The sequence below is a fragment of the Tenrec ecaudatus genome, chromosome 3 (assembly GCF_050624435.1).
Source record: "Tenrec ecaudatus isolate mTenEca1 chromosome 3, mTenEca1.hap1, whole genome shotgun sequence".
In the NCBI taxonomy this organism is placed as follows: Eukaryota; Metazoa; Chordata; class Mammalia; order Afrosoricida; family Tenrecidae; genus Tenrec; species Tenrec ecaudatus.
Window position 1 is genome coordinate 132,672,833 of NC_134532.1, and position 144,179 is coordinate 132,817,011.

The window sequence follows — 144,179 nt, forward strand, 5'->3', positions numbered from 1 at the left end:
TATAATGCTAAGTTGAAAGGTATCGCTTTTTAATCATAGAAAATCTTATTAATCATCAAAATATGAGTTATTGTTTCCCATTATCCTCCATCTAAGTCTGTACACATTAAAATATACATTTAACTGTTTTTAAAAATTTATTATTATTATTATTAGGGACTCATACAACTCATCACAATCCATACATACATCAATTGTATAAAGCACATCTGTACATTCTTTGCCCTAATCACTTTCAAAGCATTTGCTCTCCAGTTAAGTCATTTGTATCAAGCCCTCTTTTTCCCCTCCCTCCCCGCTTCCCCCTCCCTCATGAGCCCTTGATAACTTATAAATCATTATTTTGTCATATCTTGCGCTGTCCGACATCTCCCTTCATCCCCCTCTCTGCTGTCTGTCCCCCAGGGAGGAGGTCACATGTAGATCCTTGTAATTGGTTCCCTCTTTCCAATCCACTCACCCTCTACCCTCCCAGTATCGCCCCTCACACCCCTGATCCTGAAGTTATCATCCACCCTGGATTCCCTGTGCCTCCAGCTCCTATCTGCACCAGTGTACAACCTCTGCCCTATCCAGACTTGCAAAATAGAATTCGGATCATGGTAGCTGGGCGGGGGGGGGGGGAGGGGAGCATTTAGGAACTGGAGGAAAGCTGTATTCTTCATCGGTGCTACATTGCACCCTGACTGACTCATCTCCTCCCCTAGACCCCTCTGTGAGAGGATCTCAGTGGTCGATGAATAGGCTTTGGGTCTTCACTCTGCACTTCCCCCTTCATTCACTATGGCAAGATTTTATTTTTTTCTGATGATGCCTTATACCTGAACCCTTCGACACCTCGTGATTGCACAGGCTTCTTCCATGTGGGCTTTGTTGCTTCTGAGCTAGATGGCTGCTTGTTTATCTTCAACCCTTTAAGACCCCAGATGCTATCTCTTTTGATAGCCGGGCACCATCAGCTTTCTTCACCACATTTGCTGTTCACCCGCTTTGGCTTCAGCGGTTGTGTTGGGAGGGTGAGCATCATAGAATGCCAATTTAATAGAAGAAAGTATTCATGCATTGAGGGAGTGCTTGAGTGGAGGCCCAAGGTCCTTCCACCACCTTAATACTAAACCTATAAATATAGGCACATAGATCTATTTCCCATATATATCTTTTTTCATACTTAAACCTGTCATGAGGGCAGCTTAGCCTAGGGTAGCTTAGCCTAGGGATTGGGAAGCCCATTGACGCATGCCCAGGAGAGCCAGCATAGGAAAAAGCTAGATTTTCCCACAGGTGGGCATGGATGGGTGTTAAACCTGGATCATCCCACCTGGGCCAGGTGATTGCAATTCAGCCAGTGGGATAAACCTGGGGTCGTTCACCATGCCTCCCCCGGGAATCCTTGAAAAGACAGGAGCTGAGAGGGAGAGGGGTTTGTCTTGTCTGGTCTTGGAGGGAAACTTGGGAGAGAGAACTTTGCGTGACCCTGAGCAGTCTCTGCCAGGGTACATGGTCAAAAGGAATCCTATGGGTGCCGCGTAAAACCTGAAGCTTCTTCTAACTCTTATTAAATTCACTTGGATCACGAGCCAGGCTCTGGCATGAACTCGTGCGGAGCCAAGGACCGAGGTTGGAATCTAGCCCGGAATGAGAGACCTTACAGATCTATTTCCATATATATTTGCATATGTATGTCTTTGTCTAGACCTCTATAAATGTCCTTTGCCTCCTAGCGCTTTCCTCTATTTCCCTTTATTTTCCTCCAGCCCCACTATTATGCTCCATCCCCATCTGGGTTACAGCTATACCTCATTGTTACCTTACCCTTGATCATTCCCTACCAGGCCTGCCACTCCCACCTCACCACCAACAACATTTTAAATGTTTTATTGACATAATTCACATATCATAAATTTCAGCAATAAAAATCTCACAGAACCCTCAAACTCACTGTCATCCAGTTGATGCCCACTCAGCCATCCTGTGGCACAGGGTCTAACTGTCCCTGCAGGTCTCAGAGACTGTAACTCTTTAGGGAAGTAGAAAGTCCCGCCTTCTCCCCAAGCAAGGCTGGTGGTTTTCAATCTCAGATCTTGCTGTTTGGCAGTTTCAAATTGCAGACTTTATGGTTATTGTGGGAATATAAAGAGACTTCCCCACCCCACCCCCCTTGTCTCCTCAAAAGATTTGGTAAACATTAGAGGCTAATTTGCCAGCATATGGTGAGAGGTCAGATGCTTAGAGACCTCCTCCCTGAAGGCAGTCAGCTGCCAGACAACTGTCTGGTCCCACCACAGGTAGGGCCCCCTCCCTGCTGCTAAGGACAATGGGCTACTTTCTCCCTAAAGGATTAGGACCAGTAACCTGGTTCCTGTAGGTGGGGTTTACACCCTACTGATAATGGTTTCTATGGAGATCCAGAAAACAGCTCAAACCAGCTCAGTGACTTCCAAAGTCGGGCTGTCATCCTGAGTCTAGGATCTGCCCTTCTTGTCACATGTATATCCCTAATCTCTCCTCTTCCTATTGAATGTATATCTGTAGATTGTCCCCCTCTCATTGCTGTATAACCTATAGTGCAAGCCCTTCCTGTGACATGTCTTCACCTGTAACTAGTGGGCTTGCACTCCCCTCAAAGGCATATAGGCCTGGGTTAGCAATAAAGAGACCTCTCTCAGGATTCCCTTTGGCCTCTCCTCAGCTCCCTCTCCTCTCTAGTCCTTACTCCCTAGTTCCCTTTTCCCTTGTTCTCCTTCCCCTCCCCCTCTCTGTTGCCCCCTGGCCTTCCATCTCCTTGTGGACCACCAAGCTGGCTGAGGTGACAATGCTACCATGAAATGTCTGACTCCATTACTCCACTCTCTCTTTTATCTCTCTTGCTCTCTGGCTTTATTACTATATATATATATATATGACTGTACAATTGCACCTATAGAACCCATGATTCGTTGTAGGGGGCTGGCCCTTCCCCTACAGAGAAGAACTGATGTGATTTAATGATGGTGCTAGGTAGGAATATTGAGCATCCCATGCACTGCCAGGAAAAAGAACGGATCTTGACAACCTTCACAGTTAGGCGGATTTTTATTTGATGTTGAGGTATAACCTTCTGTAGTCCCAGATAATTGTGACCATAAACTTCTGAGTCGACCTCTCTGCCTTAAATTTAACTAGCCCCAAAGACAACCCCCCCAGCACACCCCACTTAGGATTTTTTATGTACTTCTCTTATAGGTGAATACAATTGTATTACTGAGAAACCTTGTCTACAGCCATCCACTCCCTGATCATAGAGACATATTTAAATATGCTTAGTTTGGAATCAACCTATCCATACACAAATTGGAATGCTAGTGGCAATATTATTTTTCAACTTGGCTTCGTGGCATTTAAAGTTCAACCCTCAATTTTATTTTACACTTTCTTTTCATAGGTACCCATTTCTACATAAAAACATCGATTTTATTTTATTATGTCAGCTTTCTCCCCAAATACTAATATTTTATTTGAAACCAAGAGTACATTTCATATAGAAAACCAGTGCTGTATGACTAATTTTTCAATTCTTTTTTCTTTAAGTTTCTCATATGTCCGTGAATGCTTGTTTAATACTAGTTATTTAATAGCTTTGTCTCATTTGTTTTCATAAACTTTTTTACTCTGTCAATCCTCTTCAGCTTGTTGCTTTCTCTTTCTTTGCTAAAATGCTAGCCATAAGCAGTTATTGGGAGCTTGCTTGTTTCTCTCATCTGGTGTATTCTCCTTTCCCAATCCTTAACATTCACTATCTACTTTACAGAATAATACAAATGTTAGCCAATCCTCTAGTGACTATTTGTCAAACACTAGTCAATATACTGACTTAGTAAACAACATCGTGATAAATGCGGAAAAGATGGACCTTGCCGAAGATTTCATTGCACTTGGATCTTCAAATGCTAGTCATGAAAGCAGCCATAAAAGAATAAATCAGGGTTTTTTTGGTTTAGTTTTTTTAAAGAAAAGAATGGAAAGGGAAATATATGAGGAATTAGCTCCTGGTGAATCTCCTCTGAACCAGAGCAGGGCTGTGCCTAGCCTAGCTCTCACGTGGAGCGCAATGGAAAGAGGATCACGGCAGATGCAGTTAGATGACAATGGAGCACCTTGTCACTTTAACTCCCGTCTCAATCACTTTAAATTTGTGGTAGTTTTTATATTTTTGACTTTTTTTTAATTGAGAGGTTTTCCTTCGTTATGGTTGTTAGGTTTGTTTGTTTAATTGTGTGCTTTTAAAATGTTTTCACATTTATTTGTGTTTCTTTATGTGTTTTTCTGTGTATGAAATCCACGATAGGAAAATCTATAGAGACCGTGCCTGGATCAATCGTTCCTTGTGGTGTGGCTGGAAAGCATGGGCAGAAAGGGGAACTAAAAACAATGACAGCAAGGAAGAAGAGAATGTTCTAAAATTGACTGTGGTGATGATTGAACACCTCTTGTTAATATGATTGAACTCCTGGATTGCATCATATGTGTCGCATATGACAACAAAGCTGTTCTTATGAAAGAACTCAAATGACCTTGAAAAACTCTGAAAAACTCTGCTGAGAACAAAACAATCACCTCCGATTGAGGTCATCGCAATGTGACCTGATTGACAAGCCAAACTCTATGCCTTCACGGGTAAGGCTCAAATTGATACCAGATTATGTAACTACCATAGTTGCTGGCTTGAATTTTAAGTAGATCCATTAAAAGCTAATATTTGAACATTTCAAAAGGCATCCTATTAAGACAATATGGATAAGGTTTTTAGCAGCTAGGTCCTGTGCTGTGGATAGCCCAGACGTTCTCCATGGTCTGTTCTCAATCTGGAAGCTCCACTGAAACCTGTTCACTTGGGTGACCCTGCTGGCATTTGACATGCCAGTGGCATAGTTTCTAGCATCACACAAGCCACTACAATATAATAAACAGACAGAAAGCCGGAAGGGCAGTGACAAAGAGGAAGGCCCTCAATGAGATGGATTGACCCAGCGGCTGCAACAATGGGATCAAACATAGGAACAATTGTGAAGATGGCTCAGGACCAGGCCGTATTTCACCCTGTTGTGCATAAGGGCACTATGGGGCAGGACTGGTTTGATTGCACCTATCAACAATTAAAGAAAAGTGTTTTTGTGAGAGATCTTGACAGTACCCTTCTACTGTGTACAGAGAAATATTTGAATTTTTTTGTGTGTGTGTATGCATAAACTATTCACATATGAATTGGAACCATCATAGAAATATGCATTTATTTCTGCTCTATTTCAGGGTGAATTATTATTTTGACTTTATCAAGGAATGTATTTGTGGACACTAAACACCTGCTCTTATGAATTCTTTATTGGTACCTTTATTTGTTTGTCAAGTCATGCGCCCAGCACACAAATATGACTCTATGAGATGAACTCAAAAAGTTTTTTGAGAAATTCCATTATCTTTAATTCCATTTTCCATGAATATTCTGAAGTCATTTGTGTTTTCTAGAGAAGCCAAACTAGTGATAAGTATGTGTGTCTGTATAGAAAGAGATTTATATCACAGTTGTAAAAGTAGTTCAGCCCATTCTGGTTCAAGTCCACAGGTCTGATGTTAGCTGGAGGCTTCAATTGACTAGACAATCTGCAGAAGCTGCTGGGCAGGAAGCAGGATGATGAAGAAGGAGGGCAAAAGACTGGTGGGCAAAAAGGTAAATGCATCTGAGGTCAGCTGAATGACTCCAAAGTTGGCAGTCTCCTGACAGATCCTGGCCTAGGTAGGAGACACAAGGAGATCTATGATCCAGACACAGGATCCAGATCAAGCAGAAGATAAAGGAGTCATAGAGAGAGTTAGGCTCTGGTCATGGCCTCTCTCTTATACAAAAGCCATACACCTAAGAAGGCATCTTCAGACTGTGCCCTGGGAGTTTGGGCTCCACTCCCACTTTGACCCAGGTATGTCTAGATGACACAAACGCTAACCATCACACCAGAACACCTCACAGTACTGGTCATTGAGCTGAACTTTACTGATAAGAGTAACCATAAATAAATAAATGACCACTGCTAGTATCCTGGAAAACAATTTTTAAAAGGAATCACAAGAAAAATAAGTCATCAATTTTCTTCACCAAAGTTCTGATTCTGAGATGATATTATTTTTCTATACAGGCAATCCCCAGGTTACAAATGCGATCAGTTCCTAACTGAGTATGAATTTCTAGGTAAGTCAGACCAGGTGCAGAGGGTTCTTATTTGGCTTTTATTTAGTGAAAGAAACACTCAAAGCCTTTTCAATGGCCTTTTAAAAGGGTACATGCAAATTAAGCTGATTGCAATAAAGACTTTCTTGCACATAAGAGTTGATTCAGTCATTTCTAACTGAGGGCAAATTTATATAACATTGAAGGGCAAGTATGAGTCTTGGAATCCAATGTTTACAACCCAGGGACAGCTTGTCGTAGGCTACACCAGAGCAGACGGAATGCCACATACCAGTGGCACTAACTTTCAATGGTAGGTTGGATCATTTAGAGAGGTCTGTAAGTTATCCATTATTCAAATGTCCATACTTTGTATTATCTTATTTTAATTGTAATGGTCTGTAAATTTGCAACAAAATAACAAAAATAAAATCGGGTGGGGGGGGGGGAAGGCTGTAACAGCTGTTCCCTTAGCACATGCAATTTCTTCTGAGACAATTTCTCATTAGCCATGCTTTATCTCCATCAATTATATTGTGCTGATTTTCAATAATGTGAGCTCTGTATATTCAATGGCTTCTAATACTTATGAATTTCTTAGCCACTATTTGTGTAATGACTAATTCATCCCCTGTTTCCTTCAGCACCTATTATAAATAATGTTACTTGTGTAGTTTTTCACAATTCTTGATTATAAAGGTGACTATATGTGCCCACAGATGATGAGTTTTTCATATATCCATGCTTCTTTGAACACAAGAATTACTTCATGGAAAAAAGTCAGCTATGCTTAAACCGGATGCTATCTGTAAATGCTGACATTAAATTCAATTTTGAAATATACTATCAAGACAGCAATTTTTTATATTTAGGTGATTATGGTGTCTATGTGAGCAGCACATTAGCCATAACATTTTTGTAAAGAAAACTCTATATGAGCCTGTCTTAGTACTAGAGATGAGAGAGTTTTAGAAAACTAATGAAAAAATGCAATTGTTTTTGTGCTGAGATGAAATTATTTGAGATGCCTCTTCTGTCCATGCCTTTGTAACTCCCACCAAGTGATTGAATGGAATGAGGCAAACAGGAATGTGAAACATTAATTCAGGAGATCGATGTTCCCATAGTGGTTATGCTTTGGGCATGTTCAGCTGTTCAAAACCACCAGCTGCTCCAAGGGAGAAAGACTGGGCTTTTGACTCCCATCAACAGGTACAGGTACAATCTCAGAAGCCCCAGGGTTGACAGTCTTGGAAGCCCACAGCAGGGTTGCTACGAGTTGGCATCTACCCTATGGCAGTGCACTTGAAGGTTTCTGGTTTAGGGGTCTGAGAGTGCACCATCTCAGAAGCAGAAAGAGAGAGAGAGAGAGAGATTGATTTCTGTGCTCATCAAGAAAGAAGAGCCCTGAGTGGCACACATGGGGACCCTGGTCTGGTATTTCACAGGCAAAAGAGGCTGGAGCACCGAGGCCAGGAGGCAGAAGAGTCGCTTTCCTGGCTCCCAGAGAAAGGCAGAAGCCAAGGGACTCTGTTGCTGAGGGACCAAGGAAGAGCAAGAAACACACCTGCATGACTTAAAAGAGGTACTGGGGGCAAAATGTCTATAACTTGAACATTTTGTAACCTGTTGTTGTTGTTGTTACCACCAGATGCCATCAAGTCAGTTCCAACCCATAGTGACCTGGTACACAACAGAATGAAATACTGCCTGGTCTCACACCATCCTCACAGTTGTTCTCGTGCTTGAACCTGTTGTTGCAGCCACAGTGTCAATCCACCTTCCTGAGGGCTTGCCTGCCTTCATTGCCCCTACTTTCCCAAACATGATGTCCTCCAGGGACTCTTTCTATAGGCAGTATGTCTAAAATATGCCTCTAAGGAGCACTCTAACCATGCTTCTTACAAGACAGGAGGGGTTTGACCTTTAGCAGTCCATGGGCCCCTCAGTATTATTCTCTAGCACCCCAGTTCAAATGCTGTGATTCCTCTTCAGTCTTCTTTATGCAATTTCACATGTCTGCGTGGCAATTGAACATACTGTGGCTGGAGTGCACCTTGGTTCTCACAGTAGCCTCCTTGTTCTTCAATATACTAGCAACAGAGTTCTTGTGTAGCAACTGAGCTTTGATAAGGGCCCCCAAAATACCAAATGGCGAGCAGAGGGCCTCTTTAACAAGCAGGGTGGGGAAAAAAAACCTGAGAACCTTGGCACAAGGAATGCATAGGCTATCAGAAATAGGGAACAATAGAAATACAAAGGAGTCACAAATTGACAAGTGGAATATACTGAGGATAAATCACCTGTGTACGTGGAAATAATTCATTAAGAGGATAATAGGAGAGCTCACAGACTGGGAACACATCTTTAGCAATGACACATCAGACAAAATCTACAATACTTTACAAACTTACAATAAGAAAAAAACTAACTGCCCAGTAAGGAGGTGAGCAAAGGACCTGAACAGAAGTTTCACAGGAACAGAAATCCAAATGGCCAATAGACATATGAGAAAATGTTCCCGATCGCTAGCCATAAGAGAAATGCAAATTAAAAACAACTCTGAGATACCACCTAACCCCCTCAAAAATAGCCCAATTTAAAAAGTCAGAAAGTAACCAGTGTGGGAGGGGCTGGGGTCAGATAGGAACCCTTGTCCCCTGCTGGTGGACCTGTAAGTATGTACAGCTACTAGGGAAATCGATTTGGCAATATCTAAAACAGATGGAGATTGAATGACCCTATAACCCAGCAATCCCCATACTGGGCATATACCCAGAAGAGGCAAGAAACAAACCGTGGACAGACATCTGTGCTCCAATGTTCATTGCGGCACAGTTCACAATTGCAAGGGGTTGGAAATTTCCATTAATAGATGACTGGATCAAAAAACCGTGGTGCGTACACACAATGGAGTACTACACATCCCTAAATGCAGTGATGAACACAGGAAGCACATTGCTGAATGGGAAGAACTGGAGGAAATCATGGTAAATGATGTTAGTCAAGCACAAAAGCATAAGTACAACATGAGTCCACTGAGGTAACCTTAAAAAACAAAAATGGGCGTAGGGGAAAAATGACTTTATACATCCATCCCGGGGGTGAGGTCCAGCAACTATGGCAGGGGAGACATACGGCAGCCAAATAAATAAGAGTGGGAACGAGAAAGAGAGAAAAAAAAAGACATGGTGTGTGTGGGGGGGGAGGGGGGGTTTGGAAGGCAGGGCACTAATCCACCCAAGGGGAGGGTATTGTTTATATCTCCACAGGAGAAGGAGAAAGCAAACAGAGGTCAACCCAATGTGCTAAGACATGAATACAACATACCAGCATGTACCAGGGAACCAATACAGAGGTCTGTAAGGTGGCCCCAATCCCGATTATGTGGACATCCCCCCCTCTGGCCCCCCAGAAGAACGCACTTCAAGGACAGCACTGGGACTACAGCTTGGGGAGAGGGGCAGGTCGGATTAGAGCACACAGGAGGAATGCAAAGGGATGGAGGCAGAGGAAAGGACATCCTGGGCCACCAAGCCCCAAGCATGATGTTCCTGCTGGAAGCAGACAACACATGGGAAGGACCACAGGACTGGCCCCACCACGGGACATGGGAACCATGATGCTTTGGGGGACAGCACTGGAGACATATGTGGGAATAGTGCACAGTCTGGCCCCATCATGCTGGAGCAAGGCACTGCGGGCATGCAGCAGAGCAGCAAGGGGAGCAGAGTGATGAAACCCCCGGGAATACCAAAAAGAGACTTGGGAGACAGAGTGTGGCACCCCATCAGATTTAACTGGAAAACACTCATAAAGGCCAATGAACAGATCTTGAACTATTTATAGGCTTTTCCATTTTTGTCAGTGGCTTTCTTTTTGTTATTGTTATTTTGTTCTTGCTTTCTTCTTCTGTTGGTGTTATTGTTTTGTTGGTTTTGACGTCCTTTGTTGTTTTATTTGACTTTGCCTAGTTTTTGCACTTATTAAAGTAATCTGCATGTCTATCTAGATAAGATAGGTGGGATCAATAATTTGGAGATGAAAAGAATGAGACCAATGGTTCCGGGGGGGATCCAGGAGAAGGGGAGGTGGGAGAAAGGAAGGGGAGTGGGGCAACCAATCCAGGAACAAGGGAACAACAAGTGAATAAAGTCAATGGAAGGAAGGCTGTAGTATGCCTAGTGGGGCTCAATCAAAGGCAATGTAGCAGCGAGGAATCACTAAACCTGAAAGAAGGCAGAACATGATGGTGGGACAAGAGGTAAGTACAAAGGAGATAGAGGAAAGAACTAGGTAGGAGTCAAAGGACATATATGAGTCCTAAATACAGATAGATAGATATATGCAAATAGAACTATGTATTCATATCTATATGTTAAGAATCAAGGTTGCAGATTGACAATGTGCTTCAACTCAAGTACTCCCTTAACACAGAACACTTAGTTCCAACAATCTGGCTTTCTGTGATGTTCACCTTCCTGACATGATTGCTGAAGACAAAATGGGTGCATAAGCAAATGTGGTGAAGAAAGCTGATGTTGCCCGGCTATCAAAAGATAAAGCATCTGGGGTCTTAAAGGCTTGAAGATAAACAAGTGGCCATGTAGCTCAGAAGCAACAAAACCCAGATGGAAGATGCACACCAGCCTGTATGATCTTGAAATGTCGATAGGATCGGATATTAGACAGCTGAGATCCAGAATAAAGCTAAACCCAAGTGAATGGGTGGGGGGCGGAGGGGAGGCATGGAGTGGAGACCCAATGCCCATCTGTAGACAATTTGACATCCCCTCACAGACGGGTCATAGGGAAGAGATGATCTAGTCAGGGTGCAATATAGCACTGAAGAACCACACAACTTTCCCCTAGCTTTTTGGTGCTTCCTTCACCCCAATATCATGACCTCAATTCTACCTTACAAATCAGATTAGACCAGAGCATGCACACTGCTACAGGTAAGAGCCCGCAACACAGGGAATCCAGGATAGCTAAACCCCTCAGGGCCAACAAGGAGAGTAGAGATACCAGGTAAATTAGGGAAGGGTGGGGGGAGATAGGGGAAATCAATCACAAGGATCAACATAGAACCTCCTCCCAGGGGGACGAATAATGGAAAAGTGGGTGGGGGGAAACAGAGGATAATGAAATATATGGGAAAATAATCTATAACTTATCCAGGGTTCCTGAGGGAGGATGGGCAGGGGAGGGAGGGGAAGAAATGGGGAGCTGATATCAGGGGCTCAAGTGGGAAGAGAAGCTTTGAAAATGATGATGGTGGCATATGTGCAAATGTGCTTGACAAACTGGATGAATGTATGGATTGTGATAAGAGATGTAAGACACCCCAATAAAAGCATTTTTAAAAAATATGGAGAAGGGAAGACTAGGAAGAAAGAGGGGGTACAAAAGAAAGAGAGAAAGTGAAGAAAGTAATAGGGAAGCAAATAAACGACTCTACTTGTATCCAGAACGTTTCGATGAGGAGAAAGATGAGGTGGGGAAGCAAAAGCAGAATCACAATAATGCAAGCAAAGGTGCCTGAGGAAAGTGATGTAAGGACCACAGCTTACTGCCTCCAGCTCCCAAGGCCGAATGCCCAAGGCAGGATGCAGATGTACAACCACCCTCCCTCCTTCCTGTGAGAAATAACCAGGACAGCTTCTTCTCTGCCACATCCACAAACAGCCCTCTTGCTAGTCCTCAGCCTCTCAGGGTGGCCTCTGCCTTCTTAAGCAATGTTACAAACTCTTCGAAGGCTGCCGATAAATGCCCAAAGGGCCTGTTGCTAAGCTGTAAGCCTGGAACCAGAAAACATTTGAATCCAGCTCCCCCAATTAAGTGCCTGGTGACACCCAACTCCATAAGTCAGCCTCCTGTCCCAAAGCCCGCAGCTTTACTTGCTCTGTAGGCTGAGAAATCCACCACCCTGTCTCATGCGCTGGCTCCTGGTTCTGCTGCTGCTGTGGGATCTCTGCCATTCCTCTGGTGACACGACTGCCCACTGGGTCAAGGAGATCCAATGCACAAAGATCTTGGAGTCCCACTCCTGGCTCTCCTCATATGCTGCTAGTGGGGCCCCCCTTCCTCCTTCTGAGAGGGCCCATTTCATACCCAGGGGAATGGCAATCACAGTGTACCCTGTGGACAATTACCAACAGCTAAATCACAGAATCCAATCAATGTCTCCTCCCAACGTCTTCACTAAACCCATCAAGGGAAAGAAGGTTATTTGGTGCCAGAAGCTAAGGCTATGGCTAAAAGAGCCATATTAAGTAATCCACCACATTGCAAGATCAAAACATTTCTTTCCACTTGCAGGGCCAGATGTTTTCATGTGGACTTTCAGAGGCTCCTGTAGAGGATCAAGCTGTTGAGGAAGGAGAGTGCGAGGTCCCTCCTTGGGTTTGCTTTCATAGCAAAGGAGTGGCTGCTGAAGCAATGAATGAGTAACACTTCCTGCCAAAGGGACTTGGGGAGAAGCAATTAGGTCTTGGCCAGCCCCCAGCAATCACTGCAAACTCCATTCATCTGGGGCTGCACGGCAGTGGCTGCTGGGTGTATGATAGTGCTTTGAAAACCGCCTGGAGAGGGTAAATTTAGAGGTCAGAGTAAGACTTGAAGTAGATAAAAAAGAAAGCAGAATTGCTCTTACTTCTTTGCAATTTTCGATGAAAGGATTAAGAAACAAAATAGCACAACTTCCAGTCTAATTGCCTTTTTATTCATTCTGAAACATTTAAATTGTAACCTTTTAATTATAATAGATCTCAGAAAAGAATAACCAGAAGAGATAGGCTGCTGATTTTATAGAGAATTTTGCTTCATACCTTCCCCTCAGTTATTTCCTTATATAGTATACTTGTCTAGTAGAGGATAACATCAATACATTTTCTGTAGTTGCAAATGTATTTTCTGTTTTAAGAGCTCTTTGAGAGTGACAGGTGTACATATTATTACAGATTATTCTCTGATCAATACTTATACAGGACATGCTTTCCACTAAGTACAGTCTGGATTCAAGGAAGATTAATTTAAGCTGACAACCCTAATAGAGGTTAATCCTTCAAGAAAAAGGGAAAAAAGCTATTAGTTTCCTTACATATTCCAGAAAAGAGAGAATGTTTTCATAATTTGGCTAATGTCCTACTGCTATGAAGCAGCTGTGCCAGTAGCAACCCAGTGATTTCAAATAACATGCAAGCTTTATTTATTAAAAACCTACTATCAACATGAAAATGAATAGTAACCATCTTATTTTGATTTTAATGTTTTCCATTTCTATAAAACCAAACATTAAGTGTAAGACTTCCTAATTCAAATTTGATGTGGCCACTGTTTTCTTCATAAAAAGCCATTTCCAGTCCAAACCAGGTTTACTAAATTTAAATTTTGGAAGGTAATATGGCTGCTGGTGGCTGAAAGTCCAGAGACCACGATTGATTTCAGTGACAAGGGGGATTCCATCAATCGTGTTGCTGCTAACCAATGGTAATCAACTGCTCCTCCCCTTTTTATGAGTATTATTGTACGAAGCCTACTTTGAGGAGGGGGTGGCTGGAGCTCCAATAAACAGCAATGGAGGTAGACATATCTGCCTTAGGGCTTCCCCATTACCACGAGGCAGGTGTCAGGTAAACCTCCACACGCCACCCTTCTTTACCCCATCTGACACCAACTGTTCTTCCTGTGCCAAAATACCTCTGCTGGGATCGATAGTTAATTGCAATGGCCACACAGAACTCACAGACAATGCACATTTGAGAGGGTTTATTAAGGAAGTTAATAGGCTGCCACAAGTCCAGATTAGCAAATATCAAGTGCACAGTTGTTGATCCACTGAAACACCACTCCTCAGGCAGCCTCTGAATCTCTCACAGGTTTTCAGTCTCTCTCAGTTATGTGGTCTCTTGGTCTTGGCCTCCGTGGACCAGCCCACATTACAATACGGCACATAGGAGTCATGGCTGTTGCAGTTGTTGTTAGATGCTGTGGAGTGAGTTCTGACTCAGTGCATTTAACTCTACACACACCGAAATGAAACTCTGCAGGCTTTCTAGAAGGGCTGTGTTAATTGAATGAAGATCTCTCAGGGGCATTCAGAATGGTTTCACTATATGCACACAAGATAATTCTCAGAATAAACCTCACATTTTAATTTCTTCATTTGGATTATTTTTAACAATGACTGCCTACTCCAGTCATTCATACCTTGTTTTAATATGCTGAGGTATTTCATTTGGTGTCAAGGATTTTACTGAACATTGATAGTAAAAATGCATGAGGGATTAATCTTGGAATTCCATTAAAAGAAAATTTATGGGGATGACAAAATTTTCTCCTGATACACATGGCCAAGTTTTTAAGAACACTAAGCAAGAGGGGGGAAGTGAGAACACAGAGCACAAAGAAATTTCTAAGTTAAGGCAATAATTCATGTTATTCCCTTCCCTAGTTGTGACCAAACCCAACCGAACCGAACCCAACCCAAGCAAACCCAACCCAACCCAGCCCAACCCAACCCAACCCAACCAAACCAAACCCAACTCAACCAAATCCAACCCAACCATACCAAAGCAAACCACACCCAACCATACCATACACAACTCAACCCAACCCAATCAAACCAAACCAACTACCACAGCATAGATCCTGGTGCTTTGTGGGACTTTATAAAGCAGAGTGTAACTTCTCCTTAAAAGTGTTTGGGACAGTAAATCTTTATGGGTGCAGAAAGACTCATCTTTCTTCTGTGGAGTAACTGCCCTATTTGACTCCTGACCTTGTGGGTTAGTCACTCAATGTATAGCTCACTACACCAACAGGGTTTGTTATGTAGCTCACTGTACCATCCAGCCACTACACCATCCAGCCGATTTGTGAAACTGGTGTTAAATTACTCAGAATGTATGGATAGTGATCAGAATTGTACGAGCCCCAATAAAATGATAAAAAAAAGAAAAAGAAAGAGTAGCCCAAATCATACAGCTGTGCAGTGATTTTGTTTATCACCTCCATCCATTGCGTACAGTTCGTAGTTTGCTGTCAATGTAAAGTTCTGTCATAGACTAAAGCTCCTGATGACCTGTCAGTGTGGCAACCACTTAAGAAGAAAGGAATTAGAGTTTATGAACTAGAACCATAATTCCAAGACAATGACAAGATTCAGGAAGAACAATAAAAATCATATTTAAAAGGTCTGCAATCTCTGGCGGGTTTTTTGAGCTTCCTTTTCTGAATAATTTCTACACTATTTAGCTGCCTCTTTAGCAGAAATAGATCTACAGATGTTTGCAAAGTAGAAAATCTACATTGTGAGAGAGGAAATAAGGTAAAGTGGGAAATTGAAATAGGGTCTAAGACTATAGGACATCTTTGTTGAGTATACTTGGTTAACAGTGAGATTAACTTGAGTCAAATTATGAAAATTAGTATATGTGAGTATTCCGAAGAAGTCAATTTGAGGATAGGTCATTTTGTTTAGGTATGGTTAAGCTATAAATAGTAACTAATTATCTTTGTTAATTTTTTAATCACGTATATTAGCAATTGAGGACTGATGACTCAGAGTTTTACCTTTGAACTGTTAACCACAAGGACAGCAGTTCAAATGTACCAGTTGTTTCAAGGAAAAAAGATGAGGCTTTCTGTGCCCACAAAGATTTACAGCCTTCGAAACACAAAGGGACGTTCTACCATGATCTGCAGGGTCACTGGGACCTGCTCAAAATGGGCTCACTGGGAGTTAGCTTGATTTAGAATTTAAACTACCCACCAAACACTATAACTCGTCACTGGGAGTTAGCTTGATTTAGAATTTAAGCTACCCACCAAACACTATAACTCGTTTTTGGAAATAGTTGGATAATATAATTGCATGTATTTTTTTCTATGCATTCCGGTAACTTGTTAACATCTCTAATCCACATATTTCATAGTGTGGAGGAAATACCAGGTTAAGCCAAAAAATATCACAAACACTGTCTTCAAAAGGGTATAGACCTGGATGAAAGATAGGTCAAGAAACAATAACTTTTGATGTTTTTGTTTATAAACATATGATTTCATAGCAAGACTTTCTGACTTATCATCAGAAACATGGGATCTGCTTTACACAGTGTATGGACAATAAATTGATGTTGATGGTGACAGCAAAGATATATGTGGGGAAACAAAATAAAATTATATATCACGTTAAGATAAACCTGGGGAGACATCTTCTTCAATAGTGACTAACATATTCCAAGAAGAGTAGAACATCTTTATTTACAAGGACACCCAATTCCTGCAGTTGTGAAATGCCATCTTGTCACAGTTTATCTGTGTGTTCAGGACCCTAAATAGGCATGCTATCAATTATAATTCACTCCGTGCCAGTGCATTTGGTTTGATGGGTTGATATAAATATGAATTAAAAAAGGAACCCAATGAGAAAAAAAATATGAATCTAGAGCATGTTTAGAAAGCAAACAAACCCAGGTTCAAATCTACATCCTGTCCTGGGGCCTTTTCATGGTGGCCTATAATGGGCTTTGCACGCATATTTGCTTCCCACAAAATAACAACCATTTGCATGAGAGTTGGATTCTACCATAGATTGAAATTTTAAAACAAAATGGAAAGAATGTTTTAAAAATCCATCCTAAACATTACCCCCCATTTGGTATATTGAAAAGTCTTTTGACTCAGCCATAAGCTTTAACAATTCATGAAGAGATTGAGGAGGAAAAGTAATAAAAACTCCCAAATTTGGAATGTTTCCAGAGTGCAGTGTTGTTTCATTACTATGTCAATTCAGAGGGATGAATATTGCTTTGTTGTTGTTCTCTCTCAACACAAATGCAGCACAGCTTACTGAGAGCTCTCACTGAGCTGTGGTCAAAGCACTCAGGGCAAGGTGCTCCATAACATTCCTCAGCTTATTGATGAATCCTTGGGTTTGGGTGTCACTGGGGCAGCAAACACGTCTGTCTCTACAAAGGAGAGAAACACAACTCATCTGCACACTCAAGAAAAGCTTAGCTTATTATGTTTTTCTATATTGTGTCTCAGTAGGGCCTTAAAATAATGGATGAGAGGCAAACCGTTTGACTGATGAAGAAAAATCAGGATCTTTTTTGAGCGAAGGCATCGTGTTTTCTACAGAAGAGGGTAGAAAAGGACATGATGATAATCTTAAATTAAATATAAATGTAAATATATGTGTGTGGGGATGTGTATCTGTGTGACTGTTGGGGGTCTGTGTATATCATTTAACTGAACTTGTATAAATTATAGATTCATTTGAGTTACTACATTTTGAAACAAACAGATGGATGGAGAGGGGGGAGGTGGGGAATCCTCCCTATGAGGGTAACCAAGCTTCCAGCCAGCCAGATATCAATATGGCTTATTTTAAACCATTCTTGATGCCTAAATGATGTTAACCCATACCTACAAAGTGAGAACTTTGACTGGTGAGAGAGGATCTAAGAGTGATTTCAGAAAAATGTGGCACGCATAAAAAGTCCTTAGTTTCAGGAGTGAGTCAAGGAATTATACAAGCTTGAGCAAGGGTCGAGGTAAAGCAGAGGGGGCTTTTTAAAGGTAAATTTCCAATTCTTATTGACAAGCGCTGGTGGTGCAGTGGCTACGACCTTGGCTGCCAATCAGAAGGTCCGCAGTCTGAATCCACTAGTTATTTGCTGGCAAAATCTGTGGCCATCTACTTCCATCATAGTCACAGCCTCAGAAATCGTATGCCGCAGCTCTACCCTGTTCTGAGTTGCGATGATTCTGAATAAAGTCTGTGGCAGTTGGTTTTGCCTTTTGGTTTTGGGTAGTGCCATCTATGATTTGGGGGAGTAGCAAATACCAGCACAACTCTGAATAATGTTATTTAAAATGTAGCATTCATCTGGATTGATTTACTGCATAGATATTTTATATTTGCTATATCTGATTTATCACAAAGGGTTTCTATTAAATAGCTGTCTGGGAATGGATAAGAGATTGTCCCCAGTAATTAGGCTGTTGGAATACTTTGGGAACATACTGTGAAAGAATTTGTGGTGAGAGAATAAAACTGCAATTCAATCTAAAGCACTATGATCTATAATATTCTCTGTTCCATGGATGAAAGACAGAAAATGTTAGGGGAGGGGCAGGCAACGTTCTTTTGTTTGTACCTATAGGGCAGCTCCCAGTCAGCAATGATTCGATGGCATTCCATACATTACCAACTTAATTGCCTCCCATTATGTTTGATTGCTTTCTTAAAAATAGTAAGACAAAGGCACAGCAAGTTTAAAATAATAAATAATTCCTCTTGGCCATTGGTGGCAAATTGCTATTCGGTTGTGTAATTCTACAAATATGTGTTGATATAAAAATCATATTAATAATTAAAGTTATAAACACCAAAGTGTCATTTCATTCTAAATGACCTTAATTAACCAGTTACAAAAATACAATAAATTGGGCATAGTAACGGAGAAGATTGTCAAATGCTTTCAATTTCTTTTGTTCACATTAAAAAGTGAGGAAAGCATATTGGAATAATGGGAATCTATGTTGGATGCACACACACGTGCACACACATACACACGCACACATCCCTATCAAGTCAATTCACATTTCTAGTGATCCGATATTGGATCCTAGGTTATTGAGCAATTTAAGCAAAGCCTGAAGAAAATATCGGATGTTTGCAAGTGTTTGAATGAACAACACGTTTATACATGTCAGGATAGAAATCATCAGACATCCAGTCCCCAGATGTCAGACCTAGGTCACACCAGCATGAATTTAGCCATAAATGAAGTTGATATATGAAAACCTGGTTAATTCATCTCAGTAGGGAGCATTGAATTATATATAGTCTTCTATTAGGTCATGAAAAAATGAGTAGTATGAAAAAAGTTTGTATAAATTTCAAAAAAAAATTTGAACCAACCTAATAATAACTTGTAATAACTCTTAATAACTTTATCATGTCTGAACGGAATCTAGTTTGAGACACTGAAAAGGATAAGGGATCTGTTTGAAAAGACTCTCTCTGACAGAAACATGAATTATGCTAAATTTTAGCAAGAACAACAACAACAAAATTATGGTGAAATTTTGATGGAAGAATCGTGAACATATTGATGCTCTATGAAAATTGTATGGGGATGATGCTTCAAAGAAATGAGTTGTTTACAACTAACTTAAGTTTTGTTTGTTTTAAATGTTTAATTATTTTATTGGAAGCTCTTACAGATAACATAACATTCCATAGTTCAATCACATCAAGCAGTATTGTACAATTGTTACCACAATTAGTTTCAAAACATTTTCTTTCTTCTTGAACTCCTTCATATCAGCTCCCCTTTAACCCCTCCTTTCCCCACCCTACCCCCAAGAACTCTTATTTATTTTTTCCCCTATAATACGTGTTATTTTTGGAGGGAGGCATATCTTAAATATCATTCACATACAATTCTATTGTCTGATCCCATCAGGTCATTCAGTCACCAATGTTGTCAGCTCTTTATTTCTCCCTTCCCCCAAACCCTCTCTTCCTGTACCCACAGGGAACCCTTACTCCTGTGAGTAACTCATTTTAAGAAAGGAAGAGGAAATGTTGAAAATTAAGCCTGTAACAGCAGACTATCCATCAATTTGCGAATGAAAATTAACCTTGTTCCTTGCCTAATGAAGAGGACAAATGGTAAACAGAAACAATAGCCAAGATGTAAACATCTCAATTGGTTCAGTTTACACAATTCTCCCTGAAAGATTAAAATTGACCAAACTTTTGCCTGATGAGTGCCAAAATTGTTATACACAGATGAACTGCAGACAAGAGCAGCACTTTCAATGAAAATTTCCAAGTAGGATTGATATCTGAAGGATTTATTAAGAAAGCAGTAACAGGAGATGAAACATGGTATTACCAGTGATCGTGAAGATAAAGCACAATCAAGTAATGCCTCCCAACAGGTGGAAGCAGTCCAACACAGCAAAAGCAGGTGGATCATGAGCAAAGGTCATGGTCACAGTGTTTGGGCACCCTGAGGACATGCTGCCCGTTGACTTTCCAGAAGACCAAAGAATGAACATCGACTTATTTGTGGGATTAGTTTGAGAAAATTAGCCAAAAATTTACCAGAAAAACCAGAAATCCTTCAGCAGAAAATCCTTCTCTACCATGACAATATTCCTGCTCATTCATTTGGTCAAACATGGGCAATGTTGTGAAAATTTTGATGGGCCATATTTAGGATTTCCCCATACAGTTCGGATTCAATTCTTTCTGGTGTTGTTTCCTAATCTTTAAAAAAATTCTTTAAAAAGCACCCATTTTTCTTCAGATAGTAATGTAAAAAAATTGCATTGGTCAAATTGAATTCCCAGGACCCTCAGCTCTTTAGACATAGACTAAACGGTCAGTATCATGACTAACAAAAGTTGTTGTTGTTTTTCACCTTGATGGAGCTTATGTTGAGAAATAAAGTGTAGCTATATGTGGCTCTTTGTGTATGAAATTATGTAAGGTTTATATATATAAAGTATATATATAATAAGATATGTATACTTATGTATAAAATTATATGTAATACATAAGATATACATATACCTTATTATATACTTAATATCTCTATATATTTTACATGTGTATACATCATCATTGAGACACTTCATTATATAGAGAAATTTGTACCTTTATATATACTAATTTATAATTATGTATAGAGTTTTTATCTTCTAATTCAATTTTCCCACAAACGTTTGAAGTTCTCTCATAATGCTCATGTTAGAGTTCCCTGCCAGGGTGAACAACATTTTGGTGGCCCTGCATGGAAGAAATTGTCTCCTGCAAAAATTATGAGAGTTTCAATGTGAATTACCTTTCTGGTTGGTTCTTCTAGACATAGTCTTTGTTATGCCAATCCAATAACCTTTGTTTTTCTGTTAAAAATCAAGCAATTTTGAACATTGTGTACAAGTCTTTGTATGGACATATTCTTCCAAATTTTTCCAAAATTTGAAAAATCTTGTCTGCTATATGAAGACACTACTTTTTATCTTCAAAATGGAACATATTTTAAATGGTGTCAGTAATTACATTAACGATCTCCCTTTCAACATATTGAAGATCCTTTGAATTGGTTCAAAAAATTTTAAGGCAATTTGACAATACTATCAAAAAATGAAACTGTTTATCTTTTGTTCCAGAAGTTCTTCATAACTTATTCTGATATTTGGCAGATGCTTACTGTCTATGCACTTCTGCATCTCATGGGTGGAAAGAGAATAATTATTTAATCTGTATGGTTACAGTGAGAATTAAGTGAATTTATTCAAGGAAAATGTTGCTATACAAAAAATTCCCCTCATTTTATTATTTTTTAAAATTGTTAATTCAAGGAATAGATTCTTCAGAAATATGTTGTCAAATAAGCAAAGAATGTATGTTTAAACATGTTCATGACAATAATATTTCTTATCATATAAAGTGGATATAACTTTGTGTTCATCTATAATAAGAGATGGTTGGGTAAATTTGGGTACAGCTCTGAAAGACAATTTAGAAAAATGATTGAGGTGACCGTTTGAGAAGAGATGGGCTGATTCCCAGTCCTGTCTCTGACCATATTAGCTGTGTGCCTTGCTCACATTTCCTAACCCTACTTAGTGTGTCTCAGTTTTCTCAACTGTAAAAATGGGTATAATAGTTGTACTCAGAGTACTGGAGATTTTGTGAGAAACCAAAGAGCTATAACATGTAAATTCTACAGAAACAAAACCAAAAATTGCTCAATTTGAACATCCCACAAATCTTCAAACTACTGTGGGATGTTATGTATCTTTTTTTTAATAGCAGAGGCAAATCATTATGTGAAACAATGAAAGGATACTCGCTAGAGAAAGAATTTATGTTTTTCATGAATAATCTGCAAAATAGGAACAAGCAGGTGATTCAATGACACATCGCTCTTACTCTTTTCAGTTGTGAAGTCAGTTCTGACACATAGTGACCTTATGATGCATTCTATTGACTTAGATAAAAATGCTCAAATATTTGTCAATTACTATTTCATTTATCAATTAAAGACAGAAGAAAATGGTAATTAAGTACTTTTGAAGTTTCTCATTCAACTTCCTTAATTCTGAATACATGTGAAATTGCATAATATAAGATTTTATACTTCAAACATCAACTTAAGAAGGAGGAAATAAGATAAAAGTTAAAAACCACACTTCTAAGGTTTTGAGTCATTTATTTAAATTTATGAATGCATTGTCTACTCAGACATATTGGACACAGGAAGTCTAAATGCTTTATTAGAAAAACTGCTGCAATTGACAATATTGTGGGATTGCCACCTTCTAAGATTATTTTAAAGTGAAATGAGTGAAAATGACAAAAGTAAAACAGGCTAATCGACGTATTTTGTTTTGTATGCCATGCAATCTTGTTAGGTGATAGAAGAACTCTAACATAAACAGATAGATTTTCAAATCTTTCTTTTGAAATAAACCACTTTGCAGCTTTCGTTGGTTAAACAAAGAGTCTGAGTTCACTATACACACCAAAAATCAAAGCAGATGTGCATGCAAAGATAAATAACAAAGTTCTGCCAAATTCTCAGTCCAGGTGATTGTCTTTCATCCTAACTTCCCTATGCTTAGGTGCGGTATAACAAGTAACCACTAAATGTAGTAACAGGGGGGAATTTGACTGGAATTGTCCCTTTCACAAGTCGCAGCCACACTTCCTGTCCAAAATTTAATTCCAACAGGGCATCCCCTGTCAACACCCTGTCACAGTGTACTTCACTGTTCATATTTTCAGACTCAAACGTAAGCTTGTCTACTCCATCAACCACTAAAAATCCAGAGATATGAGCACTGAAGGACTCAATGGTATACTTGAACACGTACACGCCGAGATAGGGAATTCTAAATTTCCCGGTGTTTGGGGTATATGAGGCACCGTAATTGACATCCAAGTTATTGAACAGGATTGGACCCGGTGTCGTCATTCCATGTGTATGCGATGCAAAAAATGCAACCATTGGTGCATATCTGTAAGATCCTTTTGAAAAATCTGTTAAAAAAACAAACAGGAAAGAGTTAATTCTCTTCCTTTTACTGTTTCTTCATTTCTTTATCTTTCTATCACAGTTACAGAAAATGTTACCAGCCGCCATCATATTTAACAAGAACACATGTGTCTGGATGCCTGCCTCTTGGCTTGGCCGAGTTACACTGACTCCCATAGCCTCAGGAGCCTCAGTTGTTTTCAGGACTGAGTGAAAATAACACCAGATACCGCCCTCATAGAAATGTCTCAAAGATTAATTTGCATGTATCTTTGATCTCCCCAGAGCTAAAGGAATTCAAAGGCACTATGATTATTATAGTATGCCAGAATGCTTTAAAGCCCCTTGAAGGAATTGAAGCTGACATGATGTAGAAACAATTTTCCCAGCATCTTGTCAAAGAGTTTCTAGAGGCTAAAACAGAAACCAAATGAAGTCATATGCACTATAAAGAAGTAGACAAAGGGAATTCTCTATGTAATTAATGCCAAATGTACTGACAAAGGCTCAGGTTTAAAAACAGACCAAAGGAATTTATTTTTCACCAGGCAGCCTATTATTAAGAAAAACTTGATTTCAAATACTCATACATTTTTTACATCATTGAAGTTAATATATTTTAAAAAGCTACACATACGTATTTTCTTTTATAAAAACTAGCAAGGGTACACACTCATTTTTTATTGTGGTACAAATAAACAACAACCCCAAATACTTGCCAATTCAGTAATCTGTGCATGTGGAACTCAGGGATACTGATTACACCCATGGTGTTAAACCATTCTTCCCATACCTGTCCAAATTATTAACCAAAAATGGTGCACCATTGAGTTAAATCTAATATAACCAATGTTATGTGACCCTAAATGGCCAAAATCAGCACTTTTTTTTAACTTGATATAATCAAGTAAATTCTGATGGCCTCAATCCAGCCAAATTGGCAAGATTGGTTTACCCTTCCAGGAAAGCAGACCCATATGAACATACTAAAGTTTAATTCAAATGAGTATATCTATGATGACTCAGAGGTTTATTGATTGATCAACTTCTCTGGGGAAAAAGAGCTTACAGTAATCAAATATATACATCTCTCTCTATTTATTTCTATTTAACATAGGTCAATATTTTCTTGATGGGACCTTAACTACTTGACTTGTTCATCAGAAGTTCGGGGAGAAAGGCGTGGCAGGCAGCTCCTTGGGAATTGGTGGGGGCCTTTCTCCTCTGTTCTGTGGGGTCACTATTCATCAGGAATGGCTGGACAGAAATGGGGCATTTATTTTCTAGTAAGACGTATGGCAGAAATGAAGAGATAGGACTAGAATTTTCAACAAACTGCCCGTATTATATTAGCAGTGAAAATGTTAACAAGTGCATGGAAAACATTATTTGCCTGGCCAAAATGCATTTCCATTTGTGAATGGGCACGCTGAATTATTCAATACATTTCAGAAGTAAAAGGAATTAACTTGTAAGTAACTGAATCTACATTAAGCAGGCTTAAATGTTCATTGATACATATATATTTTTTTAAATGCATATTCCTATGTGTATAACATTGGGCAAATCCAAATCTCTTACCTGGAGCTAAAGCATTCTCCTCCACCAGCTTGACCGTGCAGTTGTCGCCTGAGAAAGGGTGTCGGCAAGCACAGGTAAAGCTGGTTCTTCCATTTATACAAGTGCCCCCATTCTGGCACGGGGACCTGCTGCAGCCTGAATATGCTTCTGTTTCTGAAAAGAATCAAGATAAAAGAGGGTAAGGCGACCTATTTTCTTGTTGTTCTCAAATCATCCTTTTCAGCAGCAGAAGAATGCTGAATGGGAAATCTGAGGAATGCGCTCCAAGGAGAGTCTCCTGCCATTGATGTCACAGGGCCGCCCATATAACTTGCATCCCTGTGAGCCATTCTGAAGGCTAGTTCTCTGATCTGTTTCATTCAGGGGTATGAAAAGACTTTGGTTTTGTTCAACTGCCGGATAAGGAAATAGCTAGATACTGAATCATATTTGAAACTGGTACATTGCATTCAGAATACAATGGAGACAAAGATCTATTGAGTAAATGGCGAAAAGGTAGTTTTGTATCTTCAGAAAAAAAACCTTTCAATCTCAATGCCCTGGAGTTGATGCCAACTCATCGTGATCCTATAGGACAGGGTAAAACTGCCCTTATGAGTTTCTGAGACAGTAACTCTTTACAGAAATAGAAAACCGAGTTTTTCTCCTGTCACTGGTTGATGGTTTTGAACTGCTGACCCTGTGGTTATCAACCTAATGTGTAGTCACTCTGCCAAAGTGGCAGCTGGGTAGCTATAAAAATGATACATTCTTTGTGTATAAAATTACCAAATGTAAGAAAAACACACAAAAGAAGTCACCTGAATGGTTGTTCCAACCTATGTATCACACCTATAAGGCTTTAAAATCTCACAGAGCCCTTTCAAAGCAAAGTAAAACAATATGAAATGAAACCTATTCTTAACTAATATCAACTGAAAATTAATATCCATGTGTAATTAAATGCATCCTTCTTAAAACTCAAGAATAACTAACAGAAAAGCCGAAAAGCTTTTCAATAGACATAACAATCCACTAAATAGGAAGAGTAATACAAAGGAAATATATCCTTACCTTAAATAACTCACAAAACACGAGCAAATTACTGAGCTAATTATACAGATGTTCAGTAAAATTTCAATATTTAATCTCATATTTCTATTCCAGGGGCAATATTTAAGAAGATAGAAACGACTCAGGCAGGGAGATATCAGGGCAAGTGAACATTAGGCCTAAATTGTTAGCAGAGTCTGACCAGACTTGTTAGAACATTTTCTTTGAACTATATATATTTTTAAACTATATATTTATCCCAGTATAATTTATACTCCATGCTTGTCCATGTGCCCCAAACCAGTGTCCAATGATGTTTTTAATGACATCATTTACATTAGTGAAAACTTAAGAGACCTAAATGATTATTAACGTGGGCCTTGTTCGGTAAATTACATATTCCCATGAAAGAATTTTGCTGTTAGGGTTCGGTGTGCCTGCGAGGAGGAAGTTCTGACTCAGAGCGAGCCTGCGGACAGCAGAACAAACTGTGCGGTCCTGAGTGGTCCTCATGATAATTCTTATGTGGCAACCATTGTTGCAGTCACGGTGCCAACACATCCTCTAGCGGCCTTCTTCGGGCTGTCCCTCTCCATGACCAAGCATGATGTCCTTCCCCAGGACTGCTCTCTGCCGACGTGTCCGAAGTCTGAGGACCACCATCCTTGCCTCTGCGGAGCACTCTGGCTGTACTGCTTCCGAGACAGATTGCCTGGTTCGTTGGGCAGCTCACGATGCCATGACTATTGTTCACCGGCGCTGTGATTCCAATTCCCGGATTCTTGTGTGGCCTCCCTAAGTCAGTACTTGACTTGTACAGACACACGAGCCTACTGACAATACCGGAGGTTGGCCCTGGGGCACTCCAGTCCTCAGAGTAACAGCCTGCTTGTCAGCACTTCGTTGAACTAGCAGTGTGGAGTGTCGGACTATTAGGGGTCAAAGCAGGAGGCACAATCTCAACACATTTGGTAAACTGAATATAGCAATAGAAAATATAAAATAATTGTCATATATTTAAAAAACATCACATATGACTATGATTAGAATAATACATCTTTGTTTAAATACAGGAAGAAGATTTGGAAGAATAGGTAGACTATAGGCCACAGTTACCACTATGGCGCCACCTCGTGGCAGTAACGTAAATAGTTAATTGTTCACTTATTTTCCGGTTTGGTGACAGAGGCCTTCTCCTCCCACAGTTAAGAGTCTCAGAAACCCACAGGGCCATTTCTGCTCTGTCCTAAAAGGTTGTTTATGAGTCCGAATTGACTCCATGTCAGTGAGATTTTTATCTTTGTTTCTCAAGTTATTTGATTTTGGTCTATAGTTTTGGAATATTTGCTTTCTTTAATATTTCGTTCCTGAAACAAGATCTGTAAATATTATATACACATTATTATATATGTTCATAATTCAAATTGTCACCAAATGGTATGTATGTCACTAAACTTTTTTATTTCTTTTATTTATTTATTTTTTTAATTTTAACAATTTATTAGGGGCTCATACAATTCTTATCACAGTTCATACATATACATACATCAATTGTATAAAGCACATCTGTACAGTCCCTGCCCTAATAATTTTTTTCTCCTCTTTTCTTTTTTTACATTTTATTAGGGACCCATACAACTCTTATCACCATCCATACATATACATACATCAATTGTATAAAGCACATCCATACATTCCCTGCCCCAATCATTCTCAAAGCATTTGCTCTCCACTTAAGCCCCTTGCATCAGGTCCTCTTTTTTTTTTCCCCTCCCTCCCCTTTCCCCCCTCCCTCATGTGCCCTTGGTAATTTATACCTCGTTATTTTGTCATATCTTGCCCTATCCGGAGTCTCTCTTCCCCCCTTCTCTGCTGTCCCTCTCCCAGGGAGGTCACATGTGGATCCTTGCAATCAGTTCCCCCCTTCCAACTCACTCACCCTCCACTCTCCCAGCATCGTCCCTCACACCCTTGGTCCTGAAGGTATCATCCACCCTGGATTCCCTGTACCTCCAGCCCTCATATGCACCAGTGTACAGCCTCTGTCCTATCCAGGCCTTCAAGGTAGAATTCGGATCATGGTAGTTGGGGGGAGGAAGCATCCAGGATCTGGGGGAAAGCTGTGTTCCCCATCGGTACTACCTCGCACCCTAATAAACCCATCTCCTCTCCTAAACGCCTCTATGAGGGGCTCTCCATTGGCCGACACTTGGGCCTTGGGTCTCCACTCTGCACTTCCCCCTTCATTTAATATGGTATATATATACATATACATATACACATATATACACACACTTATAACATTGTTGCTTTTTTTGCATGATGCCTTATACCTGGTCCCTTGGCACCTCGTGATCGCACTGGCCGGTGTGCTTCTTCCATGTGGGCTTTTTTGCTTCTGAGCTAGATGGCCGCTTGTTCACCTTCAAGCCTTTAAGACCCCAGACACTATCTCTTTTGATAGCCGGGCACCATCAGCTTTCTTCACCACATTTGCTTATGCACCCATTTGTCTTCAGTGATCCTATCATGGAGGTGTGCAGTCAATGATATGATTTTTTGTTCTTTGATGCCTGGTAACTGATCCCCCTGGGACCACTCGATCACTTCCATGTGGACTTTGTTGCTTCTGAGCTAGATGGCCGCTTGTTTATCTTCAAGCCTTTAAGACCCCAGTCACTATCTCTTTTGATAGCCGGGCACCATCAGCTTTCTTCACCACATTTACTTGTTCACCCACTTTGGCTCCAGCCGTTGTGTCGGGAGAGTGAGCATCATAGAGTTCCAATTTAATAAAAGAAGGTATTCATGCATTGAGGGAGTGTTTGAGTAGAGGCCCAAGGTCCTTCCGCCACCTTAATACTTGACCTATAAATATAGACACATAGATCTATTTCCCCATCCTCCTATATATATTTGCATGTACATGTCTTTGTCTAGACCTCCATGAATGGCCTTTGACTCCTAGCTCTTTCCTCCATCTCCCTTGACTTTCCTCCTGCCCTACTACCATGCTTCATCGCCACCTGGGCTAGAGTATACCTCTTCTCTAAGCAATCTTACCCTTGATCATTTCCCACCATGCCTGCCACTCCCCCTTCTCTACAATTTAGGGTCCCATGTTTTTCCCTTGTCCCTGGGTTTGTTAACACCACTTCCTTATCCCCCCTACCCCCCCACCCCAAGTCCCCCCGGAACTGTCGGTCCCGTTGTTTTTCCTCCAGATAGTTCATCCAGCCTGTCCTATTCAGACAGACCTGTGGAGTCACTAACATGCACGAAAACAAGACAGAGGAAAACAAAGCAACAGTATACAACCAGACAACAAAACAACAAATACAAACCACTGACAAAGAACAGAACAAAACAGTTCACAAGAGAAAAGCTTGTAGTTAGTTCAGGGATCGTTTGCTGGCCCTTAGGAGCGTTTTCCAGTCCAGTCTGTTGGGGCACCACGCCCTGGTCACTAAACTTTTTATAAAGAAAGTACATTAATATATTTGAACAATTTTGTATAACCTCTTCTATATTCAGTAAACTTAGCTTCTTATTCAGACATGTGAAAAAACATTAGTGGATGGATTGACCTCTAACAAATCTTTCAAAGTGCCTCATATCAAACTGACCTGACCATGTGAATAATTATTATTCTAAAACCTAATTCATTACTCAGTATTGTTAAAAAAAAACTTCAATGGTTCTTCATTATCTACAGAAGTGTGAATGTAAAAGAATTGACTTTACTCACTACTTCAACATTCTCTAAATCTAGCACAGTGATCAATTCATGGGCTAGTATTCAATTAATGGATTTAATTCCAAATGAATAAATCAATTGTTTAGTGAAGTTAAACTCCAAACACAGAATTCACTGCCATAAGATTGATTCTGACGGCCCAGTTGCGTTTCCTAGACTGCCATCTTTATGGGAATAGACGGCCCCATCGCTCTCTCTTAGAGCAGCTGGGGGTCTCAAACTGCTGACCTTATGTTTAGCAATCCAAAGTGTAAAGCACTGTTATGAGGACGTCCCTCATTGAAATTTTGGAACACTACATAATTAAGGTAATTTGATTAATTCTCAAATTCTAATTTTCTAAGATGAGAAAATGCATTGCTCATCCATAGACTCATTCTGCCCTCGGATGAAGGATCAAGCCAGTCCTCACAAGGAGGAATTCACAAGTGCTAGAAATAATTGCACTCTTGGCACTGCTGTTGGCCTCAGTTCATTCTGCAGGTCAAAGATTTTGCCTTCTTTTAACCCGGCCAGGATAAGAACCGCATATTTGCCCCTAGCTTTCATGTACCACATCACCTAGGCTTGCCATTGTTCCCTCCTTTGGGCTATTTTAGAATACCACTGTGTTCTTTATTCCAAGAAAGTTCTTCAAAGGAGAGTTCTTCAGAAGTAGAGGTCTACTTGAATTTGGTAAGAAGCCTGAATATTCATGTATTATATATAATTGTACCCTAATGTTGAATCCTAGTGGCATAGTGATTACACATTGGGCTGTGATCTCCAAGGTCAGCAGTTTGAAACCACCAGTTGCCCAGAAGAAGAAAGACTGGCCTTTCTACTCTGGCAAAGAGTTAGTCTCAGAAGCCCACAGGGGCAGTTCTACCTTGCCCTAGAGGGTCGCTATGAGCCATCATCGATGGCAGAGAGTTAGATTTTTGAGTGGCACATCGTGTGATTCTAAGGAAGGCATTTTTCATGCTGTCTACTGATCATCCATCCAGGATGCCACATTCACTTACTGCATCTGCTTCTGCTTTCCAGTCCTTTCTCTCCTTTTCACCTTTCCAGCTATTGTAAGTGTCCTTGCTATCCCATCCCGTGGAAGTAATCTGCATGACAGTCCAACACACAGGCCCATGACACCTATAAGTGAGCACACTGAGGCTAATCTGGGCAGGGCAAGATGAGTCGAGTATAGTGAGCCCCGCTACCCTATCGTGGCACTTCTGCGAGTGCCACATGAGCATGAAATGTTCACTGATGTTTTTGCATGTACAGTATACCATTTTATAATTGGTCTTTTTTGTTCTGACATTATTGAAAACCTCCCAATCCTATATTTACTTTCCTTAATGTGAATCTACAATGACTATTGATAATTATTAGATAGATCTTATTAGACATGACTTACCATTTTCTCCATAAGAACTATTTAGTTTCTTTTTCTAAAGGTAATATTTTAATCACATACCCCGCTTTGTTATCATTTCAAAATTTATTCATTATATTCTCATTGCCATAATAAGTAAAATATTTACTGAATCAAGGTCAAGCATGAAGCCTTCTAACTGACAACTAATGATTGGTGGTCACTGACCTTTGTTATACTGTCGGCTGCACATTAAATCTGGACATCATCTGACTCATATTTTTTCTCTTATTCCAAAAACTTAAAAAAAAACTGTTAACTGCTTTCAATTGTGCCTACAAAGGTGAGTGCTCAATTAGATGATTTGGTTTTTTATTGACAACAGAAAAACAGACTTCATTAAGCATTCTTTTAAACTATGTATATTTTTAAAACATATTTTTCAGAAACTCTATCAGAAGAGTTAATTCCTTGCCAAGACAGTTTTACCTAGAAATGCTCACTTCTCTGAGTTTTTTGCATTCTAATGTAACTGCTCACATATTAACATGTAGGCGTCCAGAGAAATTGACTGCTGCAGTGCACACCTGCGTGAGTTTATTCCCACCCGGTCTGTTTCAGCACATCTCTGCTATAAGTAGATGCTCTCACTCAAAACCCACTGCCATTGAGTGCATGCAAACTCCAGCGACCCGGCAGGACAGAGCAGAACCGCCCCGGTGGGTTTCTGAGATTTCAACTCTTTACAGGGGTCGAAAGACGTGTCTTTCTACTACGTGTGTCTGCGAGTCTGTCCATTTGTCTTTGTTTCATTTGGGAGCTGTTCAACAGAGATCCAGAAGGAACAACGGCTTTAGAGGGACTCGACTGGGCTGGTTAAGTTCGAGGCAAAGACATCATCTCAAAAGGTCATGGTGTTTTATGGAATGCTCAAGGGATATTCTTGATACATTTTCTCAAATGACATGGTGAAACTATATAGGAGCTTATCATGAAGTTTTAAGAAAATTGGGAACTGCATTGGTCCAAAATAAGCTAGATAAGTTGTATTGAGGAATTTTTTTCTTCCCAGCATAGCAACACACCTGCTTAAGCTAGTGTGGCAGCAAAGGTTGCCTATGAGGATCTGACTGAGACTTTACCCCTTCCTCTCTGCAGCCCTGATCTTGTACCTCCCGACTTCTTTTTGTCCCTAAAATGTAAAGGACATTTAAAAGGAACATGAATTGAGTCCCTTGAGGATCCACAACTTCTGTTTTGATGGGGTGTGAAGTGAAGTAGACTTCTTCAGGGAAGAGGGAGAGAGATAGGATCCATGTCTCCAGAAGTGTGTGAGTGAAGGATACGTTTAGATGCGATATCCTTTATACAAAATAATATTTTGATATTTTTATTGAGTAAAGGTTTCTATATTGTGCAGAAATACCTTATTTACCGTGGTAGAGTACAAGCTTTTGTGAGGTCAGGATTCAGAGACTTTATTTATTAAACGTTTCAATATAACTGCCGAGCACCATGCCGGTGCATAGATATTTGCAAAATTGTCCATTACATGATGAATAAGCAAGTTATGGCTGATAGAATAAATGAGCATATTCTTATCTAAGATTTGGTTCATTCTTCACAGTTTTTCATTGTTGTGTGTTTGGCATATTTTCCTAGAGACGTGAAATCAATTAAAGGCAATTCCTTATACATTCTCTTCTACGTTAGGTTTCCACAGCACATCAAACCCTTTCCAGCCCATTGATGGCATTTGATAGAGATCAGCGCAATGAGGTGAATAGTTCCACCACCTCACCATTCCACTATCTTGTGCAAGCAGCCTGACTAATGCTTCAATATTAATTTTGCTGCTCTGAACATGACTGCAATTCGTTTGTCATTGTCTTAGCATATTTCATCAGCTTCAGCTCGATCTGGCTTTTGCTTTCTGGGGCATATTTTCTCATGTTACATTTTACTATGATTCCCACTTTCTTTTTCATGACTCATCATTTAATACTTGAGCTAATTGGAAACCTTAGCTTTTCAAATGATCCTGCATTGCTGATTCTTTACAATAATTACATGGTTCTGGATAAGTTTCAGAGAGACTGAGTTGAGTTTAATATTCTATCCACATAGCCTTTCTCAGTGCTCACTGAGTACCTACCACTCAAAGAATATGATGAATAAATGGATATTACTGTATTGATTTTTCCAGCCTATGGTCATTATTTTATACTATACATTAGTATATTTATATTATGCATAGGATTCGTAAATATTCTTAATGTATACTACCTTCAAAATTTGTTTATATTATGCATAATATTTGCCACTTGTTAGTTTGCCATTCTGTGGTGGCTTGTGTGTTACTATGAAGTTAAAAGCTGTGTCACTGGCATTTCAAAGACCAGCAGGGTCATTCAAAGGGGACAGGCTTCATGAGAGCATCTAGTCTGAGAACAGATTACGAGGACGGAAAAAGCTGTCCATTCAGAGGCATTCACTCTTGCAAACCTTAAGCATAGCATCGAATCATTGACAGATATAGAAAACCTCAGAGATGGAAGCAGAATATTGCCAGAGAGTGAGGGAGCACCAAGAAATGAGTCTCTTAGATCAGAGAGCATTCACACTATGATTTTGAGGAAGAATGAGCTTCCTTCTGGAAGCAGAGTTGATCATCATGACGTGGATGGAGTAAAGGCTGCAGGAGTAAGGTCTTTGGGAACTTAATTTGCTCGTGGCATGACTCAAAATTAGAAGAAACAACTGCAAACATCAATTAATAACCAGAACTTGGAATGTATGCAGTATGAAGGAAAATTGGAAGCTGTCAAGAAAGAGTTAGAATACTTAATGATCAATAGTCTAGAGCTTAGTGAGTACTCCCTTATCTAGGCCAGAAAATTTGGAAGAGAGCTAGTTGGCTAACTGATTGGTAGAGATCCATATTTTCACCATTTTAAGTAAAGGTGATCAAACAAACTGAGCAAATTTTCAAACAGTATTGTTGACATCACATGCAAGTTGAAATTTTCTGAAGATCATCCAACAATGGTTGCAGCAGTACATTGAAAGGGAGCGGCAAGAGTTTCGGGCTGGATTCAGAAAAGGATGTGGAACAAGAGATATCACTGCTGATGTCAGATGGATCTTGACTGAAAGCAGAGAATATCAGAAAGATTTTTACTTGAGATGCATTGACTATGCAAAGACATTTGACTTTGTGGATCACAGATAATCTTGAGAAGAAAGGGAATTCCCGAACACTTCATTGTGCCCTACGAAACCTGTACATGGATCAGGAGGCAGTTATGGGAACAGAAAAAGAGAATTCTGCATCATTCAAAATCAGGAAAGGTTTGCCTCAGGGTTGTATCCCCTCATCATACTAATTTAATGTGTTTGCTGAGCAAATCATCAGAGGAGTTAGCTGACTGAAGAAGAATGCAGCCTCAGGATTGGGGGAAGGCTCATTAGCAACCTTTGATGTGCAGATGACACATCAAAGCAAGATGTGCTTGCTGAAAGTGAGGCAGACTTGAAGCATTTGCTGATGAAGATCAAGGATTGCAGTCTTCAATATGGATTACAAGTCAATATACAGAAAGCTTAAATTCCCACAACTGGGTTAATAGGTAACATCTCGATAAATGGAGAAAAGACTGAAATTGTCAAGGGTTTTATCTCACTTGGATCCACAGTCAATGCTCATGGAAGCAGCTGTCAAGAGATCAAATGATGCGTTGCATTAGGTAAATCTGCTGCATGATTCCTCTTAAAAGTGTTGCAAAGCAAGGATATTACTTTGAGGATTAAAGTGTGCCATCCCCAAGCCATGGTCTTTTCAATTGCCTCATATGCATGTCAAAGTTGGACATTGACTAAAGAAGAATAAAGAAGAATTGATTGGCTTGTATTATGGTACTGGTGAATAATATTGGACGTACCATAAGCTGTCAAAAGGAGAACCACATTTGTCTTGGAAGAAATACAGCCAGAATATGCCTTGTAGGAAAGAAAGGTAAGATTTTGACTCGTGCAATTGGGACATGTTGTCAGGAGAGACTGGTTCCTGGGGAAGGACATCATACTTGGTAAAGTAGAGGGGCAGTGAAAGAGAGGACGGACCACATGAGTTGGACGGACACAGGGGCTGAAACGATGGCTCAACACACATTTAAGCATTTGATGCAACAATGTGCTCAAGGACAAAGTTAAGGCTGGTCATGATTGAGCACTGTTTCATTCTGCAAGGTGTGGGGTAGCCATGTGTCAAAAGCGATTAAATGGCACCTAACAAGCAATTTTGCATCATAAATGATACATTATGTACAACATATAATACATTGTTGTCCTGTTAATTTCCATCAGGTCAGTTTCTACTTGTGGTGACCCTATTTGTAAAAAACAAAAAACAAAACCAAAATGTTGCTTATTCTTATGCTGTCTTGAAACTTACTCATTAGTATGCTTGAGTCTACTTTTGCAACTAATTTCAGTGCATTTTCAGAGCCTTCCAATCTAGGGGGCTGGTCTTCCAGCACTACATTAGACAATAGTCTCTTGTGAGCTACAGTGTTACCACTGGCTAATTTTGGGAGGTAGAGCTCCAGTTCTTTCTTCCTACTCTCTCTTTGTCTAGAAACTGTACTATAATCTCTCCACCATGAGTGACCCAGATCGTGTTTTTCTTTTTTCCCCCAACAATTTTATTGGGTATTCATACAACTCTTTTTCACAATCCATACATACATCCATTTGTACATTTGTTGCCATCATCATTTTCAAAACATTTTCTTTCTACTTGAGTCTAGTTTCAGCTTCTAATTTCTCCTCCTCCTTCCTTTATGAACCCTCCATAATTTATAAATTTTTTAATGTCTCCCTTCACCCATTTTTCTGTTGTTCATCCCCCTGGAAGGGGGTTATATGTAGATCATTGTGATCGGGCCGACCTTTCTCCCTCTACCTTCCCCTTACCCTCCTGGTATTGGTCCTGAGGGTTTTATCTGTCCTGGGTTCCCTGTTCTTCCAGCTCTTATCTATACCTATGTACATCCTCTGGTATAGCCAGATTTTTAAGGCAGAATTGAGGTCATCAAATTGGGTGGGAGGAAGCATTAAAGAGCTACAGGAAAGTTGTATGTTTCATCAGTGCTATACTGCACCCTGACTGGCTCATCTCCTCCCAACGACCCTTCTGTAAGGGGATGTCCAATTGCCTACACATGGGCTTTGGATCTCCACTCGGCACTCCCCTTCATTCACAATGATATGATTTTTTGTTCTGAGTCTTTGATGCCTGATGCCTGATCCTATCAACACTTCATGATCACACAGGCTGGTGTACTTCTTCTGTGTGGGCCTTGTTGTTTCTCAGCTAGGTGGCCCCTTGTTTACCTTTAAGCCTTTAAGACAGCAGTTCTCAATCTGTGGGTTGCGACCCCTTTGGGGGTTGAATGACCCTTTCATAGGGGTTGCCCAATTCATAACAGTAGCAAAATTACAGTTATAAAGTAGCAACAAAAATAATTTTATGGTTGGTGGTCACCACAACATGAGGAACTGTATTAAAGAGTAGCAGCATTAGGAAGGTTGAGACCACTGCTTTAAGACCTGACACTATATCTTTTGATAGCCAGGCACCATCAGCTTTCTTCACCATATTTGCTTATGCACCCACTTTGTCTTCAGTGATTATGTCGGGAAGGTGAGCAGTCTTTTTAAATGTAGTGGCATATCTTCCAGGATCATGTTATTGTTGTTGTTAGGTGCCACCATGTTTTTATTTCTCTTGAATAAAAAAGAAAGGGCAATCTTCCTTTGGAACGAACACAAATATGGATCTCGTCCAGTCAGTTGTCCAACTAGCTATTTATTTATCAAATGATCTGGCATAGACCAGTGCTTCATCAGCTTATTGAAACATATCAAATGGTATTCCATCAATTCCTAGAACCTTGATTTTGGCTAATACTTTCAGTGCAGCTTGAACTTCTTTCTATTGTCCTTGAAATAACCCCCTTTCCCATAATTCTTAGAAATGCCAATGTTTCAACTCATTGTTATTGTCTGTTTATTGACAAAAATATTGGTGAAAATATTGTTTTCAACAATCTTTGGCATCACCAGTCATTAGGAAAATGTAAAAAAATAATAATTTGGTATAAGGGCACATTTATTAAAATGAGAACGTAATAGATATTGAGAATTTCATGTGCTGGCAATGATGTGGAACAATTTCACCTCTAATAATTGCTGGTGGAAATGCTGTGTGTCTGCCTGTTTTTTACAAACCTATCTTCAGTTCAAGTGCAGCCCTGCCATCCCACTCATGAATAATGACTCGTGGGAAATAAAAACATGGTGTTCTATTTCTGTGTTACTATAAAGAAATGTGTACACGAATGATTACGAAGCTAAGGGAAGAACTCACATCAGTGTCTACATAAATAGAGCCCAATACTCTGCCCCATTTCCTTTTTATGTGTCAGATTACGTGGTACAATTTATTCATTCACAAAATGTGATGATCAACTCTGTGGCTCCATAACTGTTTACCTTTCCTACCGAAGTCCCTCAAGTGCAGACTAGGTGTGGGGAAGCACCCCCTTCTTCAGCTATATTCCTAACATCTGAAGGCAATCTTACAGAAAGTTGGGGGAGACTTTTATTCTTCTAGGGAACCAGGAAGAAAAAGCACTTCGTTTAATATACTCTTCAACAATGATAGGATTTTATTGTCACCAACTAGAAAGAGCACTGAACTCAGGCAAAAAGCGTATCTTTAAGATCATTTACAGATAAAAGGCAGCATAGCAGGCTTGGGGCTGCTGTTTCTGGAAAAGGGCCTGCATGTCGGTTGATGTTGGGCTCTGAGAATCTGGCTTCTTTCTATGTCCTAACAGATAGGCATCATTCACTGTGTCCAGATTCTTTGTGCAAATGTATGGTCTGAGTTGGGCATCTCCTTGAAGAGTATGGAATTTACTTATGCATTCTGCTGCTAGCCCTAAGGTTAGCATTTCAAAACCATGAGCCACTGTGTGGTGAAGAGATGGGGCTTTCTACTCCTGTAAAGAGTGACAATATTAGAAACTGACAAGGATAGTTCTATTCAGTCCTATAGGATCACCATGAGTCAGAATCGACTCAATGGTAGTGAGTTTTTCATTTTAATGGTTTAAATATTTAGTGTGTCTATGTGTTCAGGCCTCAATCAAACACTTGAGCATTGATCACTGAATATCTAGTTGGTTTCTTTGGGCAGAGATATCGTGCATATGTGATTTCATTTCTCGTGACTGGGGAAGTAGGGCACGCTCAAGCGTGCACCCGCATTGGAGGGAGCGAGTTTAAAGAAATCTGTGCATGGGCTTCTCCTGACTCCTTTTCATTGACTGAGTTATACTTTCTACTCTCTTGCTGTAATAAGCATTGCCTGTGAATACAAATGGCCCCTGGATGACACAAATAGTCTGTGCTAGACGACTCATCTAAAGGTTAGTAGTTTGAACCCACCGGGGATGCTGTGGGAACCAAGACCTCATGATCTACGTCTGTAAAGATTGTAGCTACAGTTCTACATAGCAACACATAGGGGCACCATGGGATAGGATAACTGTACAGTAACCAACTGTATGGCAACATATTCGTACTTTTAGTTTTTATTTGCAAATACAGATGCTTCTTGAACATCATCAAGCATATGGGTGGACTGAAGACACCAGAAACAGATCGTATACTCTATGCCCAAGCAACTACTCTGCAGGGCTTAATTAGCTGATATTCCACTAAGGAGTGCTGGTGGCTTATAGGGTTATACACTGGGCTGCTAACCACAAGGTCAGCAGGTCAAAACCACTAGTCATCCCAAAGGAGAAAGAGAGGCTTTCTACTCCTGTAAAGAATTACAATCTGGAAACGCCACAGGGGAAGTTTTACCCTGGCCTACAGGGACCAGTGAGTGAACACGCAACTGCTTAATTCTCCTGGGCTATACATTACGATGCTACCCTTCCACCCCCGCCATAATATGGAAATGCAGACCAAGAAAAGAAATTCCCTTGGAGAAGACCAGTGTTAAAAATATGAGAGATTTTTAAAATGCTTATTAATTCATATGCATTGTAAAACAATTAAGCTTTTACATTTTCTCCCCAATTATTTTCAATTTACTATTGCACCATAAACATTAGATTCCTTATAAGTAAATGCTGAGCTTAAAACTCAGGGTCTTAGAAAAGCCAAATAAAAGAAATGGTACAATGCGATGCATTGAGTCTGTAACATATGTTGACACATGAAAAGTTCTATACTAACATTAAGTGCAAATACTACTGAAAAATATGACCATTGAATATAGCTACGGAAACCAAATCATGTCCTAATGTAATAATGTGTTGAATGTGTCATCCACATGTATCCCCAAAACAAACGTGCAAGGGAGGTATGCTATTCTTAGATTATCAACGAGGAAAGCAAGGCTTATCAAATACATGACTTATTTAAAATAAATACGTTACAAAGCTGGGCTGATTTAAAGTCTAATGTACTCAAAGTATCACAACTGCCTCAATGTAGGGCCACAGACATTATAAATGGCTTAAAACTAATTAAATAGATATACACCAGGATTGTACTTTTGCTCTTTCATTAGTCATCCAAATCAGTGTTACTGGTACTTTCTAAACTCTTTAGAATATAATCTTTCTTCTGAGGAGTAGCTAAAGGGACACTTGTGGATAAGATGGGTTCATTAAAATGAATTAGACATATTTCATAAATATTGGGGAAGCAACTGAGATAAAAATCAAGAGTAGTCAGCCATAAAGAGAAATGAAGTCCTGCTACATCAACATTGAGGTGCTGAATAAAGAAAGGGACCACAGTGGAGCAAATCCTGTGTGGTTCCACTTCCACGGAATCGGTCAATATAGAGAGACCAAAGCTTATTCATGCTCACATGGGTAGGGTGGCAGCAGGGGGGGGGAGGGGGGGAAGGGAGTCTCACTGTTTACGGAGCATGGGTTTCTGTAAATGGTGCGGAATAATTTAGACAAGGTTAGTGGCAATGATTACAAGTCATCAATATCCCTAATTTGAGCATGTAAAAATTATTGAATTGGAAAAGTTTTGTTGCATTTTTAAAGTATAATTTTAAAAATGATGGTCTAGCAAATTGGAGGTGGGCGGCCTCAGTAGTGGTGCTATTGGCCTCGTGGGAAGGCAGGGGGCAGCTGCCCTTAGAAGGGCGAGCAGCCGTATTCTCTCGGCATGGCTTAGTCTGCCGATTGCTGTACAAACACATCCTCTAAAATGAAACACACCCTCTTGATGCCTACTGGAATATTAGTCAGAAAAATATCAATATTTAGTGATTCAATTGGAACGCCTTATCAACAATGACCTACTAGGAATCATAATTAGCCGAACTAAATGTAGCGATGGTTCGTAAATAAATTTTTCAAAAAGTGATAGGGATGCATAGTGTAAATTTTGCATTCTATTTCAGTGCTCAAAAGAAAAACCTGTGAATAATTGATGGTGCTATTTTATGACAAGGGCCCACTAGCCATACCACAGAAAAGTCAAATGAACAAGTAGAGCTTTCTCCTAAAGGGTGCACGACAGGTTGGTAGTATTTGGATCTTTATTAAAGGAAATTCTATGGAATTATCAATTCTGATCTTATGAAATGTTCGGAGACAACTAGTCTCTGAAAATCATATGATGCATGGAAAGAGCAGGGTCAAAAAAGGGAAGTGGCCATACCCTAAAATATCTTTGAGTTTTTTGGTTCAGGACTGAACCCCAGAGTCCTGAGATCAGACTTTATCACTTACCTAAATGAATTTAGGCAGGAAACTAAAATGAATATATAGAACTTTAAGAGCCCCCAATAAAATGATTTAAATATGAATATATATATACCCTGTACATAGAATTATATCACCCTACCTATAATTTCCTGACATCAATCTTGCTATCGCCACTTACATAAAATAGAAAACTTTTAATTCAATATAAATTTTAACAGGTAGGCCTATCAAGATTTCTAGGGAAAATAAACAAAGGAATTGAGAAACGATTTTATTGAAGAATCGGTAAAAAAAATAAATTTGTAACTGAGGTAATCCCTCTGATCCCATTATGACTGCTACTGAGTCAATCAGCTTATATATTCTCAATAAGATTTTGTTTAAGTTCACAGTGTACATTTTATACTATAAAGTTGTGTAAGTTTTTACTTCAATCAATCTTGAAGTTATTTAAATTTATGCTTACTTCAGGGTTAAGCAAGAAACACAATTTGTATTACACATAATCACACCTAGCATAAAGCATAATTGCTACAGTGCTTATTATAAGAATATCTTATGTTAGAATAATAACTTTCTTTGGGAAACATATACCAGAGAGCTTCAAACAGTTCTTGGAAAAATGTCATGAAAAAAATAATGAAAATTTTCCAAAACCTGTTTTGAAGCTCCTTCATATTTCCAAAAAGTTTCTTTTAAATTATCAAGTTTAGCCTTTTAGGTCAGAATTATGGATAGTTAATTGTTGGAGTTATAAATAAATAGATTGATTTAAATAGCCAAAAGGCAATTCAATCTTCCATGATCCTATTATATTTTGTACTGTTGAAATACTCAGAGATTAAATATGAAGAGTCATATTATATTAGGATAATAATTATCCTTTTATAATTAAAAAGCAATAAACTACAAAATTCATCCAGTTGGCAGAGAATGTAGCAGCTGGATCACAGGGAAGAACACTGTCATTTCATTTTTAAGGAATCAGTAACTATTTTCCTGGTGAAGATATTGTCTTACATAGATTTTATGCCAAACATATTTTAAAAATGCTTTTCTACTGAGAGGAAAAGAAGTAGCTTAGATGCATGTTCTTCCCCTGATGGTTCAACATCTGCCAAAGATATTGCTAACCTCCTTTTCCCAGCTTCCAAACTTCAGACTTTTTCTGGGCTGCATATCAGTCTGCAATCAGTTCCTCATTTTTCACATTGATGCTGTCTATAGATTATTTTTTTACTAATTACAACATTTACAAATTCAACAATTTCAGCAAATTACTTATTTCAAACCACCATTTAAAAGAAAGAACTTGAAACACAGAGAGGTGAAACTTTCACCCAAGAAATATACTGATTCAACTGGACAAGAATTCAGATTTTTTTCCCTTGTAAGATCTATTCTTTCTACTGTCTCAACAGTGAATTACTCCAAAATCAAGATAAGCAGGGGATTGTTTGTGCTTATTTATTAATTGGTACTGGTGAATAGGTATTACAGATTAATGAAAACACCACAAATAACCCACTGCTTACCATGCTTGTTGGGTAATCCCACATTGCACGTGATTCAAACCTGTCTCTGTTTATTTGACTCCTTCTCCCTTGTTCTGGTCTCATTCCTCTTATCAATATTCATGCACCCATATCCTAACCGATAGCCTTAATGTCGCTGTCTGACAGTATCCTATGCAGTGCTGCTAGATCACAATTCTCATCGCAGGCAAAGGTCTCTCATTTTCAAACATTAAAAAAAAGCTGCTGTCGATTTTACTTTGAGTCATAAAGGCCTCATCTATAAAGAGTAGAACTGTGCTCGCTAAGCCTTGAATGCCATGACCTCTGGGCTGCAGTTCGCCAGGTCTGTCTTCAAAGGTATACCTGGAGTGGCTCAAGCTGCCAGCCTTTCAATTGGTAGTCTAGCATTCAACCGTTTGTTGCATGTAAGGACGTCAAAGATATAGCAGTCTTTAAACATCTTGTCAAAATTCCTTAGCTTGGCATTCGTGGTCTTCTGGGAGGTACAAATCAAATTTCTACACATTTTTGCTTTCCATCAATCAGTTAGGCATCCAACAGATATTTATTGAGTCCCTTTTGCATACCAGATATTGTTCCAGGTAATTTGAGGATAAATCAGACAAAGTCAAGGGTTATTCTGCCAGAAATCTATTGTATAATAGTTTTTTTCTTCAATTAACTATGCAAAGAAAATGTCCTACAGGGGGTCTGTTTGGGCATTTTTAGTCAGAAAAGGTTAAAACACCTTTTTATAGAAAAATATTTACACATTAAGGACTTGATCTGTACTGCTATATTCGTAAACTAAAGCCTTCTGGAACTAATGGGTTATAAGTTGGGCTGATAACTGCAAGGTCAGCAGTTTGAAATCACCAGCCCCTCAAAAGAAGATGCGGGAGGATTTGTAATCCTGTAAAGCAGCGGTTCACAACCTGTGGGTTGCGAGCTCTTTGGGGGTCAAATGACCCTTTTGCAGGGGTCACGTAATTCATAACAGTAGCAAAATTATAGTTATGAAGTAGTAACAAAAATAGCTTTATGGTTGGGGGGGTCACCACAACATGAGGAACTGTATTAAAGGGTCATGGCATTAGGAAGGTTGAGAACCACTGCTGTAAAGAAATTCTCTGGGAAACCCACAGGGGGCAGCTTCACCCAGTCCTATCCAGGCCTTAGGAGTCCGCTCCCTAATGGGATAGCAGTGAGAGAATTAAGTTCCAATGAGTGACAGTTACTGTTGCATTATTTGACTACCTACCCACAATCAACTAAATAGCATCTACATGTTACCATCTTGCTAAACTCTGCTACCAAATACCATTTAAATAAATAGGCAGTTTAAAGAGCATTTTTCGAGAAAAACTTACCAGGATATATAATGTTGTCTATGTTCCTTTGGGCTCGGCCAACCAGGTAAGTAGTAACATTCACTGTTGGCTTCTTAAATGTGTTCGGTTTCTTCAGCAATGATTTCACTTGCTTCTGAGACTTGAGTATGTTTGCAAGACTGCCAGACAATGATTGATCTATGTACCAAGTTAAATTAGCTAGAGCAGCTTGAGTTTTTACGTCAATTATTGATTCTACAAACTCGGTCAGGCCTTTCTGAAGCAGCTGAATGTCTGGCAGGAAGGCCTTTATCCTCTTCGGTATAGTAGCATTCACTTCGGAGATACTTGCGGAAGCATTATGGCACTTCATTTCTGTTTCATGGAGAGTTTTGTTAAGCAAAGAGAAGTTAATTGACAGATGGATGGATTTTGCTTCTAGAGCCTTAAATCTGGAATTTAGTACCTGCAGTTGAAGAGCTTGATCTCTCCCATTCATATCCGCCTTGCCTTTTTGGAGAGAAACATAATAAGGTATGAGGGTCTGGGCCACTTTGGACTCAATGCCTTGGAACCGAGTTTCATAATTTCTCGAAGTATTTGTGACGGAAAGTATTTTTTCTTCCAAAAGACTCATATGTTCCTGATATTTCATCATTTTGTAAGTAGTTTCATTTAGCATTTGATAAATCTTTTGGAAACTGGCACGACTTAATTTCTCATCTTCAGGCATATCTGCAAGGGCCTTGGCAACTTGCAAAACAAAATGATATCTTTGATTGTCATTCACTAACAGAGCAATCGACTTATTCAAACGTTGAAACTGAGGAATAAAAGACAAAATAGTGTCCATCTTTTGGGTACACTCATGATGAACTTGGGGTTTATACTTTATTGTACTTAAAGTATCTTTTAACACATAGTTGTCTTGAATAAAATCAATGGCATTATTTATAATGGTCATTGTCTTATTTAAGCCATCTTCTGCTTCTAAGGCGTATTCACTGATACGTGTTTCTAAAGTATCGCCACGATGCTGGGTTTCACTTTTAAGTGAGTTGTGGTTTTTGGTAAGTTCTTTGATAAGAAACTTTAGGTTGTTGACCGTACTAGCCAGATATTCCACTTTTTCCCTGGTTGCTACTGCTTCTTTTGATTGTTCATATTTCATGGTCTGTTTTAATGATGCTCCCTGTTCTACCAATGGTTGAAGAATCTCCATATCATACGTCAAATCATTTAGTTGCTCACTCATTTGATTCATCTTGGTATCCATTGGAAAGAGAACATCAGCCAATGTTTGGTTCAAAACCTGCACATTTTCTTCAGTGCCCTTCATTTGAAACATGAAATCTTTCCTGCACTTCGAAAACAAGTCTTCACACTTGCCTCTGACAGATGCTTTCTCTATCTCCAAAGAGATGGTGAGATTGTTTATTTTATTGTTTTGAATGCTTAAGTCATCAAGCATTTGCAACATCATCAAACCCTGTTTCTTGAGGTTCTCATGCAGAGTAGACATGTGCCCAGTGCCATCATTGCTATCTGGAACGTTCTTCTGAACAGAGACTGGTTTCGCTGATAAAAGCTGCTCGTGCACCTCCTTCATTTTTGAAAAAGTCTTATTTAGGGTTTCATAGTACAGGAAGGTTCTTGAGTGTTCTTGTGCCAGGGAGCCTTCCAACTGCGCCTGTTTAGTTTCTAGTTCCTTAATAGGCTTCTCACACATGGAAGCCATTTCTTGCCTTACGTTCACAATGTTTTTCTTTAGATCCAGGAGATCATTCAAGGTAGGTATGTTTTCTTGGATTAAAACAGACTTTTGCTGGACGGCTATTGAAACCACAGATTCGTTAACTTGCCGAATCAATTGCCTGGTGCCTTCCAGGTCCTCTGATAGACTTGATACAGTCTTAAAAAGCTGGGCTACAGCCTCTTGCATTTCATTTTGGAAAATTTTAAACTGTTCTTTTACTAGTCCCTTGACCAGTTCACTAATGCTTTTGGATTTTAGACCTAGGGAAACAAATAACAAACAACAGTAAATGATGCATTATTTTAATTATATAAAACTTTAGATAATTATATATATACTTTATATTTTATACATGTATATAATCTCTCTGTCTCTCCCATATATATGAGAGAGAATTTAGCTCTAAAGGAATAACAATTTGGAGGCTTATATCTAAGAACAAACAATAATGACAATAGTTCACAACTTCATTTACTTATGAAGTTTAAAAAATACTATAGCAAGTAAGATGTATAACAATCACTGAACTGATAAATCTGAGAGGAGAAATCAATTGCAATGTAACATACTAGAGCTATAAAAGTAAGGGATTTTTCTGTAGAAAAGACATGAAGAAACAGTTACTGACTTCACTAATAGATGAAAGTATAATAATTCTAAGCTTAGTCTTAATATGGTCTGAAAATTAATGGTTTGGTGCTTTCTGCTTTAGCAAATGATACCTGATACCTCATGATCCTGTTGTTATGTTTCTGATAATCAGGTTTCAAAGATGGGAGTTTTAGACTTTTAAATAATAAAAAAATTTGACTGCAGAGAAAAAAGTCATCAAAGTCCGAAATCATATGCACACAAGGTTTATCAGTGGCTTGTGAGACAACAAACTAATAATATCGAGAGATTGAGGCTCACACAACTAAGTTCCCCTCAGTGACAACAGGAGTGCAAATTTTGCTTTGATCTCAATTTCGATTTGAGGATGCATTAATTCCTAACAAACAGAGAAAAAGCAAGAGGCCAAAAGAAGAGCACCGAAGAGTAACAAAGATATTAGAAGGTGCTTACTAATCACAGCCAGGAGCTTAAGTTCTAAAAGTAATACATAAACAAAACAAAGCCAGCCAGAAGTTAGGGTAAGTAATAAAAATTGCCAGTCTTGAAGTATGGTCTTCCAAAAATTATCTAGACAGGATTCAGGAGTATTTGTGATGCAGTGAGTTAAGCTTCGAGCTGCTAACCCTAAGGTCAGAGGTTCAATTCTATCAGCTGCTTCATGGATGGAAATGGCTGTCTGTTCCTGGAAGGACGTCCAGTCTTGTTCCCAAGACTTGTGCTTAGAGGAGTTCCTCTGTCTGAGGGAGCCACTCCACATTGGAATGAACACAGCTTGGCGGTGGGGAGGTGAAGACAAACAAACAAAAACGTTGATAGGAAATGTTGGGGCAATAGGGTTACGGTGACGAGGGAGGGGCCACTCAGAGAAGGAGGGTCAGAATGGCGGCTCCTGCAACGTGAAGAACGCAGTCACTGTCACCGAATTGTGCCTGCAGAAGCTTTTATTGATGTCCATTTTGATACATACACTATCAACTACAACAAAATAAACCATTTAAATTATCTTGTTTTATTTATAGCTATTAACAGTAGCAAAAGCGTATTCAAATTATTTTAAAATATTACATACAAAACCACACAGTTAAAAATGTTCTTCATTCAACTTATAGTCACAGTGCCTTCTGTAAGTCATACACAAATAGACTGTATGCCCATTAAAATTAATATAGCTAACGACTGTCGTGTCAAAACTGACAATACAATTTAAAACATTCTACACAGGAAGATGTCCCCACTATGATGTTGGCCAGTGAGCTCTGGGTGCCATGCAGGCTTCCCCGGGAAGATCATGATTGTACAGTGATGGACATAGGTTCTAGCAATTGTCATTCTGTCAGTGCATTTTAAATGTATTCAACATCTAAGAAATGACATAATGTGGAAAATAAATTATATAAAATAGAATGACATACTGCTTGAACATCTTTATGCATCGTGCATGCACACAATGTCAGGTAAGAGTATAGTTGTTCAAATAGAAAAACATTCCAAGGAAATCCTAGATCCTGATGATAAAAGTTGTGAAATAAAGAATAAAAGGGAATCAAATTTCATTTTATTATTTGTAAGCTAAGTGGAAACTGAAATGAGCAGTTTACAAAATATAAGAAAGAGAAAATCAATTGGTGCAGGGTGCAGAATAGCACTGATGAAACATACAATGTTCCTCTAGTTCTTTAATACTTCCCCCCACCCCGCACTATCATGACCCAATTCCACCTTAAAAATCAGGCTACAGCAGAGGACATACATTGGTACAGATCAAAGCTGGAATCAGGGAATCCAGGACAGATAAGCCCCTCAGGACCAATAATGAGAGTAGTGATACCAGAAGAGGAAGGGGAAGGTGGAGGGAGAAAGGGGGAACTGATCACAATTATCTACATATAATCCGCTCCCTGGGAGACAGACAACAGAAAAGTGGGTGAAGGGAGACGTCGTGCTGTGTAAGATATGAAAAAATAATAATAGTTTACAAATTTTACAACTAATAATACAGCAGCATAAAGTACTAAGAACAAGCTTCATTAATTAGAAAAGATTAAGGGAAATTGTACTGAAAGAGCCTAGCTTTGTTTGGTATCTGACATCAAGGATCATCACACTAGAAAGGCTTCGGAGCATTCCCCGCCCACCCCACTCAAGTTTTACTTAAAATTTAGCCATTCATCATTTTATTCAAAAAATACTAAGTACATTCGATATAGGCTCCTAGGTTGCATAGTGGTTACCAATTTGGACTGGCAGGTGCCAGTCAGCACTCAGAAACCAGGAGAGAGATGGGAAGTTCAACTCTGGTAAGGAGTTAGTCGCAGAAGCTAGGGGGCAGGTCGTGTTAGTCCTCTAGGGTCGTCGTGAGTGGGACGCTATTCAGTGGCAGTAAGTGTTCTGGTGGACACTCTACTGGCCACAAAGGAAACATGTGGCAAACTACAATTGTGGTCCTAAAAGTAGAATGTATTAGCTTCAATAATTGTGAAATACTACTCAGCAGTGACATAATTGGTATTGCTCTTTCTGCATGATCCTGCAGTCATTCAGTGTTCACTGAAACTGTTAATTCTCATGATGCCAGCTACCTGATGGAATTTACAACTTTACAAATTTGGGGAAGCATAATTGAAGTATTAACTGTGGACATTGGCAATGATGTATGGAACAAAGTCACAGAAGCAATGGGAGACATGGAAGTCGGAACATGAATCCAGGTGAAAACCCTAAAGATAGATAAATTCAGGACAGAGCCAAAGTAATGAGCAATAGCAACTAGGACAAAACTATGAAAAATCGAAGTAATTTCAGCTGCTGTTATGTTTTAAAATTTCAAATGGAAATCAATTGAGAGAAGTGACAAACTGAAAGCAGTGCCTGAGAAGAAATCAAACTGCTTATTAGCTGTTAAAACAATGTGTTTGGGGATAAGGCCTCATTCAGATGAACATGTCGACAGTTTGCTTCCAAAGCACTGTACGTTAATATCTGATAAGAGTTTTGTTTTAATTTTATTTGATTCTGATTCATGCGACTACGTGCTTCTCCTTTCTTAAAAAGATGATGTGATAGATTTATATTTGAGATATTAAATATATTTATATTTTATATCAGGTATTTTGGCAAGTCCCTTCTGTGATTTTTCCAGCATGTTCTTTCATAACATTCATATTCTTATTAAGGAATTGGGGGAAGTGATTCTGAACAATTTCTTTGACTCCATACAGATTTCAAATAATTGAAAAAAGTTTTTATCTTGAAAAATGATTAAGTAAGGGAAAATATTGTGGCTTTGCTAGGCAGACCAGGCAACATTGGAGGGGTTTAATTTTTGTTGTCTCTAAGAGCATTCATGGAGGACAAGCCTTTGAGTTCTTGTAATTAATGATTGCATTTAACACACACTCAGTTCTTTTCATCAAGGAGGGAATTTCATGGTGGTTGGGAGTATGTGACTTTTTCTATGCCACTACCAGTTGTTTGTTTGCGTGTTGTTTTTGTTAATAGATTCACACATACACAAGAAAAGCAGTTGAGCAGCTTAATTCTCTCAGGTTCGAAAAACCAAATTTTAATCAACAAATTACATTAAGGTGATTTAGTCATGTCATACTCAATTATATAATGTTGTCATTTGACTTCCCTTTCATGTTTTAAGTTTAGGAAAGAAAATTTACCCTCTCATGTGTTCCATGGTAAGTAGTGTCTATAGGGACATGCCACATGTGTATAACATGGTCCTTTTTCTCACTGGCTAAGGAGCTTCCGTTACTATGTGACTTTAAAGACAAAAACAAACATTACTGTTAAGGTGTGAATATGCATTCACTGTATGGGAGGCAATGGGAAAAGGATGAGGCACAGCTGACCCCTGACCCCAAAAGGAGGAGAGTCACATTCCACACCACTGAAGGTCAATTGCTGTAAGGCAAAGGTCAAATAAGCCTTCATCCTCCATCTTTCCTTACCCTATTCTGACACCAACTATCTCTCCCATGGCACTCCACTTCTCTGCTGAGTTTGCTAAATTCATGGCATTCGCCACGCATAACTCACATATAATACGCAGAATTGCGGGATTTATTAGGGCAACTAACAGGTTATAAACTGTTAAGGATGCAGTTCTTTTGTCTACAGCCCCTCTTTCTCAGCCATGCTGGTAAATAAGTCTCTTTCTGGTCCCCAGCCTCTCAGTCACATGATGCCATGGCTGTGCCTGATTCCTGTAGCTGAGAAGCCTGCCTCGTGGTCTCAGCATAGCTGCTCTGCTTTGTCTCAAGGTCTTTGTGCTGTGGCCTCTGGTACCTCTGATCCACTTCAGTCAGGGAAATCTTTTGATGGTTACTGGATTCTCTCCCTTCCGGCTTCACTTCTGTACCCAGAAGAATGACAAAACTGATCAATCTTATTTGTGTTTCACACACCCTATCTCATCATTTGGGAAGAGTTACAAAGATGGGGAGAAGAGTAATTTCACTTCACCAAAGTCACCCTCTGACTCTTCTAGCCATTGCCCTGGTATCTATGAGGAATTAACTCCCCCTATTCCGGTTACATCTTCTATGAAAACGTTAACTATCATAATGAACTCTGCTAGTCATAACTTACCCTTGAATCAGATAACCCTATGAACCCTAGCATCTTTCCACTTTTTCTTCCCCAGGCCCATCAAACATAGAGGAAACTATTTATTACAGTGGTTCTCAACCTGTGGGTTGTGACCCATTTGGGGTCTAAGGACCCTTTCACAGGGCTTGCCTGATATATAACAGTAGCAAAATAGCAGTTATGAAGTAGCAAAGAAAATAATTTTATGGTTGGTGGGGAGGGGTGTCACCACAACATGAGGAACTATATTTCAGGGTCACGGCCTGAGGGAGGGTGAGAACCCCTGCTTTACGGGAATCCTCCATGTCCTACTTATTTAGAAGCCAAACAGCCCCATGAACGCTGCTCGTACCCCAGTCTGCATGCCTTTGTATGGGACAACTGTATACATCTGTATACATCTGTCTCTCTCTCTCTCTCTGAACAACAATAGAGGAAAGATGGCATGTGAACAATGGAAATGGGATTGTACAAGGACACTTTTTAATGAATGAAGCAAAATGAAAACTATTAGTGATCTTGAAATTTCAAAAACATATAAAAACAACAATCCAAAACACCCAGTTTGAAAGTTCTAGTAAACAAACGACTGCCTACCTAAAAAAAAAACCTGAATAATCAAAATCTATTCCGCCTCATATCAGTGGAGACAATGACTCTTCCTAGAAACTTTCCTCAGTCCTCTTAGTTTGGATTTGTTTCTATAACTATGTAGTCCCATTATAGCTTATAAAGAACCCTGCCATATCTTTTCTTCACTATATACCATACACGTCTGTGACAGGCAGAATCTACCCTCCCCCCAAAAGATGCTCCCACTGTATTCGCCAAACCTGTGACTATGTTACCTTATATAGCAAAACCCTCTCATTGCCATTAAATTGATTCGGACTCCTTGAGGCACTACACAGGGTTTCTGAAGCCATAAAGTCTTACGAGAGCAGAAAGTCTCATTGCTGTCTTGAAGACTGGATATGGTCTTGAACTGCCAACCTAGCAGTTAGCAGTGTAACACATACTTCAACAGTGCCACCAGCTGTTAAAGAGACTTTGAAAATGTGACCACAGTTAGGAATTTTGATGTGGCCCTATGCTAGATTGTCCGGTCGGGTCCGACCTAATAACATTATTCCTGACAAGTAAAAGAGTAGAGAAAGGAAGAGTAGGTCAGAGAAAACAATCCAAGAAGTACCATGAGGGAAAAAGAAGCTGTTGCTGGCTTTGGAGATAGGGGGAAAGGGCCACAAGTCAAAGAGGTGGCGAAACCCAGACGCTGAAAATGGCCCTCAGTTTACAGCAAGCAAGATTCAAGAATTACAGAACACTAAATCCCGTCAACAACTTGAACTAAGAGGAAAGAGATTAACTTCTACCACCTTCAGCAGTGAATGCAACCACCTGACATCTTGATTTCAGTTCAATGAGCTGCGTCCAGACTTTGACCCACAGAATGATGAAGTAGTACACCGTTGTTGCATTAAAAGCACAAAACCAGGTATATGTGCTATTCACATTTATTGAGAAATTATTCTCTCTTTGACTTGAAATTTTGTGTGATCTACTCTATAGATTGCACTCCATGCCTTTGATAATTACTGGAGTATATCCAACTATAATATTAAGAAAAACGTGTACTTAACTGCTTTGACAGGCAGCCTCTAACCTTGTTCTCATTCTTGAACTGGGTAACACAGCAGGAGTAAAATAAGTATGGGCTCTTATGAACGGTAAACAGTTCTCAGTTACACTGTAACTACTTCATAGCAATCAACCAGACAAATTATTCAGCCAATAGTTTGGCTAAATATTACACGATATTTAAAATATGAAAGTATTTGAGAAAACAGGTGATTTTCAAATGCATTACTATAAAATAAATACCATAGACTCCTCTACAGAAAATGAATAGTTTTATTTTTACCTTTTAGAAAAGATTGAAATTCTCTGCCTTTATCTTCGCTGATTTTCCCTTCCAAGGAGGAGTATGTACTTTTTACATCATTCACAGCCAAAGAAATATTGTCCATCTTCTTCTGCAGGAGAGTCAGTTTCACCGCCTGGTTGTTCATCTGCTCGGTCACTTTCTGCATTACTTCTGCATGTGGAAAGAGGGCATTTGAATTGTCACGAAGACATATTTTTAAGCCTTTGATTTTGTAGTAGCTTATATATCACACTCGCACTGACATACTTAACATACAGACTATGGTCACTTAGCCCAAGGAACATTTATGCTGAAGCGTTTAGTGCTAGAAATGTTTCCAATGTATTATAAATCTTAGATTTCTAAAATGTCTCAACTTTGCCAAGCACTTTTATAGTCTTAAATAGCTAACACAAACAAAACAACACTTAGTGTTTTTTAAACATAACAATCCTTTGGAAGAAGCATTATGACCCAGACTAAATTACTCAATCAAATTCATTTTTTTGCTGAGTTAAACTGGCCTTTTTACCCACCTGTGTGGAAGGTTTTAAAGGAGCTTGGGCACACTCCGGGTGCTAGGGCTGTAGCACCAGGACTGTTCTTGCCCTCACTGAAGTCAGCAGACCCCTCCGTCTTTTCCCAGGCACCTGCATTTGCCCCCGTGCTTGCCAGAAGCAACGGGAACCCTTCTCGACTCGATTCTCATTCACAACGAGCCTATTGGACGTGGGAAACCTACCCCGTAGGGTTTCTGAGATTTTAAATCCTTAACTTAACACATGGCCTCATCTGTTTTGCCCCAGTGGTTAGTCGTTCAAGCACGCCCACTCTGCCACCAGGGGCTCCCAATCGAGGAAAGAGCTTTACCGGACTGTCACGCCAGGATGCATTCATTCTAAGTAACGGAATCTCCCCTGGGCTGTTTTGTTTTTTTATAAAGTGGGCTTAAGAAACTGTTTATATGACCAAGATGAACTAGAGAGTGTTGGAACCAGCCTTATCTAAAGTTTCCTTGACAACTTAAAGGCTTTTGTTTTATTGTGTTTCACAACTTACTTCTAGGAAATGAGGGCCTGATACCAAATGGTTATCCCCAAATTCAAATGGCTGTCCTAAGTTTCAAGTGTTTATTACAGATTCTACATGTTTTTTGAAAATTCAGAATTTTAACCATAAATCCCAAAGACATCGGTGAAAGCTGTTTGGCCTCAACCAGTAGTGGTTTTTTATGGTCCTTTCTGAGGGACAGGTGGTGAGGATTGGCCATCTCTATAAGGAGTCCCTGAGATCCATCACTGTCAACCTCTGCGCTCAGACTCCCAGCGGAACCGGTACACCCCCTCGCCCCCGACCCCCACTAAACCTGCCGCCTTAGACCATTTCTTGTTCCTTGACACTGTGTTTGTGAGAAGGCTTTTAGCTAAGGTCTCCACTTCTTGTGTACATGGGCTGGTGTTTCTTTGTATTTGAATGTACTTTTTCCTCATACGTCCTTTCTGAATAAGTCCTCACGGTCCCATTTAAAGGACTGAGGGAAATGTTGTTGTGTTTTTATTTTCTGTTACAAACTCTCATAAGGATGAAGGAACTAAGCATCAGAAACTTAGGCAATTTGCTTAAGGTTTCAAAAGTGAGGACTCACTTTCTTCTTCCACACCGATTGCTTCGGCACTAAACAAGCATAAACTTATGGATATTGCTGATTATACTCCTATAATCTTTATTGAACAATTATATAATGATTGATATAAATTTAGCTTCATGTAGGATTGGTACTCCCTGTCCCCTCACATATGTAATTCAATATTCTGAGGAGGACTTGTTCTGTTTTTATAGAGATGGTAGAGATGATTGCAATTCTACTCAATAGCATTCTCTTCAAATGCACAGACAATCCCAAGAAGACACTGTCCAAGCCATTGCCACTTGCATCCTTGAAATAATCCCCTTACAAATCAAGACAATTCAGTGTCTTATTTTTTATTACTAGAGCTATACCAAATAATAAAGTGGTGTGTTATTACTATCTAACCTTGTTTTTAAAGGACAAAATTGAGCTTAAAATAATAAAAAAATAGATGATAAAACATGTGCCAAGCAAATTTTGGACCAATACCAATGTCTTCTGGGTTCTTAATCACAGTTCTTTACCCTAGTTAGGGTTCCCTATGCCCTTAATGGTGTTATAACAAAGATAGGAAAAGTAGATTTCTTGGCTTTCTTAACATGACCAAGTCAATTTTTCAGCATGTCAAGAAAGCGCTCTGTAGATAACAAAAGTTTTCTTTTATCTTGGAAGCCTGTGATTTCCTAGCAACCTAGTCTCAGAGCGTCTTCATCTTCATTCAATACGTGTACACCGAGCTTTCATAAGTGTAACTGATGCTTTCTCGTCTGCACCACCACAAAGGATGTGAGAGTCACGTGAATGTGCTCGATTGTCAAGAGATGTCTGGTTTGGAAGTTGTCATACGCAGTGTTGATGGCAATCGGGTGAGAGATGACAGCAACGATCATCTATGACCTGGGTCAGCACAGTCGAGCTGCTGCTGCTGTTGAGAGGTTGTCCTGTTGTCGACAGCTGTGTGACTCTCATCCTGGGGGCTGTATATCACTCGCTGCTGTTCCGGGGCTAGACCAAAGCAGAAAGAGAAGAGAGAATGAGAGTCAACACCCACATCGCCTTATTTTCCCAGCTCTGAGCAATAACGTAACGGACACTCATTTCCCGGTGTACTGAAGCATGCAGAGAGGCTCTTCCACCCCTTCATGGAAGCCAATATGATACCACGCTGGAGTTGGAAAGGCAGGATTCTAATTTGCCTGGACAAATAAATGTATTTAGATCTCCTTTCAGCAAAAATGAAGAGCATTTGGGGGGCTGTGGAAACTAGCACATGTGAGCTGCCTGCATAATTGGAGAGACGTCACAGTCAGTGGTGTTAAGTGGTACAGCAGCTGTATAAGTGGAGTGCCACCAAGACTGCTTGCTTAGTCATGCACTTTTCCACGGTCGTCTACTTGGTAATAAGCAACCATCTATAGGTGCTTACCGAAAAAGATATCTGTTTAATTAGCACCATTATTTAGAGATAGGTAGGTCCATATTAATGAAAGTCACGTGGACTGTCAGAAGGACACACACATATGTCTTGGCTGAAGTACAGCTAGAATACTCCTTAGAAGTGAGTATGGCAAGACCTTTTCTCAAGTCCTTTGGACATTTTGACGGGAGAGACCAGTCCCTGGGAAAAGACATAATGCTTGATAAAGAATGAAAAGGAAGAGGCTCGTTGAGATGTGCCGACACAGTGGCTGCAACAATAGGCTCAGACAGGACAACGGGACAAAGTTACATTCCCTTGTACATACAGTCGCTGTGAGTCAGAATGACTTGACACCACCCAGCAACAGGCTAACACTGGCTACGAGGAACAGTAAATTATACCAGGGCTTACCAAGGGACTCAAACTATATTAGCAGTGATATTCCGGGGGAAAATAAAGGATTTATTACCAAATCATTTCACTCTGTTAAAGAATTGCTTTCCAATCGAAAAGTATTTTTCAAAGCAATATAATTTTTGTCATAACAATAATTTAGCAGGAAGATTTATTGAAAATAGAGAACACCACAAGTAATTTATGCTTGCCATTTACAGACTTCTAAGGAACAGATTTATCCATTGAATCCTGCATATTAGACATGAGAAAGCGTGCATTAGGTGTCTGGCAGTGCTTCTCCCCATGTGAAACCCTGTTCCCATGACACTCTGTACCTCTGCCACACGTATGGTCCCTAAGGCACATGGGCCTGTGACAGTGATACCACAGAATTTCCACTCCAGAGTTGACACTCATTTGAGTTAGTCTCTATTGTTAGATTAAATTTTACATTGCTTTTCTTTGGGGAGCTTAGCTAAATGACTTCATTGCCATTCATGTCCAAGGCCTTTGTTTTGATTTTGTCTGTTTTCGTCTCCGCTGTCATTAGAACGGCCTGTGAAACTGGCCGTTTGTTTGGTGGAAGAAAAGGACCTGCAGTTTCTGAAGACCTCAGTACTGGGGATGGGGAAAGCACTAAGAATTTTACTCTTCTGCCAAGTCCCATGATACAGTTTTGAAGTGTAAATTCAAATTAGTTTATAGAAATATATCTGTTTTGTGGTTGTGTAAATTTTCTATCAAGGTTTTCTTGGCTTCTGTAACAAACAACTTTCTGGTGGCTTACGTCGATCCAACAGTGGTCAGTAGAGAGGAAAGCAATGGTTCTCCAGCTGAGATCCCTGAACTGGCAGGAGCAGCTTCACCTGGCACTGCCGAGAACCCCACTCCACAGCTACTCATCTCAGAGATTGCAGGATGAAGGGGGGACAACCATCTTTTGCCATGCCCTCCAGGTAATTCCCTAGGCTAAAGGCACCAATAGCCGACAGAGGAGTGCTTTAACCGAATGAATCAGTGGGCTGTGTGTGTGTGTGTGTGTGTGTATCTTTTTAAGATTTAAATAAAATAAAAATAAAAGAACTAGTACATTTAAATATAGTGCCTTAACTTGGTGGTGCAACCTGATTCCTGTTAGACTATTGTTTGCAGAGCTGGCAGTTCAAAACCATCAGCAGCTCAGCAGTAGAGAAATAGACCATCTCCTCCAGGTAAGCGTTCCAGGCTTGGGAATTCTCTTTAGAGTTCTTATGAGCTAGAATCGGCAAGATGGTAGTGAGCTGTTTGTGGATGTTGCTGTATTTATAAGTAGAGCAAACTACAAGACAGTTTCTGAGACTGTAACTCTTTATGGGAGTGGAAAGCCTCCTCTATCTCCCATGGAGTGGCTGATGGCTGCCAACTGCTGACCTTGATTCACAGCTCAACGCCATAACCCGCAATGCTACCAGGACTCCTTTTTTACTTTATTGGGAAGCAGTGTATATTACAGGAAGAACAAACACTATTCGATTGTTGTTGTGTGGCCTAGATACAAGGATATCATTCAAATTTCATTTTCTCCCATCAATTTATAACACATTATGGTTTTTCTGTTCTCTTCTTCTGTGTGTGTGTTTTTTTTTAATTCTTTAGAATAGCAAGTTTTCCTCGGGGATAAAATAATCAGAAACCTTGGTCAAACTTTGAAGAATCATGTCCATGTTCTTTCCGTATCTCTGTCTGAAGGTTCTGAATCCACCCATCTCTTTGCAAGGATTGGACATAGGTCTATGTATTAGCTATACAGATGGTTTTGATGCATGGCTCTGGTTAAACACACTCATTTAGAAGACATTATATTTTCTAATTCTATTAAGTAAATCTGTTGCTATAAAGCAGAGAGTATCATTTACATATTAATATTATAATATGTAAATTAGTCTTCATAGATTTAAATAAAAAGTGTGTGTGTCCTGAAAGAAAGGGGTTTGTAAAGGCATCATTTATTTAAATGAATGCAGACTCGAGTTTGCTACCATCCAGAGAGAAGTGGCCGTGATGATAAAGTACAGTGGGAAGCGTGGGAGGAGTACAAGGTGCTTTTCACAGCTTTTCTGGTATTCTTTCTAGATATTGTCTTTGTCCCTATTGTCGCACACAAGAGCCCTAAAGAGGCACAGATAAATTTGGAAGTATATAAAGAGTTTATTATTACTATTATATTGCTACCTTACTGCCCTTGCTGATAAAAGCCAAGGACTATAGCCTAGAATATGGAATTCAACTTGATGTAAAGAAAACTATAAATCCCACAACTGGAACAAGAGGTAAGTACATAATGACAAATGGAGAAAAGATGGATGGTGTCAAGGATTACATCGTGCATTGCTCCCTGAGCACTGTTCATGGAAGCATCTCTCCAGTCAGTCACCAGACTACCAAAGGCTCCACTCCCTGCTGTTAAGCACAATGGACAGGCCTGCTGTCATTGATTTAGTTCCTATAGGTGGAGGTCACACCCTACTGATAATGGTCTCTATCAGTTGAGCCAGGGAACAGGTCAAACCAGGTCAGTGACATCCAAATTAAGCTGCCATCCTGAATCCAGGATCTTCCCATCTTATCACATGCATACCCCCAATTCCTCCTCTTCCTATTGCGTGTATATCCCTAGATTGTCCCCCTCTCGTTGCTGCATAGTGCTCCCCCTTCCTGTGACTTATGTCTTCACCTGTAATTAGTAGGCTTGCACTCTTTCCAAAGGCATATAGGCCTCTGTCAGCAATATAGAGCTCCTCCCTTGACCTCTAGTCTGCTCCCCTTCTCCTCTCCTGTCCTCACTCTCCTGTCCCCCTTTCCCCTTGCCCTCCTTCCCTTCCCCCTCTGTCCACATGGACCACCAAGTGGGGCTAAGGTGAGCATGCTACCATGAGATGTGTCTGACTCCATTATTTCAATATCTCTTTCTTTTTTAATGTTTTATTAAGGGCTCATAAAACTCATCACAATCCATACATACATCAATTGTGTAAAGCACATCTGTACATTCATTGCCCTCATCATTTTCAAAGCATTTTCTCTCCACTTAAGCCCTTTGCATTAAGTCCTCTTTTTTTCCCCTTCCTCCCCATGCCTCCCTCCCTCATGAGCCCTTGATAACTTATAAATCATTATTTTGTCATCTTACCCTGTACAAGGTCTCCCTTCACCCCCTTCTCTGTTGTCCATCCCCCAGGGAGGAGGACACATGTAGATCCTTGTAATTGGTTCCCTCTTTCCAACCCACTCTCCCTCTACTCTCCCAATATCGCCACTCACACCGTTGGTCCTGAAGGTATCGTCCACCCTGGATTCCCTCTGCCTCCAGCTCCCATATGCACCAGTGTACAACCTCTGCTCTATTCAGACTTGCAAGGTAGAATTCAGATCATGATAGTGCAGGGGGTGGGGGTATGGGGAAAGCATTTAGGAACTGGAGGAAAGCTGTATTCTTCATCGGTGCTACATGGCACCCTGACTGACTCATCTCCTCCCCTAGACCCCTCTGCAAGGGGATCTCCAGCGGCCAACAAATGGGCTTTGAGTCTCCACTCTGCACTTCCCCCTTCATTCACTATGGTAAGATTTTTTTTGTTCTGACGATGCCTTATACCTGATCCCTTCGACACCTCATGATCGCACAAGCTGGTGTGCTTCTTCTATGTGGGCTTTGTTGCTTCTGAGCTAGATGGCCGCTTGTTTACCTTCAAGCCTTTAAGACCAGAGACGGACACTATCTCTTTTGATAGCCAGGCACCATCAGCTTTCTTCACCACATTTTCTTATGCACCCATTTGTCCACAGCAATCATATCATGGAAGTGTGCACACAATGATATGATTTTTTGTTCTTTGATGCCTGATAACTGATCCCTTCAGAACCACGTGATCACACAGGCTGGTGTGTTCTTCCATGTGGGCTTTGTTGCTTATGAGCTAGATGGCTGCTTGTTTATCTTCAAGCCTTTAAGACCCCAGATGCTATATCTTTTGATAACCGGGCACCATCAGTTTTCTTCAACACATTTTCTTATTCACCCGCTTTGTCTTTAGCGGTTGTGTCAGGAGGGTGAGCATCATAGAATGCCAATGTAATAGAAGAAAGTATTCTTGCATTGAGAGTGTACTTGAGTAGAGGCACAATGTCCTTCTGTCACCTTAATACTGAACCTATAAATATAGGCACATAGATCTATTTCCCCATCCTCATATATATACTTGTATATGTACATGTCTTTGTCTAGACCTCTGTAAATGCCCTTTGCCTCCCAGCTCTTTACTCTATTTCCCTTGACATTCCTCCTGTCCCACTATCATGCACTGTCCCCACCTGGGTTTCAGCAATACCTCTTCATTACATTACCCTTGACCATGCCCTACGAGGCCTGCCACACCCACCCCACCATGATAGTAGGGGAGGGGCAGTAAGCATTAAAGAACTAGAGGAAAGATGTATGTTTCATCAGTGCTATACTGCACCCTGACTGGTCTGTCTCTTCCTTGTGACCCTTCTGTGAGGGGATGTCCAATTGTCTACAGACGGGCTTTGAGTCTCCACTCTGCATTTCCACTCATTCCCATTGATATGATTTTTTGTTCTGGGTCTTTGATGCCTGATACCTGATCCCATCGACACCTCATGATCACACAGACTGGTGTGCTTCTTCCATGTGGGCTTTGTTCCTTCTCGGCTAGCTCACCACTTGTTTATCTTCAAGCCTTTTATTTCATATTTTGGACTGAACAGCACCCACTACCACATGAGATCTTTCCTCCTAGTTTTGTGACTTTCTGTGGGATGCGATAGTGATTCACAGAACCCAGGGCCATGTGGGCATATGCTTAAGGGAGGCATGAGAGGTAAATGGAGTTGAATAGCATCAGGGAAGAGTTGTACACTTGGGACATAATTAATTTCCAAATCTTTGGAACTACTCTGATATTAATTCTTCTAAAATATGATCACTACAGTTGGTGTCAGGATGATGGGGCTCATTGAAAAAGCTCTGACTCACTGGAAAATGTGGTCTTGGAAAGGAAGAATAAAGGAAAAAATGAGAAAATTTTACTTTCCAGACGGGATACAGAACTTCCATAGATTAAAATAGCTGTTATGATGCAAGCCATTACCCAAGGCAACATCTATTAGGTGATACAGCACTTGTAGATGTTGATAGAATCGGACACTCTAGAAATCATGAATCTTCAACTCTTGGTAGTAGCCTGGTATTAATTCTTTTAAAAGAAATTATTACCACAAGCAGTTTTTAGAAAATGTATTAACTTTGTGCAATAACATAAACAAAAATATGATTCTTCAAATATGTCACACAAGTTTTTCATGTATTCTTGTCTTATCTCAGATGTAAAAATAAACATATAATAGTAAATGCATATTTATATTTGATATCAAAACACTTGAAGAAAAATAATTATTAATAATATATTAATAACATAGCAATCAATGAATGTAGAAAGTGGTTCCATGAGCAATGCATCCATGAAACTGCTTTTTAAAACAGATTATTCTAGTATAGCATTGGAATGAAAGAAAACCAGAAAGAATTTCCTGACATTAGGACAAATAGGCACTATAAATCACTGCCCTATTTATCTACCATTTTGTCATACTGTGGTGGCTTGTGAGTTGCTGTGATCTTGGAAACGGAGCCACCAGTAATTCAAACATCAGCAGAATTATCCATAGTGAACAGGTTTCAAAGGAGCTTCCAAACCAATTATGGACTAGGAAGAAAGAAGAGACAAACCATTTCTGAAAAATCAGCTATTGAAAACTCTGAGTCGTAGTGGTACACAAAAACAGAGCTAGAAGATGAGCCCTGCAGTTTGGGAAACTCCAAATCCATAACTCCTAGCAACCCTGTGGGACGGGGGAAAATTGCCCCTTTGGGTGTCCTAGACTAACTCTTCGTTTGTGTTTTTATTAGGTATCATTGAACTGGTTCCAACTCACAGTGACCCTACATAAAACAGAACAAAATATTGCCCAGTCCTGTACTACTTCACAATTGTTCTCATGTTTAAGCAAATTTTTTTACTCTTTATAGGAGTAGAAAGTCTCATTTTACTCTCACAGAGTGAATGATAGCTTTGAACTGTGGAACTTGAGGGTAGCAGTACAATACATAACCACTATGCAACCAGGGCTGAAGTTGATCTTAAGGATGTAGATGGAGAAATGTTTGAAGACCTTAATTTTCTGAAGGGGAAATTCACAATAAAATGAACAGATGCAAACATCCTTTAATAATAGAATGTGGACTATACAAAATATGAATATAGGAAAATTGGAAGTCATTAGAAATGAATTGGAACACATAGAGATAGCTATCTTAGGCATTAGTGAGCTGAAGGAGAATGGTAATGGCCTTTTTGAATCCAACAATCACATGGTTTACTTACTAGAAGGCTGGGTATGCGCAATTTCAGAGGAAAAGTATCATATTCCTCTTGAAAAACAACATTTCAAGAATTATATAAGTAAGACCCATTAATATAACTACAATAATATAACTACAAGTAAGACCCATTAATATAACTATTATGAAAAATTACTAACTAACTGCAGTGTTCAATGAGGGAGAACTTAAATAATTCTGACAACTTTTTGAGTCTAAAACTGATGAGGCATGCAGTCAAAGTGCATTGATAATTACTGAATACTGAAAAGCAAACAAAGAGAAAGGAAGATTGGTTGGAAAATATGGTCTTGGTGAGAGAAACAAAACAGAAAATCACATCACAGATTTTTTGCAAGACCAAAGACTTCTTCATTACAAACAATTTTTTTCCAATAGCATTAACAGTAACTCTATCTGAGGACCTTACCAGATGGGATCCACAGGAATCAAATTGACTGTGGGAAAGATGATGGAGAAGCTCAGGATGAGCCAAGATAAGGACAGATTATGAATTGCTTATGTGCAAATTCAGTTTGAAGCTGGAGAAAATTAAAACATGTCCATGAGAGTGAAAATATGAACCTGAATATTTGCCACCTCAATTGAGAGACCATCTCTAGAACACATTGGGCACATTTTAGCCTAGTGACTAAAGCCATCAGATGTAAGAACATCATACATGAAGAAAGCAAAAGGTCATTAAAAAGACAGAAAACAAGTAAGAGTCTGAATTGAATGTCAGAAGAGACTCTAAGCTTGCTTTAGGACATAGAGCAGTGCAAGTAAGATCCCAAGGAAATGATCATGTAAAACCTGGATAGAAAATGACACCAGGCAATTTGAGAGGACAAAATGCAGCTTTATAATGTGCCAAGATCTGCAATTAGCTAGAAATGAGAAGAACTTATTCACTATAGCTCAAGCGGAAAGAAATGGGAGACATACATTCAACCTCCAGGCTGAAATATTGAAGGTTTCAATGGGCAAAATACCGAATGATGCAGAAAGCAAGGGAAGAAGATGGGAGGGATACACAAAGTGACTCTACCAATATTCAACATCCAAGCATTTCATGAGGTAGCATATGATTAAGAACCAATGGTATTGAAGAAAAAGTCCAAGTCACACAGAAGCTAAAAACGAGGCTTCAGGAATTGATGAGAAAGCAATGGAAAAGTTTCAACATATTGATGCAATACTAGAAATAAGCACTAGCTTATGTGAAGAAATTTAGAAGACAGCTCCCCAGTGAACTACGTGGAAGAGATTCTTATTTCTGCCCACTCCAATGAGAAGCAATTCAAAAGAATATCAATATGCATGTACAGTGTTGCTGGAGATAATTCATAAAGTTCCAGCAGAACATCAACAGGGAGCCACCAGAACAGATTCAACAGAGGAGGTGGGTATCATGGCTGAATCAGGTGGGCATTGGCTGAAGCAAAGACTGCCAGAAACGTGTGCTTTATTGCTTATGCAAAGGCAATTGACTGTGTAGATTATAGCAAACTATTGATATATTTAAGAAGAACAGGAATCCCCAAATAGATCATTGAGCTCAAGAGGTACCTACCTGCATATAGGATGAGTGGCGTTCATACAAACAGAACATGAAGACACTGCAGGATTTAACATCAGGGAAGATGTGTGTCAGGTTGTATCTCTGAACCATAGTTATTAAAGTTATATGCTAAGTAATCTTAAGATCACGTGGCATCCAGATTGGAGGAATGCTCATTAACAACTTCCAATATACAGATGAAACAACTGGGCTTGAGAAAATTCAGGAGAATTTGAAGTATTTACCAATGAACGTAAAAAACCTAGAGCTTGTATGATGGATTACAACTCAACGTAATGAATACAGACTGCCCTGCAATAGAAAACACCAAAATCAATGGAGAAAAATGTCAGTTTCCATTTACCATATATACTCGAGTATAAGCCATGTTTTCCAGCACATTTTCTATGCAGCTGTTGTGGTAAAATTAGGTGCCTGGGCTGATATTTGGATCAGTTTATACTCGAGTATATATGGGATTTCATTTAATCCAGATCCCTGATTGAGGCACATGGAAGCAGCAGCAAGGAAACCGGCTGTACTGAGGCCAGAGTGTAAAACCTTGTCATTTCATCTCCCTTTGATCCATTTTAAGTTTATTTTAGTGTTTAATATTTTCTTTTCTATTGAGGCTTCTCTTTGTTTTATTTGGTTATTGTTGCTAGATCCTTTTTTGGTTTTTGTCTTTGTTTTCACTTTCTGTATAAGGAATTCAGGTTGGTAAATCTAGAGAGACAGAAACTGGATTAACAGTTGCCTATGGAGATTAAAGAGAGCTTTGGAGTGGGAGGGATGAGACGTCAACAACAGTGGTTACAAGAAAGAAGAAAGTGTCCTGAAGTTGATGGTGGTAGTGATTGCTCTACTTTTCTTACTAAAATCAAACTATTGAATGGTAAAAACAAACAACAGAAAACAGAAACTCCCATTCATCAAGTCGATGCCAACTCATAGTGACCCCGCAGGACCGAGTAGAACTAGCTCTCTGCATTACAAATAATTATAGGACTGTAACTATTTACAGGAGTAGAAGAAGGTCTCATCTATCTACCTCAGGTGGGCCGATGGTCTTGAACTGCTGGCCATGCGATTAGCAGCCGACTCATAACCACTATGCCACCAGAGTTCCTAATGAATGCTATGATATGTTAAGTATTTTTCAATCAAACTATTTACAAAGCAAAATCAAATGATATATTACTATACTGGTCATCACTGCTGGAAAAGACCTCTTTAGAGTGTTAAGGAGCAAAGATGTCGTTTTGATGACTAAGATGCACTTGGCCCAAGCCATGGTGTTTTTAATTGCCTCACATGCCCGTAAGCACTGGGAAATGAATAAAGAACACAAGAGAAGAATTGGTACTTGGAATGATAGCATTAGCAACGAATACTGAAAGGACGACCAGAAAAATAAACACATTTACCTCGGAGGAAGTACGGCCAGAACGATCCTTTGAATACAGTGTGGTGGTCAACTCTGCACTGTAGGCACGCTCTCAGGGGAGATCAGTCCCTTACAAAGGGATTTTGAAACACAGAAAGAACCTCAAAGAGATGAACAGACACGGTGGCTGCAAAAAGGGCCTCAACATAACAACAATTTTGAGAAGGATACAAGGCTGTGTTGTTTTATTATCCATTTAGTCACTGTGAGTAGGAATCAAATCAGCAGGGACTATGAGAGTGTAGCATGCTTCACTTGGTCTCTTTCGCTTTTGAGATCAACTGACAAAAGCAGGAAATCACAGAAACTCAAATGCACAATGGAGGGAGGAAGACACTTAATTTGGGTCTCCTAGAATTCTACTCAAATAAGATTACTTCATTAGATCCCAGTCGTGTGTATATTACCTAATTAGTCCAGACAAGAGCTTCAATGCAATAGAAGTAAAAACCAAACTTACTGATGTGTTAAAAAGCGACGAAAATGAAGAGCAATGAAATCCAATTTCTACTGAAAAAGAATTTCAGATAAATATTGTTCATGTGATCTGGAGAAATCTACTTCCTTATAAGTAGAAGCATAAAAATTTTGCTCTAGAAAATCAGTAAACTAGAAATTCAAACAAAAATTTAAGAAGAACTTTAAGAACTGGTGACAAGTGAGAGGAATGGACATGTGAATAGTGGTTAGAAAGGAAAACGTGAATGGGAAAAAGACTAGCTTCATTTTTCTAATTAAGTTTTTCGTTTTCATGTACAACCTGACCTGGGTGGCCCACTTCTTAACATGTTGACAAAATAAAATATGTCCCTTATTTTTGCTGAATAGTTTAAAAGAAAATGTCACCGCTAATACAGTATTGAATGAGAAAAACCAATGTGATCATCCATGTGTGAGAGTGTCTCTATGTAAAACTCTACCCTTGTGACTAGTGGGGATGCATTGAACTGCTAACCACAAGGTCTGCAGTTCGAAGCTACCAGCCACTCTTCATGAGCCAGGCAGGGCTTTCTTCTACCATAAAGACTTACAGTCTCAGAATCTCACAAGGGCAGTTCTACCCGGTCCTGTAGTCTTACTGTGGGTTGGAACCCACTGACTCGATGGCAGTGAATTTGAGTTGAATTAGAATTGTTTTTAAATTGCATTCATTTATTTAAAGAAATAGCTGAGACCACTGTACTCCCAAATAAAATGGAACAATTATTAAACACCACACAAACTCCTTGAGAGCTGATCCCCATGGGGACCTCTTTTTCCTAGAATTCATTGGATGGGGTCATTGCCATGGTGACTACAAACTGGAAAGACCTGCTTTACAAATTCACGAGTTTATGTGACCTTTCCTTCCCTCTGTTTGTAGACTGGAATTCAATACTGGAATTCACACCACTTTATTACACAGGATTTAACTGGGGGAGAAATGCTGATAGGATCAGGCTGACAGTGGAGTCAGTTACCACCTGTGATAAAAAGCCTGGTTGATCGATGCACTTTTAGGTTTCATTTTCCAATCATCTGTCTTCTCAAATGTATTCTCTACCACCAGGACTGCCACAAACACTAGGCTTTCCAAGCAATCGATCTTGCACCTTAAACATAGACCACTGCTTTGTTGCAAGAAGGTGCTTTACAATGCCTTCCCTCTCATCCCTCCTTAGGACTTTGTAAGCTTTCCTGGTGGGACAGGTGCAGGGTCAGAGGACATTTATTCAAGTCAAGTAACTTTTGAGTGTCTCTATGCACTTCGGATTTTTAAAATATCACATATTATAAGAATGGGATTCTGTTTTGTTCTTGTCTCCCTGCACAATTGTTCTTTATTCCCTGCTTGTCTGCTAAAGAGACTCTGACCTTGGTTCATAAAGGAATAAAAGAGCCAAGGCCATCAAGTGTCAAGGGCAGCAGCTTCTTTATAAGTTGTCTGTGTGTTTTAATGAAGCAAATTTTATTTGTGAGGATGTTCCCCCCTCTAGGCCTTTGAGACATATGGAGGATGTCATTAACGGTAACTAAGCAATGAGGACATTTGCCCTCTCCCCTTAAGAACCGGAAAAGCTTCCAGGGAGGTTGGATAAGACACTGATTCCCAGGTGAGGATGAAAGTCGTCTACAGCGCCATGTGAGTGCTTGCATAGCACAGGTGTGCACATAGCACCCCTGTAGAACGGACTCAGTATAGTAGTGGACAGCGTGAGCCTGCTGCAGCAGACTTCCACACATTTTATTCTCTAACTGCTGAAAGACTCATCATTTTGTTGGGCCCACAAGGTGCCCACAAAACCACAAAGCATGCTGTCTTGGAGTTGATTCCAACTGCCAGAGACCCGATAAGACAGACTAGCACTGCGTCATAGATGGGCACGTGCTTTCTCAAAGAGAAAGCCGTAACTACCTCTGGGAAGAAGAAGAGAAGTAAAAATAACAATAACATAGTCTGCCCCTCCCTCGCCCTTCATTTTTAAATATCCTAAAGAGTAGCCCCCGATTTGCAATAGTAGTAAAAGTAGAATATTGGTGAATTTATAGGATTATTAAATCATAAATTATTTTTAAATTCCTTTTATAATTTCCTGACTTATTTTAGAGTATGTGCAAGACTGAACTCATGTTATGCATTTATAATATATGCCGGCAGTCAGCTTATTCCAAAGGCTATGCAGGCTTGCATATTTACAACATTCCTATTATCTGCCAGAGATTTTATAAAATGCCCTTTCCCTGCAAAGAAGAGCTTCCCCACGCTAGCGCTTGATTTTCCCCTTGGCTGTGCAAAGGGGTTTCCTTCTGTCCTCTATAATCTGGCACGACTTGAGTGCAGATTCCTGTCCTTTGTCTTCTTTGACCAGCTACACTTTCCTTGCTGTACTTCAGAATATTTTAGAGACATCTACTGGAAAAATGCATTATTGCAAATTTTATAAAACAGATGAAATCACTTGTTATTCTTGGTATTCCAAAGAAAAATGGCTTGGATATAGATTATATGATCAAGACTCATTTAGACTCCCAGACATTTTTTTGTGACCCTCAAAAAGATGTCTTTTAAAACATAGAAAATATCAGCAATAGTACTTCGATGTTGGAGTTAATGCTCCTCCCTTTCTTACAAGTCAGATTTATTTAAAACATTCCTCTTGATGTAGTTAATTTTTAATAAGATCATTTTCCCCTGTAATTAATAATGTTATCTACTGAGTGGTAGTCAAAGGGCATGTGGGGAATGGGTAACATTATAAGTGGCACAGGGTAGAGGAAGACAACAGGGAGATTTACACTATAGAATTTGTGTCAAAATAGTCCTCTGTAACCAGCTGGGGAGGATTTCTAGAACTAGTGGGAGAACAAAATGTTAGGAAAAATGAGTATGAAAGTGGGAAAAAAAGAAGTAAAATAAAGTACAGTTATTAGCAACTTTTTTTGTTCCTGATTTACTGATTTTTTTCTATTTTAGAAAAGTTAAATATAGGAATTATGACTAGTGGATCAGGGATCCCATTTCTAAGAATGAACTAAAAACAAACCCAAGCAGATACTTTTAGTCTAGTGCTCATTGCAGCGTAACAGGAGCCAATACATACAAACAATCTAAATGTCTGTCAACAGACGACTGGATAAACAAATATGAAGTCTATTCACACAGTCAAACACTATCTATCGATGAAGAAAAATGGAGTTCTGATTCAGTCTACACTGTGGAAGACCTCAAAAAAGTGTCAGATGAAAGAATCAGTCACAATCAAAATAATCTTGAGTCTCCTGATAGGAAATATTTAAAATTTAGCACATACCCAGAGTCTGGATTTTATTAGCTGTTGTGATGGGCTGGAGGGGGATTTTGATCAGGGTGATGAAAAAATGGGAAACAGGCTCATGGCTGCCCACCAGGACAGTCAAAATGGATGCCAATGAGGTGTACATGTCAAAAGAAGTAAAACAGGGAAAATACCTTGTTATATGTATTTTGTCACAACAACAATTTAAAAATTCTCTCTACTTCAAGCCACATGAACGGGGAATCCTGATTTTTTATATTAGGAAACCAGTTTTAGAAACTTGTATGTGCTGCGATTACAGAGTATTTTAATAATTTTCAGTGAATTAAACGACCCCCTGATGTTCTGAGGGCCTAGCATTGAAATAATTGTCCTAGTCGTTCTGTAATGAGGTTACTTCAATCTGCTGAGGGCTGGAAAGAGGGTTAAAGAATAAATCAGTGAGCATTACTCTTCTTGCCAGACGTGGGGCAGCTTGTCATCTGAGATGGCATGTGCATTGCTGTCGAAGGAAACTGGCAATTTTCGCTCCGGTATAAGAATAAACAGATTTTGTGGGTGCACACATAAAATGTGTTGGGGGGAAAAGTCGAGTATGGTGGGGGTGGGGTGGAGTGCAGATTGACATGTAATTGGGTACATTTCCGAAGAGAAAAATGGGCAAAAGACCCAGTGGGAGATCGGGGATGAGGAATGGTGCAAGAGACCAAAAGATGCAGGGATTTTTGACCCAACAGCTTTTATGCGCTGCAATAAAAATGAAAAGTGGGGTGAAGAGAGCATTACAGGGCGCAAGAAGGGGTTCTCTCAGAACCACAGCTCTCTTAGAGCTGAGGGCATAACAACATGGCAAAGGGGCTGAGCTGTCCCCATGAGGAAAGCTTCCTCTCCCTGGATTTCAATGGAAAGGAGAGGGCGGCTCCACCATCAGGAGCCCGCACAGCAGTAGTTCCGGTCCTGCTGGCTCCACAGAAGGGCAGTCAGAGCCGTTCTTGGTACATTTTTCTTAACAGAAATTCAAGGCAAAGATTTATCAAGCTATCCAAATGCGGCTTCCAATTAGAACACCAGGTGTCATCCTTAAGCAACCATAGTAAAACCGTTTGAATTCAATTTCCATATTTCCTTTAAGGAAAGTAAGTAGTACTTTCCTTTAATGAAAGTAAGTAAAAGAGTGCTTTCACGAAAGTGAACAGCAGTGTGGAGTAGATATTCAGCACTAGCTACTAGGGAAGCTCTGTGTCTCGTGTGTAAGGTTGGTAATGATGGACTTCTGGCCATTCTTCTCCCCGCCAGCCTCATAATGGGCACAGCCGCCCCCAAGCGGTTAATAGCAGAGGAGCTCGTGAACGGGAACAAAGCACGGAGCAACGGCGTTCCAATTAGCCCAAGTCCACGAAGGACTCGTGTATACACTTCGCTCCTTCCTACTTACCTTTAGATTGGGTTCCTGTGTGCGTTCATGGTTACATGAACATCCTAAATTTCTAGGAATTAACTGACATTCTGCAAACAAATGCAGATCCTTAAGAAATGATAATGGAATTAATATTCCCAAGATATCCCCCTTCATATAAGAGTAGAACTATAAAGTGAATCTTAGATTTATAAGTCTCCATCTGTCCAGAACCTTGCACCACAGGTACTTATAGGCTAGAAAGAGTGAACAAGTTTCACCATTGTGGGTACCTCTATGCAAATTTATGAAAGTCAGAAGGTCTTTGAAGGTCATAGTTTGATCATCCTAGGACATGTTACATTATGTACTAAGTATTTTTGGTACATATGCTATTATATTAAAAAATTTATGTTTCCTGATTGTAAATGCTATATATCCTGGTTATACTCTAAAAATGTATTAAATGTTTATAATGTCTCTGAAATTCAGGTTAGACAGAACAAAGAGTATTACAGAGAAATTTGGCTACTGATTCTCACTCATGTGTTAATAAACACACAGAATGAGATAATACCCTTGGATAACATCCCTAACTAAACTACAGGGCTTCTAGAGCTTTTGTATTATGACTTTCTTTTTTTTAATGTGATTCATAATGGCTTTTCCACACTTACATTAATTTTTAATCACAGTCTCTTACACTGCTGATTGAATTCTCTATCACTGCTAATGGCCTTTCTTGTAATATTCATTCATTTAAAATATGTATGCTGACGCCATATCTTATTTTTCAAAGAAAACTTGCTTAAAGCCAGAAGCAAAATTATAGTCACAAAGATGTTAGATCACCTCAGACTGATATGCTTTGCCACCAGAATATTCTTAAAAACTCAATTGAAAAAAATGCCTTCATTAATATATATGTACATATAAACACACACACTCACACAGAGATATATTCATGAAACTTTTAATATTCTTCAAATTTAAATTTCATTCATGAGTACAATCTTTATTTCAAATAATTAAGTTGCAATGTAACTAGCAGGCTCTCTTATTTTAACCCAAAGATGAATTGTAATGTTAATCTATTTAAACATGAACAATTAGTATATTACATTGGCATATTTTTATAACATAAAATTAATAATACCTAAGATATTTTGTTAGATCCCCAAACTACTCCTGTGGAAACAACAGGTAAAAACTAGCGGGAGAAATGAAAAGAGAGTCTGGTCTTCTCTGTAGATTGGCCGGCCCCACTATGAGACACGACATCCCTCACTGACCCAGAGCCCTAGGGGGGACAACACTGGAGGCACAGTGTGGGAATTCTGCCCGATCTGATCTCGCCACCCCAAGGCAAAACACTAAGGGTGTGCAACAGAACAGCAAGGGGTACAGAGCAACGAAGTCCTCAGGGAATACCAAAATTAGACTTTAGGGCCAGGGCTTGGCGCCCCAACATACTCAACTGGAAAACACTGCTGAAGGTCAACAAACAGTCCTTGAACTAACTACAAACTTTCCTTTCTTGTTGTGTTTTGTTTTGGGGTTTTTTTGCCATTGGTTTGTTGGTGTTGTTGTTTTGCTTTCTTTTGTTGCTTGGATTTTCTCTGTCTTGTTCTTATGCATGTTATTAACTCTGCAGGTCTGTCTAAATAAGGTAGGCTGAATGAACAATCTGCAGGAGAAAACAATGAGACTGACAGTTCCGGGGGGACATGGGAGAGGTGAAGGTGGGGGGAAAGTAGCGGTGTTAACAAACCCAGGGACAAGGGAACAAGTGATCCAAATCAGTGGTGACAAGGATGTAGGAGGCCTGGTAGGGCGTGATCAAGAGTAATGTAACCGAAAGGAATTACTGAAACCCAAATGAAGACTTAGCATGATAGTGGGACAAGAGGAAAGTCAAAAGAAATAGAAGAAAGAGCTAGGAGACAAAGGGCATTTATAGAGGTCTAAATAAAGGCATGCATATATAAATATATTTATATATGAGGATGGGGAAATAGATCTATGTGCATACATTTATAGGTTTAGGTTTAGTATTAAGGTAGCTGATGGACATTGGGCCTCCACTCGAGTACTCCCTCAATGCAAGAATATTTTGTTCTATTAAACTGGCATTCCATGATGCTCACCTTCCTGACACAATAGCTGAAGACAAAGCAAGTGAATAAGCAAATGTGGTGAAGAAAGCTGATGGTGCCCGGCTATCAAAAAGATATAGCATCTGGGGTCTTAAAGGCTGACGGTAACAAGCAGCCATCTAGCTCAGAAGCAACAAAGCCCACATGGAAAAGCATACCAGCCTATGTGATCACGGGGTGCCTAAGGGATCAATTATCAGGCATCAAAGAACAAAATATATTACCATTGTGAGCTCACCTCCCTGATATGATCACTGAAGACAAATGGGTGCATAAGCAAATGTGGCAAAGAAAGCTAGTGATGCCCGGCTATCAAAAAATATAGCTTCTGGGGTCTTAAAGACTTGAAGGTAAATAAGCGACCCTCTAGCTCAGAAGCAACAATGCCCACATGGAAGAAGCACACCAGCCTGAGCGATCATGAGATGTCGAAGGGATCAGATATCAGGCATCATCAGAACAAAAATCATATCATTTTGAATGAGGGGGAGTGTGGAGTGGAGACCCAAAGCCCATCTACAGGCAATTGGACATCCCCTCACAGAAGGGTCATAAGGAAGGGATAAGCCAGCCAGGGTGCAGTATAGCACCAACAAAACACACAACATTTATCTAGTTCTTTAATGATCCCCCCATTCCCCCATCCTACCCCCCACAAACTATCATGACTCCAGTTCTAACAAATCTGGCTACCAGAGCATGAGCACTGCTAAAGATACGAGCTCTAGACACACAGAATCCAGGACAGAGAAAGCTCTCAGGACCAATATTGAGGGTTGTGATGCCATGAGGATAGAGGGAAAGTGGGGGAAGAGAGGAGAGGAAGGGGGAACAGATTGCAATATCGATGTAAAACGCCCCCACCCTGGGGGAGGGACAAACAAGTGGGTGAAGATGGTGTAAAATATGAAAATAAAAATAGTTTATAAATTATCAAGGGTCCATGAGGGTGAGAGGGTGGGGGAGGGAGGGGTAGAAAGGGGAGCTGATCCCAAGGGCTCAAATAGAAAGAACATGTTTAGGAAATGATGATGGCAACAAATGTACAAATGTGCTTGATACCATTGATGTATGGATTATTGTAAGAACCCCAATAGAATGATTCAATTTTTTTAAAAAGAAAGAACTCACATCACATTAAATAGTAAAGCCATGGTCCTGGACTGTGAATACAAGTAAAATGAAATTTTAAGAACATTTTAAAAAGAACAAAACAATGGCTCAAGCATAAGAACAATTGCGAGCGTGGCACAGGACCAGGCAGGGTTTCGCTCTGTTGCACATAGGCTGCTATGAATTGGAACCAAATAGATGAAACCTAGTGATAACATGGAAGCTGTCCAGGAGTTCTGGTAGCACAGAGATTAAGCTCTACCTTAAAGGTGTGTAGTTTCCACTCACCCGTTTCTCACTAGGAGAAAGATACGGCTTCTGCTTCTATAAAGGCGATGGCTTTGGAAACCCTACGGAGTAGTTAGTTGTACTCCGTTTTACAGGGCCGATGTGTCCGAATTGACTCCAAGGTAACCGGGAGTGACCTCGGGTTCCGGTGGTCTAGTAGTGATGCCTCGGGTGCTAACCATAATGGATAACAACTCTTGAAATGTATGTCACCCACTAAAGCTACAAAAACAAAACTCATTGCTATTGAGTTGATTCTGAGCCACAGGGGCACGAAGTGCCATGCCTTACACTGCGAGCGGCACAGGTGGCAGTTTGAAAACACTAGCCTCTCTGCAGAAGAAAGACGATGCTTTCTGCTCCTGTCAAGGGTTACAGTCTCAGAAACCCACGGGGTCAGTCCTTCCGGGCCTTGTAGAGTCATGGTGAGTCAGTATAGACCCAGCGGCAGTGACTTTGATGTTTGGGGATCATGCCTGGGTGCCTGGGTGTCACAAATGGTCTGTGCTTGCCTAGTGATTGACAAGGGATTTGAGCATACACAGCAGAGCTCCAGAAAGAAGGTCTGGTGACTTTGCATAAACATGAACACACAACACCAAGGACAACATCCGCTTCTACTTCCTAACACAGGGGAGTCTACTGGAATGCAGGCTGGTTTTGCTGTTTGTTTGGTTCGGGTTTGCTTTGTGCTCACCACCTAGTCAGGGAGCTCTGAAACATTAAGAATGTCAACACTTTGACTACGTCTGAGTTTACCTCCAGTCAAAAGGAAAAATGCAAGTTTTCCCCGGTGACATCAGTTGTTTATGCTTTAGAATTTTGTGCTTCCAATTACCATTATACAATTTGTTATCCCTTTTATTAATTTTGTGTACCTTTTAGTTGACATTGTGGTCCACTGAATCCAGGACAGCATTTCCAGTCCAATGAAGTGACGATTTTATGTTGCATTCTATAGACAGGATTTGATATTTTCTGAAACCTAAAGAAGAGGGAAATGGGTGAAAAATAAATGATTTGTTCACATTGAATTATCACTAAGGATAATAAATGTCAACATATTGAAAATATTTAAAAGATAATATGCATTTAGTAGGCTTTAGTTATATCATTGTAAACTTCATCTCAATATCATTGACAAAGTTAAAACTTTAAAATGCACAATGAAAGCATTATATTATATGATATTTTAAGTTGATGACTTCCATGACCTTTTCTAAAGATAGTATAGCCTTTCCCTTGACAATGCCTTTTGTTAAACCAATGTTAAAACATGTTTTAACTCCAATTTAAAAATATTTATACAGGTGTTAATTTATTTCTATTCAAATTCCCATTATTTTCTGTATCATTTAGCTAAAAATATCAACTTTTCCTTCACATCAGTATCAAACAATATGTAATATATTGGATATTCGTTATCTAATTCAAAATGGGATTCTCCTTAACATCTTTAATCTACACTTTCTCATTAACCAAGTTTAAAAATGAAATTCCCTACTATTTCTGTCATACGATATTTCTGTCCCCTTGAGGGAGGCAGATAAAGTAAGTGCAAGGGAAATTGAACATGAGAAGATATTTATGAGCATCAATTTGAAAAAGAGGGAGAAAATGAAGAAATAGTTGTATTTCAACACAGCAATGAGTATAACCAATCAATGGGCTTAAATCACAGGATCTATGTATGTTAACATAAATCATAAATATAGTTTTGCACATATGTCATTCTTCTCCCCAGAACTTCAGTGTTTAGCTAATGCTCTCAAATGAGCCCATTACATGGCTACATATCTTGTTGCTTGGTCTTCCTGTCATTCTGTGGGGAACATATTGACTTTACCCTTATTTGCTGATGAGGAAAAAGAAGAAAAAATAGAGGAGATAACCACACCTAAAAGTGGTAGATGTATGATATAAAATCTTGGCTATGTAGATGCATAGCTTCCCAAGTTTTAATCCTACTTTCGTCCCAGGCAACTATGTGGACACAACTGTTGCCATTGCCATAGAGAAGCCCAGGCAGAGGAAGACTATGAAAGCAGAACAGGCTTGGGGCGACTCAGGCTTTCACACAATGGCATAGTATTTAGCTCAGTATTTAGTATTTCTGCATTTTTTCCTGTTGTAAAGTAAGCCGCAAGAGTCTTTCCATTCCATAAATAAGGTAATAATTTCTTACTCTTTTTCACAGTATGTTATACTCAACCAATTACTTTGTCCCGTGAATTGACAACTCTGGTCCATCAGCAAATGGAGAAAGGAGGGGAATTTATAAAGGAATTGTTAGTCTGCAGCTCAGTGGCCAAATGCATGCCATCTGGGCGGGAGGCCTGGACTAAATTCCTTACCAGTGCATCTTAAGAGGAACTGACACGGGATTGTAGGTGGGAGTTTGCATGTTGCCATCACAAACAGGTTTGAGCAGGGTTCCCAGACCAGGAAGAAAGTCCTGATGATCTAAGTTTGGAAAAACTCAGCCAATGAAAAACTACTACATCCAATGGATCCAATGTACATGGAGGTTTGATAGTGTAGTGAGTTATGGTTTGGGCTTCTAACTGCAAGGTCAGCAGTTTGAACCACCAGCTCTGCTCCAGGAGAAAGAGGAGGCTTTGTACTCACAGAGTTCTTGTCCAGAAATGCAAAGGGGCAGCTGTACCCTGTCCTCTGGAGTCATTGTGACTCAGATTGCTTCCCTGGCAGTGAGTTTAGTTTGATTCAATCTTTAAGTGACCATGGAGACGGTGTAGCCTTTAGTCCTATTGTGCAGTGGGCAACTCCATGACAGTTAGCTCAGGCAGCTAAGTGACATCGTTGTTGATGTCAATGCACCTGCTTTGGCATATTGGATTGGCCATGGATGTTGCTCAGACACAATTTTGATGGAGGCACACATTTCATAATACTAAACTCTCTCCCTATGCTAAGATAGAAATATATGAGAGTGAAGAAAAATATATCTGCTTATTGAGAGAGAGAGAAAGAGAGGGGGGGGGATTCACCTTGAACCCAGGAGTGCAGTATTATTGGGGTTGGTGAAAAAGTATTTTCCTTATTAAGGAACTAATGTAGTCTTTGTACCTAGTGTTGGCTAGGAAATCCTCACAAAGGGAATAAACGCCGAGAGGAGTACTGAGGCCCAGGTTTCCCAAATCCCTCGTGTGTGATTTGATTTCTGGACCATGAACCTTAGCAAGTCCTCAAGGGACTACGAGACACCTTGGTTTATGTCTCCTTTCTGTGCACTGGTGCAGATTGCCCATGTGTCAGATTCATTGCCCAAGTTATTTGTCTGACAATTTGCATAACATTAACCATCATGATCTGAATAACAATTTTAGTTTTTATTATAGGCTCTCCAGAACCACCCACCTCAGCTGAGCTACTCTGTATGAATTAGAAAAGTTATAAATTACTCAGCCTACATTTTAGAACAATTATTTTGATTTCTTTTAAAAATGAAAAATAACACGGTCATTGCAATAGACACATGAAGAAAGGCCTCACTTAGAAGCTTTACTATGTACAACAGCAATTAGTGGTTTCTCGGGAATTTTAGGGTAGGAGCCAAGCCACAGTCTCATCTTTGACTTACATGAAAGGGAAGTTATCAATTAATCTTCAAAATGGGCTTGAATTAAATCAGTAATTAAGAAACCGGATTATTCATCAGATCACAGAGTAAAACTAATAGCAATAGTAAACATAGAGCCAAGATTTCAAGATTTTCCAATTATTGAAGACTCACATTGTACAAAACAAAAGACTCAAAATATGCAGGTAGTTGCATTTTTCTCAGATGATCCTAAATGAAGCCATTTTTAATTTTAAAGGTCATTTTATTGAGGGCTCTTACAGCTCTTATAGCAATCTATACATCAGTGATATCAAGCATATTTGTACATACGTTTCCATCGTAACCATCTATTTTCTGTTGAGCCCTTGGTATCAGATCCTCTTTTTTCCTCCCACCCCTGAGGCCCCTTGATAAATTATAAATTATTATTTTCATATGGCTGTCTCCCTTCCCCCATTGCTTCTGTTGTTCATCCCCCTGAGGGAGGATGTGGTTATGTGTCCAACATTACAATCGGTTTCCCCCTTCCTCCCCTGCTTTCTCCACCTTTACCTTACACTTCTGGGATCGCTACTCCCATTCCTGTACCCAGATTCCATGTGCCGCGAGCTCTTATCACTTATTTGTACCTAGGCACATGCTTCGGTCTTACCCACAGTGAAAGGCAGGACTGGGACCCTGCAAGGTGACAGATCTTATTTGAATGTGATGATTCTCCTCTAAGCCTGCTACACAGAGTACCTGGTACAGCTGCCTTTTTCGAGCTGCCTAGCTTGTTGTTGTTTTTCAGAAACATTACATACCTCTGAGGGCAGAATCCTTGGGGCCATCCGCAGGTCCCTCTCCTTCCCGGAACATGACTGACCTGGGTGTCCAACACCACTGTAGGAGATAGCCTGGTATGCACATATGCACACCAATTCCTAAGAAGAGATGATTTTGTTTAAAATGCTTATTGTAGGGAAAAAACCTGTTTGCACCAAAGCAATAATCATAGAGCTCAATCTACCTCTGAAGATATGGTAGGTTAACCAAAAACCAAAATCAAACTCAATGCCATTGAGTCAATGACAATCCATAGTAATCTTACAGGACAGGCTAGAACTGCCCCTTTGAGATTCAGACCTGTAAATCTTGGTCTATATTGCTAAAATATCAAGGTACTAGAGAAAGTATATTTGCTCATGCATTTGGAAGTAAGAGAACCCTAGATATTAAAATACAGAAGGAATCAGAGCTCAATGTGGTAGCACTAACCTGTAAATTAAGAAAAAATCCAAGACTTCTTAGAAAGTAAGACATACTAATACTGTGGAGACATACAACTGTGTACATTGAAAACGCACTGCCAGCCAGTCAATTCCCACGCACGGTGACCTGCTACACAGTGTTTGAAGCTGGAAATCTTCACAGGAGTAAGTAGCCTACACTTCCTCCTGAGATGTCGCTGGTGCCTTTAAACTGCCAACTTTGTGGTCAGCACTTCACCCCCTACCCAAGAGCACCATCAGAGCTGCTTGCGTGTAATGTGCAGTAAGATGTCATGATAAATAAGTAAGAAATATAAAGACTTCTATTAGCAACAGATGATATAAATATAAATATTTTAGAGATAAATTATCATTAATAAGAGAGTTTAACAACATCCTTAAAAGCAACTTATAATTTTTATAATTAATGAAAGAGTTTAGCCACAAGGTTAAATACAGATGCATTTCTATGTAAAAATAACAGCTTGATAAAGATACTATTTACAAAGCAAAACAAAGTGTACTTTGGAATAAATTCAACAAAAATGTTTAAAATTTAATAGATTAAGCAGGTGAGCATATTGAAGGTCCTTACAGAAAATCCAGTAGATCATGTTCAAGGATGGAAAGATCAAATATGCTACATCTCTCCAAATTAGTCTCTAGATTAAATGCCAATTTCATCAAACAGTTTGATAGGAGAAATGTGTAAAGCTCATTTTTAATTTCAGATATTTAGCACTGCCACCATTATATTATCAGAACCTAATAGAAATTATAAAATGGCAAAAATATGTGGAATAATATATACAGTAGGGGTTGGACGGCAGACAATTGCCTATGGGAGAGAGGAAACATACGAGGTGAGTTCCACACTCTGGCCTGTGGCTCCCACCCTGGGGGCAGTTTTACACTGGCATCAATGTACCGAAGGGGATGTGTTGATATTTAGCCATTTCAGGAAGTAGCTCATTGTCAGGAACCTTGTCCGAAAGGCAGAAGCTCAAGTTACACGGAGGAAAGGCACTGGCTAAAAGCAAGACCCTGGGAGCACAATGCTTAAGCCATACGTCCTTAATCTAGACAATGGTTTGGTCTCAATAAGACTTCAAGGAATAATTTTGTTAAAAATTGTAAGATTTTTTCAGGCAATAGTTTCAATGGCTCCAGAAAATCCAGTTTCAATGGCTCCAGAAAATCCAGATGTCATGAGATTTGAAATCCTATTTTGAATTTTCCCTAATTTTGGTTAGGATTCTTCTGTAGACTGTCTAATCAAAATGTCCATTTGCTTTCATTGCAGAAGAGGCACGTGTTCATGGAGACAATGATGAGGAATTCTATTTTCTTCTCCTGTTTTTGATTCTTCTGCTCCCTCTGCTCTTCCAGGTGAGTAGAGACCATTGATATCCACTGGATCAGTTTAAAAGGCTGAGTTTTGAACACCCCTACTGAACTATGAACTAGGAAGTGGGGACAAAAATCAAACAAACAGATACAACTCACTGCCCTCCAGTTGATGCTGACTCATAGCAACCCTATAGGACAGGGTAGAACGACCCAGGAAGTCTCCAACTGTAATTCGTCCTGGGTATAGAAAGTCTCCTCTTTTTCCATTGAGCATCTGGTGGTTTTGAACTGTTGACTTTTCAGATTATAGCCCAGTGTGCAACCACTGTGCCACCAGGACTCCTTGGAAGTAGAAGTACGAAAATAGGTGGTAGGGCATTAACTGAAATGTCCCGTGAAACTATGACCTTTAGCTACAAAATAAAAATAGCAAATCACACGAGATGATTGGTTGTGCATAAGCAGCTGTTCATTGTTCTTGCTGTTGAAAGTATACCGTGATGGTTGAAGTTGTGTATCAACTTGGCTGGACCATGATTCTCAGTGGTGTAGTGGTTATGATGTAGTTTCAAAGTTACGTAATGATGTTGTGATTCCCCATTGTATGATCTTGTATAGTGCAATCACTTCCATTATGCGATCTGCTCATGGATGATCTCCATTCAGTAGAAAGGAAGGTCCCTTAGGATGTGTGGCTTGCTTCCAATACACAGAGACGTTCTGGCAAAGCTCATTGACCTTTTGGCTCACCCTGGATACTGCAGCTGTCTCATTGTCATTGGAACTTCTGTTCTTGGGACTGCAGCCAGTAGCTTGCCATATTGCCTGTCAATTTAGGATTCATTAACCTCCACAGACTGCGAGTCAGCAGTCTACCTTCTGACCTGCTGTTCTTGGGTCATTAGCCCCTATAGCTGTATCAGTCAAAAGTTTCCAGCCTGCCTCTGACTCCCAGACTTGGGACTTGACAGCCTCCACAAATATGTGAGTCATTGTTTGGGGAAAAATTCCTCTGCATATAAATATATGCAGGCTACACTGTTTTGCTGCTCAAGAGAACCCAGCCTAGGACATATGTCTATCATATAACTTTTATCAATTAATCTTTTGCTTTTTATAGATGTACAACTTATTGACATTAATTACAGCAACCAGCTGTACAAGCATCATCTTAATCATTATGAATTTTCCATCACCATAAAGAGAAACAGAGTGCTCCAAAAGCAATGCTCTACTCCCCATCTCTGTTACTCACTGCAGTGCCTATACGCTTGCTTGTTCTTGTCTTCTTATATTACTGAGGCCATACAATAAATGTTTTGGGACTGACTTGTTCACACACGATAATATTTCCAAGCTCTTATGTATATGAGATCAATTTCATAACAGATTAGATAGGTTAGATAGGAAGTTGAAGGGCAGATAGTTTATGTTAATGAAAAACAACTCAGTGAAAGATGATAAGAATGATCTTGGAAAACACACTATCACTAAATTGTTCAGGTGAAAATCATGACTTCTTTGTGTTTTGTGGTGTGTGTTCAACAACAGCAATAAATAAAAGAAATTATTATATATATAAAAAAACCCAAAATTCACTTGGGCTTTAATCTTGGTCACGCAGACTGTTACATTGAATGTAAAAATTCTCAGTACAATAACCTTAATAAAGAAATTATAAGTTTGGTACTTTAAAGACCATCGTGATGAAAGTGAAAAGACAATTCTCAGAATGGGAGATGATATGTGTAAATTGTAAATGTCCTCTGGGACTCTTATTCAGAATATGTAACCCAGTCTTACAGAACCATATTTAAAAGACAAATAATGCAATTTAAAAATGAGCAAATAATTTGAATAGGCATTTATTTTTAAAAGATAGACAAATACCATTGGGTATCTATGGAGATGTAGTGGGTTGCGCATTGGGCTGCTAACCACAAAATCAGCAGTTCTTCACCACCAGCCACTCCTCAGGAGAAAGATGTGAATGATTGTCTCATCACCCCACAGGGAACAGGGTTGCCTTGAGTTGAAATCGACTAGATGGCAGTGAGTAATGAGTACCAAAGAGATTTACTGGCTTTAAGAAAGAAACACCATTAGTGATGAAAGACAACATACACAAAATGAGAGACGCTAGGATAGAAGGGACCTTCCTTAATAAGGTCAAGGGCATTTATGAAAAAACCCACACGTCATCTCTTACTCAAGGGAGAAAGTCTGTTGATCACTGAGATCAGGATTAGATAAAGGTACCTGCTCTCATCGCAGCTATTCAAGATTATCTGAGAAGTTCTCGACGGAGCTAATAGACAATGGCATGAACAGTTCCAAATTAGTAAGAAAAAACGATTCCTTTTCACAGATTAGTTAATCTTATATACAATTGTGGAGAACAAGGAGCTTGTGTTTTTGTTTTGTTTTAAATATAGACAACTCCAAAGATTCAGCCAGAAAACTGTTAGCAATAAAAAATTCAGAAAGATGCAATGTCAGTGCAATCAATGCCTCCAAATGGGTTACGTTGTTCCATATCAGCAATGAACAGTTTCATTTACAATATCATGGAACAAACACAAAAACAAAAAACCAGCGATAATTTAGTTTGGCGAGCAAAAGTCATTTACACTGAAACCCCAAAAAATTACTAAAAGAAAAGAAATTAAAGAAGACCCAAATCTATGAAAATATATTTGTGTACATTGATTAGAATATTTGATATTGTTTGGTGTTGAGATACTTAAAACTTACATGCTAAAACTATAGCATTTCTTGGAGTCAGTAGAAGAAAATACATGTGTAACTTTGGGTATATACTCAGATAGTGTAAACCATGTCAGAAAAAAAAGAGATAAATTGCATCTCTTTGTCAAAAACCACCCAAACAACTGTTTTCAGAAAGATACAATTAGGAAAATGAAGAACATTGGCGCAGACGGAGAAATAAAAACCTGCCTCTGAAACACATATCAAACCAATCACCTCAATGGGGCTACGTAAAGAGTTATCACAATCAAATCATTATAAAACAGGTGAGCAAAGAGTGGTATAAAGTGATCAATAAGTAGATTTAAAAAGGTTTAACATCATCAATGCTGAGGCAATTGAAATTGAAATAAGGGAATATTCAATGCTATTTCATAATCTTAAGAATAACAGAGCATGAACCAGTAGTTTGCAGAAGGCTATGGATAGCGGCGAGAGTCCACTGTCCATTTACAAGGTCCCCACGTGAGTAAGCCTCTGGTGATTCTCTGACCATAGTTGGAGGATGTGAATAGTTTTGCTATTATGGCAGATAGAATTAGGTTAAAATGTAACACTATGTCCATGAATCTCCCTTCTGACCCATTTTAAATTTGTTCCAGTTTTTAATATTTTCTTTCTTTTTTGATTGAGGTTTTCCCTGCATTTTATCTGGTCATTGATGTGTGTGTGTGTGTTTTGTATGCTTTCCTGCATATGAAATCCAGAGTAGGTAAATCTATACCGACCGAAACTGGATTAATAATTACCTGGGGACATGACAAGAGGGGTTGGGGAAGTGGGGAACTAACAGCAATGGCTACAAGGAAGAAGAAATGTTCTCAAATTGATGGTGATGAGTGCACCACTCTTCCTAATATGACTGAACTAAGGAATTGCATGTGCGATTACCGTATATACTCGTGTATAAGCTGAGCTTTCCCAGCACATTTTTAATACAGCTTTTGTGGTAAAATTAGGTGCCTTGGCTGATATTCAGGTTGGCTTACACTCGAGTATGTACGGTATATGGTAACAAAATGATTAAGAAGAATAACGGCACGCAGTGCTGCCCGCTCCTGGGCCACCGTTGCTCTGTTTGAGCCCGTTAGGCAGGGCCTGTGTCAACCTGTCTTGCTGAGGGTCTTCCTCTTTGTCCCCGACTCCCTAGTTGACCAAGCGCCTGTTCCCGCTCTCATGACAACATGTCCACAGTACCTGAGGTGGCTTCTATCCATTTTCTTGCCAAAGAGCAGTATGTCTTTCACTTAACCCAGCTTCCTTGATGATTTGCTTAGCCTACAGATTGAATAAATATGATGAGAGGATTCAACCCTTTCCTGATCTTAAGCCATCTCTCCTGATTTTAGAACATGCAGTAGTCCCTTGTTCTATCCACACAAATGCCCACTGGTCCACGCGCAGTTTCCAGAGGAGGGTAATGATGTGTTTTGGAATTTCCATTCTGCTCAAGTCTATCCACAGTTGATTCTGGTCCACACAGTCGAATGCCTTTGCTTAGTCAATGAAACACAGTAAACACTCTTCTGGTATTCTCAGCTTTGATCCAAGATCCATCTGACATCCCCAATGATATCCCTTGTTTCACGTCCTCTTTTGAATTGAACCTGAACCTCTGGAAGATGTCTGTCAATGTTCTGCTGCAACATCAAGGTCAGCAGTTCCAAACCACCAGTCACTTCACAGTAAAACGGTGGACTTTCTCCTACCACAACATTTTTCAGTCTCCTCGATCCTACAGGATGCTGTGGGTTGGAAATAAATTGATGGAAGCAAAGAGAAAATAAGAGGCAGCCTCCGGTGTTACGACAGCATGAGAGCACCGGACTAGAGCGTGATGGACAGGCAAACACTTAGCTTTCTTTCGTGATATATATTTCCACTTCACTTGCTGTTTATTTTACATATCATGAGGAAGACAATATTTTTGTGATCCCAAAGATGAAAAACAGTAACTATGTGCAAACAGATGAATGCATGAATAAAATATGTATGTATATACAATGAAATATTACTTGGCCATGACATAAATGAAGTCCTGATACATACCACCACATGGATACGTCTTGAAAATGTTTTCTGTTGACTGATATAAGTCAATCACAATAGGATAGATATTGTATGAGCTCTTTAATACAAAATGCCTTGGATAAGCAAGAAGAGGTTTCTGCTCTCATTAAGATTTACAACCTCAGAAACCCACAGGGGCAATACTACTCTGCCCTACAGATTCTCTATGAGTTGGAATCAACTCAGTGACTATGAGCTTGGTTGTTTGTTTGTTTATATGTTTGGTTTGGGAATAAACTGATGCAGAGATCAAAGCTTAGTAATAGCTAGTAGGGCCAGGGAAACCATTGAGAAAATTAAGCTTCTGCGTTGGAGTTTGGAAAGTGGATGGTTGTACAACCTATTCAAATTAAGCGATTTGTTTCATTGTACATATGAAAAATGTTGAACAGGAGACTGCTGCATTATAAATAATCTTCCTCACTGCCAGCCAGTCAACGCTGAGTCACAGTGACCCCACAGGACAGGGTAGAACTGGCCCTGTGAGTTTCCACTGCTGTTGACAGGAATCAAAAGCCTTGGCTTTCTCAAACCCTGCTCTGTTTACTGCACTAGTAATTTTGAAAGCATGATTTCAAAGCTTTTTGATCTGCTTTGAATCTCAAATATGCCGCTAACTAGTTTTCTGACTTTTAGGCAAATTGCTTATCTCTGGGTGCTACAGGTTTCTCCTTGATAAAATAGTCAATAACATCCTGTCGACTTTGACTTTGTGAAGCTGTTTTGAAGGTGACATTATGACAACCTCACTGTTGATTCTGACTTATAGTGACCCTATGAGGCAGGGTAAAACTGCCCCTGTGTGTTTTCAGGACGGCAACGCTTGATAGGAATAGAAACCTCATCTTTCCCCCTAAATTGTAGCACATGTAAAGAATTTAGTGTACTGCCTGGTTCAGAGCAAAACAAAATAAAAACAAAAAAGTCCGCTCCCATCAAGTCAATCCTAATTCATAGCAAATGCTATCAGACAGAGTAAAACTGATCCACAGGGTTTCCAGGACGATGCTTCTTTGTGAAATCAGAGTCTCATTTTTCTCTCATATGCTGGTTGGTGACCTGGAACCCCTGACTTGGTCATTAGCCATCCAGTGTCAAAGTGAAGACTATATGAATCATTGTTATTTTTGTTGTATTTTTGCCCTAACTAGAATGTAAACACTACACGATGTTTTTCCATTTTATTTTTTGTTGTACCCCATGAATTGAATACTGGGCTCTTTAAATAGTAAATACTCGGGAAATATGGTGTAGGTATTGGTGGTGTTCTGCTAACTGCAAGTTCGAGAGTTCAAACACACCAGTTATTCTTTGGGTAAAAGGTGAGCCTGTCTGCTCATGGAGATGTACAGTCTCTCTGAAACCTTATGTATGGTTGCTATGAATTAGAATTGACTCAACAGCAGGGGGGTTTATGGTATACTTGCTGAGATAGTTAATGTTTATTGTGCCAAGCTGGCCAATGAACACATGAGGAATTAATTGAAGGGTGGAGAGATAAATGGCTTGGCAAGCTTTACCTGTCTTGTCTCTTGCTCTTTGGTCCTCCTCAATTTGCAAGCTACACTACCTGTGGGACACCTAACCTATGGACTGTGTCACTGTAATTTGAGGTTCCTTCAAAACCTGCTTCACCACACTATTGGAATTTACATCTCTTGAGCTGAGGACTGATTGTTGGCGACCTGGCTGACTGTTGGTGACCTTCCTTGCTGTTTGCTGCCTGTGCCGGGATAGCTTGAATCTCTCTACAGAGGACTACCTGGTAGACCTCAAGACTTGAAGGACTGCCATTGTCTCACAACTGTCTCACAGGAGTGAGTTGCACTGAGCCATTTGTATTGCTTTATAATTTAATTAACGTTTATTTCTTATGTTATACATCAATCTATATAAATATATATATAATTATTAGCATTCTGGTTTTGTTTCTCTAGAGAACCCTGTCTAACATACTTGGTCAACCTATAATGACAATATGAGACCTTGTCAATATCTCACAACATATAAAGAATGATTTTAATATTTAGTTATGAGAAACAAAATTTTTAAACCTGTAAGGAAAATCTAGAAGAAAAATGTTATGTTCTTAGGGAAAGAGATGACTGTGTTCAACAAAAACACACAGAATCTACGGACACCAGAGGTAATGGGACCAAATAACGAAGGAGCAGAAGATGCTTGGTGCCTAAACAAAAGACAAACACTTATACCGGGTTACTACAAGTCAGAATTGATTTGATGGCAGTGAGGTTTTGTTTTGTGTTAAGCATTCATAATAGCATTACAAACTAGTAGCCAAGGGTAAAATAACACCAGGACCAAACCCCCTGTCATGGATCAGTTCTGCATCACTGTGACTCACAAACCAGAGGAGAACTGTTTCTTCCAGTTTCTGAGGCTGGAAGTACTTAAGGAAGCACATGGCCTCAGTGTTTTCACACCTACTGCTGGAAGGCTTGAACCCCCAACGTTGTAGTTCATAACCCAGTAATTAACCCAATGTGCCATGAGTGTCCCTTATGTAAAACTAAGATAGGGGGAAAAAAAGAAAACTGGACAAGTGATTTGAATAAATATTCTATGCTTGAAGATACATCAACATGAAATTTATAAAAACTCAAGAAAATGGAAATGGAAAGCTAATGAAGTTTTCTAAATCTATAATCGAAAAAAAATGGGAATTTGGAAATCCCAGTGTTCAGAAGAAATGGGACATGGCACACTCATATTTATAAGGTTCATAGTGGTGCACCTCTTTGAAAAAGCAATATCTTCTAAAATTGAAAATGCATATCCTCCACCCAGTTGTTCTATTATAGTGTATAGTTTTGAGAAATGATTCCAGATGTGTCCCAAAGATCATCTACCTGAATATTTGCACCAGCATTATTCATAATTGTCCAAACCTCAAATGTTCATCAATATTAGATAAAGATAGCCTGTAATTTTCACATCATGAATCATAATAATGAGGAAAAAGAGCATACTATAATATTTAGCATTACGAATTTAACTTAAAACTAATTTATATGACAATAGCAAGTCACAGAGGCAATGCAATATAGTTCCATTTTGTTATGTAAATAAAAAATAAGTTCTTCATCTATGTTTCTATGTATCAGGTTTAGCACATTTAATATATTACAATAAAAATAAAATAAATTATATCTCAAAGATTCAATTGAAATGGTCTTCTGATATTGTGTATTATTTATTTGACTATCTTGTATTTTTAACTTATAAAGGTCAAATAGTTACTTAAAAGTGTCATAATGTTTCATTCTTCCAGGATTAAAAAAATAGTTAACTGTTAAGGATCCGTCATTTAGCTTATTTATTTATTTTTCTTTATAATATTTTTATACTTTATCTTTGTAATTTATTTATTGTAAAAAGGAAGTGATGAAAACTAGTAGCTGTAAAGAGATAAAGTCAAGATTATTCTAGCCTCTTTTCTGCATTTGATGAAGAACTAACGAGGGTGGGAGACATACTGGTATATCACACCTTAAGACAAGGTAAAAATGAACGTCCTATTTCCAAAAAGTCATATTTTACGACCCAAGACAAATTTCTAAGGCTTAAAGGTTAGGTTGTAGATGCAGCATTCTTTTATTTTAATTCATTTTAATGAGCTAAAATCAACACATCATACAAATGAATAGTGCCATCATACTCTGAAGGGGTGCGCAAGCATCGCTGTGGAATGTGGATGCCCAGTATCACATGAAGAGCACTGTGAACTGGTCCTTATCATCTGGACTTAGACTGGGGTGTGACACCTTGTCATTACATGGCCTTTTATACCCAATGTCATTACATGGCCTTTTATACCCAATGTCATAGGAAGGGGAAAAAAAGTCCTAAATTTGATAGGAGTGAGGATTACATTTTAGCCAATGTTTTATTAATCCACTTAAGTGTATATCTTCAACATATAGACTAATTTAGGGGCAGTGAGGCCACTGAATTCTAATGAGGGTGAGACATTTTGACAGCATGACACTAATTTCCCACAAAATGTCATCATCAGATAAAGAAATATTTTATGAATGTCCCTGTTTTAAATGATATAAGAAGACACTGAAGTGAGTTATAAAGATACACTAACTTATTTTGAGGAATTTAAGTATGAAAAACACAATAATGTTATGAATGGTTTTATATATACAGATAGGAATTTAACTGTTAACAATTACATAAGGAAATAAATGATCACAAATAAATCATGTTGGAAAATACCTCATCCAACATAAATAGGTGACCCTAGTTGCTATAGATAGAAGTCTAGAAAATGTGTGTACTCTGCTTGTAATTTATAATATAAATTACTACTTTATATTTAAACAATGAGCAATTTCTAAAACTCGGCTTCCTACTGTAAAAATTTACAGTCTCAGAAACACACAGGGGCAGTTCAGCCATGTCCTATTGGGTTGCTATGGGGCAGAATAATTTCGATGACTGAATTTTTTCAGCCTGAGTTTAAGGAAAGTGGAAGATCAGCTTCACTTGTACTGACTATACAAGGTGTTCCATTGGAAAACATTCCAGACGAAACTACGGAGGTCCATTATTAAAGGTGGTTTGACTTAATGATTGAATGAAGTTAGAATTTTGTGTGGAACATTGATTTTTTGTTCCCTTTGTTTTTGTATCTGTATGTTGTTGCTGTGTTTAATGATTGTGAATATATTTACAAAAATGGAGACTATTTTGTTAAGCTAGATTTGTATCATATTATGGGAGTTGCTTTTTTGTTTGTTTTTGTATTTTTTGTGGGGGTAGGGAAGTGTGATGGGAAGATACAAGAGAAGATTGAAAAAACAGCATAATTGAAAATAATTTTGATTATAACATTTAATCATTTCCAGTCCAAATCAGTCTGACATGCATAACTACAAATCAGTAATGTAAGAAATCTATTGCACTGAAATAAAGAAGTAAGATGGAAATAAAATAATGCAGAATTCAACCTGAATACTGAAGTTCCAAAGAAAGAACACATTTCTCCCCAGAGAAGAGGCATTGAAGGTAGTGAACATCTGTTGTAGAATACTGAGGCTGTTTATGACCAAATGTTCTACAAATAAGGCCGATTCAATTATTCAAACAATAAAAGTAGACAAACGAACTAAGCAGCTTCAACAAGCCAAGCCAAAAATACCTGTCTGTCACTTTATTGAGCCTGAATTTTAAGAGTTTATTCAAAGGAACCTTATTGGATAAACTGTGAGGTGTAGATGACATTGTTATCATAATGCGAAATAGAGAGTTTGAAAAGGGAAGAAATAAAAGTAAATAAATAATAAATATTTAAATGTAAGGACTGTAATAAAATGCATCTAAAAATCAGATTCCTCATGCAAATTCACTAATCACCCTACTTACTGTGAATAACTAACTTAATCATTAGCAATTAATTTGTCTGTCACATGAACATTTGCTGAATGACTATGGAGGGTGAAGTGTGGGGCAGAAAAGAAAGATAATGCTATTTTTACATCCCCTGAGTTAAGAAAACGAATAAAAGAAAGACCAAAACAAACTACCCCAACAACACAAATATATATACATATATACATATTCGCTGTGAGATGAAATGTCAATATCACCTGCCGAGATCGTTAAAATTCTAAGTAGCAAAATAATCTCATGACTAAAATAGTTGAATTGGGAAAGAAGCAGATCAGCAGTTTTCTCATGGCCCAGCGATCTTTGATCCAGAATAACTTGAAAGACCTATCCACAGCAAAAGAGCCCCTGGTGTGACTCATAATTAGGTTTATTCTACAGATGAAACAAGTTCATTAAGGGATGCTAAAAATGTAAATATAATTTTAAAACTAAATTATCCAAAAACCTAGGCTTAAAAATAGAAAACTGGCATTGCAAAATGGTGACAGGCAGTTTAAAGGCAAATTCAGTGATCCTTGACAAGCAATTTTTCTTAAAAATAATAATCCTTTCTACCTTTCCAGATTGACTCCAGTGAATGGAGTCATAGCCCTCCAGCCAGCTGACTCCATTTGGGACTCTCTTAAAGGATAAAAGCTCTGTTGCTTTTGTGAGGCAACACATATTAAAAATAATTTTTATAAAAAGACACCGAGGAAAGAAGTAGGAGGTGAAATAAATTTATAGAGATATCAACATAGACATGCACATATATAAATATATTAATATATAATGATAAGAATATAGGTCTATATACAAATATTTATAAGTTAAATAGTAAGGTAGCAGACAAACATTGGGCCTCTACTCAAGTCCCCCCTCAATGCAAGGACACTTTGTTTTAATAACCTGGCATTCTGTGATGCTCACCTTCCTGACAAGATTGCTGAAGACAAAAATGGGTGCGTAAGCTAATGTGGTGAAGAAAGCTGATGGTGCCCAGCTACTGCAACACATAGTATCTGGGGTCTTAACAACAGGGGTCACAATGGAGATTCAAAATCCATCTGTAGATAAGTGGACATTCCCTCACAGAAGGGTCACAAGGAAGGGATGAGCCCGCCAGGGAGCAGTATAGCAACTATGAAAAACACAACATTCCTCTAGTTCTTTAATGCTTCCTCAGGCCCTCCTCCACCCCGCCCAAACCTTTAGCACGACCCCAGTTCTTTCTTACAAATCTGCTAGACCAGAGCATTTTCACTGCTATAGATAAGAGCTCTCCACAGACAGCATCTAGGACAGATAAGCCCCTCAGGATGAAAAATGAGAGTAGTGACACCCAGAAGGGAGGGGAAGGTGGGAGGAGAAGGGGGAGACAGGGAGAACCAATTGCAATGATTGACTTACAAGCCCTGCCACTAGAGGGACCAGCAAGAGAAATGTGGGTGACGTGAGACAGTGGATGGTGTAAAATATGAAAATAAAAAATAATTTATAAGTTATCAAGGGTTCATGAGGGTGAGAGGGTCGGGAAGGGAGAGGGAATAAAGGGGAACTGAAACCAAGGACTCAAGTAGAAAGAACATGTTTTGGAAATGATGTTGGCAACATATGTACAAATATGCTTGATACGATCAATGTATGGATTATTGTAAGAGCTGTACAAGCCCCAAATAAAATGATTTATTAATTTTTTTTAAAGAAAGAAAAATTCAGGGTGTGGTATAGCACTGATGAACCACATAACTATCCTCTAGTTTTTCAATACTTCCTCCCCTTACTATTATTGTTTTTGTTTTACTGCATTAATCATGTTAGATTTGAGTGTGTTAATTTGCATATTTAAGATTGCTCAATACATGAATACCAAGATAGATAACCCTTCAGAAATAGCCAGAGGAGTAATGTTTCCCTGGGGATACGGGAAGGGGAGGGTGGGGGGAGAGGAGAATCGGAAGCTGAGAGCATTGACGACTAGCCCCACTTGATGGGACTGAAAACAGCACTGTATGTGAATAAATACATTGGGTTGTGTAAGATATGTAGAAAACAGCTATAGGGGGGGGGGAAGATAAGGGTTCCTGGGACTTGGGGTGGAAGAGGAAGGGGATAAAGGGGAGCTGATATCAAGGAGTTCAAGGAAAATCAATGTATTGAAACTGATTCCGGTCACAATTAGACAATACTGTGTGGTGTGATTGAACTCCAGAATCTTATGATCTCTGTAGGAGCTCCCAATAAAATGATTAAAATTTAAAAATTAAAAGACCCCATCCCTCAAAAAAAACTTTTATTTGTTCTTTGTGTCTTTTCAAGTTTACAGATAAAAGGCTTGTTCTATGGAAAGAAGACATCATTGGTAATTTATTAACAAAGACTTAGCTCGCCCTACATAAAAAGGAAATTATTCTATTTTGACTTATAAAACTTGAAGTCTTTTGAAAATATATTACAGGAAGAAATTGTAAGTAAGCAACATATCATAATCTTGACTGAAATATTTTAGAATCTCAAGCCTTTGGGAGTTTAAAGAAATAATAAAAACAAAAATCTCTCCATGGGCCATTTGCTATTGATATAAGAAATGTGAAGTGCAGGCCAAATAAAAGAAAAGTAATAGAATATCTATATTTTTGGTCTTGAAAACAAATAACAACAGAAATCCTCACCCACCCACATCAGTTGTGTATTGCTTTTCATTTATTATTTAATATTGGGAGGAGACATTTTAACTTGAAATACTCTACATCTCTGTTGCCATCGTTCCTTTGTTGAGATAAATTTATGGACTGAATCTAGAAAATGAAACGAGACAGGCATGGCTGATTCTGCAAGGTAAGCATCTCCTGAAGAGTGACTCACTTGTGCCCCCATGACTCAGGAAAGTGGAAGATCTCAAAGGAGCATTGATTTTGTGCTTAAAGAAGACAACAAATGACAAAACGTCAAGAATGTGTTCATTACTAATGGATTCATAAATGCTTCAGGGACAAGGCTCCACCTCTAGTGGAATTTCATTTCGGGGGGGGGATATTAATTATTTCAGGGTCACAGGGAGGAGACAAGCCAGTCAGTGTAGCACCAATAAAACATACAACTTTCCTCTAGCTCTTTAATGCTTCCTCCTCCCACCCCACCCCCCACTATTATGATCCCAATTCCACCTTACAAATCCGGCTAGACCAGAGGATCTACACTGGTACAGACAGGAACTGCAAACAGGGAATCCAGGACGGATAGGACCCTCAGGACCAATAGTGAGAGTAGAGATACCAGGGGGGTAAGGAGAAGGTGGGGGACAAAAGGGGAATTGTTCACAATTATCTATATATAAACCCCTCCCTGGGGTACAGGCAACAGAAAAGTGGGTGAAGGGAAACATCAGACAGTGAAAGACATGGAAAAACAATAGTAATTTATAAATTATCAAGGGTTCAGGAGGGAAAGAGGATGCGGAGGGAGGAGTAGAATAATGAGGAGCTGATACCAAGGCTCCAGTAGAAAGAAAATGTGTTGAGAATGATGATGGCAACAAATGTACAAATGTGCTCAACACAATGGATGTATGTATGGATTGTCATAAGAGTTGTATGAGCTCCCAATAAAATGATTTATAATATATATATATATTATTTCTCTATAAGAAAATAATTAATTTATATTGTCACTACACTCCTCAGTTATCAACTATTTAATTTTCTGACATTTCATATTTACAACATTTTAGCTCTTGCTAAAAGTTAATGGAAAAAACGATGATATAAAAGAGCTAAACAGAAGCTTTCACAGGGCATCTTAAGAAGGAGAAGAAAGATCTTATAATGAAATGCATAAATATCTAGAGTTAGAAAATCATAAGGGAATTATACTGGATGCATTTCTAAAATCTGAAATAATGATAGAAGAAAAACTTTAAGATTTGAGATGTAACAATGAAGGATTCTGTGGGCAAAATACTAAAAAGCACAGGCAGCGTTGGGAGAAGATGGAAATAACCCACAGTCACTGCACCAAATTTGAACTGACCAATGTTCAACGATTTTGTCAGAACACAGTAAGCAAAACACCAATGAACATAGCATCTTCTGTGGTGCATGTGGTCACGACGGGTCGCAGTCAACAAGCTGGCACCTAACAGCAACATATAAATGTAATGTATCGATTGTTACAAAAGCTGTAAGAGCCCCCAATAAAATAATGTATTAACAGAAAAGAAGAAGAAGAAGAAGACACAACTAGAAAAGGATCATGAAATAAAACTTAAAAAAATAAAGAACCTGCAATATTCAAAAAGACATCCAAGCTGTACTGAAGAAGTTGGTGTAAAGCAAAGCTCCAGGAATTGACAGCATACGGATGGCGCTGAGTTAGCACATGAATGCCGCCCAGCCAGGAGGGCTGCACTGCTCCTTGCTACTAAATTTGGCCAACTGATGAGATCCTTATTTGTGCCAGTTTTGAAGAAAGTCACTCCAGTGGATTGTGGAAATTATCAAGTACTATCACTAATATCCCACAAGTAAATTTGGTTGAAGATAATTCAAGAAAAATTGCAAATGTACATCAGTAAGGAGTTGACAGCAATCAAGCCAGAGAATCTGAAATGAGTGGCACCCTTACTGCGCTCAGCTGGATCTTGCCTAAAAGCGAAGAACACAAGAAAGATATTTGTTGGTGTTTTGTTTCCTATGCTCTGAGATTTACATCACTTTCTGAGTCGTAATGAGTTCCATATAATATTACGAAGAAGAGGAATCCCGAACATTTCATTGTGCTCATAGAATACCTATACGGAGACAAAGAGGCAGTCATTTGAACAGAACTAGGAGATGCAACATGGTATAAAATCAAGAAGTTGGTGCATTAGAGTTACATACTTTCATCATACTTGTTCATTCTGTGTGCTGAGCATACAGAATCTAATAAGTTGATTTTTTCATGTGTATGAAAAAATAATACAGCATCATTATTGGGGGAAGATTTCTTTACACCCTGCTATACACAAGTGAATAAAGCCTGCTGAAAGTGAATAGGACATTGTGTTAGTCTGGGTGCTTTAGAGAAACAAATCCAGAAACTTATATATAAGAGAGATTTTATATAAAGGGTAAGCACGCATCAAGAAAACATCCCAACCCAGTGCTGCCTAAGTCTACAAGTCCAACATTAATCCATTAACCCATATGTCCAACATCAATCCACAAAGTCCTCCTCCATCTCACAAAACAGACGCAATGATGCCGACTGCAGGAAGAAAGTCGAGTCAGTGAATGCATAAGCATCTCAGTGCTGGCAGGGGTCTCCACACGGCTGCCCCAGCACCCAGGGCTGCATCGGGGTAGGTCCATGTGGCTTCTCCTCAGGGATGTCTTTCAGGAAGTGAGCCTTGCCAGCTGAACCAGAGAACTGACTAAGGCAGCTGCACCCTGTTCCGACCATCAGAAAGCAAGAGAACGGAGAACTAGAAAGGCGAAGCTCACAGGCATTTATTCCTCTGTCTTTCAATTTACCCCACATGTGTTTATTGGCCAGGTTGGCACCACAAACTAACTACATCAGTCATGATATAATCGAGCATGACCCATCCATACACAGTTTACACGAGACATACCATAGACACAAAGCGAAAAAGTCAAACTAAGGAAAAAAATTCATATTAAGCAAATAATAAAAGAAGGGATGGCAAAAATTAAAAATACATATACATATACATGAAAGTTGAGAAAAGAGAGAAGCAAAGTGAAGGGTTTCTCTCAAAATAAAGTTGTGATACATATATACCTTTCTGCAGCTAAGTTTGAGCTGGGAGGTCATTTCTGATGATGAAGGATGGCTACTGGGCAAGATTTACACTCTCTGTAAGGATCCACGTGGAAGGTAACGGGGAAGGGAATTTTATTTTAAGCTTAGACACTTTTATGTTCTTTTTAATGAATTAAGGAGGAAAGGATTGCCATAAAAAGCAAAATATATGTATTTATTTAGCTTAATAAATAGGAGGCCTGTATGACTATGGATGCTACCACCATTCTGTGGTTGAATTTGAACTTGGTTTGACAATTGTCAGCTATGACCCTTTCTATTAAAGATGACTTTATTGGTTAGGTAATACCTAACTCATAGAATTATTGTGATATAAAATGTGCTACTATAAGCGGAATGGTTAGTGTCTGTCTGTGTGCTATTGATGCTGTTATTAATGATGAGATTACTTGGAGAATTGATGAGATATGCTAAGAAAAGGAGATATATAGGGAGATTCTAAATCAAATGGCCCATCTCTCTTTGCCTAAAAAAAGTGAATGTGTGATTCTTTTTGCACTTATTTAATAACCCTTTATGATAAATCTATCCTAACCATAACTGCTTATATATTTCAGATCAATAATAATTTCCAGAAAGTCACTAAAGAAGAATATCATCATGCTCAATTGAAATTATAAAGGTTAGCTCTCAAATGAACAGCACTCAAAAGATCTGCATGATCTAAAGACAACATGAGCAAAAATTTTTCAGTCATATGGAAGTGGTATGATTATAACCTTACATTTTTTCAATAAAACCAAAAAGAGAAGACTATTAATGAATTATTAATTTGGGAAACTCGATTTCGCCTGCAGTCCACCAACCCTTAATAAGACAGTCTTTGGGACATGCACATTATGAGAGATACAACAATAGAAGTGGGAAACTCAATTTAGATTTAGTGAAAAGATGTCTGCTTTATAATGGATGGATGAATTGTGATAAAGTTGTATGAGCCCCCAATAAAATGATTTAATCAGTCAATCAATAATAAGAAGTCTGTCTTTATCTTGGCTGGATCCATAAGCAATCCTCATGGAAGCAGCAATTAAGAGATCAAAGGATGCATTGCCTTGGAAAAGATATGTGGCACAAGACCTCTTTAAAGTATTGAAAAGCAAGGATGTTACTTTGAGGACTAACATTTGCTTGAGACAAGCAATGGTATTTTAATAGTGTCAGATGCGTGTGAGAGTTGGACATTGTATAAGGAAGACAGAAGCAGAATCAATGCATTTGGATCATGCTGCTGGGGAAGAAGGTGCCATGGACTACTCAAAGAACAAACTAATCTGTCTCGGAAGACGTACAACCAGAGTGCTCCTTAGAGGCAAGATGGCAACACTTTGTCTCATGAACCTTGGACAAGTTGTCAAGAGAGACCAGTCCCTGGAAAAGGACATCATGCTTGGTAAAGTAGAAGGGCAGCCAACTATGGGACCAGGGCATGGCGCCACATCAGACTCGACAGGAAAACACTCATAAAGGACAACAAATAGACCTTGAACTATTCATAGGCTTTTCTTTTATTTGGTCATTGCTTTTTGGTTGTTGTTATTGTAGCTATTGTTTTATTTTCTATTGTTGCTTTGCTATGCTCGATCTCATGTTTGTGCATATTGGTGCCACTTCATGTCTATCTGAGTGAGATAGGTGGGATAAACAGGACGGAAGAGAGAACAACTGCATGACAGTTTCTGGGGGACAAGGGAGTCGGGGAGGCAGGGGAAAGGAAGTGCGTGTTAACAAACCCAGGGACAAGAGAACAACAAGTGATCCAAAATTGATGGCAAGGAGGATGTAGGAGGCCTGGTAGGGCTTGATCAAGGGCACTGTAACCAAGAGGAATTACTGAAACCCAAGTGAAGGCTGAGCATGATGGTGGGACAAGAGGAAAGTCGAAGGAAATAGAGGGAAGAAATAAGAGGCAAAGGGCATTTATAGAGGTCTAACCACAGGCATGTACATATGTAAATATATTTTTATATATTGATGGGGGAAATAGATCTATGTGCATATATTTATAGGTTTAATACTAAGGCAGCAGATGGACATTGGACCTCCACTCAAGTACTCCCTCAAAACAAGAACACTTTGTTCTAATAATCTAGCACTCTGAGATATTTATCTTCCCAATATGATCACTGAAGACAAAGTGGGTGCATAAGCAAATGTGATGAAGAAAGCTGATTGTGCCTGGCTATCAAAAGATAGAGCATCTGGGGTCTTAAAAGCTTGAAGATAAGCAAATGGACATCTAGCTTAGAAGCAACGAAGCCCAAATGGAAGAATCACACCAGCCTGTGTGATCGTGAGGTGTTGATGGGATCAGGTATCAGGCATCAAAGATCCAGAGCAAAAAATCATAATATGAATGAAGGGGAGAATGCGGAATCAAGGCCCAAAGCCAATTTGTAAGCAAGTGGACATGCCCTTACAGAAGGGTCATGGGGAGAACACAGACCAGTCAGGGTGCAGCTTCATAGCTGTATGAAACATACAGCTTTCCTCTGGTTATTTAATACTTCCTACCCCCTCACTATCATGACCCTAATTCTACCTTACAAATCTGGCTAGACCAGAGCATGTACATGGGTACAGATAAGAGCTGGAAACACAGGGAATACAGGACAGATAAACCCCTCATGACCAACCTTGAGAGTAGTGATACCAGGAGAGTAATGGTAAGGTGGGGGAGGAAAGGGAGAACGGATCACAGTGACCTATCTGTAACCCCCTCCCAGGGGCATGGACACCAGACAAAGGAGTAAAGGGAGACATCAGAGAGTGGAAGACATGGAAACATAATAATTTTTAATTATGAAGGGTTCATGATGTACGGAGGGAAGGAGAACGGGGAAAATGAGGAGCTGATACAAAGGGCTGAAATAGAAAGAAAATATTTTGAAAACGATGATGGCAACAAATGCACAAATGTGCTTGAGACAATGGATGTACGAATGGATTGTGATAAGAGCCGTACGAGCCCCCATCATATGATCAGCAGAAGAGGGAGAGAAGTTGTCAATGAGATGGATGGACACCATGGCTGCCACAAGGGGTCCAGACACAAGGACAATTGCGAGGAAGCCACGGGGCCCGGCAGTGTTGCCTCTGTGGTGCACAGGGTCCACATGAGTCAGGACCGACTTCGAGGCACCTGATAGCAACAGCGCATTTTACTGAGGTGCAACGTCGAGGTGTCACATCTAGTTTTGACTCATCACTGAAAGTGGGAGAAAGATGAGTCTACCTGCTCCTTTATGTAGTTCTAACACTGGAAACCCAAAGGGGGCAGTTTGCCTCCGTCCATCAGGGTTGCTGTCCTTGGAGTCAACTCAGTAGTGGTGGTTTCAATAGTAAAAAAGATAAGTGCATTGTGACACAGATTTCCTTAAGAAAAGAGAGTCCTTTTGAATGAGGCTTTAATTTATGTGTGCAATTTATTTTTTGGGTTGGCAACACTTTTGTGAGTCCCTATGTGGAGCAAACAATTAATGTGCACTCCCTGCTAACTGTAAGACCTGACATTCATAGCCACCCAGACGTGCTGCCGAACAAAGACTTAGTGATCTGTGTGTACCTCTCAGAAGGGGAAGGGGAAGGTGTGGGGAGAAAAGGGCACCAATCACAATGATCTACATATAACCCCTTCCTAGAGGTGTGGACAACAGTAAAGTGGGTGAAGGGAGACAGCAGTTGGTGTAAGACATTGGGGGGAAATTATAAATTATCTACGGTTCATGAGAGAGGGAGGGGGGGAGAAGGGGAAAATGAGGAGCTGATACGAAAGGCTCAAGTAGAAAGAAAATGCTTTGAAAATGATGATGACAACTTAGGTACAAATGTGTTTGACACAGTGAATGGATGGATGGATTGTGACAAGAGCTGTAAGGGCCCCCAATAAAATGATTTTAAGAGAGAATTAAGAAAAGAAAGAAAATATCTTGACTCGAGTCAGAGAAATAAAGAAGAAAGAAAGGAAGGAAGGAAGGAAGGAAGGAAGGAAGGAAGGAAGGAAGGAAGGAAGGAAGGAAGGAAGGAAGCCCCATGGCGCACAGTTGCACTATAATATAGCCATATATACGGGGTTCCTATAAGAACTGATGGAAAATAACTGCAGCTTTCACACATTTGATTGATGTTCCAAGTGTAAAGGAATACTCATTTCGTAAAAAGAATCGTGTAAACAAATGATTATTTATAGTACATTTCTGAAAGATCGCCTTGAAAAGCTCAGATGATGGGGAGACTGCCGAGTGGGGGGGAATGACAGCACGGTGCCCTGGGAAGACACTGGGCGGTTTGCAAGAGAGGCAAATGCTTTGTTGTGCACAATCCTGCCATAGTGGGCTCTGCAAGTCGATGCTTTGATAGACACTGCAGATGGACAGGGGTTGGGGGGAGTGTGGGAGCATAGCTATGACTTTATATATGTAGCTCCGACAGGGATATTTGTATACGTGCATTTACCTTTGTTGCAAATATATGAAAAAATGGGATGGAATAATGGTATGAAAACTTATTACACAAATGAGACACCTTGAGAAAATGAGTCTCTGGGCCTAGGGGCTCAGGACTATTGTCTCGGGGGACCCCTAGATCGATGGGTAGAGCATAGTTTCCAAAGCCCGTGTGTATGTGCTACTTTGGTGAGTTACAAGGGCTCAAGACAGCCATCTAAGCTGCCACGCTCGGTCTCTCCCGGTGTGGAGGAAAGAAAAGTGAAACTCGAATGACATGTGCAGCCGTTTCGTTCAATGAATTGATGGACAACACACGTACCAGTCTCCGCAACCCTGGGTCAGAAGAACTAGATGGTGCCGGGCTACCATTACTAAGTGTTCTGGAAAGGATCACAGCCCAAGGGGTTGGAAACAATGGTAGGAAAATGTGGAACGAACTCAAAGTCATAAGAGACCAGATTTAGTGCCTAGAAAAAGGCTTGTATAGTCCCCGATGCTGTGGTCCTTGGTCACCCTTCAGGACTGGAACTGAGCTCACCCCCAGTGTCAGAATAGTAAGTCATTTATGAATCAAAAGTGCTGCATTTATACAAAGACCAGAGAGTTGGTGGAGGGGGACGGGGTGTGGACCTGAAGGAAAGAAACCGTGGGAGGAAACGAGGTGAGTGAGGGAGCCATGAGGGATTGAAATGCATGAACTGAAACAAAAACATGTATAAGCTGTTGAATATAAACATGCATCTAAATGGCAATTACAAATTTATTTTTAATAGGAAGAAAACTCTTATGTATCAACTTTTGCCAGTAAAGACTTTTACTGGGTGAAGATTCTGGTGAATGTAACTGTATTTTCAATGAGCGAGAAGTGGACAGCGCCCCGGAGCTCCCAATTATCGTGTGTGTGCAACAGTCTCAGTGCAGTCTTAGAAGGATGCACTGAATGTGCTCCTTCACCCCAGGATACGGCCCTATGCAGACTGTGCTTTTGGTTTTCTAATTTTAAAAGCCAAAAACAATACATTTTAAGTAGTGCAGGGAAATAAATTAGATAACATATAACTTTCATAAATAGTCATTCTCAAGCTCGGTCTAGCCTTTTTAAAAAATAAGTTTTATTTGCTCTAATTCTATGATTTGTGGATTGTGTTTGTGTGTGAGAGGAAAGAGACAGAGGCAGAGAGACAGAACGAGAGAGCGTGTGTCACTTTCAGCAAATGCAGGATCCTTGTGCTGTTTCTAGCCCAGTAGATGTCAGGCTTTCACAGTGTGCACACAAAAAGCTGACTAAAAGGCAGGCTGGCAGATGCTGTGATGGTAATTTTTGTTTGTTTGTTTAATTCAATATTCCTGTGCATGATGTTTTCACACGTTTTTAAAACTACTGTTTTTTAAAAGTTATCTATAAGACATCCAAACAACACAGTTAAGTAAATACAAAAATCTCTCATTTGATTGCCTGAACTATATAACTACTCATGAAGGTCTAGAATGGGGATCATAATGCTGTAGGGAGGGGCTGTCTGGTTATTTGCTTCCATAGTGACCCTATGCACATCAGAAGGAGACACCGCTGGGCCCCGTGCCATCAACACCGACTCAGTCATTGGGATGCTTGAACCTAGGGCTCTAGCTACTGTACCAAACGTCCTTTTTTAGGTCTTCCTCTCGTTCACCGACCTCCTTCATCAAGCGTGGTGTCCTTCTCCAAGGACGAGTCTGTCCCGGTAGTATGTGCCAAATACACGAGACAAGGTCTGGCCAGTCTCATTTCTGAGGAAAGTTCTGGCTTTTAATCCTTCAAAAACAACTTCAAGAACAAAAATGTTGTTTGTTCTCTGCCCCAAATCAAACAAAGCCCACTAACATCGAGCCCAGGCCAGCTCAGAACGACTCTGTAGGACAGAGCAGAACTGCCCCATAGGGTTTCCGAAATTGTTGATCTGCAAGGAAGCAGATGGCCTCATCTTTGCCCTACAGAATGGTGAGTGGGCTCGAATCACCCCCATTTCTGCTACTAGTGCAATGCTTGCCAAACTGAGCCAACAAGGCTCTTTGCTCATCTAGCAGTTCATGGTCTTGTCAATATTATTTGCCAATACTATAATTCAAAAGCATCAATCATTCCATGTGTCTTATTCGTTTCACACACTATGCTGCACCTTGCTCGAGGAGCGCGCGTCTTAGCTCTCACGGTGACTACTTTGATTTCTAACACTCTCAGGAGGTCGATTACAGCAGATCTGCCAAGTGACCGAGCTCTTCTATCCACCGCTGCTTCCACTAGAGGTGAGTGTAGATTCAAGCCAAATGAAATTGCTGACAATGCCAATATTTATTTTTCTTTTTAATATAAAGTAACTATGGCAAACTGATCTGATGACAGCCAACAAGTGAGGACAGATAGAAATTGAGGGATTTTCAAGCTTTTGGAGGGTGACTTGTCGATGGAATAATGACAGAGACAAATACATATAGAAAAAAATTTCAAGGACATAACCAAGATTTCTAGTTTCTAGAATTAGCTATTCAATGAGATGGTGAAAATTAGACATGTGTGTGCATGAGTTAGCAGTGATGGGATTTATTAAATAGCAGTTAGATATATGCCCCAGACAAAGCGAAACCTACCATAATCCAGTTGATGCCGACCCATAATGGCCCTCTAAGACTGACTAAAATAGTTCACGTGGGTTTCTATGTCTGTAAATCTTTGCAGACGAGAGCCTCATCTCCCCCCCCCCACCCCAGAGGGGCTGCTGAGTTCAAACTTCTGATCTTGCAAGTAGCAGCTCAATTCATGACCAACTAAGGCACCAGACTTCTCAAATGGATATATAACATACCTCGCTTTATCTATTCCCCTCACAGGGAAGTTTCTGGACTCTCAAAAGGACAGTTCCTGGTTTTCCAGTTAGGCCACTCGGCCTATTGTACACTCTCATAAGCTCCCTTTGCAATAGTATTTACCACTTCATTCAAATCAGTATTTGTGATTCAGTTTTTCCTCTCTGAGTCGGTTCATGAGGGCAAACTGTATGAGTGTTGGCTTGTCACTTTATTCTCCATACAAACACAGCGAAGGATCTATTAGGTGGCCACCAATTATTTGTTCATAACATAAATACATTCATCTGGATTTCTTTTTATTTCAAAGTGCTTGATTACTGACCAGCAACCACCCTACAGAGAGAAAACCACAGCCCTCGTGTAGCCAACAGTTCCTTAAACACCAAACAAAGGGACAAGATGAGAGAAAAAAACATACCAAAGGAATTCTGTTGAAAAGCACCTGTCGACAGCTATTCATTACGCTAAGAATTATCATAACATCATTCCCAAGAAGAGAACACAGACACACACGAAGATAAATGCACCCAGATTAGTCTTTGTTTCAAAGAAAATAACTAATGCATTTTTCTGAGTTACTTTCACATTTGTATCTTGAAACTTGAATTGAATATTTATTTTGCACCAACTATAAAGCAGGGACTTTGCTAGCACGTAACATATATCATCACAGGCACGGAGCTCACCGTTCTCTGTGATTATAGCAGATCAGAGGGGAGCTATGAGTCAGATTGACTTGATGGCGGTGGGTTTTTATTGTACGTGAAGTTATAAAAGAATTCAAAGAAATTACAGAAAAATAGAAAGGCCGTCTAACAGCCAGCAAAGGCTTTCTGGAAACACTTATGATTTAGTGTGGAGGAAGTAAGTACACCCACGCTCTTTACACACACACACACACACACACACACACACACCAAAAACCCAGATTCGTCTTGGAGTCCATTTCTATTTATGGTGACTTCTAGAGCGTATGAAGAGAACTGTGTTCCATAGAAATTTCAGTAGCTACTTTTTCATAAAGAGGTTATCACACTTTTCTTCGGAGCCACCTCTGTAAATTTGAACCACACGCGGTTGGTTTAGAAGCCTCAGCCTTAAAGCCTGTATACCGTGGGTCACTCACAGACCGTCAGGTTGGAAGGAGTAGAGTGTTTGCATAGGTTGAGAGTTGTGGCTCTCATCGCCGGCCTGGGTTCGAGTCTTCGTGGTGAGAGTTTCCAGACAGGTGATATTGAATATGTTACTGAAGCTCTCCAGACAAAAGAATAGTAGCCACACCTTCCCTGAAGTTATGGTACTGATTGTGCCAGTGAACAACGTTAGAAACAAAAGTCACATAAGTGACACATTATTATTGCTACTGTTATTTGCTAATCAGATGATACTATGACATTTTTCCATTTACCTTCTCAGTCTGGTTTGCACCAGCACTAAGTCTGAAAGAGGAGCTCCTAGGCTTTCTCTAATACCCTCACCACATCCTTTCTCACTGGTGTCTGCTTTGTGGGATATACTGGACTGCTAACTGCAAAGTCTGCAGTTCAAAACCACCAGCTGCTCTCAGGGGGCAGGATGGGGCTTTCTGCACCTGTAAAGAATTACAGTCTCCCAAGTGCACAGGGGCAATTCCATCTGTCTTACAGCGTAGCGATGAGTTGGCATCTACTCAAAGGCAGTGAATTTGGTTTTGGAATGAGTAAGAATGTTTGGACTTAATAAAAAACAGCGGTTATGAACCTGTGGGTCCGCAACCCCTTTGAGGGGGTCGGACCAGCCTTTCACGGGGGTCGCCGGATTCATAACAGTAGCAAAATGACAGTTATGAAGTAGCGATGAAACTAAAGTTATGGTTCAGGGGTGTTCACCACAAGATGAGGAAATGTATTAAATGGCCATGGCATTAGGAAGGTTGAGAACCACTGATCTAAAAAACCCTCAGTTCTTCAAAGCCTCCCTCTGTAGGAGCTATATGGGAATATGTGCATTTCTTTGGAGGAGATTTAAGATTGCATGGGAATCACATGGGATGAAGGTCTGTTCAGCAAATTGCAACGTTTGTTTTCTTCCAGTAAGTATGGGATTTCTAGAGAATTGGTTGACTGACATAGCGGTGTGTAATTTTCATAGGGCATATCCCTTCAATGCTGGGTTATTATTCTTTTTTGATTTCTGGCTTCCTAGAAATATATCAAAATGTTAGGTGGTAACAGGCAATTTGTAAACAATAATCAAATAAAATAAGTGCCCCAAATTTCAAACAATTAGGTCTTTGGAAGAACACAATTGCCACTCATTTAGGTAACTAAAGTCAAGCTATGAATTACTAGTTTTAATAAGGCAACGACATGCCACTTTAAAAATTTAAGTGGCGTTTTGATGTCAATAACCCTCCTTTTAAAATGATTTTATTTAAATTTTCTTGACAATATCTCTGAAAAGTTCGCAGGGATTGCTAGAGTTTTATATCATTGGAGAAATGAAAATTAACTTGGATTATAGATTATGAAAAACCTGAATAGGAATGAAATATGATTTAGGAAAGCTTTTCAATAGATGGCATATAGTCTATCTGAACAGTCAACATTGCTCTCCATATATAGTAAAAATGAATGTGTGTTAATATGTCAGGTACTGATTCGATCTGTTTTGATGTGTTTCATGGAGTCAGTTGCAACTCAGAGTGACCCTGAGCTAACTGCTTGCAGGATTTCCTCAGTGGCAGTGGTTACAGAAAGGAACACCGAGGTTGTTTCTCCTGCAGAGTCTCTGGTGGGTTTGAAACACTGACTCTTCAGTTAAGAGCCACCTAGCAATTGTACCCCAGAGCTCCTTAGACTAACACTACCAATTCCAAATCGAACTTTATGTGATCAATAAAACTAACGTCAATTCTGACTCATGGCAACCCTATAGGACAGGATAGGATTTTGCCCGTGGGTTTCCAACATTATATAATTCCTTAGAGAAATCAAAAGCCTCTTATTTCTCCCTCAGAGCCGTTGGTGGTTTCAAATTGCTGACCACAGCATTAGCAACCCAACACATATGCTACACAGCTTTTGCAAATTTATAGCAAATTTTAAGTCCCACGGAATGAGACATTTTAAAGTTAGATCCTGATTTACTTAATAGACTTTTTAAAGTTCCTCACCTTCTTTGAAGTACAGTGAAAACTAGTTTTAGGTGACAAATTCTATGTAAACAAGACTTTGTTAACATAAATGTTCCGGAAAATATTGAGAAAGTTGTAATTTTCTGGAATTGACATAGCTTAGCATTTAGCTTGCAATCATATAGATCTTATTCTCAGAGAAATAAAAAGCTAAGAATGGACTTACTTTCCTCGAGCTGTTTCGAAAGTTGGCTTTTCAGAGTTTTCTCTTTGGCTTCCACCGGTGTCACCTCGGCTGAGGTAAGTTTGCCGTGGGGATCGATTCCCCATCTCTCCATCTGACTTTGGGGAGCTCTCTTGTTGATTCGGCTTTCTGGAAAAACTGCGAAGGAACTTCAGTGTGGAATTGGACAGTACCACTGATTCTGCCCCAGGACTAATTTTGAGGCCAGGATTGGTGGGGAGGACAATCTTTTGTGAGCGTATCTTTCCTTCTTGCGGCTTCTCCTTGGATGTGAGCGCCCCCTTTCTCTCAAGCTTGGATGGTGCGCTCACCTCCAGGGAAAGCGGCTTGGATAGCAGAAGGCTTTCTTGAGAGCTTCTTGCCTCCGGGGCTGTGGGTGATGTGGCCTCCGCGGCTGGTAGCATCGGGAGACCGTGTGTTTTATTCAGAGGAATGAACACAGGGGTCGTCTCTTGCTGAGGACGTCCACCCTCCGGGGTAGTCCCCGTGTAGGCCGTGCTGCTGTCTCCAAGACCTCCAGTCCATAGACTAGAGAGCAGGACAAACAGACTGGCTCCCTTCATTTTCAGCAGACTCTAGCAAGAAGGCTCCCTGAAACTGGGCAGCCAAGTCCTTCTGTCTGTCCTCTTCTTTGCCTCCTTCCACACGGAACCCGCTAGGTCAGAATGATGCTGATGTGAGACGGGTCAAGGAAACAGGTTTCTGTGTGTTCTGAACGGAGGAAGTTTGATTTCCTGTTTCTGTAGGTGTTTGGGAGCCTCTGACCTCGGGTAGGATGGGTGTGTGGATGCGTTAATCATTCTCGGTGAAGCTGCGGTTGACTGGGAAAATGCAGGCAGCGGCCATCGGGAAAACCCTGAGGAAAACATCCTGCAAGCACTCCTGTTTCTCGGGCCCCTGATTTCAAAGAGAAACTTTAAAGGTGAAAACGGCCTGTAGGGGATTTTTCTTAGATGGACTGAGTCAAGAAATCTCGTGTTTTGATGATTTCTACCCAAGGAAACAAACATTGTGAACATTTCTTGCACTTATTTTTCACTGTACTGTTTCTTCCAAAGAGACATGTAATATTCATATATAATATTCATACACTCTTTATAAATTTATACATAAGAATTCACTTACAAGATAGCTGCCCTTTCACCCTTCACAGATTGAATGATGAAAAACAAATATATGTGTGAGTTTATATATACAAATATGCATTTCCATTGGAGCACCTCTTGAAATTAATCTCAGTGATGACAAGTAATAAAAAATAAAAAAGCATACCTAAATGAATTAGGCAAATATTCCCAAAACTAAGTTTAGCTTTTACTCAAAGAACTTCTACCAGAGATATCAACTAATTAGATAGATAAGAACATTTTTACTCTGCCCATTTTAAAATTCATATGTTCTAGTGGTTGTTGTAGCTCTGTCACCACCAAGAAGTGAATCAATAAAACAAGAATGACATGGGAATAAATTAAAATGGTATTATCAATAATTCTGTTGTTCCTTACTATAGTACAAAGGTATACTACTTGTTGAAAATGGAGAACTGAATTGATCAATCACTTTTCTATTGTAGAAATGCTTCATTAGATTAATGATTTCACTACAACAGTAAATATCTGATCTGTAGGTTTCAATGAACTGGTTTCATTTGCAAAATTCCATGAAAGACTTCTAGGACCTACATGTTACTTAAGGTTTAATAGTTTGTTCATAAATTCAATTATTCATCTACTCAGTGATTACTTAAACAGAAGAGGGTGGAATACACTGTAAAAAATGTTACCGTGTTTTAGGTGGCAGTTTACACAGTACATTGGGTTCCTTCTGAACAGTTTTTTTACAAATCATTTCATGCTACTGTTGCACTTTGTACAATGTGTCCCCATTCTCATCATTTCCATTCTGACTTTCTCTCTGTTTCCATTGACCTAGCTTTGCTTCTCCTCCCAGCTTCTCATGTTTGCTTTAAAGGAAATGTTGACAACTTTTTCTCATGTACTTGATTGTTAAGGGAACACACTAAACCCCAAATAACCAAATCTACTGCCATCAAGTGGATTCTAATTACAGCATTTCCATGACTGTAAATCTTTGCTGGAGCAGAAAACCTTTTCCCTCAGAGAGGTTGTGGTGTGAACTACTACCCCTGTGATTACTAGTCCAATGCGTGCCCAACAGCGCAACCCGGGCACACATCGCCCATGGGTTATACGGCTTAGAACGTTTTTGCTTGTTTGTTGCTAAAGACTCTGAGTCAATTTCATTTTATTTATTTCTTCCTTTTAAAATTTGTGAGCAACTCAAACCATTATTTAGGTTTGACGGATAAGGTCAATTTTTTAAGGTAACATATACTATATATATATATATTTACACAATACATATACTATATATTATATACATATATCTACACAATACAACAATATATATTACACAATACAGCAATACCGTATTAAACCTTCCATATATGTGGCATTTTTTAGTCCACCTCCCATTCCTTCCCTCTCCCTGTTCCCTATTCTGCTTATTTTATATGACAATCTATGACGTGGCTGGAGGTGGCTCTAGAAAAACTTCCAGTTCCGACATCAGAATATCTTAGGACAATTGCCTTGGAGTTTCTCCAGTCTCCATTGGTTCAGTACATCTGACCTGTTTTAGGAAGTTGGGTTTTGTTTGACATATATCTCCTATTCTGTGTGGATTTTCTATTTTGATCCTGGTCAAGATGGTCAGCAGGGGTAGCCAGGCACCAGCACAATGCGGTTCTTCTGGTCTAAGGTTAGAAAAGGTTGTGATTCATGTACGCTCTCAGATCCATCCAACAGAATGTTCTTTTAGATGCTGATAATATGAAAGGAAGGAAGGAAGAACATTATATAATGCTATTCAGTTTTGTAGTGTTGTTAATATTTGTCCCTAATCCTGGATATAGGATACTAGAATTTTAAATAAAGCTTATTTTTTTTCCTTCCCTGAGCTACTAACTACTTGATCCTATTTCATTTCTCCTTTAATATTAGCTACTTATGTCTACCACTCGTGCAAACTGATGACATCTTGGAAGTACATTGCATGGGGCTAAACTATCACACCTACTGATTAGCAACGGCAACAATGAACTTTGATGCAAAGTTAAATTCATCTGTTTGTGTGATATGTGACAGAACAATCCCACAAACCTTGCATTTAATAAAATGTCAAAAGGTTTCAAACCCAGGCAACAATTAGGTCCTAAACACAGTAAGTCAACTGTGTACTTTTCACAAGACAAACATTAGTCTCAATATCCAGAAAAAGACATTGTAGCTTCATCATTGGGAAAGGACAGAAGCAGCTACTCTTGGCAGAATAGTGATTCAATAAAATCCAGATAGACTAGATAAGTGGACATTCTTGGATATTTAAGAAACAATCAGAATGCAGACAACTGTAATATTCTGTTTTGCCTTTGTGCTTTGTGAAAATTCCTTGGTCTTGCTCAGAAGTGAACTCCAATAGTGAGGGGTCACACATTGGATCTATAATTGATCGCAAAGAGCTATCACATAGCAGTAAAATGGAACTAATCTAAGGAATTCATTTCACCTCGAGAAAGGCATTGATGAATAATGGCCTTAGTCACCACCATCCTAGCTTGCCAATGACATTGTGATCGAAATGCTAAAGTTTGGTATCTCATTACTAGCCCACTGAACCATCTTGTGCAGTAACTCCCCAGGGCACCCCCATTTCATTCGATGGTTTCAGGTGTACGGATCAGTCCTTAATTGGAGACATAAAATATCTGTGCTCCAGAAACCTCCAGGGGCCTAACCTCAAACTCTGCTTCCTGAGATTCATTAATACTCATCAAAGCACAATTAAGAAAAATGATTTTCCTGGGGGTGGGGCTGCCTGTAGGGTACCTGGTGCGTTCATTCTTTTAGATATTCTCAATATTATCCCTGGGTGAAAACATACCCTCAGGGTTTTCTACACCTGAATCTCACTCATTCTCACTGAACCCACTGCTGCCTAGCAGATGGTCAATATTAAATCCCTATGCTTCTCCTATGGCAATGTAGTCACTTGAGATTAATTTATAAGGAAAAGCAAAACAACACAAAAATCCATGAGCTCATTTACCAAGTGCTATTATTAGGTTTTCCCATCATTTTTTTCATTACAATAAGTAAATAATTAAATATGTACTATAAACTTACTGATTCCTAATTGAGGAGACAATGGCTCCTTTAACTTTTATCATTACCTCATCATCAATATGAATTTCTGCTTAATCACAAGGTAACATTTTAAAAGTTTAAGTTAAAAATGAAAATCAATAGGCTTTAAAAGAGAAGCTTATACTTTATAATTGATTGAAAATGCAAAATACCTAGGTTAACGGGAAATCTTTACAACTTCTTTCTTTTTTCATATAAGAAACTATTTTTTAAGTACTTTAAAACTGTGAAGAGATTTCATATAACCATCCTTTGCAAGTCAATTCTATCAAATAATAATTCTAAAAAGGTTTTTTCAAATTTCTGTTGACAGACAATAATTTTTGAAAATGTTAAATTTGCATGTAGACAGTGGGAATAATCAAAATATAGCAAAGACCAAGGGAAGGAGAGGAAAATAGTTTACATTGTGCTTTGGCTTTATACAATTTTCAATATTCATTGAACTGAGCACTTAAAATCTCTACATTTTATTGTATGCAAATTATAAATATTTTAAGTGAAGGAAAAATGTAATCAGTTTGAAAACCAAGAATGTTTTTCCTCCTAGTACTTTATCAATCATTCTTTAATCAAATATTTAATATTTATCTTAACATATGCAACAAATATAATACTTATATTCTTCTGGGGAGCAGATAAAATATATGGACCAGAAATAAATCTAAATGGAATTGTATTTACCCCTGCATCTCAGATTCTAAAATATGAAATGGATTGGGAAGAGCAGAGTGTACTTTCTTCAATGTTTCCTGAGAAATCATCTAGACTCAGTCAATTTAAAGTTTAGAATACGTGTTCAAATTTTAATAGAGGAGAAAATATTTAGAAGGGAGAGCTGGGAGGATGAGGAGAAAATAAGGAGTTGATACAAAGGGCTCAAGTGGAAAACAAATGTTTTGAGAATGATGAAGGAGACAAATGTACAAATGTGCTTGACACAATGAATGTGTGTGTGGATTGTGATAAGGGTTGTATTAGCCCCCAATAAAATGATTTTTTAAAAGAAACATTTCCAATAAACTATGCATATATAAGCATGCATTTACTGTTAAAGTAAGATGAAATTGATAAAATAATTCCACATCAGAAGTTGCAAAAAACAGAAGCCTAATAGTAGTTGAGCAGCAATTTATCAATCCCTTTCCTCTTCTGCCAGGACAAACCCACTTCATGCAGGAAGACTGATGCGCAACAGTATCTCCCCATCATTTAAAAATTCAATGGAAGAGGTAGTGTGATTCTACTGAAAAGCTATTGTAATGGACTGACTTCAACTTCACAGTAAAGAACATAACCTGTCTGAGAGTGCCTTTTCTTAAGCACCTGGAAGATGATTCATATAAAAGCTTAATATCCCAGGTACTGACAAACTCAATAGTAAGGCATTTTAGAAAAGACCAGCTGTTGTAAACAGGTGCAATATCAGAACCAAGATTCAGAAATAATGCACAACTCACTTTCCATTTATCTGAAGTATTCTCTAGAGTAATATTCTGTGTATAACTTATTATACTTTATTTTATTGGTTGTATCATTTCTGTTCACTACTCAAACACTGAATTACTGGATCCAGTATACAACTTGGAACAAAACTGATATAAATCAGTTTACCGAGACATACAGTAATTAATTGGGTAGAAAAGAAATATAGTAATTAATTGGGTAGAAAATCAATCTGAGATGGACCTAGTATGACCAGGAATAAGTTATCTCCCATTCCCCTTTGACAAAGAGAAAGCATATTTGGGATTGGCAACTCTTGACAAACAAATTGCGCTTAATCAATACTCCTGGGTTATTACTTGTGTTAAAAGGCATATAATTCAAATATACACCCACAGACACAGACATTGGCATTCACACAATAGGGAAATCCCTGCTTTTACAACTACAAGACTTAATTTTAGCAAACCAAGGGCATCTGATTACAATGCTCAACATTTGCAGATTTTATATGTCCTGGGTAGCAAACAACCATTTGCCTTTGGAATCCTTTAATATGTTGGAATGTGCAGATCCTGAATGAAGACAGCCACTGTAAGTCAGCAGCATCAATTTTTAAATTTAAGGAAGGTATGTGTGTCAGTTTTACAAAGAAAGTTCCAGGATTGAAGGACAAAGCTGCCAGACAGAAATGTAAACTTTGTAGATGCTACCACACACTACATGAAAATTAAAATGTTGCTTTCATAGGAATTACATGCTGTTGCTTAGCTTACCTGTCTAAAATTCTGTGTACCACCAGGGTTAAATTAAACAAGCAGCAAAGGGACTTTAGCCACTCAAAGCGTTCTTAAAACTATAGGGGGAAATATGGTCTGGGCTTGAATACAAGCAATTTCAACAAGCACCATTCTTACTCACGTGTCACTGCTTCTGCTCCCAATCCCCAATATATGATGCGCTCTGTCCTCACTTGGTCTACCGGAACCTACTTTTTCCTGTTCATGCTTATGCAATCATTGATCTTTCTCTTCAAGTCATTTGTCTATCTTTTAATAACCATAAGTCTGTGTAGTGTTAAAAAAGAATGTATCATAGCAAATAATAGGAGATTTGAACCATATATATTTTTTTAATTCAAGTATTTGTCTGCTGACATGTGATAGGATATATCATTTTGGCCTTGTCAGACTTCAGGTGTCTCCTCTGTGTTCTTCTTTCAGTGATGATTTATGTCAATACATAGGAGACCGCCTTATGTAATGTAAAGTATTGTGAGCTATATTAGTAACATTGGTTTATTATTATATCAAGCAACTATAGTTAGATTTGATCAGTCCTCTGTTCATATCTGTTTTCTCTCATCTTTTCATCTAAGGGTCTCGGGTCACCTTTCCTTGAAGTTCTTTGGTCTTAAGGAAGGCTAATGTTTACTGTAAGTACCAGGAAGCTTTCTGCCTGGCTCAACTACTTTATAAATCCACTTCATTTCGCTAAGGTTATATATTTTCTGAATTTTTTCTGGTTTTGCACAATAGAATAGCAGATTAACACTGATCTATTTTGTTCTGAAAATAGGTATAATAATTATTATGCCCTAGTTATGTGACAAGCGCTATATCAAGTGTCAAGAAACAGTATTACCTGGTTTTGATTTTTCTAATAAGCCTGTCACATAGCTTCCCTTATAATTATTTTACTAAAAATTCAAGTAACTGCCCACAGAACCTCAACTGAGAAATAACACTTGTTGGAACCTAGGTCTTTAATTTTTCCAGGGCTTAAATTGAACTCAGTCCCCCAAGTTAACCTAATTTCATATATCAATGGAGAGTTATCATATTGCCATTAACATGTAAAATTTAACTCCTGTTACATTAGAAAATTGGTAGAAAGAACACGAACAGAGCTTTGTGCTTAAAAAAAAAAAGAAAGTAGGCATAATTGAAAATGCACCAGCGTCCCTCCTCCATGGCCTATACCCAGAACAGTGGGAATTTCTATACATTTAACACGGTAGCAAAGATGAACAGTTGAACCGTACAAAAGTTATTTTAACCGTTGACTGAGTCTCAATTGGGTTAGCTCTGTAACTTACCATGAGCTGTAATGACAGGTTTCGACAATCTTGTCTTTGGGCTATTTTGATGTCTTGAGACTCTTCGGTATCTAGAGGTAGAACTACGGGTTGTTCCTCTCCATGCCAAAGCCCACTTACAGGAAGCTGGGAGCTGAATAAGGTCAGAGGACAGGCACAAGGTCAGGTCTTTGAGACAGGTAATCCATAAACCTGGGTGGGACCCCATCCAGGCCAGGTGGGATTAATTCAATCAGTGGATAACCAGTAGCATGGACCACACCTCCCAACGGGGGCGGGGAGTTTTTTTTTGGGGGGGGGCTGCTGAAAATGCCAAAAGCATTGAATCCACTCTCTCTCTCAGCAGCGACTAGACACATTCAGCAAGGCGGGTATGCGGTGGCCCCTCTGCGCCAGCCTGAGGGTTTCTCTGGCCTCCGTGTCCACAGGTGGGTGTGACGTGCCTGAGGGGGCCTGGGTAAAACTGAAACTCCTTCTGTCATTTATAAAAACCCACTTGGATGACAAACCAAGCTTCCACATGAATTCTTTCTCATGTGACGCCAAGGACCCTAACATAACTGAGAAACCGAACAGTACCAGCAGTTCCTCTTGGGTCATGGTAAATGCCACACATTTCTTTTTCTTTCTTTTTTTTAAAAATCAATGCTATTTAAACACTATTACCCAAACTGATTACATGACTGATACTCAACAGGGACCTGCAATCTCTTTAAAACCAACAATAGCAAACTATTTTTTTTCCAAAGAAATTTTAAGAACCAGGTTGTAAAACTGGGGTTTGGCTTATACACGGGTCAGTGGTAACCCAGCGAGGTGTAACATCTCACTGCCCCCCCCTCCCCTCCCAGGTCACTGGATGAGTGACCTTTATCTCCCAGATGATTTCCTTTTTACCTCTGTTCATTCAAAGCACCGCTGACACTGCAGAGTTTTGAATGTTTGTTTACTCACATCTAACCAAACAGAGCCATCCTATGACATGGCCAGCTCCAATTCTCAGAAGCGCCCATAGTGATTCACTTACACCAGGAGCTAAACTGGTAAGGATGTGTCTGTGGCTGCTCTCCATCTCTCCCCTCTGGTCTCTGTGTTAATTCACATCCTGTATCCCCAGCCCCCCACCCCCACCCCCACTGACTTCTCCCCCTCCTACCTGCTAACACTTGGGGGGTGGCATTACCATTACAATGAAAGTTATTTTTCAACGTCTTGTTTTTTTATCCTATTAGAAATGGATACTCTTGAATGAAAACAAAAACTGGTCATATGAGTCTGGTTTCAAAATGAAGGTTGTGTCAAGAGCAGAAGAGAGCAATAACAGTATTGCAAGTAGGGAATTCTGTGTTGATGAAAAGCAAGTGAGGGAGTGAGGGAAATGAAGGCTGACTTGGAACAGACTCCAAAAGCTAAAAAAGCTCTTCGTTGTTTAACATCTTTTTATGGAGTTCTAGAGAGTGAATTGCATAAATGGGTTATGGAGTGTGGTCAAAATGGTTACTGTGTAGCACACATGGGAATCTGCATGCATGCTCTACAAATGGCTAAGGTTGACAAATATAAAGCACCAGGCTTTGATAAATTTCCTTCATCAGCAGGGTGATGTACCCGCTTCATGAAAAGGTTTGGCCTACCGGCATGTTTGAGACAAAGAACAAAGATTTCCCAGAAATTGCCACAAGACCTTGAAGAAAAAATTATGTCATTCCAGTCATTTATCATAAAACAAAGAAGGATTAATAATTATGGCCTGGCAGTTATTGGGAATATGGATGAAACTGCCATGGCTTTTGATATTCTAAGCCACAGAACTGTGTCAAGTTTAGTAGGAAAAAAAAAACATTTTTCTCAGAACCATAGGAAATGAAAAAAAATACTTTACAATTGTTCTATCATGTTTGGCTAATGGAACTAAGCTGTGTCCTGTCATTCTTTTTAAAAGAAAGACCTTGCCTAAAAAGATGAATTTCCCACCAAGAATTACTGTGCGTGCACATGTTAAAGGCTGGACGGATGAAGACAGAACAAAAAAATGGCTGGAAGAAATTTGGAACCGACGACCAGGAGCAGCCTTAAAGAGAAAGCCATCATTACTTGTTAGGGATATGTTCAGAGCCCACCTATCGGATGACATGAACAAATTGGCAAAATCTAGTAAAGTTACTTTAGCCGTTATTCCAGGTGGGCTTACTTCTGTACTGCAACCTCTGGATGTATGTTTGAATAAGCCTTTTAAAGACCGCGTGTGAAGGATGTGGCATGAATGGATGTCATCTGGTCAAGCCTTACTAAGAACAGGAGGAAATCTCATGAAGCCTGACATAGAGTTAATAGCAAAGTGGGTTCAAGATGCATGGGAAGGCATTCCAGAAGACATGGTGTGACGTGCCTTCCAGAAATGTAGTATTAGTAATGCTATGGATGGCAGTGAAGACTGCGCTTTGTATGAAAATGACAGCAGTGATGGTGATGACGGTGATCTCAGTGAGGACAGCATCTATGATGACCTCCCACCAGTTGAAGCTTTGCATCGGGATACAGATGATGACGAGGGATCCAGTTTTGAAGGATGTTAACTCTACAGTTTAGCTTGGTTGCTGATTGAGCTCAGGGAATAGTACTCTTAAGGTATCATTGTTGATACCTTATTGTTTTTGTTGAACCGATTTTCCACTTACTGTGCTGGTTTACTAATGTTAAATGACTTGTGGTCCTTTATGTTTTTTATTTGCAATAAATATTTACATACATTACCCCAGTAATGTCTCAATTTTTAGTAATTTTATTTTCATTTGTTTTGATTATTGAAACTCACCCATAGCTTCCACCCTAGGCTTCTACTCGAGTCAATCAGTTTTTCTGGTTTCCCAGGTAATAATTAGGTACCTCAGCTTATACTTGGGTCGGCTTTTATTCAAGTATATACGGTAGTTCATAACTCTATGGACAAGTAGATGAATTCTACGTTCCAATGTAATTCTAGCCTCTACCCAACAGCATTCAGTTTTTATCACATGGCCTTTGCTCAGGCAGCATTGAGCTTATGTTAATGGTGGTGGAATAATTTAGAAAAGGATATCAATAATGATTGTACACCAAGAGGAGTATAATCAATGGAACAGAATTATGCGTGTAGGAGTTGTTGAATTAGAGAATACTTTGTTGTGTATATTTTTGCCAAATTAAAAAAAAGATGAATAACAATATGTACAATGAAGAAGCAAATGTTCTAAAATTGCGACAGTGATTGTGCAACTCTTCTTGATATGATTGAATTATTGAATTGTATCATATGTGAAGTTCCAATAAAACAATTTAAAAGATAGTTATCTATATCATATAACTAAAATATAGAAATTTAATTCTATCCAGATTAGACATGAGGGTTGGACAATAATGGAAATTCAGGCATTTTACTTGAGCCTGGGTTTAGTGGATAGTCAGCCACACCTCACTGACAGAATCTACCTAATTCTTTGCTAAATCATTTGGCAGCTTCTCATACAGATCCTGCAAGTGGATGTAAAGTGAGTTATGGTCTCTGTGTACTGCAGTCAGAATTTCTAGGGTGCAGAGGAATCCCAGGATTCTCCCTGGTCAGCCAAATCTCCACATTTGGTTTCTTTCCCTTTTGACACATTTGTCTTTCTGTTGAATACATTTCTTCTCCTGCAAAGTGGTTGTGGGAAGGGATCTGTGCTTAAATGATCATTTTGATATTACAGGTTCAATCATGCACATAATAGGTGATGAATAAATACACATTGATGTGGTAGTTATATAATCATTTGTGATTTGAGGATTAAGAATATAGGGGTGGAATCTAGCCTGTCAATTAAATCATAGACAATGAAGCCTCTGTGTGGGCATGGCCTTCTCCTGAGAATTCCCAGAAATCTGGTAGGTCCTCCTTGGAGGCTGGAGATACTTCTCTCTCTCTGTCACTCCCTGGCAGACATTACAGCTGACAAGACACATGGAACTACACTAGTACCTGGAGAAGCCACATGGACCTACCCTGATGCAACCAGACCTCTGAAGCTGGAGAAACCACAGAAAGACCCCTGCCAGCGCCGAGATGCTTACAACGCCACTGGATCCAAAGACTTTCTACCCACTGGCCATGATCATCCTGTATTCGGCATCTCTGCATGTGTTTTGTGAGTCTGGAGAGGACTTTATAGATTGGTATCAGACATATGGGCTAGTATCAGACTTATAAAGTTGGACTAGACTGGGTTGGGATGCTTTCTTAATGTACAATTACCCTTTATATAAAACTTCCTCTTATATAATACATATGCGTGCTTATGAATTTGTTTCTCTAGTCGACGCAGACGAACACAATTGAACTGCAGTGTTTTTGTGTTGCTTCCTTAAGGCTCAGTACTGGAAACTGTGACGTTAACATTGCACTCTTATGCTTTGCTCTGTGAAGAGATTTTGTCTCTTTCACCCTGATCATTTGAAACTCCCCAGTTAAACACACTGTTCATGTTGAAAGGCAGTTGCTCATTGTTGAAATATGACTCTCCAAATCTTAGCCTGTTTAGATCTCTCTGCCTAAAATCCTTTTAAAAAATGTTTAGATTCATAGAAGTTAAAGTACTAGTGTACCGAAATTGCAGATTAAAAAAAAAAACACTGTTTAAGTGAGATAGAAGAAACTGAGGCGAAAAGAATCTATTAAGCAAAATAAAAAATAAAGCACTGGGTTTTATTTTTTTATAATGAAGCAGACATTCCACACATCTCTGCTTTCATCAAATGGATGGAACTATAACATAATAGAAAGATGGAAAGCATGAAAACAAGTTGGTAAATTTACCTTCAACACTTGAAAATGAGTTGGTAAATGTTCAAGCGTTTCAGGAAGTAGCATACAATGATTAATGAAGAAAGATGTCCAAGTGGCACTGAAGGCATGAGGGGAAATTAGACCCTCTGAATTAAGGACTGCCAGTTCACATGATTCCCCAGACAGCTGCTCATATGTCTGTGCCCAGGAACTAGAGCAACACTGGAAGAAATCTCTATTCATTTCAAAGAAAGGTGATCCAAACGAATGTAGAATTATCAACTAGCATTCATATCACAGACAAGTAACTTTGGTTGAAGATGATTTAAATACTGCATAATGCTACTATGACTGTGTGAATGTGTTTGAAAACAAGATTTTCATTTCACCCAGCAGTGAAATTGAGTTACAGGATAAATATATTTGGTTTAGATTTTTTTAAGGAACTGCAAGACATTTATTTTCAACATAATCGCATCATTTTTAACTCCATGAGAAATGTATGAGTGTTCTATGTTCTCCACATCCTTGCCAATACTCATTATTACCCACCTTGTTTATTATATGACCATGCTAGTGGGTGAAATTACCACGTGTCTGTCAGTTTGTCACACTGTGATGATTGTTGTCATGGGTATTTCAATTGTCAACAGGGTCACCCAACTAGAGCAGGTTTCAGCAGAGCTTCCAGACTTAAAACAAACTACTAAGAAGGACTCAGTGGCCCATTTCAGAGGAAGCAGCCACAGAAAATCTTACGCCTAGCTTCAAAACATTGTGAGATACCGAAACGACAAAGCCTTGGACAATCTGAAATGACAAAGCCTTGGAGAATCTACGGAGTAGTTCTGTTCCACTCACTAGTGCTTACCTCGTGTCGGAATGGACTCTGTAACAACTAACAACAATTGGATCTTAAAAGTGTGTTGTGGTAGTTACATAATCTGTTGTCAATTTGAGACTTAGGAGTGAAGGGGTGGAGCTTAGCCTGTCAATCAGGTCTCAGCTTGATGACCTCATATGGAGCTGCTAAGGAGGTAAATAACTCACTGGCGGTGGGACACTGACACACTCCATGTGAGACATGCTTGCTGACAAGACACATAGGGCTACACTGGAGCTCTGGAGCTGATGGAGCCACCTGGAGACCCCTGTCAGCACTGAGATGCCTCTACTGCCACTGGATCCATAAGACTTTCCACCCACTGGCTTGTGATCTTCCTGTATTCAATGTAATTGTATGTGTTTTGTGAGTCTGAAAAGAAATTTATAGATTGTTATTGTACATATGGGCTAATATCAGACTTATGGTGTAGATCTGGATTGGGCTGGGATATTTTCTCAGTGTTCAATTGCTCTTTTATATAAAACTCTTTCTTTGACACATATGAGTATCTGTGATTTTTTTTTCTCCAGGCAACCCAGAGTAACACGTGTGTTTTCTTTACCCCTGTGCTTTATGCTTTCCTCAGCCTCAGATTGTTTCTCAGAGAGATGTACTACTTACTTAGGACTCAAATACTTGTGAGGAGCCCGGTTACTGGGGTGCTGTAAAATTTCTTCTCTCTGTTACTTTGCCTGGCAAATTTTATCTGCCCTATGTGTTTCCATTCCAACAACTCAGGGGAAACCAGACCTATTAGGTAATTCTCCCTGGAAATTTTCTCCAGGAATAACCTGGGGGCAACCTTATTTATTTCTCTTTTGTCAGAGTGCACTGTTGTCCAATATACCATGCTCTGAAAGTCCTTGTTTCATATATATATTTTTTTGTTTTTAATTTATATCAGGCAGAAGAATAAATCCACCCCATGTTAATTCCATCTTCAATGGAGCTCAAATTTTATAAGTCAATTTTGGGGAGGAATGGAGGTAAGTTGCTCTACCTATGTAATACAAAGGACTTGTTTAATCACACGGAGTCATATAATGATTTCCAGGTTACATTTAAAATACTCTAATTCACTGACCCCAAGTCACTGATTACTTATGAACCACTTACAGAGTTAAACATAATAAAAGAAAGTATTCTTTAAGAACTCTTTCCTCCTATTAGAGCATTGGTTCGCAATCTTGCTCATGCCACATCCCTTTGAAATAGTCCCTCTTGTTGGGGTGACTCACCATATGTAAAATTATTGCTACTTCATAACTGTAATTTTGCTACTGTTATTAATCAGGCGACCCCTGGAAAGGGTCTTTCAACCCTCAAAGGGTCATGACCCACAGGTTGAGAACGGCTGAATCAATGGTATTACAATATTAACACTATAATCCGTTAGTGGTATTTAGGTATTAACATACTTCCTAATTTAGGCAGGGTTTGTTTTCTCTCTCTCTCTCTCTCTCTCCTCTCTCCTTTCTCCTCTCTCCTCTCTCCTCTCTCCTCTCTCCTCTCTTCTCTCTCCTCTCCCCACAGTTTCGAAGCATTCATGATAGCTATATAGAAGAATCTAATTCCAAAACTTAGTTTTGCAATTCCACTTGCAAACATTATAACAGAAAAGATTCTGCCCCAAGCTCAATTGAAATAACCTGCTGCAAATATTAAACTACTTCTGTAAATAGCATGAAGGAAGTGATTTATATGTACACTAGACTAATGATCATTCTGTAACATCACAAAAGTTAAATTGTCCAGCACTTTCCTGAATTTTATTTCATCTGCTATTATTGTAATAACATCAGTGTACCAACAATCTTTTTGACAAACTGGAGAGAAATGTGATGTCTTAATTAGTGTTCTCTATTTTACATCTCTGACTTCTAATATCTATTGCAGTGACTACACAGAACTAACTGACAAAAATTCACGATTCAAAATGTTGGAAGGAAATTCACAAGTTGTAGTGACAGAGGTAAATAAGGACATGTGACAAAGTTTTCAGGTCTGCTGACAATGACCAAAGGGGCCTAACACTGTGCTGTCCGCATCAACTCAAGCTCCAGTTCCCTAAATTAAGTGCGTAGATACACCGCAAGCTGGCTTCCTGGATGAATGCACTCAGCTTGACTTACTCTCTGCATTGGGAAGCGCATTACTCGATTCCATGCACTGGCTCCTGGGTGTGCTGCAGCCCTCTGATAGTATAGCTAGCTGCCTTCTGCATCCAGGAGGTTCATTGCCTGGTGATCTTGGGCTCAGAGGATGCACTCCACTCCTAGTTCTTGCTGGTAATGAGATCCGTCCTTGTGCTTCCCAGCAGACTCATTTATATTTGGCAGGATGGAGCTCCAGGGACTCGTGCTTACAATTACCCACAGGTGAATTCTATCAGTGTCTCCCCCATCTTCTTACCTAACCCAGGCAGGAAAAGGTCCTTGGTGGGGCCACACTCTTTGACTAGAAGAGCCACATTAGATAATCCACTGACCCTGCAAGAAGGGGACAAATGAATCCATCAATAATTCATATGCACAGGATATTACCCAATCAAAGTAGTATATTTAATCTATATTCTAGGAAGTCTAATCTATAACTGTTTCAATTTTTAATATACTTAAATAAATTCTTAAAATATTTAGTAATAAATAATCACAGACATATGTATGCATGAGTTGAATTTTTCTTCTTAAATGGTGGCATTTATTGTATTAGTTAATTTTATTAGACTTTTGGTGAAATAAAAACAAAAACTACAGCAGTTAAACAAATAATTAATATATTTTTCTTATAACAGCCAAATAAGAAAGGCTATCATTGTTGCTAGTTGCTATTGATTCAATTATAAATGCACTTACATATATTTAATGAAAATTATTCCACAAAAAGCTTTGGATAAATATTTTTAATGAATCAATTAAGGTATTGTTTAGTTTTCCCTTCATATGCATGGTTAATTATATATTCATATAATAGTCTAGGAAATTTTATTTAAATGGAGATAAATTATACACTTCAGATTATTAAAGAGATCAAATATTTTAAAATAGCAATTTAAATCTTCCAAATCTAGAGTATGTATTTATGTGTTGCCATAGTTACATGTTAATTCCTAGTTGCTTATCTTCATTGTTTATAACTAAACACTACTCTCATCTTTAATATTTCCATGTAAATTAAGGTACACTCTCTTTTATAACTGAGTAGCCTCATAATCTCCTACATCTGATATTTTACTTTTCATTTTAAACCATAGACTGAACTAAATATGAACAATTGCTGACATTTAAGTAAATAGTTATACAATGGTAATATTTATCATAATTTTAAAGCTATAACTTATACAACTATTTAAAATAATAATACACTCTTTTGAACACAAATTCAGAAATACAATATGATAAATTCAGAAATACAACATGAGTAAATTACTGTATCTTTCTCTTTTTAATGCATTGAGAGATGAACTAAAATAACATACAAGCATTACAATACAGTTGATTCTTACTCAGCGTGACTCTAAAGGACAGAGTAGAACTGCTCTGACTGGGTTTCCGAGGCTGGGAATATTTACCAAAGCCAACTGCCTCATCTACCAACTCGGGAGCTGCTGCTGGTTTCCAACTGCTCGTTCTTCTGTTAGCTGCCTAGCCAATGCTTACCCCACTGCGCCAACAGGATGACTTTGAACTAAATCCCAAACTTACTTCTAGTGAGTTGATTCAGGTCCTTAGTTACCTAAATAGGATTTTTAAGGATGTAAATCTTTATGGGAGTAGATCTCCATATCTTTGTGCCTGCCCAGTCTGGCTACTGGATTTGAATCCTGGTGCTGTTAGAATCTAGATCTCGCCCAATGGGCCACGGAGCTCTTCTTTGACCAGTGTGTTATAGAACATCTTCTCTTTGAAGGTTATCAGAGAATTTGTCCTTCTAAAGCACATGTCATTTTGTTTCTAAACAACAGATGGCACTATGGAGTACTAGATTCATTTTACAAGGTTTTATTTTCCTTTTCCTTTTAGTCAGTCAAAATGATATTTTCTAAGTCTTAATACAATTAGCTTTAATTTAGTTAACTTTTCTGACATCTAGTCTTAGAAATATAAAAAACCATAAAAATAAGATTTTGTTGTATCATGAACAAAACACTGCTCATTTATAAATAGCATCTACTTTTTAAAAGGGCCTCCAGTGGTACAATGGGTGATGCTTTGCTGTTAATTGAACGACTGGTCTTTCACAGTCATCAGCGGATCTACAAGAGAAAGAAGACTTCCTATTACTACCACTACAGTCCATTACTACCATTGAGCCAATTCTGTCTCACAGCAACTGTGTGGAGAGCAGGGGGACTCGCCCTTGTTTCCCCTCTTTACTGGTGCAGAACACTTTGTTGTTCTCTGACGAGTGATTGGTAGGTTTAACTGCTGACCTGAGAGTTAGCAGTTCTGTAAAGATTTACTCTTGGGACCCATATGGGGTTTTCCTTTCTCAAACACTTTTTTAGTTTAGAATACACAGAGGGAAAATTTAGAAGGAAGATGGGAAAAAGAGGGTTCTATACCTCCCCTCCCCGCCCCAGTTAATACATATTCCAACCCAGTGTTGGAAGATCAGATCTATTTATTGTAGAATTCTGTCATGGATGCAATCTGATGGGTGCAGACTGCTTCATCTTTCTCCAGAAGGTAGATATAGAGTGTGAACCACTGACCTCAAGGTTAGGAATCCAACACTTACCTATCAGTACCACCAGAGCTCCTGCAGAGCAGGAGCGGGAATACCAAGGAAACATGTGTATAGGTGGCACGTCGATGAACAGATGAGGTCCTTTTTGTCTGGAACTACATATTTAGTCCTACTGCAAAATATTTTCAGCTTACACAGAGAGGTAGTATATTAGGATAATTTTCAACTGAAAATAATTTCCAAAATATTGATTGTTTTAATAAAATAGAAATCATTTCTCTCTTGTGACAAAGTTCACAAAAATGTAGTCAAATGCTTACACGCCAACTCTGTTCTAGAAATTTCCACGCTCCTAGATTATATCTAACCTACTGCTCTGCCATCTCTAGCATGTATCCCTTGCTTTTAAAGTCAAAAACCACAGTTATTGCTCTGTCCATCAAATATTGTGTTTCAAGTAATAGAACAGAGAAATGAATGGAGAAGAAGAAATGATTTAAAAAATGAAGAAACACAAAGTACCACCTGTCTTTTAAAGAAGACTGGAACAGTAGTTCTCAACCTGTGGGTTGCGACCCCTTTGGAGGTCGAACGACCCTTACACAGGGGACACCTGATTCATAAGAGTAGCAAAATTACAGTTATGAAGTAGCAATGAAAATAATTTAATGGTTGGAAGGTCACCACCACATGAGGAACTGTATTAAAGGGCCGCGGCATTAGGAAGGTTGAGAACCACTGCTCTAGACACTTCCATACAACGTTGGGGGTAGTGGTGTAAGGGACCATCGACCTGTTTCCAGTTCATACGCTATGTACAGCAGAACAAAACACAATCTAGTCCTACACCATCCTCACAATTGTTATATTTTAGCCCAATGATCAGTCACGGCGTCAATCCATCTTGTCCAGGGTCGTCTTCTTTTTCACCGCCCCTCTAGTTTGCCAAGCATGATGTCCTTTTCCCGAGACTGATCGCTCCCGATAACGTGTCCAAAGTTTGACAATGCCATATGATGCTTCTGCTAATACTTCGTGGGCCAAACATTAATCACATTAATCCGAAAGATTTGCCACAAAATATACTTTCCTCCACTCTATCTCGACATTGTCTTAGAGTAGTAGTCAATATAGAGATCGATGAAACACATACCAACAATTAAGAATCTCATTGCCCTCAAGTCCGTTCTGATTGACAGTGACCCCTCAGAGCGGAGTAGAGCTGCTCCGCTGAGTTTGTGAAACTACAGCTCTTTACAGGTGTAAACTGCTCCTTAGGAGCAGTTGGTGAGCCTCATGCACAAAGCTTGCGGTTAGCAATTCATGTGTAACCCACTACACATGAGAGTTCCCTAGACACATCCTTTTCTATTATTTTTGAGTGTGACTATAAATGCTGTACTATTTAAATAGCCTCTTATTTTTATTGTTGTAATGAAATTCAAATGAATTTGATTGAAGTTAAAGTCAAGGAAAATGCACTATGCCCTGTTGCTATGGAAACTAGAAGAACGGAAATGAGTGCATGATTTTTCTAGCATTAAAGATCATTTCTAACCATATATTTAAAAAGAAATTTTCCATGATTTGCTTAATAGTCACAGAATAAAAAAGGACTATTTTTTCTCAGTGGACAAAACAACAAAAACCCAGAATTGTAACTGATCTGACATATTTGTAGCAGCTCTGTAATTTATTTGATTTAATTAAATTTTCATTTTGTTTTCAGAATGAGTTGTTGTTGTGAGATGCCACTGAATTGCTTCTAACTCCAAGCTCCCCTTTGTAGAAAGGAACATAACTCTGCCTCGTCCTGCTCCATCCTCACAATTGTTATGTTTGAGCCCATTGCTGCAGCCACTGTGTCAATCCATCTCCTAGAGAGTCTTTCTCTTTTTGATGAATATCTACTTTATCCAGCATGATGTCCTATTCCAGGGACTGGTCTCTCCTGAGAACATGTCCAAAGTAAGTAAGATGATATATTGATATATTGTCATTCTCATTTCAAAGGACCATTCTGAGTGTACTTTTTCCATAACAGATATATTTGTTCTTCTGACAGTCAAACTCTATAATTCAAATGCATCAATTCTTCTTGGATCTTACCCACTGATTGTCTAGCTTTTTATGTATATAGGGTGATTGAACATACTATACTTGCTTCAGACACTCCTTAATTTTCAAAGTGACATCTTTACTCTTAACATCTTAAAAAGGAACTGGGTGACAGTTTTGCTACATGCAAAATGTTGTTTGGAATGATACCCATGACAACTTCAAAATTTTCTGTTTATTATATTTTGTCTAGTGATCTAATTGTGAAGGTTTTTATTTTCTTTACATAGAACTGCCAACCATACTGAATGCTGTAGATTTTTGACCTTCATCAAGAAGTATTCAAATTTCCCTTGCTTTCAGCAATTCAGATTATGTTAGCATATAGAATTGAATAAATGAAAAAATAAATAAAAACATGTCTAAATGGAAGGCATTTAAATTTGAATTCATTGGTTTAACTATTTAGAATTTTCATTTATAATTTATTAACATAATAAATAAATCATTCCACTAGATCTGAGACAACTCAAAATAAACATGGTCAATTGCAGCCTCATCAACAATCTAAAGCAACTTAAAAATTAGTACTGTCTCAATCCACAAAATGCTACAATCCATATATTTGGAAAAACAACATTGTGTTTATGAAAGATATATCATATATACATATGGATAAATGGATATAAATCATGAGAGATAAGGCCAGCTGAAAATTCCATTTTTCAAAAACAAAATTAAAGGTACTCAGTTTTTCTGTAAATGTACCATAGTAAGTGGCAAAAGATATATAGGAATTCTCTATCCAACATGTTTATAAATTTAATATTATTTTAAAATTAACATAAAGCTTAAAACCCCCAGTATTATAATACACTAGAAACATTTGTCCAAATTTGTATTGGTGTTAAGGCTACTATAGGGACTTTTTCCACACTGGAGGACAGAAATTTAAAAGTACATTTAATTTGAATGTAACTGTAATTTTAGGTCATTTACATTCCACTTTATATACTTACAGTTGAGTCAGTCCATATCACCTCTGAACTTAAGCACATAGTTACTTAGCCCTTAAAGCAGTAGAAGGAGCCTTGCGATACCAAGAATCGACTGTGTGTCAGGAAATGATAAAGCTCCACAGCCCCTGAACACATGCACCAAGCTGTATTAGAGCATGCCCATCAAGGCCAGTGGAAAGAAGTGTTCATCTCAGGGGTTTGCCAACATGTGAGGGGATAAAAACAACACAGAAACCTCAGATTCTGTTTTCCCCAAAAGCTTAGGTTTCCCTTCTTCTTTATCATACATCATCGTAGTCCCAGAAGCCTAAGAGAAAAGATGAACTATCTTAGGCTTCTGTTTCTGAGACTCAGGCTTGTAGTTTACATTCGAATCATGCTTCCTTTCACAACTTCCCGGTCCACCTTGCCCTCAAACTAAACTGTTTAGTATTTGATCCTACTTTGTTACTACCTCTAAGTTTTACCCAATAGGTTATCTGATTTTCCTAGTGTACATCACTAACTCTGACCCTTTTCTGATGTATCCTGACTCATCCACAAAAATACACTCAGCCAATTTAAGCTTCAATAATGACATCCAGCACTCAGTTCTACTCAGTTCAGCAAATCGAGGGTACCTTTTGGGCCAAGGTGCTAACGGAAAGTTGGTGGTACAGACCAACCGTGGCTCTACGGAAAGACTCGATGCTCTGCTTGCATAAGATACAGCTTAGGAAGCCTACGGGGCAGTTCTGCACCATCAAATAGTGTCACGGTGAATAGAAAATGTATGGCACTCAACGACAGTGACAATACAGACTGAGTATTTTTAATCACAAAGAATAAGCTCAAATTCTGCACTTCAAGAACCAACAGTGGGGAAATTAACTTTCTAATGTCATACCATGGACAGCTAAAGGAAAAACCGACCTGTATTCTGTAATTGCAGCTCCATCAGGGACCAAAAGTAACAAACATTAGAGCTGTCAAAGTAACCAAGTCCTGGAGAAATACTGAAAATAGACTTCTGACCCCATCAGACCTGATCAGAAAACATAAGTAAGGATCAGCAAACAGACCTGGAACTATCTATAGTTTCGGTGTTTTTTTTTCTTTTCTTTTTGTTTTTCATTTTCTTTTGCCTAATGTCTATCTATATAAGATAGGCAGGATGAACGATCTCGAGAAAAAAACTACGGGATTGGCGGTCATTGAGAGGAGGGGATGGGGAAGGGGAAAGGGGAGCCAACAAACTCAGAGATAAGGGAACCACAAGAGATCTAAAACTGATAGCAAGGAGGGCGTATAATGCCTGGTGGGGTTTAATCATGTATACAAGAGGAATTACTGAGAGCTGAATGGAAGGTAAGCAGGATAATGGGATAGTAGGAAGGTGGGAGGAAATAGAGGAAATAAATAGGAAGCAAGAGCCATTTATAGAGGCATACCTATATGTATGTATATATGTAAATATATTAATTTATATTGAAAGGGATAGAGGCCAATGTACATATATCTATATGTTAACTATTAAGATAGCAGATGAATGTTGGAGCTCTACTCAAGGCCTCCCTTAACACATGAACACTTTGTTCTAATAATCTGCCTCTCTTTGATACTCACCTCCCTAACATGATCGCTGAGGACAAAATGGGTGCATAAGCAATTGTGGTGAAGAGAACAGATGGTGGCCCGCTATCAAAAGATATAGTGTCTGGGGTCTTAAAGGTTTGAGGTTAAACAAGCAGCCATCTAGCAAGGAGGCAAATAGGCTCACATGGAAGAGGCACACCAGCTTGTGTGATCATGAGGTGTTGATGGGATTAAGTATCAGGTATCAAAAGATCCTAAACAAACAGCTATATCCATGCAAACAAAGGGGTTTGGAGTGGAGATGCAAAGCCAAAGCGGATCTGTAGTTAATTGGATATCCCCCCACAGAAGGGTTATAAGGATGGGATGGTTCAACCAAGTGTAGTACAACACTGACAATTCACACATCATTCCCTCCTCCCCACCGCTCACTGCCATGATCCAGTTCTACCTTACAAATCTGGCTAGGCCAGAGAACATTCAGGACAGATACACCTTTAGGAACAACAGTGGGAGTAGCAATATCATGAGGGGAGGGGGACGGTGGGGAGGGAGAAGGGAGAGAAAGGGAAAACTCATCACAAGGATGGATATATAGCTCCCCCCAGAAGGGGATGGATAACGGAAATGTGGGTGAAGGGAGACAATGGACCGTGTAAGATATGAAATAATAATAACAATATATAATTGATCAAGGATTCACGAGGGTGGAGGGTGGGGGAGAGAGAGGAAAAAAGAGGAGCTTATACCAGAGGCTCAAGTAGAGAATGCTTTGGAAATGGTAATGGCAACATATGTATACATCTGCTTGATACACATGAGGCATTCACCGTTGTAACAGCTGTAAGAGCCCCCAATAAAGATGATTTTTTTAAAAAAAATTAATGCTGCCTCAGTCCACAAAATGCTACAATCCACGTGTTTATAAAGACAATATTTTTCCAGAATGCTCCTCAGCGGCAAGGATGGCAAGACTTCTTACACACTTTGGACATGTTGTCAGGAGAGACCAGCCCCTGGAGAAGGGCGTGATACTTGGCATCAACAGAGAGGAAGACCCTCAACAAGAGGGACCGCCTCAGCAGCTGCCTCGATGGGCTCAGGCACGGGAACTACTGTGAGCATGCGCAGGACTGGGCAGTGTTTGCTTCTGTTGTGCCTTGGGACGCTATGGGACGGAGTCAACTTGATGGCACCTAACAGCAACAACATCATACTCTTTCCTATTTTTAAGAATTTTTTTAGTCATATTTAGTAAAAAGTAATTAACTTCTGTGAGATTTTTTAGCTCTGCTTCAAACGTCTCTTCTTTTGACCTATGACCTCTGTCTTTTCCAATCATTTCCTTTCAGACATCCACTAAGCTATTTGAAGGGTTTCCATTATGAAGTCTTTGATGACGCCCTAAATCTTACAGCAAAAACCAAAACATGACAAAAACAAGAGCACAAGGTCTCTTTATTTTCATTTTCAAAAAGTTTGCTGACATAATCCGCATGGTCAACTGTTCAAGACCCCCAGAAGCTATGTTAGAGAAAGTCTGGGCTTTCTACTCCGGTAAACAACCACAGTCTCAGAAGTCCACAGGGAGTCACTGTGAGTCAGCACTGCCTTCATGGCAGAGTTTGGTTTCTGTTTGGTATTTAGTTCCAGGCCCTCAGAGACTTTTACAAAAGAACGAAAAGAAGAACTAACAGACTTAATTACAAATGATTTTATTTTTCTATAAAACCAAACACTCATAGATGATGTGTAATCATGATAAGTCTAGAATTTACTTAGAAATTAAGAGAGCATGTATGTGCTTTTCAAGCACTATTAGTTTGTAAGCTTTTAGAGGCTAAGGTGTACTTTTATTTTTCGTCAAAATTCCCATTTATACCTCATATAGCCACATGGTAAGTCTTCCTTTTTACTGTTCTATTCTATTTTTAGCATAAAAATAATGTGCTTTTATTTCTTTTTAACAAAAAAAACAACTTTTCCCAACAGTTTAATTGACACATAATTTGCATATCATTCAATTGAACAGTTCAATCATATCAAGGGGCTTTGTACAGTCACCACTTCATCAGCCTGAGAGCATTGCCCTCTGCCCCCTCCCCCATGATTAGAGTGCCTTTAAAATGAGTTGTGCAATCATGGTTCCAGAGCTCCCTCCCCCTGCCCCACCTTCATTATCCACTCCTGAAACCCCTTCCCCTTCCCATCGCCCACCCCACCCCCCCAACCACCCACCCCCGCCTTCCCTACAACCCCTGTATCAGTTATTCGCATTATGCATCCACTCCTCCTGCGCTTTCCAGCAGAGAGACCCAGCAGACAACAATAAAAAGCACTAAGGTGTTCAGGCTAAAATCATAATAGTATAAATACAAAATTACAAATAATGTGTAAGAAGAGAAAGACCCCAATCATCATTCAAAAAAGCCAGGGAGGATATTTCTGTCATGGATTACATAAGAGATACTTGGCCCCCGTACACAAGGTCAGGTCACGTCTGTAGGAGTTGGTCGTACTTATCAACCCTAACAATAAAGCCTGGCAACACGTGTGAAGACAATCTCCGTGAGCCTCTTCATTATAATAGACACGGATTCTCAAGATTCCTGCATTTCCTTCTATAACCCAAGCTACTGCATACACAGGCACCTGCCCTTCTTCTTGCTTTATGGGAGTGAGGGCATGGGGTACAAAGGAGTGCTCAAAATCTGACTACTGAGTAATGAACTGCCTTACCTGGACAGGACTTGAGACACAGAAGTCCTTGCACTGAAGCAAGGTGAATTTAAAAACTCTAGATGCAGTTATTCACTTTAAAGCAAAAAGCAAGTCCAGGGTTACTGAGTATGATCACAATTTCTTTCAGAAGAATTAATACCAGATTGTTCCCAAGGAGCTGGAGATGAATGTTTCCCCAAATGTCCATTTCTTCCAAGATACAATTCAGTTCCATTTTCTCCCACCCCACACGCTCCTCTGTGGAGTATCTTCCCTCGAATCCCAGGGTTCTGCGATTGCTGCCACGTCCTGCAGAAACTCACAGAAGCTTCAGGAAATGCCTCACGTGGTAGTGGGTGCCGTGCAGTCCAGAATGGAAGGTCAGAGGGAGGTGAGGCAAATACAGATGCACAAGATGTCCAAACCTCACAGAAGGTCATCTTTCTTCTTTCAAAGCTTAGTCAGGAAATGGCTTTCCAGGAGAGGAGATGATGTATGGAATTGTATGGTGGCACTGTTATATACTGAAGGAAAGCAGAGAGTATGACAGGTTCACTCTCCACTCCCAAGGTCAAGTCTTAAATCTCATCGTATGCCTGTTTGTTAGTAGAGTTGCCCTCCAAGATAGGACTATAGCCACAGGCGTACAAAGTCCAGAATTATAATAGATCACATAAAGAATTACAGCTAGAAGGACCATATTAATTGACTATAACTCACTGACTTGGGTCATGAAGAAATAAAGACAGCTGCTTCTTGTCCACAAATTTTACTGAGTGGTGACTGGACGAAACTGACCCAAGCATAACTGAACAGTCATCTCAAGTTGACCCACTGTTGACATCACGCCATCTCCCCTGGAGCAATGTTGTTGATGTTCAGTGCCATCAAATTAATTTGGACTCGTCACCACACTATGAGCACTAGAAGAAACTGCACCCAGCCCCGTGCCATCTGCGCACAATGGTTGCTGTGTTTGAGCCATGTCTTAATCGTATCCTTGAAATTCTTCCTCTTGTTCAGCAACAACAACAACAACAAGCTGCATTTTTAAAAGGATGATCAATTAAAAACTATCTGGAACAGCCTAGATTGTACTTAGCTTTCCATGATCTCGAATTTTACAGATGATTTCAGCCCCTCGCTTCCCCTGATGGGTGCGAGGAGGTTAGGTTTCAAACTGAATTTGGGAGCATTATCATGCATTTGGGGGATGAAGCTTCCTTGCCCATCTGTTTGGGATCTATGCCATAAAATGCATAAACAGAAATCTACACAAAGCTCTGTTATTATACAGAAAATAAGGTATGCCCAGAAATGGAATTCAAACCCCAGGGCTATTTTAATGAATAAATGTGCAAAGCAGGTCAATGTTTTTGTTTTTCAAACTGGTTTAACAACATACTGCTATAGAGTGATTTAAAAAAAATGACTTGGTATTTTTAGAGTGGGGTACATTATCACTAGAAAATAGGATCAACAATTCTAGAATTCGTCCACAATCCCTTTATGTCTATATTGCTTATTTCATTGCCTAATGCAAAACAGAACCGGTGGCAAAGTGCAAATCCAGGCCACATGGGTCCTGACCCATATCTGCGAATGCTATTAATACGCAATATAATTCAAAGAATTGGATGAGGCTAATTAATTTAAATCATTTAGAGTCATATTCTGACATTAATAGGAAACTAATACTAATTGTTAGTGTTAGCCAATTTTACTTTCATTTGGGTGATGGGATGATGTCAGTATATTTGTCACTTACTTAGTGATAGGACCAAGGTGAGGAAAAAATTTGCTAAAGGAATAGGCTAAGATTTTAAAAGACATACAGCTATAAGGAGTAAACTGATCATTTCTTTAACTTATTGTGTTAGAATAAGTTAGAGAAACAAATCCACAGAAATGCATATGTATAAGAGAGAGTTTTATATAAAGGGTAAGTGCACATCAAGAAAACATCCCAACACAGTGCTTCCCAAGCCCACAAGTCCAACATTAACCCATAACTCCGACAGCAATCCACAAAGTCCTCCTCCATCTCACAAAACAGATACAATGATGCCGACTGCAGGAGGAAAGCTGAATCAGTTAGCATGTAATCATTTCAGCGTTGGCAGGGATCTCCACACAGCTGCTCCAGCACCCAGGGCTGCATCGGGGTAGGTCCATGTGGCTTCTCCTCAGGGATGTCTTGCAAGAAGTGAGCCTTGCCAGCTGAAGCAGGGAACTGACTAGGGTAGCTGCACCCTCATCTGACCATCACAAAGCAAGATACCTGAAAACTAGAAAGGCAGGGGTTACTGAGCCATTTACATCTCCACCTTTCAATTAACCCCACATGTGTTTATTGGCCAGGTTGTCACGATAAACTAACCAACCCACTTATGTTTACTTGACATCAGTACACGTGGGTGAGGTGAGAGCACAGGCCAGTGGTTCTAACAGTATGGTTCCCATACCAGCAGCATTATCTAGGGAATGACTTTTAAATGCAAACTCTTGGACTCTAGTTCAGTTCTTGCACATTGAGAACCAAATGAAGAAAAGAAAGCATCCTTTAAAAGATAGGACAAAGGAACAAAAAACAAGGCAGGAGTAAGAAAGGACTCTGAAGTTTGATCTGGAACACAGAGTAGCTAAAGCAACTTGCAAAAACGATGAGGTAAAGAGGTACACAGACTATGTCAGCAGGAGCTTAGAGAAGACAAAATAAAGAAGTATTATTTCATGCACATAAGTTAGAAAATCAAAAGGTATTGTTGATATCTCCACAGGGAAAGAGGGACCAGACTTCAAGCCAGCGCTCCAAGATGTGAATGCAACATACCAGTATAATAAACCCAATAGTGACATCTGAGGGCCTGGCCCCAATCCCAACTCTGTGGAAAGACACACCTTCCCCCACAAGAACGTCCTTCAGAGAACAGCACTGAAGCTACAGCTCAGGGAGAGGGACATGTCTGATCAGAGCACAGGGAGCAAATGAAGGGGGAGGAAGAAAGAGTAGAGCACATCCTGGCCCCCCAACCCTTGAGAATGATATCCCTGCTCAGAACAGAGAAGACCATATGGCCAGCCCCACTATGAGACAAGATATCCCTCACTGAGCTATAGCCCTACAGGGGACAACACTGGAGACACAGTGAGGGAATAACACCTGATCTGACCCTACCACACTGAGGCAAAATACTAATTTGCATGCAACAGAACAGCAAGGGGAGCAGAGCAAGTAAGTCCGTAGGGAATTCCAAAAATAGACTTTGGGGCCAGGGCATGGCACCCCATCAGATTCGACTAGAAAACACTCCTAAAGGTCAACAAACAGACCTTGAATTATTTACACCCTTTTCTATTTTTCCCCATTGCTTTTTTGTTGTTGTCTTGTTTTGTTTTGTTGCTTTGTTTTAATGTCTTATTTTTGTGCATACTACTATCTCTGCAGGTCTATCTAGATAGGATAGGTGGGATAAACAATTTGGAGGAGAAAACAACAGGACCAACAGTTCCAGGGGGCCATGGGAAAGGGGGAAGGGGAGGAAAGGAAGTGGGTGTTAACAAACCAAGGGATAAAGGAACAACAAATGATCCAAAATCAATGTCGAGGAGGGCGTAGGATACCTGGTAGGGCTTGATCAAGGGCAATGTAACCAAGAGGAATTACTGAAATCTAAATGAGGGCTAAGCATGATAGTGGCACAAGAGGAAAGTAAAAGGAAATAGAGGAAAGAACCAGGAGGCAAAGGGCATTTATATAGGTCTAAATATAGGCATATACATATGTAAAAATATTTATACATGACAATGGGGAAAAGATCTATGTGCATATATTTATAGGTTTAGTATTGAGGTAGCAGATAGACATTGGGCCTCTACTCAAGTCTCCCTCAATACAAGAACACTTTGTTCTATGAACCTGGCATTCCATGATGCTCACCTTCCTGACACAGTCTCTGAAGACAAAGCGGGTGCACATGAAATGTGGCGATGAAAGCTGATGGTGCCTGGCTATCAAAAGATATAGATCCTGGGGTCTTAAATGCTTGAAGGTAAACAAGTGGCCATCTAGCTCAGAAGCAACAAAGCCCACATGGTAAAAGTACACCAGCCTGTGTGGTCATGAGGTATCAATGGGATCAGTTACCAGGAATCAAAGAATAAAACCCTTATCATTGTGAATGAGGGGGAGTGCGGAGTGGGGACCCAAAGCCCATCTGTAGGCAACTGGACAACCCCATACAGAGGGGTCGCAGGGGGATGAGCCAGTCAGGGTGCAGCATAGCACTGATGAAATATACAACTTTCCTCTAGTTCCTTAATGCTTCCTCCCCCCACTATCATGATTCTAATTTTACCTTAGAAATCCAGCTAGGTCAGAGGATGTACACTGGTATAGATAGGAACTGGAAACATAGAAAATCCAGGATACATAAACCACTATGAAATACATAAACCAATAATGAAAGTAGTGATACCAGGAGGGGAAGGGGAAGGTGGGGTGGAAATGGGGAACCAATTACAAGGATCTACATATAGCCCCCTCCCTGGGGGATGGACAACAGAAAAGAGAGATGTAGGACAGTGTAAGAAATGAAAAAATAATAATTTATAAATTATCAAGGGTTCATGGGGGAGGGGGAGTAGGGAGTGAGAGGAAAAATGAGGAGTTGATATCAAGGACTCAAGTAGAAAGAAAATGTTTTGAGAATGATGATGACAACAAATGTACAAATGTGCTTGATGCAATGGATGTATGTATGGATTTTGATGAGTTGTATGAGCCCCCAATAAAATGATTTTTAAAATTAATTAATTAAAAATAAAGAAAACCAAAAAGGAAGACCATACATAGAATTTCTCAAAGCAAAAGAAGTGGGGGAAAATTCTAACTTAAATATTGAAATATTGAAGGATTCTGTGGGAAAATATTGAATAATTTAGGAAGCATCAAGAGAAGATGAAAGGGATGTAATATACAGTCATTGTACTAAAAGGCTTTGGCCACCACATGGTCTGAAGAAAGAAGTTCAAGCTTCACTGACGGCACTGGCTGAAAAGCAAGCTCAGGAATGCAAGCAATGCCAATGGAGTTGTTCCAACAACTGGGCACAGTACTGAAAAGACTCGAAATCTGAAGACAGATACCAGACAAACATACCAGAGGAGATCCACAGTAATGCCTAGTCCAGAGAATGGTTTCTCTCTGCATCCGGCCAGTTTTTCACACGTGTTTCTCTTTACCGCTTTGCATCCTTGGCCCTGGTCTCTTCCTTAGGCTAATTGAACTCCTCCTGGCACAATTAGGCGACTCAGCTTTACACTTCCACATAAATACGCTCACCCATTTGCTCAGGATTAAGATTGATCAATTATGCTAAAAATGACAACCCAGCTGTGTACCTTTTCTGATTTTCCACTACACAGGATTTCCTTGTTCTGACTGAATGATTGCCTCTTAGGTTGATGTCCAGATTCCACATCAACACAAAGTATTCTAGCATCCCCATTTTTCTCGATATTATAAATAGTTTGTTATGATACATACAGGCGAATTCCTTTGCATAGTGAGTAAAACGCAAGTTAACATCTTGATGTTATTCTCTGCTTTAAGCCAACATCCATCTAAAATCAGGAATGATACCCCTCATGTCATGTCCTCTTGTGAAACTGACTTGGATGGTTTGGAAACTTCCTGGTGCTGTGTTGACACAGCCATTTTTAAATTATCTCCAGCAAAATTTACTTGCATATGATATTAATGGCATTTTTTGATGATTTTATTCATTATGTTGGATCTTCTTTTTTTTGGAATTTGGATCAGTTCCAGTGGGTTGACCAGGTAACTGAATTCTAGATTTCTTAGTATAGAACAGTGAGTCCTTCCAGTGCTTCATCAGTTTGTTAATATGTTTCAGTTTGCATTCTGTTAGTACCTGAAAGCTTGCTTTTTTTACTAACACCTTCAGTACAGCTTGGACTTCTTTCTTCAGTACTGTTGATCCTTGATCATATAGTACTTCCTGAAATGGCTGAGTGACAAATGTGTATTGCTTCCATCTTCCAATCCAAGTTGAATTCTCTGTGAGCAATAGGGGTGATAACCATAGTATTATGAACAGAAACTTTAAAATGCTTTTTCCTACAAAACAAATCTATACATAGAGTTTTCTTCTGTTCAAAAACATATTTATTGAGAGCCTAATGCCTCCTAAGTATTGGGCCAAACACTATATAGTTGTTATTTAGTACCTTTGAGCCAGATTCGTGCTGCCTGATAGAGGAGATAGTGAAATTAGACTGTAAGCTTTCCAAGCAGAGGTGCTACGTCTTTCTCCTGAGGAACAGCTGGCTGGAGGGTTGGAATCTCTGACAGTTCAGATAGCAACCAGCACTTAACCATCGCCCCACCACATCTTCTGAGCACTGCACAGAAAGAGCAGTAGGATGTGCTCCCTCTGGGAAAGAATGTGCACTAAAATAGAGGAGCTGTATCTATAAGCAGATGAGTTAAATACAATGCAGTGCATATAATAATGTAAAAGTACGTGTGATTGCTAAGGTCAGGTAACGAGATCTGGAAAAGCTTTTAGGACAGAATGTGTCAAAAATGTATTTAAAACTACTGAATATATTTTCAAAGGCAGTAAGCCTTTATATGGTCTAAAATATTGGGGATAACATGATTGATTCAAATGGTTCAGATCATATTTCTAAAAGCAAATTTGTTTTAGACCTCTATTGTTATTTTCTGAAACGTTCATTAGGTTTAAGCCTTTGGGTCTGCGCTCATTTTCTTTGTGTAAGCCACAAATACCCACAGTGACACTCCCAGACGAGGAAGCAGGCAGCCGTCCTGATCTCTTCTCTTAGCTCTCACACCCATGCTGTCCCTACGTCATGGACAGCCACCTCGCCAGAAAGCTTCTCAAATACAGCTTTCCTTCTCCGTCCACACTGCTGCTCGTGTGGTCTCTTGCTTCTCATAACTTCTTATAAACAATAACAATGGTATTCTAATTGTTACGTAAGCTAGATTCATTCCCTGCAACGTTCTACAAGGGTCCTGAGTACCCTCTAATTGTGGAAACCCCCCACCATTTCCCCTGAGATGGACAAACAGAGATCTGAGGTTGTCCACAGAAGATAGTTCATTTATACATCTGCTATCTTAGTGTAACTATTAGCAGACTCCTTCCCCTCGAAACATGCCTGGTTTGCATAATGAATCATATGGTTACCCTGCTCATTGCATTCATTATTTAGTTCAAATTCCATAATTTGTCATACAAATCTCCATTTAAGAGTCCTACTGTTAAGAGAGGCAAGCATGACTTCCTTCATGCACACTCTGTGTGCGTGTCATAATTTGAGTCTTAACTATACCAGAGGACTTCAAAGTCAGTGCTTGTGCCCCTAATTGTCAACATCATGCATGGCATTGAAAAAGTAGCTGATGATAATTGTTGGTTGTTGAAAAGCTGTATGTTCACATTTCAAGTGCATAGTGAATTTTAAAAATCCACTGTCTCGTTAATAGGAAGAAGGAATGTAGTGTCCCTGAGGTACCATCCCCTCTCCTTCCTTGAGAACATTGGGCAATACAGAAAAAAAAACAGGTATAAATTTATATCTTGGATTGCTTATATGATGGTAACTAAAACTATTGCTACAAACTCACATAAACTTTTTAAAAACAAAAGTGTAAATGTGAAGCTACACTGAAGTTAGTATCTTGCCTCTTGTGGACTTGTTTTAATTTTTATAGTGTGTTAGTCTGCGTAGTTGAGAAACAAATCCACAGAAACTCATGTATAAAAGAGAGTTTTATATAAAGGTTATGTGTGCATCAAGAAAACATCCCAACCCAGTGCTGCCCAAGCCAAGTCCAACATTATTAACCCATATGTCCAACACCAACCCACAAAGTCCTCCCCCATCTCACAAAATGGATGCAATGATGCTGATTGCAGGAGGAAAGCTAAGTCAGTGAACATGTAAGCATCTCAGCACTGGCAGGGGTCTCCACACAGGTGCTCCAGCACCCAGGGCTGCATTGGGACAGGTCCATGTGGCTTCTCCTCAGGGACATCCTGCAGGAAATGAGCTCCACCAGCTAAAGCATGGAACTGGCCAAGGCAACTTCACCCTGGCCCAACCATCAGAAAGCAAGAGACCTGAGAACTAGAAAGGCAAGGCTCACTGAGCCATTTATCTCTCCATCCTTCAGCACAATAAACTAACTCATATAGTTTCACTTTGAAGTTGTATATGGGCAATTGATAGTCTTTCTGCTATCTGGTCTTGTTCTGACTGATGATACCAAGCATCTATCTTATTCCTGTGCATTGATTGTATCCAATGAAGCTCATGTACATAGTCAGTATTTATACTTAAAAAATGGTATTTGTGAGGATAAATTGTTGGTCTTGCAAAATTCTATCATAAATTCTTCCTCACCATTTGCATCACCAATGTTGTCTTCCATCTACCAATGCTTATTCGTTTTCAGTGTTTGCATTCTATCACCAGTATGCTTCAACCTTTCTTTTTTAATAAATCATTTTATTGAGGGCTTGTACAATTCTTATAATCCATCCATTCATCCATTGTATCAAGCACATTGTACATTTGTTGCCATTATCATTTTCAAAACATTTTGTTTCTACTTGAGCCCTTGGTATCAGCTCCTCATTTCCCCCCCTCCCCAACCCTCCCTTCCTAATGAAGCCTTAATAATTTATAAATTATTATTTTTCATGTCTTACACTGACCGATGTCTCCCTTCACCCACTTTTCTGTGGTCCATCCCCCTGAGAGGAGGCTATAGGCAGATCATTGTGATGGGGTCCCCCTTTCTCCCCTTACCCTCCTGGTGTGGCTACTCTCCATATTGGTCCAATGAATCATACAACTTTTCTCTAGTTCTTTAATGCCCCCCCCCACTATCATGACCCCAATTCTACCTTACAAATCTGGCTAGACCAGAGCATGTAAATGGGTACACATAAGAGCTTCAATCTTGATGGAATGTTTTTAATTTCAAATAGCAGAAAAATCTTTGATTTATTCACCTTTGGCATTACTGTTTGGCATGTGAATTTGAATGATAGTTATATTAATTGGTCTTCTTTGTAGGAGTATGGATAATGACGTATCATTGAGAGTGTTACGCTTAAAGGATATATCTTTTTAACAATGAATATGATGCTATTTTCTTCAATTTGAAATTCTTGGAATAATAGATCACATATGTCTGATTTAAAATGACCAATATTAGTTCATTTCTACTCAGTAAAGACAATGATCATTATGTATTTCATTTAATTTTTTATGATTGCAGTTTTCACAGCTCAGTACTCTATATCTTCCATGTTCTAGTTACTAGTGGGTGTTTAAAGCTGCTTTTACTCATTTCGAATCATGCCACATCAACATATGAAGTTTCTGAAATGTTTACTCCATCAGCATCACGAAGGTCCACTCTTTCTCACTCATCATTTGATGCCTCCCAACCTGTGGTGCTCTTCAGCACACTATCAGATAGTGTTCTATTGCAATTCTTAAGGTTCATATTGGTCACTATTATCATGTTTTTTGTTTGTGTTTTTTTATAATCAGGTCATCCAATGATTTTCCCTAGTCTGTCTTAGTCTAAAGCAGTGGTTCTCAACCTGTGTGTGGGCTGTGACCCCTTTGGAGGTCAAATGACTTTTCACAGGGGTCACCTAACCTAAGACCATCAAAAAACACATATTTCAGATGGTCTTAGGAACTGACACACCCTTCCTCTATCCGTCTCCAGGTGGGCTCGCCCACATGCAGATACACCCTCATACAAGTACCTGGCTCGTGATGACATCATCGCGTCAACCCCATCACATAGACACCGTACAAATACAGGTGTATGGGACAGGTTTGGCACCATAATGTACTTATGCGGAGAGAGCAGCTACTGTGTAGAAAGCAGCTCCTGTGTTGAAAGCAGCAGTATTGGAGGTAAAATTATAATTACATATTGTTTTTTCAATTAATCACTATGCTTTAATTATGTTCCATTTGTAACAATGAAAATACATCCCAGTAGCAAAATTACCATTATGAAACAGCAACAAAAATAATTTATGATTGGGGTCACCACAACATGAGGAGCTGCATTAAAGGTTCACAGCCTTAGGGAGGTAGATAGAGACTAGTCTACATTAGTCTGAAATCGCTCCACTATGATGACCCTGCTGGTATTTGAAATGCCAATGACGTAACTTCCAGCATCACAGCAATATGCAAACTGCTCCAGTATGACAAATCGACGGGGACTATGCAAGACCCAAAGTGAAAATGTTTACATTGCATTGCAAGAAAATGATACGACATAATAGAGACGCAGCACGGAAGTTTCCAAGAGCCAAAGGCTCTCTCCTAATAAGAGTAGAAGTCAGATGGGGCCTTTGTGTTGCCTTCCCTTCAGTAAGGATGGTGCCATGACACATTGACGGGCTTGGATGCGGAACCACCTACAGGTGCAGTAGAATGCCTGAGAACCAGGAAGAGTAAAATAAGAATCTATGTCACGGCTTCTTATACATTTAGAGTCAACTAGACATATTCTTGTCTGTAACCAGTCCTAATTACAGAAGATGTAAGGAGTCCCACAGATCATGGCTCTGACGGTCATTACTAATGGGGAAAGCCTGTAACAAACCCTCTCTAAACATACCTCACTCCATGACTCTCCAGGCTATGGCACTCAACGCGGCTGCACATCTCAGACCACAACAGGGAGCCAGGAGGTTTTCATTGGCTGATTATTTTAACGTTAGATTTCCAGGCACATTTTTCTGAGGGGACTTGAACCCCTAAACTTCTGATTAGTCATCAAACTCATTAACAATTTACACTTTGCAGAGACTCCATGTTTAAAAAGGTGAGTTATTGAGTCTGAACCATGCTGGTATAGGTCCGGTGCTATCAAAACACCCCAGGCCAATTCCAGAACTACTGTAGCCCTCCCGCATAGCACCAAGCTCAAAATCCACCGTCACCGAACTCAGCAGACTTAGAGTAACCCTTTAGGACAAAACAGGACTGCACCTTTGGGTTTTGAGACTGTGACTTCTCAAGGGGGTACTGAGACTAAATGTCTCCCTACGAAAAGCTCCAGATTTCCAACTGCGGACCTCGAAGCTAGCAGTCCAGTGCACAACCCATTTCACCACAGGGCTCCTTTCCTTCCATAGCACATGGGTATTGTTTGAGAAAGAAAGACAAAAAGTGAAGGTTAGTGAGTCCTGTGTTCCCCGATCTAAAATCCTGACAGTTCCTGTTACTGGTCATAGTACAGATTTAATAGTAGTATCCCTGGTGTCACAGTGGTTAAGCATTGGTCCGTTAAGCAAAAAGAATAATAAGTTGCATCCACCCACAACTTCTTAGGAGAAAGATCTGGCAATTTGTTAACAAAGATTATAGCCTAAGCATACTTTGTCCCAGGAAATCTCTCTGTGGCAGGATTGACTTTACAGGATACAACATAAGAACTGTAGTAACAGTTCAGCGAATCTAAACATATATGTATGTAATCCATCAA

At 39.4% G+C, this 144,179-nt stretch overlaps 1 protein-coding gene across 1 annotated transcript; it reads right to left on the reverse strand.

Moving 5' to 3' along the window:
• Nucleotides 1-22,851: 22,851 nt before the first annotated feature.
• MMRN1 (multimerin 1) lies at nucleotides 22,852-107,639 on the reverse strand. The gene is made up of 8 exons (XM_075544884.1): nucleotides 107,059-107,639; nucleotides 78,561-78,680; nucleotides 75,053-75,159; nucleotides 55,077-55,184; nucleotides 52,547-52,720; nucleotides 43,695-45,671; nucleotides 24,850-24,996; nucleotides 22,852-23,273 (listed from the first exon to the last, which is right to left on the reverse strand). The coding sequence occupies exons 1-8, from the start codon at nucleotides 107,637-107,639 to the stop codon at nucleotides 22,852-22,854; spliced, it is 3,636 nt and encodes a 1,211-aa protein (XP_075400999.1).
• Between the last annotated feature and the right edge of the window lie 36,540 nt (nucleotides 107,640-144,179).

Coding starts and splice junctions, on each gene's coding strand:
- MMRN1 (XM_075544884.1), bottom strand. CDS start 107,639: ATGAAGGGAGCCAGTCTGTTTGTCCTGCTCTCTAGTCTATGGACTGGA. Junction 55,185..75,052: donor ACCACAATGTCAACTAAAAG/GTACACAAAATT, acceptor GCTTTGGTCTAG/CCCCGGAACAGCAGCGAGTG. Junction 45,672..52,546: donor ATTTCAATCTTTTCTAAAAG/GTAAAAATAAAA, acceptor TTGTTTCCCTAG/GTCTAAAATCCAAAAGCATT.